The 112,247-nt window shown below is 42.7% G+C and overlaps 1 protein-coding gene across 2 annotated transcripts; it reads right to left on the reverse strand.

Moving 5' to 3' along the window:
• Positions 1 to 3,754: 3,754 nt before the first annotated feature.
• On the reverse strand, positions 3,755 to 107,414 carry USP34 (ubiquitin specific peptidase 34). Of its 2 annotated transcripts, XM_081000770.1 has the most exons (81): positions 107,203 to 107,414; positions 90,135 to 90,222; positions 87,509 to 87,929; positions 86,665 to 86,715; positions 84,591 to 84,740; positions 81,468 to 81,535; positions 80,459 to 80,651; positions 77,249 to 77,329; positions 76,164 to 76,225; positions 74,183 to 74,264; positions 74,002 to 74,094; positions 73,136 to 73,261; positions 72,567 to 72,696; positions 70,160 to 70,195; positions 69,029 to 69,159; positions 67,302 to 67,921; positions 66,342 to 66,556; positions 64,120 to 64,235; positions 63,911 to 64,038; positions 62,160 to 62,249; positions 60,792 to 60,887; positions 57,738 to 57,820; positions 56,887 to 57,041; positions 56,672 to 56,785; positions 55,549 to 55,648; positions 55,243 to 55,402; positions 54,386 to 54,512; positions 54,147 to 54,294; positions 53,640 to 53,740; positions 52,523 to 52,732; positions 51,383 to 51,508; positions 50,079 to 50,201; positions 49,902 to 49,985; positions 49,371 to 49,457; positions 48,894 to 49,094; positions 48,210 to 48,292; positions 47,168 to 47,208; positions 45,252 to 45,376; positions 44,486 to 44,638; positions 43,654 to 43,758; positions 42,671 to 42,726; positions 42,459 to 42,579; positions 42,075 to 42,258; positions 40,842 to 41,005; positions 39,445 to 39,510; positions 36,765 to 36,911; positions 36,591 to 36,647; positions 36,384 to 36,461; positions 34,642 to 34,736; positions 33,969 to 34,141; positions 32,334 to 32,487; positions 31,825 to 31,903; positions 30,960 to 31,013; positions 30,767 to 30,862; positions 29,016 to 29,080; positions 28,836 to 28,911; positions 28,703 to 28,750; positions 27,885 to 27,950; positions 26,783 to 26,863; positions 25,776 to 25,861; positions 24,676 to 24,844; positions 24,316 to 24,390; positions 21,605 to 21,756; positions 21,081 to 21,129; positions 20,882 to 20,986; positions 20,735 to 20,779; positions 18,852 to 18,956; positions 17,879 to 18,026; positions 16,984 to 17,618; positions 15,743 to 15,900; positions 14,674 to 14,752; positions 14,383 to 14,509; positions 14,137 to 14,244; positions 13,015 to 13,119; positions 11,369 to 11,493; positions 10,794 to 10,917; positions 9,741 to 9,820; positions 8,776 to 8,916; positions 7,009 to 7,155; positions 5,739 to 5,898; positions 3,755 to 5,017 (listed from the first exon to the last, which is right to left on the reverse strand). In XM_081000770.1, the coding sequence occupies exons 1-81, from the start codon at positions 107,243 to 107,245 to the stop codon at positions 4,410 to 4,412; spliced, it is 10,737 nt and encodes a 3,578-aa protein (XP_080856896.1). In that variant the 5' UTR covers positions 107,246 to 107,414; the 3' UTR covers positions 3,755 to 4,409. The 2 variants fall into 2 exon arrangements, with proteins under 2 accessions (XP_080856896.1, XP_080856897.1); XM_081000771.1 differs by lacking the exon at positions 77,249 to 77,329.
• Positions 107,415 to 112,247: the final 4,833 nt, after the last annotated feature.

The raw sequence follows: 112,247 nt of genomic DNA on the forward strand, positions 1-112,247 counted from the left end.
GGAATTACTGCTAGCCACAATAGCCAATATTTGGCTAGATGTAAAAATTAAATGAGCCCTGGACGGTTAGGTCCAGTCAAAGGCAACTCGTGATTTGGTATAAGGCAAATTTGTATTCAGTGTTTTGCTACAGCAGCATAACGTGTTAAAATACCAAGGTTGTTGGTATCATAAATGGATGTGAGCTGATTGAACTCTGTCAAAGATGGAGCGAATGGGTCCCTAGGACCATTGCTGACTGAATTAAGGCAGGAACCAAAATCATGGTTGCTTTACTAGACTACCAAAAAGATGGGAGGTGCCACTGCTGCTGCCTGATTGCTCACAAGGGCCATAGCAGGAGCTTGCAAGATGCAGGATGTAGACTAATAGGCATTGCAGGAGTTGAATGGCTTCTGTAGAGCCTTTCCCATAGTAGCAGAGAAGCCAGGTGGTACTGGCCAAATGTCCCTACGTGGCCTAGCTGATGCAGGAGGTAATTTGGATGCCTCCTGCATGCCAACTGGGGAAATGGGTAAGCGGTTTTCCCCACTTATGACCAGCACACAACATCATCACAATCCATCTGCGATGCCACAGGGAAAGTTTGAGAACAAAGCTGAAATTGATCGGCCTGTATAGCCTGCATAAAGGACATTTTGCAATGGTTACTTTAATGTTGCTCAGCAAGTGAAAAGCCCAAACGGCATGCATACATTTTGCTAAGAGTTCTGAAACTTAGTAAGCCAGATCTCATGATTCTGTATGTGTGTACATCATGATAAAATATTGAAGTGAAAAAATGCCACTTACTGCAGGCCAACATCCACTATAAGTCAGTTTGACATGCTTTTTGTATTTGTATGTTCTCATGTAACAGAAAAGTCCTATTCAGTTAGTAGCAGGCCTTTCCACCATGTTAGCCATTAACTCATTAAATTCTTACAGCATTGAAACAAATTATTGGTGAATTAAAAAAAAAAAGAAATCTGTGTTTATATTGGCATTATCTCCCAAACTTTGCATTGCATTGGTGGTGTGCTTCTGAAAATAATAATAATAATAATAATAATAATAATAATTTATTATTTCTACCCCACCCATCTGACTGGGTTTCCCCAGCTACTCTGGGCGGCTTCCAACAAAATATTAAAATATGTCTATTAAACATTAAAAGCTTCCCTAAACAGGGCTGCCTTCAGATGTCTTCTAAAAGTCTGGTAGTAGTATTTCTCTTTCACATCTGGTGGGAGGGCGTTCCACAGGGTGGGTGCCACTACTGAGAAGGCCCTCTGCCTGGTTCCCTGTAACTTGGCTTCTCGCAGCGAGGGAACCGCCAGAAGGCTTTGGCACTGGACCTCAGTGTCTGGGCAGAATGATGGGGGTGGAGACGCTCCTTCAGGTATACTGGACTGAGGCTGTTTAGGTCTTTCAAGTTCAGCACCAACACTTTGAATTGTGCTTAGAAACATACTGGGAGTCAACATAGGTCTTTCAAGACCAGTGTTATGTAGTCTCGGCAGCCGCTCCCAGTCACCAGTCTAGCTGCTGCATTCTGGATTAGTTGTAGTTTCCGGGGCACCTTCAAAGGTAGCCCCACATAGAGCGCACTGCAGTAGTCCAAGTGAGAGATAACTAGAGCATGCACCACTCTGGCGAGACAGTTCGCGGGCAGGTAGGGTCTCAGCCTGCGTACCAGATGGAGCTGATAAACAGCTGTCCTGGACACAGAATGCATGAAACAGGTTCTACAAAAGGCTTAGTCAAATACAGTTAACTCCTAAATGTACCTATAAGGTGATTCCTGAATGGGTTTTTTAATTATAATATGGTGTGTCATTATAATTACATTCCTATACCACCATTTATCCAAGGATCACAGGACAGTTTAAAATATAAACACACAATACATATAGTAACAAAAACAATTCCCCCACCCGCTCCCTGATTAGAAGTGCAGAGATTGCTTAATTAGCCAAAGGCCTGGAAGAGGAATGCTTTTCCCTGGTGCCTAAAAATATATGATGGTGCCAGATGCGCCTCCCTAGGGAGGGCATTCCACTAATGGGGAGCCACTGCAGAAAAAGGGCATTCTTGTGTCATTGCCCTCTGGATCTCTTGTGAAGGAGGCACATGAAGAAGAGCCTTCAATGATGATCACAGGGTCCAGGTCGTGAGAGATGGTCCTTGAGGTACTGCAGTCCTGAGCGGTTTAAAGCTTTATAGGTCAAGACCAACACTTTGAACTGAGCCCAGAAACTAACTGGCAGCCAGTGGAGTTGGGCCAGGATCAGTGCAATATGCTCAAATGGTCTTAACCTAGCAACCAACCTGTCCGCTGAATTCTGCACCGGCTGAAGTTTCTGAACTATCTTTAGAGGCAGTTCCACGTCTAATGCATTGCAGTAATCTAACCTAGGGGTTACCAGAGCATAGAACAGACATTTGGAGCACAGCAGAAGGAAGCTGATAGAATGCGCTCCACACCACAAAAGTCACCTAAGCCTCAAGCAACAGCAAGATTTCCAGAAGTATCCCCAAGATGCGCATCTGCTCCTTCAGGAGGAGTGTAACCCCATCCAGAGCAGGCAGCCTCCCATCCATCCGGTCTAGGGAATTGCCCACTAACAATACCCATATCTAAGCAGGGCTGAAGGGTCGCGGGTGGCACTGTGGGTTAAAACACAGAGCCTAGGACTTGCTGATCAGAAGGTCGGTGGTTTGAATCCCCGCGACGGGGTGAGCTCCCGTTGCTCAGTCCCTGCTCTTGCCAACCTAGCAGTTCGAAAGCACGCCAAAGTGCAAGTAGATAAAAAGGTACCACTCCGGCAGGAAGGTAAACGGTGTTTCCGTGCGCTGCTCTGGTTCGCCAGAAGCAGCTTAGTCATGCTGGCCACGTGACCCGGAAGCTGTACGCCGGCTCCCTCGGCCAATAAAGCCAGATGAGCGTCGCAACCCCAGAGTCAGCCACGACTGGACCTAATGGTCAGGGGTCCTCCTCTTTAAGCAGGGCTGAGCTTCAGTTTGTTGGCTCTCGTCTAGGCTATTGCTGAGGCAAGACAACGTTCCAATACATCCACTGGCTACCAGACTGGTAAGACACGCGGGAACAGTGGGAGGAACCAGCTGGGGAACCAGCAAAGGAAGAAAGGCTCAGAGCCCAGGGAATGGTGGTGGGAAAATGATGGGTGGTCAGATTGAAAAGACTGGGAAGAGGTGTTGGAAGCTGATGGGGTAACCGGGCTCAGTGACCTGGGTGAGTCTGGCAGAGAGAGGTCAAGCAGAAGCAGAATCCAGTGAGTGGGAGAAGGGAGTTGGGAGAGTGAAGTCATGGGTGCCCCCTCCCTCTTACTCCCAGAACCAGAAGTGTGAAACAGGAAAAGAAAAGACAGGAAACAGGAAAAGCAAGTGGACACAGAGTGACTGCTTGCATGAAACCCTGGGGAGGCGGCGACATAAGAAAGTTGGGGAGCAGGGGCTTTTAGTCTCTGCAAATGGTTTCATGGAGTAGGACCTATGGGGCATAAGCGGCTGTGCTCATTAGGCTTGAAACCCAGGCAAGTCTCTGAAGATAGGTGGGTCAGACAATCTGGAGGAGGGGGCATATGCAGAATATGAACTTATTCTCCCAGAGGGAGAACAATAAACAAGAACTGGGTCCAATTTATCATATCCCAGACTAGTTCCGAGTCATCCAGGTGAGGCTCTTAGCTTGCAGCTTTGGTAAAAAATAAATAAAACTGGAGCACTGAGGCAACATATATAAAAACGAATGAAAAGTCGTCACAATCAGTTTAATGAAGTGCACAGAATAGCAATCGGTCATGTCAATAAAAATAAAACAATTAATTTTACATCAAGTGTGCTTTATTTCCTCCACAGGTATTCTGTTAAATAAAGCACCATATATATATATATTTATATATATACTGTCAGGCCACAGCTAGAGGATTCTTTACAGAATCAAATTTCTTGTGGTTGTTTAGTATACAAGTAAACTTAATTTTGATAATAAAAACCACAGCGATTGGAGGCAATTTGCCTCTATTGTAAGGTACAAAACTGGCACAGAGGACACCATATTATACACAGTAAAAATGCCATCAGTTTAAATTACATCATACAGGGTGAGGAGACCCTGTTCTCCCAGACAGCCATATTAAATGAAAGCCACTACAGTGAACTTTGAATTACATAAAACATATTCATTATCTGATTGCCCTTTAAGAAAGTGTACGGTAGATGCTAATTTTTTTCCTTTTTAATCTGGAGTTCTGCCTGACCAAGAATTAAGCATATAAATTTAATCTTGCAATTCAAGCAGAAAGCACTGGACAAACTGAAGCACAAAACAGAAATAAGCAAAACTTATACAAACAGCATTTTTGAAGGGGGGAAAAGACTTTAAAAGCAGACATGCTCCTCTATTGTCAAGAAGCAGCTTGGTTTCCTTTGCCAGATATCCTCGAAACCACATGAATCGTAGACTCAATGGTCCTGCAAAGGATGTCTAAAATGTCTTGCTGCTGCTGCATGTGACTCAAGAGTCCTCTGGAATGGCTGCAACTGAGCGACAAGCCAGACTCGGGGTCCTGCGAAGGTTGACCTTCACAATTCTTCAAATCTGTGAGGTCAGACAGAACAGCAGAAATGGATGTGGAGGGGAACTCTGCGTCATCCTCAACAATGTTGGAATCCTTCGAGCTCGGGGGCTCTTTCAGCTCTTTACATTCTTCAAACCTACCGCTGCCTGGCTGCTCCTCCCCATGCTGCGACCGGGCAGCTAGCATCATGTCTTCCGAGAACGAAGACGGAACTTCCATCCGGTACTCTTTAACGGAGCTGTTTTCCGGGGAGGGCAGGTCCTGCTCCGTGCCCGGGTCAATGATCGAGGAGTCTCTTGTCTCATTATCTGAGGTGCTAGTTGGAGTCAAGGCCTCCCTAGGTTCAGTTTTCAGATCACTGATGCAACTGTCTACTGTGTGCTCCTCGTCGCTGCTAACCCGTCTTCTTTTTACTGGAGTAGCTCCTTCATCATCTATAAGGTCAAAATACAGTATGCTGTCATATACATATCTGATTTGCTCCATAGCAAACTTCTGACACTCAGGGCAAAGGCACTTTTTCCTGAGCTATGTTTCGCTCTTAGACTCAACAAGAGTCAAAAATTGTCTTCACCAGCTACTAGAACTATGGGCAAATGCTTGCAACTAAAAGATAGCTCAGCTAGCCACCCACATTTGGCTCTGGAGGTGTCCAGCAATTGATATCCCTTGGCAAGGGGAAAAAAGCAGGCTGCCCTTGGGTTAGGAAATGGGACTGTGCTTTCTAAGGAATCCTCTGGCCTCCTGGGTATAGATGCCTATTGTGAAGGCATCTGTAACATCTTTACCCAAGAGGATGTCATTACTCATATCCTGGATGTGTTTATGGCCAATATATGGGTATCCAAGTCAGAGTGGGAGATGCCTCCAACATGACGCATGCTCCGAAACACAGGCTATGGCTTGATTTGGACACAGCTTCTGCTTACCTGTGTAGCAACATCAAAGCGCTCCAGTTTTACACCTGCTTAACCCAGTTAGCTGCTTTAAAAGGGGGGGGGTGCTTGGCATTTCATGGGATACCAGTAAGAAGACTGGGCAAAGGGGCAGCAAGTAATCAATATAAAGAGAGTTAGTGAAATCTGAAAATGCAGTTAAGAGAAGCCAAATCAGCATCTAGAGGGCTGGGGAGTCAAGGACCACTCCAGAACAAACCTTTAGTTTTTCTTTCTTTGGCTTCTTGCTCCTGCAGCGAGTTCTTCTGTTGTTGGCAAGTCCTGCATTTGTTTAACAGTTCTTGCAGTGTTGGAATTAGGGCAGCGTTCAGCTGTTTTGGGGTGTGCACGGAAAGCAGCAAAGTGAGGGCTCGAAGGTCCTGGAAAAGAAAATCCAGAAAAATCCACTTACTTAATGAAGATCCAGTTCTTAACTCTGAAAGATCTGACGTGGGAACATTGAAATGCTGCTGAAAAGATTGTAAGATGTCTGCATCCCGGCAGAACGGACACCTGAATCATATTATACTATGGCAATGTTAAACAAGCAACTTGTGCTCCGATGATGAACTTAATAGGATGCCATGGGAGAGGACAGGCCATACTGACCACATAGTTTTATTAGGGCTCCAATGTTCAATCAAATTAAAAACAAATGTTTAAGCAATTAATAAGGTGCCCTGGCTACACAGGAACATTTCAATTTTTTAAAAATTTGAAAGGTAAATATATAAAACACAGCATCTTAAAAGAGGCACCCTCACCTCTAGGCATGATGTGTGCTATCGCATATGCACACATGAATGATTTGAATGAACACCAAATATGCTCACTGCTTCACTTTTTTTTTTACCCATATGAAAATGTTTGCTAACTGAATCAACGGCTTAATCAACTAAAGCCTGCATGATTATCTTCACCCAGCCTCCTCAGAACAATCTGAATGTCTACACAGGGCTCACTGAGGGGTACTTGCACACATTCATTACTTCTAGCTACATGCCCTGGCTTCCTTATCTAAATTTTGCCAAGTCATACCAGTGAAGTCTCAGCTCTGGTTCAGAGGTAACAGTATTAGCCCAATAAACCATGGTTTCTCAAACTATCTTGTATACCTTCTTGTGTTCCCTTGTGTGCCTGATTTTGGCGCCTCTATTTCTGCTCACTAAACTGCAATATCCCACTAGGTCTGAACCGAGAAAGTGGTGGTTTAATTGCTGATTACAATTCAGGACGTGAGACCAGCATCAATCCTGGTACAACTCCATGTGCCATTCTTTTTCCAACTTGGAATACTGAGAGCAATTTCCCCTGCCCATCTCAAAAAGAATATAGCAGATCAACAGACTGTATAAAGGCATTTTTTTAAAAAACAACAACAGCAACTCAGTTATGACTTTTGGATACATACACTGAAGGCACAGCAGAATGAAAATAAACCTCTGGTATTTATTTTAAGCCGAAAGGGAGGGGGAAGAGAGGTAACTTACCCCATTTAAAGTGGAGCTTGCTTTAAAAATTTCAACTCGCTGATTGGCGAAATCTGATTCTAAGCTCTGATACTGGTTGATCAGATTTGTAACCAAATTATTGATTACTCCAGCACAATTTGCTTCAGAAAAAACCTGCCCTTGCACCTGTAAAAAGATTAAATATGATTTTTAAACTTGGCTCCTGAGACACAATTAATTCAAGTGATCACAGTGCTGCTGTCAACACAGCTATGGAAGTGGTATGTGTGCTTTGATATTCCTTCATTGCCAGGGGTTGGACTCGATAACCCCCAGGGTCCCTTCCAACTCTACAATTCTATGATTCTGTGACTTATTTCAATTGGTCAGTGGACTGCAGAAGTAGCAGCCATGTGTGTATTCTGTCCTCACGTTTGTTAGGAAGTGTGTGGATTTTCTTTCTTAGATAAGACGGAAATACGAAACACCTTTCATCCCACTCCCTCCTGAACAAACTCAGCAGAAGCTCTATCCTTCGAGCAAGGTGATTTGTAAAGTAAAAGTAGGCTCCACCTCAACAAGCATCCTACCTACCGTCTAGGAGTCCACCCAGCAACTTACAACTGAGTGTTCCTTTTCTTCAATCACACCAAGCCTATGTGTAGTTCTAATTCAGTGGTTTTCAACCAGCATGCTGTGGCACCCTGGGGTGCCTTGTATGATAGTCAGGGGTGCCACAAACAACACTGGCCTGTCCCTCTTTCCTTCCCTTCCTCCTCTGATGCCCTCTCATCTCAGCCTCCCAAAAACTTGCAGACTGTGACATTAACATGAGTGCTGGAGGTGAAATAGTTAAACAGGTTACCCAATCAGGAGCCAGGGGGTGGAGTCAGAGGGACTATAAAACCAGCTCTGGGAGGGGCAAAGGGAGGAGTTCGTTGGGTGGTTGGTTGGCGTGAATTGGGATAGTGTTTGTGGGCAGGTTGAATTAGTGTAGCGAAATAAGCTGAGTCAGGAACAGTTAGGGGCTAGGAAGACAAGTAAATATCTGAGAGGTGGTTTAGTGAGTGAGAGCAGGTAGCGGAAGTTATAGGTCTGGATAGGCACCCCATGAATGTAATTGACCGATACCGTTTATGAAACCCCACGCTTGTTAAACTGCAAGAAGTTTATGTTCCAATTTAACCCTGACTGGACTCAGTATTGTACCAGGTAGGGCCTGGGTGGTGGCAGCGAGAAATAAAGTGATGGCACAGGGATCAATAGACGGTGAAAGGTCCGGGGACCCTGTGTGATTGGGGACCCTTCCTCCTCTGATGCCCTCTCATCTCAGCCCTTTCATCTGAGCCTCCCAAAGACTTGCATGACTGTTTGTTGTTGTTGCAGCAGCAGCAGCAGCAGCCCTGGCTACAACCCCCCCCCCCGAGGCAAAATGTGCCTCTGGGGCTGGCCAGAGAGTACTTCCCAGGTCCCTGTGGGGCAGTGTGAGGAGGCACCTCTCTTTAGGGCAGGGGAAGGGGCAGCGACAGCGACTGCCCAGAGGACTCCCAAGGAGAGGGGAGAGGAGGCTGAGGGAACACTCCACAAGGGAGAGTGATTGAAAAGGGGTGTGGGGCTGCCAGCTCTGCAGGCAAGGGGTGACGTAACTGCGCTCCTGAGCCCCACAGGGGTGCCACAAAAAGAATGTAGTTGGTCAAGGGAGCCGTGGACACAGAAAAGGTTGAAAACCTCTGGTCTAATTAATCTGAGTCAAAGCTTTGCGAGGGTGCGCTGAGCAACTCACACACAGATGCCTGATGGACATACCTTGAGAAGAAAATGCGTTAAGAAAGTGTACACAACGTTGTTATTGAGAAAGGTCCTTTCGTCCATGAGGATGCATTTAATGTATTCTGCAAACACAGGGTCCTCGCACAGGAGCTTGATGCAGTTCTTTGACATGGCAGACTGAAGGGAGAAAGAAAAGGAAGGCTTCAGAACCGGTGCCAGTTTTGCGTTGCTGCTGGAGACAACGGCTGCAGTCTTTCGCACACATGCACTTATTCACTCCAGCAGGGCTTGCGAAGGCAGCTTAGCAGAGAAGTGCTGCACAAAGTTGCCACGGTTCCTCAGCACTTGCAGGCCGCTGTACAAAGCACAAGGTGCTTGCATAGGAAACAGCAGCACCTGCTCGACTGCTTATAGCTAGAGCTACATTGGTTCACAGTGGGACGTGGGTGGCGCTGTGGGTTAAACCACAGAGCCTAGGGCTTGCTGATCAGAAGGTTGGCGGTTTGAATCCCCGCGACGGGGTGAGCTCCCGTTGCTCGGTCCCAGCTCCTGCCAACCTAGCAGTTCGAAAGCACGTCAAAGTACAAGTAGATAAATAGGTACCGCTCCAGCGGGAAAGTAAACGGCGTTTCCGTGCGCTGCTCTGGTTCACCAGAAGTGGCTTAGTCATGCTGGCCACATGACCCGGAAGCTGTACACCAGCTCCCTCGGCCAATAAAGCGAGATGAGCGCCGCAACCCCAGAGTCGGCCACGACTGGATCTAATGGTCAGGGGTCTCTTTACCTTTACCTTACATTGGTTCACATGTGGTAAATGGGAAGCTGGTCTTATACAAAGTTAGACTCTCTAGCCACCTAGCCCAATGGTGACCCTCCAACTGGCAGCAGCTCCCAAGAGTCTCAGGCAGGCAGAGGTCTTTCACAACATCTGCTACCACAGATCATTTTAAGTGAAGATTGTCAAGGACTGAGAGCTGCTTGTGAAGCACACAACATTTTACCTGAGTCTGGCAAAGCTCAGTCCAAAGTTTGGGAAACAAAGCTAGATGAAGAGGCAAGCCTTCATATGCAACAAGGACACCTACAATTTGGAAAGAGAAGCAGCAGCAATTTCAGCGGGTTGGAACATTCTCCAAAGGTTTAAAACATTTTAATTCAGATCATGATAAATGATCAGCAATATACAAAAAAGTTATAAGGGCTCCCTCTTTACTGTCCTTCCACTGGCAGGTGAAGACTGTTTTATTCTGACAGGATTGGGGGAACTGGCTGTTTTTAAGGAAAGAGAATGCATTCATTGAATTTATATACCGTCCTATACCCAGAGGTCTCAGGGCGGTTCACAGAATAAAATCAAAATACATCAACCACAAAATACATAATAAAAATAAAAACAACAACCCAATAACCCCCCAAAGCCACATTTTAAAAGGGCTGTGCTGTTTTTACTATCTGTATGTTCATAGATTTCCTTTACCGTATATAGCTTTAATTCTATAATACCTTAACTACTTAACCATCGTCGTTTATATATTTTTAGCTTTTTTATTTTATCCATGTTATTTGAATTTTTGTAAGCTGCACTGAGTCCCAGTTTGGGGAAAGGGTGGAATATAAATAAAATTAATTAAATAACAAACAAACAAATGGAGATTTTTCCTTCCTAGCCTGAACTTCAGGAAGGAAAAATCTCTCCTTTTGTTTGTTTGTTATTTAATTAATTTTCTGCACTGCTTTCACTGTTATTTAAGGCTAGGTCTTAATGGGTTGGCAGTGTAACAGGGTATCTCTCTCCCGTGAGCCTGGTCAGCATCTCCAATGGTCAGGCACAATGAGACTTGTAGCCCTGCAACTCCCGGAAGGCTATGGACTCCCAATCCCCCACCCAGAGCCTTACAATGAAAGATTTGCTCAATGAAATGCTCAGGTACACTTGAAAAGGAAAGGCTGTAAATACACTGTTGCATTTAGGCTCTTGTTTAAGCAACAGCTGCCACCGAAGGCCCCCTCGGGTGCTGAGATTCTTTATGGAGGAGCGTCACTTCTGTACTTACTCATCTTTACTAAGGTCTCCGTGAACTTCTCACAATTGATGGCAACTCGGCACAGCAGATGGATAAACTGATGATACGAGAAAAAGTAATCTAGCAGCATGCGGTCATAAACTTCATCTTTGCCCTGAAGATGTAAGGGAAACGGGTTTATTGCCGCGTGGTTTCAAAAGAGTGGAAGTGGAAAAGCAACTAACTGGTGAATGTCTCTGTGCACGTATCTGAACTTAACCCTTCCCCTGCCCACGACTTCCCCACTTCTCCTAAGCCACCCTCAACTACTGCACAAAGTTTAAACGTATTTGGAACCCTGCGTGTCTATGTGAAAGAAAGATTTGGAGAACGGAAGTGACGGGTGAGGAAAGATTAAGTATTCTCCATCCTGCTTCCAAAAGCAGTTTCCTTCTTATTAACCACAGCAAACTAGTTGCCAGCATTTTGTTACATGCACAGCATTTAACAGCCGTCTTCAGCACCAGTGGTGAGCGAAGTCCACAACTTCCAAGGCACAGCAGTCTTGGAGCCTCACTCAACCCCACCAGGAATCCCGACAAGAAGCCCTTCTCCAACAGATGTACCTTGCTGGCTTCAACCATAGTAGGCAAGAGGCACATATTAAGCTCAGGGCGAGGTGGGCGGATGTTACTTTTGCCTCCTATCAATTTCAAATTTTCACGGCATGGGAAGTAAGGACCAAGAGACACTGAAACAGAAATTAGAGAACAAAAAACAGGCATTTAATCTATGCAGCTTGACACTTACAAGTAACCAGTAATATTCTTAAAAACAAAAATGTGTGTGTGTGTGTGTGTGTGTGTGTGTGTGTGTGTGTACACACACAAGATCCAGACTCAGTATTTAGTTCCATTCAAATTTTTAGCACTTTCCTTGTTATAGCATCCCAACCTGAGGCTGGAGCCAGAAGGTCAGAAGCAAACAGGAAGCTTCCAAGTCTTAGACTGATGGGAAAGGTGCTGGCTATGGAAGTTTGTCACTTCGGTTGCTGTTCATTCGCAATCCCTCCCCACCAGCTGCTTTGCAACCGCTTGACTGGAAACCTGCTCTTGAAGGCAGGCTGGGAGAAAGCGACAGGATTAAGCACCTCCCTCGCGTGTTCTTTCCCATCTAGGCAAATGCAACGTGAGAGGCAAGCACAGAACATAGGATCCCTTGCTTGCTTCCAAACATCTTAGTGCCCCCCACCTTGAGATCTTTGCACCATCTGCCCCAGTACCGGCTATTTCCAAAGCCCATCTCACCTGCTTGCTAGAACAGCCACCCTGCCTGCCCACCCAATCCTTGCTGCTTTTCGACACCGTGGACTCTTTCCCAAAACCTTGCTTGTTCTGCAGAAACTTTCCTTAAAACTTCCCATCACCACCTCCTCAAGTGCAACCCAACTGCAATGATTCCCATCAACATGTAGCCATGTTACCAATATCATTTATTGACAGGTTTATAATTTACCCAATTGTTATCCAAGCTCCTTGGAATGGGAGCCTGCTTGATGACAAGTGGCAGTCATGGGCAAGCACTTGGGCTTAGATATCGACCCACCATCTCACCCTCATTTGTTCCCAGGTGATTCCTGCTCTTTATTACTACCTCTCCTTTATGTTCTGACGCTGTGATGAACATTTATTTTCATTCAAAAGGTTTTAACCTGCCTTTTCAGGGCAAATTGCCCTCAAAAGGCTGCTTTCGAGACTCTTAAGACACAATCCAATTACAAAACAGACATATACCCCAATCACCAGCTAAAGGGTTGTTGTTGTTTATTTAACTATAGAAGAGTTCAGCCAAACACAGATATTAATAAAGGTGTCTTCAGAGGTGTTTTTTTAAAGAACTGCAATGATGAGGCTGTATATATCTCCACAGGAATGGAGTTCCAAAGGCATGGGGCTACCACTGAGAAAGCCTTGGCCTAGTACCTGCCAATCTAATAGGTATTATGTACAAAGCTGCTCTGCTTTCTTTTTTTAATCAGACTATTCCTTATGTCTTCTCCCCCTGTTGATAAAGTCAGCCCAATGCAAGTATGCCTGAAATTACTTAAATAAGCCATATCCCTTGAGGTCAAAAGGGAGAACCCCTCACCTTCCTGGGCTGCCTTTTGTCTTGGGGAAAATCTGAAATCTTAGAACAATCAAATCCTGCAACAAAATCCTGGGCTAGACACACAAACAGTTAACAACAGGCCTTTTCAAGCAGAAACACGTACTTGGGATGTTGCTGTGGTGGTATGTGCAATGGTTGTGCTGCAGAAATGGAACCAGTGTGTGCAGGAAATCGTGAGGGCTTAAGAGCACCAGCTCCTTGAGGACATCTGCAAAGCAAACATTGGTTTTGCATTTTTCTCAAGATTTAGGTCTGGGGTCAACTGCTCACTTGACAAAAGTGAAATACCCGGTATAAATCTTCTATTTTAGCAAAAGGTTCAAAGAGGGTTTAAGATTACAGTTGGGACACCAAGCAGGATTGAATGCTTTTGCTTACAAGTTGGTAAGCTGAAGGATCCAACCCTGTGCTGCTTCGCAAGCCACTTTCCTGAAAGAAAGCGGCTTGTGACGTGGCAGCCATAATTCACAGGATCAGTGGCTCTGCTCAACAGCAGTTGAGAGAAGGCATTGCTCCTGCAGGGCAGGGCATCAGGCAGAAAGGAGAACCACTGTGTTGGGCCTAACTCCTCCTGATGAGATGCAGCTGCCCGTCAGGTAGAGCTTGTCCTATTCACATGGTTTTCCTGCCCGATGCCCCTGCCTCCCAACAGCCACGGATTGCTCCGGCCATCCAACCCAAATCGCAGCGATCCGTGGCTGTCTGTACCCAACTCACCCAATGCTCACGTCCCTCTCCAGATATGCCTGGTTTGGCCAAATCCGATGCACAGTTCCAGTAGCTACCACAGCTAATCTGTGTGATGCTCTTCGGACGGTAGAAATTACAGGCATGGGTGTTTGGAAAAACCTAGGTGCTTTATCTGAGCCAGATCCCTATCCTCCCCACATCCACCAATCATTTCAGGCTGAATGCATGTGTCACTGAAGAGACTAAGGGAGAAGGGAAGTATGAACTGGGCTTTAAAACAGGGGCATGAGGGCAGCATGTGTGAAAACCGCACTAGAGATGGATGGGGACCCTGTTAGCAGCCTTTGAGGTTTTTCTACAAGAGGGTCTTGACCATCAAGCCCCCTCCACTCTGAAATGCCCCCCTCCATTTTGAATGTTCTATGCCTGCATGTGGGCACCCAGCTTTAGAAAAAAAGACAGATTAATAGAAAGCTTTCTTAAATGTTAACTGTTCATCAAGCCTTTGGGCAGCACGAACCCAAATATACCTTACCTATACAAGTGTTTCTAAGTTCCGGGGGGCTGTATGAATTTAGCAAAGTTAAAAGTTTGTGGGCAAATTCTATTCGCTCCTGCCACTGGATCAGTGCTTGTTTCACATCTGCAAATACAAGAACACGGTTTGGTCATTCGACCGCTATAAATCGTTGAATTATACTGGCAATTATACGTCGGCTTTCCCCCCCCCTTTTGTTTTTAAAAGAGAAATGTAAATACAAGTAATAAATAACGCCCAAACCTTTTCTTTGCAGATATGGCCGGGTGGACTTGAGAACAGAAAGGAATATGGACAGAAGCTCAACCAGGTCTCCAGTTACGTGGCAAGCTGTGGCTTCGTGGTACATCATGTGCAATGTGTTGAAGGACTGCAAATATACATATATGTTAAAAAGTAGTGTTAGCATGTTACTAACATTTCAAAAAGCATTTATATGAATATAGTGTCCTCATATAATTTACTCTGTTATGTTTCCTCAGCACAAGTTTTTTTTCAAAAAACCCCCACAAACAATAGGAATGATATTCTTACCTCCGTCATCAGGATTAAGCCTCTGTTGAACACAACAAGAAGCCGGTCCTCATCTGTTTCTAGTAATATTCGGAAGGCACTAGGGGGAGAAAACAGTAAGGGGGAAACATGAGCTTAAGCATGCTACCATATTGTTTGTTTTAAATTATTATTTTTATTAGCGATTGTGACATTTTGAAAATAAGTGCAAGGGAGGAGCAGGCATACTAGGAGGGCAAAATGTGGCACTGTGTCCTGAACATAAGATGATCCTGCTGGATCAGGCCAATGGATCACCTAGTCCAGCAGCCTGTTCTTGCAGTGGCCAACTGGATTCTTATGGGCAGCCCAAGAGGCAAGACCTGGGAACAACTGCACCCTCCCAGTGAACATGGTGTATCAAATATAATTATTCACTCTCGATCCTGGTGACAGGCCTTGCATTAAAAATGATGATGTATCTTCCCTTCACCCCTGGAAAATGTGCTCTGTGGGGGAGAATGAGTGCCAAACAGAAAACTATGCAAACATACACAAAGGTACATAAGCAAATTTCGGCGTGATCTCTCCAGTGTTCAATGGGAGTGCAGGAGAGAAAAGGGGAAATATCCACATTTGTTTGGTGCCTAGGAAAACAAAAATAAATAAAGGGGGATGCACACATCAGCAGGGAGGATCCCAGCACTGTAGGCACTAAACGAAATTAATATTCACAAAATAGCAGAAAGCACAATGATGACTGCTTGGCTCCTTTGTACATTCTCTCCCTCTGTGTGTGCAGTTACCAGATTTCAACTTTTTATATGGTCCATGAATTTCTTTTATAATAATACAGTCATACCTCGGGTTACAGATGCTTCAGGTTGCGCGATTTTGGGTTGTGCACTGCATCGAACCCGGAAGTACTGGAACGGGTTACTTCCAGGTTTTGGCGCTTGCGCATAAGCGCTAAATCGCGCTTTGCACATGCGCAGAAGCGCTGAAACACAACCCGTGCGTGCGCAGATGTGGCGCTGCGGGTTGTGAACGTGCTTCCCACATGGATCACGTTCGCAACCCGAGTGTCCACTGTATTCCAAAAGTGAGATACCTTATTAAAGTAGTCCAGCATGACCGTCCATCTAAGCAGCGAAGGTAACAGCTTATGGTAGTTTTCTTAAACTGCTTAATGTCTTCCAGCTCTTCCTCTCTCATATCTGGCCTCTGAGCTACAAACAGTTGCATGAGGTTAAACAGCTCCTCCACAGCCTAAAGAAACCAGAACAAGCATCGAGCTAAAACAGTCACCTTAACATACAATTTTCAAGTCCTGATCATTAATTCACATTCTAGGAGCAGGGGTGCTCCTAGAATAAAGCAAATTCCAAGAATCAGGAAATTTGCACACCCAAGCATTTGCTTTCTAATGCCACATTTAAAATAAAAAAGCACTCTTGGGTTCATGTGGTTCTAATTTTTGCCCCCTGCCAATCCTATTAAATTGCCGCCCTTCAAATTTATGGAATAAAAGGTAAAGGTAAAGGGACCCCTGACCATTAGGTCCAGTCGTGACCGACTCTGGGGATGTGGCACTCATCTTGCTTTATTGGCCGAGGGAGCCGGTGTACAGCTTCTGGGTCACGTGGCCAGCATGACTAAGCCGCTTCTGGCGAACCAGAGCAGCGCACGGAAACACCGTTTACCTTCCCGCTGGAGCGGTACCTATTTCGAACTGCTTTCGAACTGCTAGGTTGGCAGGAGCTGAGACAGAGCAACGGTAGCTCACCCTGTTGCGGGGATTCGAACCGCCGACCTTCTGGTCGGCAAGTCCTAGGCTCTGTGGTTTAACCCACAGCACCACCCGCGTCCCTCTTTATGGAATAATCCCCCCCCCATACAAAAACAAGTAAATGAACAATAAAATTAAAAGATAAAAGCAGTCTAAAACTGGAAGGGGTGGGACATATTACAGGTGCCTGGGCTCTTGTTTTCTTCACCATCTCTAAATTAGGTATCAACAATTGCTGAACCCAGGCGCAAATCGAGCCCTCTCAATGCCACCAGCTGGCCTTGCAGAGGCAGGAAAAGCAAGGAGGGATTGTTCCGTTTGAAGCAAGAGAGTTTGAAGCCTCAACAGAAGGAGCCAAGCCCACTCAGAGACATCCAACACAGAAGGGAAAAGCAACTGCATTCACTGGATGGGCTCTGGGCCCCGATACCTTCTGTATCTTCCTCAAAATGGCATTCCCGTAAAATACTGCTGGCCAATCCAGAATCCTGGCTCTTATGTTACGGAAAATCCCAGCACAACACCAATTTCCCCATCCTGTCTTGTTGGGCGAAGGGACTTACCCCAGGGTACTGGCTAGCGTGTGGGGTGAGATTCTTAAAGGCCCACTGAATATTCTGATGAGAAGCCAGCTGCCTGGTGAATGCAGGGGACTGCTCACAGCACAGCCGCAGAATGCCGTAGTAGGCAGGCAGCATCCCGCGGTTAAAGAGCACCACATCCTGGTCGTCGTGGTCCGCTAGGATGTAATTGAAGGCAATGTTCTTGGTTACTACGGGGTTCTGTACAATAAGGCGCACATTCTCGGGGCAGTCAACACAGACGTTGTACCAGAAAGAGAGCAAGGCCTGCTTGTTGTGGTTGGTGGCGATGGCGGGCTCAGAGAGCTTCGGCTGGAAAAGGTTCCACAAGTCCATGAAATAGGTAGAAAACATCAGTTTTTCCGTTTTGGAAATCAAGCAGTAGGTCATGAAGCTGAAGTAGGGCACCAGTTTCGTAGTCCCGTGAACAGCAGCGTCTACATAGAGCTTAGCTCGCGAGAGCAGCCCAAGGAGCACATTATAGACCTGGTGAAGGACGACCGTGGTGTCTGGGCTAAGGGGAAGGTCCCGAGTGGGGATGTGGAGTGAGCGGGTGGATCGGAACATCTGTCGGAATGAATTGCTTGGAATGAGAGAGACCAGAAGGTAGGCAGCAGCTGCAAAGGGGAAAAAACCACAGGTGAACAGACAGACCAAACTTCACCAGGTAGAGCTTGAGTTTCATAAAACCACACATAATACAGATAGGAGAAAGGGAAACACAGCTAGACCTTCCAAATATTCAAATACTGTTAAGTGAAATAAACAAAACAGCAGAGCCCACATTCTCCCTTACAACCGCAATTAGACAACGACGAAACAATTATGCAAAAGTTAAAACCAGAAAAGGGTAATTTCCTCCCACTTAACAACTTACAGGTTCTCACTCTAGGGTAGTTGTGAGCCAAAAGAAAGCGTTCTACCCAGTTCTCCATATTCTGCAGCACCCAACTGTGGGCAAGCTTATTTCGGGGCGTCTGCACCGCTAGCCAATCCAGGCACTGAGAAGGGTTGTACTCAATCACCTAGGCAGGAAAAAGGGGGAAAATGGAAGAGTCAGCCAAACCCACAGAGACTCCTGACTGGCATTCAACATATTGTGAACATGGCCAAGACTGCAGGTATTGAACAAGGCTGCATGTGTGCTTTTCTGCAAGAGGGGTGCAGTGTCTTGCACATTTCGCCCCAGATGCAGGTATCTGATGTGATACCTGTTCATGAAACAGAGTCAGAAGGCAAGGTAGTCCTGACAGTAGTTAGCTACTTTAAGTATTCCCCCATGCTCCGAAATCTAACTTGGGGAGACATACCCCTAACCCTGCGTCTCTAATCGGCTACTCCCTTAACACATGGAAGGGAGGCTTCCTGTACAAGACAGTAGGCACAATTCAAACTGTTCACTGGTTCAGGCGGTGGAGTCCTCCCATGGGGATTTTCTGCATGGGGAGCAATTACTCGAAAATCATGCACCATGTCAAAACTTATGGACTCTGAGAGAAGACATTCAGGAACTCCAAATGTGAAGACTAAAGTGTACAGTCCTACTAGAGATCTGCACCATCTGAGTTTCATGCCAGCTGCACATAGTTCAGTGCCACAATGAAAAATATAAAAGATAATTGGCTGTTTTCTTAACACCATCTACTATCTGATGGAGGAATATGCACCCAGATCTACTGTACTGCTTGCCAAAGGCAAGAGCTACTATTTCCAGAGTTCCCAGTCAGGTGGGGAAAGGCTTAAGAGCAGTTCTTCTTGAAGGTTATTCCATTTCCACACCTTGGTGGGAAATAGATGAACAATGGCTGGGAGTCTCTGAATCTCTGCTTGATAAGCTCTGCATACTTTACCTCCCATATCCTCTGGAGGATGTAAGAAGCGAACGGTGGCATTCCAGGAGGGCCACCGGCAAATTCCATAAGCATGGTCAGCAACTTGAAAAAGGGATTGGCTGCCTGCAGTGTTGAAAATAAACAAAAGGCACATTGAAATACTGCCTATAAATCACATCAGGAAATCACAGCCATGCCTTGAAAACCAACTTTTAATCCACGATTTATTTCATCCTGTGAGCAGTTTATGTGCATTTATGCAGCTGTAAGATTTACAGCCACGACATTCCTCAGCTACTGCAAAGCACCCTGAAAATTGCTTATGGATGTACTGCAGAGGTCCTTAGCCAAGCCCTGATGTCACACATCTATTCAACTTGCCTTCCTTTGGTGGAAAGAAGAATTATACCTGCCACACTGTGCAGAGCCCATCAAATTCAGTTCATTATTTATAACTAACGTGATGTTGATGACGATGGTGTATGTGTTCACAGAGGATAAGGCTATCAATGGCTACTAGCCATGGTGGCTGCGTTCTACACTGACTGTTAAAGGCAGTTCTGGGCATCCGCCTGTCTCAAGAGACAATGGAGTGTGCCTCCAGCAGTGAAGTTAAACCACACTGTTAGCGGCACTGAAGTGACCTCCCCGGGGTGCAAGCCTGGGCAGTGTGTATGGACGTCCTGGGCTGCCCAGACAACAAGACCCCCCCCGCCCCCCCGGCCTCGCTGATATGGTTCAAAGGAAAGCAGAGCAATATGTCTGGTACAAGCTTGGCTGCAAGATGGTACAAGGCACCATCTAACCATCTTAGGGACTGCACTCTGGATGTTTGTAGGGTTTACTCCTGAGCCTTTGCCCCACAAGACAGCAGATGTTTAGCACCAGAATTCTCCTATGAATACCAGTTATTGGGAATCTCAATAGGGAGAGTGCTGTTGTACTCAACTCCTGCTTGTAGGCATACTTATGCGCATGTGTGCGTACAGAGGGAGGATTTGTGTACTGCAGAAACAAGGGGAGAAAGAAAGATGAGGGCAGGAAGGGAAGATGCATGTTTTTTCTGTGCACTGTGAACAGAACGGCATTATCCTCCATATAGGGTCCATTTCAATGGAAGCTTACCCACTGTCAGGGCAGACCAAGTATACTTTGTTCTCAGATTCAGCAGTTTTCCCCACAAGAATGAACAGCAGCTATTCATTACATAGTAGTAAGGGACAGGGCATAATCAGAGACACCAGCCTCTAAGCCATGCAATTCCACCCCAGAGTCTATTCTTTTTGCGTGGAAAATCTTGGCCTTAAGAATATATTAGCCCAGTTTCATCTGACTGGCACCTGAGTTAGGCAGTGGTGTTTCCCATCAACCCTTTTAACTTGAGAATGCCAGGTCTTTTAGGAGGGCACAAATGGAGAAATTGAGAGGAACTGGCTGCTAAAGATTTATACAGGCTCACACTAATCTGTAGAGGTATAGACGCCAATGTCAGGCCAGTAAATTGGTAAAGGTAAAGGTACCCCTGACTATTAGGTCCAGTCGCGGACGACTCTGGGGTTGTGGTGCTCATCTCGCTCTATAGGCCAAGGGAGCTGGCGTTTCTCCACAGACAGCTTCCAGGTCATGTGGCCAACATGACTCAGCCGCTTCTGGCGAACCAGAGCAGCACACGGAAATGCCGTTTACCTTCCCGTTGGAGCAGTACCTATTTATCTACTTGCACTTGACATGCTTTTGAACTGCTAGGTGGTCAGGAGCTGGGACCGAACAACGGGAGCTCACCCCGTCATGGGGATTCGAACTGCCGACCTTCTGATCAGCAAGTCCTAGGCTCTGTGGTTTAGACCACAGCGCCACCTGCGTCCCCAGTAAATTGGTAGCAATACCATAACTGTACGCACCTCAGGAGTCAACTTGGCTATAGATGTGAAAAGCATGGAAACAATCTGTAAGAGAGAAAGGAAAACTTCGATTATATATGCAACTCCAGTGCAACTTTCCCAGTAAAGCTTCTGGAACAAACAGAGTTGACAGCAGCTGATACTTACATGTTCTGCAAGTCTGTTATTGTACCGGCAAAGGCTGAATATAAGATTGCAGGTCTGCCTGATGTTTATCCCATCGCGGATATGTTGAAACAAGAAAGGAAAACCCTGAAACAAATTCGAAGGTGTCAGTACAGCAGACATTTTTTAATAAGGCACATTTGAAAACAGTAGTACTTTTCCAGCATCCAAATATATTTACCTTGCCTCCTGTTAAAGCTGCCATGTCATTCTGGGATAAAGTCAAGTGCCTAAAAACACAATTTAAAAAACCAAACTGATTCATTTCATCAATCTACCAGGCTTGAAAAAGTAAGAGTTGCTTTTCTGTAATGTTCATTCTCTCAGAGTGATCCATGCAAGGTTGCACATACAGAAAGTCTCCTCTGGGTGAGCCAGAACAGATTGTAGAGAGGTCGGACCTCACTTTGCCTGCTTCATGCTGCTGATAAGTACAATCTCTCCACTACTCTTGCTACGGATTTTGGGAGCCCCACCACCAGCCACCTCCAGTGGTCAGCCCAGCTCATTGTACAAGAGGCACCACTCAAAAAATATGTGAGGTGAGTGCACCCAGAGTTTTGCATCTAACTGCACTTAAACAAGAGTCTAAACCAGGGCAGCCCACTAAACTGAAGGCTGCCAAAAAAGGCCTCGAGGGTCATGGGTTGAACCACCCTTGTAAACCCAAGGGAGAAGCTGTGCCTGTGTGAGGCTGCTCCTTACCTCTCTGAGCGGGACTGCTCAACCAGAAGAGCTATCAGAGCTATCATCTTTTCAAGTGCAGCAGGCCTGTATTTTTCTTCTGCTAAAGAAAGAATATCTTCCTCCTCTTCTTCCTCTTCTCCTTCTTCTTCTGATAATACTTCAACTTGTGGCTAAAGGACAGGCAGGGGGACGGGGGGGGGGACAGACAACAACAACATACATGTAATTCTCATGGCAAGCTGAAAGAAATCACCTTGCAGGTCTGAGTGAGAGATTAACCTTTTCACTTTATCACTCCCTGGGATTCTCTTGGTCCAGGCCTCTTTTGTAATATGGGGTAGTGATATAAACCCACAGGATAATGTCTCTAAGGCAGTGATGGCCATATCTGGCCCTCCAGATGTTTTGGAACTACAATTCCCATCATCCCTGGCTACTGGTCCTGTTAGCGAGGTATGATGGGAGTTGTAGTCCCCAAACAGCTGGAGGGCCAAGTTTGGCCATCACTGCTCTAAGGTAATCTATGTGAAAGCCTTGGAATGTTAAGAAAGCACTAACTATAAAGGCCACTTATTATAATAATCAACGAAGTTACTCTGTATCAGGACTTAACCACAAGGGTAGCTTAATGAGAGGGCTTCCGACAGATACAAGCTTATCAGGGGATCCATCCCATACAATGTAGGAATAGGGCCTTTGGAACGCCCTCCCATTATGCATCAGACAGGTGTTGCCTTTATTGTCCTTTCACGTTATTTTTCCAACAAGCCTTTTAAGTGAAGCGCATTGACAAGAATTCAACTCCAAGCCCACATGGGGTTTGGGCCAGACCTCCTGGGCTTTAACCATCTTCCCACATTATGGAGCACCATATACACTTATAGGGACCCCTGCACTGAAAGGGGAAAGGAGACAAAGTTCGTCCTCGTCAGTGACCTTCTTGTGTAAGAACTTTCAAGGCACTCCCAGGTACCACAAAACACAGTTTACAAAAATGACTCTTAAAAAAGGGCTCCTTGATCCTTGCCCATCCTGGCTTATAAAAGCTAGCCGGGAAGGGCTGGGCGATGGGCTTCGTGGGGTGGTGAATGCTTCCCTCCATGAGGGAGCCTTCCCAGACCCGCTGATTTAGGCGGTTATTAAACCGCTTCTTAAAAAACCATCTTTAGATGCGGCCACGATGGCCAACTATCGCCCAGTCTCAAATCTTCCATTCTTGGGCAAGGTGATTGAGCGAGTGGTTGCTGAACAACTCCAGGCACGCCTGGAAGAAGCGGACCATTTGGATCCCTTCCAATCGGGATTCAGGCCTCATCATGGGACTGAAACTGCCTTGGTCGCACTGGTTGATGATCTCCGGCGGGCTAGGGACAAAGGTGAGAGCTGTTTCCTAGTTCTGCTGGATCTCTCAGCGGCGTTTGATACCATCGACCATAACATCCTTCTGGACCGTCTTGAGGGGCTGGGAGCTGGGGGCACTGTCATACAGTGGTTCCGCTCCTTCCTCCTGGGCCGTGTTCAGAAAGTGGTGGTGGGGGATGAGTGTTCAGACCCCTGGGCTCTCACTTGTGGGGTGCCTCAGGGTTCTGTCCTCTCCCCCATGCTTTTCAACATCTACATGCAGCCGCTGGGAGAGATCATCAGGGGGTTTGGGCTGGGTGTTCATCAGTATGCAGATGATACCCAGCTCTACCTTTCTTTCAAATCAGAACCAGTGAAGGCGGTGACAGTCCTGTGTGAGTGTCTGGAGGCGGTTGGAGGATGGATGGCGGCAAACAGACTGAGATTGAATCCTGACAAGACAGAAGTACTGTTTCTGGGGGACAGGAGGCGGGCAGGTGTGGGGGATTCCCTGGTCCTGAATGGGGTAACCGTGCCCCTGAAGGACCAGGTGCGCAGCCTGGGAGTCATTTTGGACTCACAGCTGTCCATGGAGGCACAGGTTAAATCCGTGTCCAGGGCAGCTGTGTACCAGCTCCATCTGGTACGTAGGCTGAGACCCTATCTGCCCGCGGACTGCCTCCCCAGAGTGGTGCATGCTCTGGTTATCTCCCGCTTGGACTACTGCAATGCGCTCTACGTGGGGCTACCTTTGAAGGTGACCCGGAAACTACAACTAATCCAGAATGCAGCAGCCAGACTGGTGACTGGGAGCGGCCGCCGAGACCATATAACACCGGTCTTGAAAGACCTACATTGGCTCCCAGTACGTTTCCGAGCACAATTCAAAGTGTTGGTGCTGACCTTTAAAGCCCTAAACGGCCTCGGTCCAGTATACCTGAAGGAGCGTCTCCACCTCCATCGTTCTACCCGGACACTGAGGTCCAGCACCGAGGGCCTTCTGGCGGTTCCCTCACTGCGAGAAGCCAAGTTACAGGGAACCAGGCAGAGGGCCTTCTCGGTAGTGGCGCCCTCCCTGTGGAACGCCCTCCCACCAGATGTCAAAGAGAACAACAACTACCAGACTTTTAGAAGACATCTGAAGGCAGCCCTGTTTAGGGAAGCTTTTAATGTTTGATGTAACATAGTATTTTAATATTCTTTTGGAAGCCGCCCAGAGTGGCTGGGGAAACCCAGCCAGATGGGCGGGGTATAAATAATAAATTATTATTATTATTATTATAAAGCTATTTCCATCATTTCAGCGTTCACTTAATATGTGGTCAACATGAGGTGTGTGGAAACAAACATTATCACTTGGTCAGAAAGGTGAAAATCTTAAGACTTACATTTTCAGGTCCTTTGGTTCCCATGTAGAAATGGACCATTGTTGATATGGCTTGCAGTGAAAGCAAGAACTGGCTCTGGAAACAGGTGAAAATTATTGGAATGTGTAAGCAATACAGTATATTTACTGATTCTAGTTATTTATGGCCCACCTCCCATCCCAAGGTTGGCTTTTCTCCTTCTCTGACTATATATAATGAAGGCACAAACATTTTAAAAATGTGTACAGTAACAAAAATCTGAGACAGCAGATGGCACAGCAGCATGGTCACACACAAACACACACACACACACACACACAAAATTCCCAAATAGAAACTGCAGAGTCCACAGAGAATCAGACCAACCAAAGCTGCACTCACCTCCTCTTCTCCCATTTTGGCAAATTCATAAAGAAAGGCGAAGTACTCTGTGAGATGTTTACTGTGAGGTTTCACACCATGCTCCATAATTGACAAGAGAGTCTTCACAAAGCGGGTTACGCACGAGCGACTGCCAATATCTTCCACAGGGCCATCCATGTCATCCGAACTGAAAATACATTTCAATTTGAATCATTCAGTGTATTGTTAAAGACTCTGCAGGCAAAAGCGACCTCAGGCCAATCTAAAGGGATGTTCAGAGATTCCATGTTTATGTGCATACTGCATTATCCTCAGGCATTCTATGTACTACAGCTAAGACTGAAATTCTATGCACAGTTACTTGGTTTAAAAAAAAGTCCTACAGAACTCAGCAGGACATACTTCAGAATAAAAACATGCATAGGATAAGGCTGAAGATGACAAAAAACAGTCTACAGAGGGAAGCTGTTTAGAACTTGTTCCATTTTACTGTCTTGTGACCACGCAGCAGTATAAAAACAAAGGAAACAGCCTGAAACAGAAAGGTCTGATTATGTATTTCTTAATGCTTTCTAATAATAATAATAATAATAATAATAATAATAATAATAATAATAAATTTTATTTATATCCCGCCCTCCCCAGCCGAAGCCGGGCTCAGGGCGGCCAACAACAATAAAATAGTACAACATTCTAAAATCATTTTACTATAAAATTAATTCAAATCAAATTGATGGCAACCATTAGGCTAAAGTTCTGTGAATATTGCCAAAGGAGGGAGTCAGGCTGTGCCCTGACCAAAGGCCTGGTGGAACAGCTCTGTCTTGCAGGCCCTGCGGAAAGATGTCAAGTCCCGCAGGGCCCTAGTCTCTTGTGGCAGGACATTCCACCAGATCAGAGCAACAGCCGAAAAAGCCCTGGCTCTAGTTGAGGCCAGCCTAACCTCTCTGTGGCCTGGGACCTTCAGGATGTTTTTGTTTGAAGACCGTAAGTTCCTCTGTGGGACATACCAGGAGAGGCGGTCCCGTAGGTACGATTGCTTTTAATAATAAAACAAGCATTTTGAATAGCTGAAATAACTTTTAAGAAGAAAACATTATCAGGTAAAAATGTTTTACCAGTCTTCTATTCCTGGCTGCAAGTAAAGATGAGCATGGACAGGCCTAAGCCGCTGAATCACGTGAATACACAAGCGCTGGAACATCTGTAAAATAATGAGTTGGAGGGTGACTTTGTTTGGGACTTCACAGATAATTTTAATAGGACTTCAAAAAAGAATTCTAGGACTACAATGTTCAAAGAGTCAGCCATGGCTAAACCGATCTTGTGTTTCATGTACCTAAATACCACTTCACCCATGACATTATAGAGCTGGGACAGGGAACTGGTTTCAGCCAGAAGGCCAGATTCTGGATCCCCCAACCTTGAAGACCTTCAATTCCCACCAGTTAAAAGAGGGATACAACTGGCTGAGATGTTTTAAGTGTAAATGTACGTGTTTGCAAACATATACATCACGCACACATAAAGTTGCAGGCAGCAACATTGATATGTTAAGAAAAAGCCACAACCCACAGTAGGAAACTATATGTAGCACAAATTGGAAGCGTCATAAAATACTGAGCAAGCTTTCGAGTTTCAGAGTGGATGTCAAGCCAACCAACAGGGGAAAATGTCTTGAATGGGTTGTATACAATGCTGTCTGTGTGAGCAGGCTTCCACTTGTTGCAAAATGGCACATCTAAAAGTAACTCTTCTGCAATCCATTTTGTACATGGATTTCAATTCTCAGGTGAATATGTGCACCCAGGTCTTCCTCGGTATAAAAGCACGCCCAAAGCTGCCAAACTGCTTCAGAGCTAATGTCTTGGAAAACGATGAAGAACACTTCAACTGTATAGAAGGATTAATTGTGCAGGCAGACTGAAGGCATTAAACATTCTGAGGGCTTAAATGGCTAAAATTAATTATAGCCTACTAGTGGACAGAGAACACAGCAGCCCAAGATTTTCTGGGAGTAACAAGGAAAGGGAAAAGAACAAAAATGGCTTCACACAAGAGACAGTTTAATCTCAAACAGCAACAACTATTTTACATGGCAGATTGCATGGCCCATTTTGCTCACCTGTCTCACAATCTGATTGGGACATTTTATTAGAATCTGCATGGGCCACCAGTCATCATCAGCCATACGATCCAGAAACCACTGGGAAGAAAAAAACACGTTGTTCACAATTCAGCTTACACTCTATTTTAAGTGAAACAGTCTTTTCTAATGTGTTATACCTTAATAAAGCTGTATGGTATGTTATAATAATTAATTAAAGAAGCATTTGTGTAAAAGCCCCAAAGTGATCTAGCAATTATTTACTACCAGGGAAGAAGTGGAGGAAACATAACAATCACAGAGTTTTATTGGGGGGCAGGGGAGTATCACTCCATGGCCAGAACTTACAGGTTCCTTTTTACAGTGGTACCTCAGGTTACATACGCTTCAGGTTACATACGCTTCAGGTTACAGACTCCACTAACCCAGAAATAGTGTTTCAGGTTAAGAAATTTGCTTCAGGATGAGAACAAAAATCGTGCTCCGGCGGCATGGCGGCAGTAGGAGGCCCCATTAGGTAAAGTGGTGCTTCAGGTTAAGAACAGTTTCAGGTTAAGAACGGACCTCCGGAACGAATTAAGTACTTAACCTGAGGTACCACTGTAATTTGAACGGATTAAGTTACAGAGTTTTCTTTACATAAAGAACTTAGCCTTCCCTGCCTTCTAGCAGAATGTGATCTACAGTGATGAGCTAGAGCCAAAGTCTGAATACAGTGGTGCCCCGCAAGACGAATGCCTCGCAAGACGGAAAACCGTCTGGATATAATGTAGGTACTTTGGACCACAAACTCCTTCAGCCCCACTCCAAGGCTGCGGTGTACCACACCAACATATCTGCAACTTTTTACGTCCTTCTCATACATTTGTGTCTCACCAAAGGCAGTTTGGAATATCAACATTCCCTTCTTACAATCTTACAATGTTTTGCCTGATCCAAAATGTTTACCCTTCCTTTTAGTCTACATCATAAAATGAAGGGAAAAAATCCTTCAAGAAATGCTAGTAAATGCTTAATTATTGTCTTAGGTCTCCTCTAAATAAATATATTTGGGGAGAATCTATCATATTCATCTCTTACAGCATAAACTACAATAAAAAAATGTTCATTTCAATCTTACCTCACAAGCAGCTTGGCTGTTGTTAAATTGTTTGGTTAACAGTTCGATCCACTGAAGCATTGTAGGCTAAAGAGAACAGAACACTAAATGAAACCTAAAAGTGGTATTGCGTGGCTACATAAAAATAAATGTAGCCTCTAAGTTAAAAGAAACAGGTATCTCACAAGGAATTGTTGGTGCCCTTCCACATCTTCCTTACTGTTTCCTTTAATAAAATTGTTTGTGTCACATGCTAGAGTCATCTTGGGATATACAGTCCAAAATACAGTCGTACCTTGGAATTCAAACTGCTTAGTTGCCAAACGTTTTGGCTCCCGATCGAAAACCGGAAGTGATTGTTCCGGTTTTTGAACATTATTTGGAACCGGAGCATCCGAAGTGACTTCCATGGCTTCCTAGAGCCAATCAGAAGTCGTGCCTTGGTTCCCGAACGTTGTGGAAGTCGAACGGACTTCTGGAATGGATTCCATTCGACTTCCAAGGTACGTCTGTATACATTCATTTGCATACCTTGTGCATTAAAAACACATTTAATTTGCTTATGAAACAATATAGTCTGTGTATATGGATTAATCTTGTATGAAGTCTGAAGTAAAGATGACCAAATCTTGGGGAAGGAAAAATACACATACAACAAATTGGTCCACGCTGCTTCAAAGGGTTTTACAAAAAGCCATACATTTGGAGCCTGAATCAATGTGTCATTTGAGGCAAAATCAATTTTTATTACAAATTCTGCTTTGTTTTTATTTCCACAAACTGAAGGGCAGCAATTTTTCTTAAGCAATTTTATGCCTGTGTTATATTTAGCAACGTACCTTTTCTTTTGAATGGATAAATGTTTCGAGGACAAAAGAGGTGCTTAACTGTAAGACAAGAATTGACAGTCACACAGAGTGCACTGAACCAACAGTAAAAGATGGGCTTTAAAAATGTGATAAGGAATCATACCTTGGCTGTCATCAGAGAAACCGCTTTTGGATCTGGTAAAGTGCTGGGGATGCTACTGCACAATTGCCACATGAACCTAGGCCAGATAAATATGTTATCAGTTACTTAAATTGAATTTTAAAATCTGGGTAAGAGGTTTTTGGTTTTTTAAAAAATGTTCTCAAGTTAGGCATAGCTTACCCAAAATATGTATGCTCAAAAATATTCTTGTCTTGAAGAAACTGCATGTTATCGTGCCATATCCACTGAAGAGGAAAAAGCAAGTGCAAAGCTGTTTACTCCTTCAGAGCCATACAATTCGGAAAGCAAGAGCCAAAGCCTTCAGTAAGGAACCTTCTCTCTCACACACAGCAATTTAAACTTAACACAATAGTTCCGAGTTAGCTGATATGTAAAGCAGGTGTGAGATCAGCGATAGGGAAAGACAGACAGGGAGAAAGAGAGAGAAACCAACTATCTACACTGTCTTGGGAGTATTTGGAGCAGGCAAGGTGAGAAAAAACAATGAATACATGTTGAAAATATTTCTCCCCTCCCCCTCTCCCTCCCTGGGCTATGGTCTACTCCAGGCATAGGCAAACTCGGCCCTCCAGATGTTTTGGGACTACAACTCCCATCATCCCTAGCTAACAGATCAGGGATGATGGGAACTGTAGTCTCAAAACATCTGGAGGGCCGAGTATGCCTATGCCTGGTCTACTCATTTTCCTCCATGCAACTCGCAGGGCGGCATGATACCAGGCCATGGTGTCTTCTCTTAAAAGAAACAATGCCAAACTCGTAGGATGGGATCCAGTGTTGCTCCAGCGGAGGCAATGGAGTTGCACGTTCCACTCCGCCGTCCTGCAGTACCTCCTTAATCTGCTCTAGAGAGCACCCCAACCCTCAAGAGCAGATTTCGGGTGGTGCGCAGGGGGCGGGGCAGCAGGTGAGAGGAGTGGAAGGGGAAATCCTGTTTGCACAAATGGAACGGTGCAGTTGGGTTCCACTCACAGGCTTGGATCCCAAGACTGTCCCTCCTCCACAGACACCCCCAATCTCATATTGTTCAAGAGGGCCAAACTCTGTTTTTTGTGGGTGGGTGTACAGGGGATGAAAAACTTTTAGCTTCCATGAAAAATCATCTTAAGCCAATTTCTCTTAGGATCGAAGCCACATTTTTTTAAATATATGAAACTGCCATATACAGAGTCAGGCTCGGCATTATTCATTATCGCTGGCAGCAGCTTCCCTTTGTATCAGGCAGAGGTTTCTCCCAGTCTTGTCCCTGGGGCTCTTTATTTGAGATGCCACAGACTGAAAACTGAACTGCCTGCATACAAAAGAATGCATCTTCCCCCCACTGAGGTGCATGCTCTTCCCAATGCTTTATCTAAATCAAAGTACTCAACTAACCTAGCAATCATAATACTAAACATCCTTTCTAACTTTTTGGATACAGTCAAACCTCGGTTGTTGAAGTTAATCCGTTCCAGAAGCCCAGTCTGCTTCCAAAATGTTCGACAAGCGGAAGCTGCATCGGATGTTTGGCTTCCAAAAAACATTCAAAAACTGGAACACTTCCTTCTGGGTTTCTGGCATTCGGGAGCCAAAACGTACAGTAACGGAGGCATTCAGGAGCCGAGGTTTGACTGAATTTTGACACCCTGGTGAGCCACAGTGCAGTGAGAACTCACTGACACAGGCAGAAACTTATGGTCCTTGAGTGATTACAGCATAGAAGCCAGCAAAGTATTTGTAGCCACTAATTTGATTACATCCCATTTTGCAGCTCCATCAAGGGAAGAAGATCAGTCTATCAGTCACTTGGTGAGCTTAAAGCAAATGGCTGGCTGAAAGTGGCAACATAAAATTTACTTCTGCTAATAAAGATAGTCAGAAAAAGAATCCTTCAAAGTTTGCATTGTCGTTTTAAATGTAGCCATATATACCTCTAGCAACTCGGACGAAACATCAAATTTGTAGTCTCGGCCGTTCTCTTCTTCTGGCTCCATCCGTTTATAAAAGAGCATGTATGCACTATGGGTCTGAGAGAAGCAAAAACCCCAACAGTGTTAATTCAAAACAGAAAAAGGGAGAAAGATATTGAGTTTCTTTTCAAAACTGAAGGATAAAGCAAAGTACCTTTTCAAAGGAGAAATCCATAAATTTATCAGTAACAGAATCATACGTCTTTGTCTGAAAGAAGGAAAAGGGTTTTTTTAAAAAATAATAATAATAATCCATCCTTTCTGTCATGGCTGTTTTGCATGCACGACATGGTACAAAGGCCAACCCCAATTTTACACCCATTTATTGGCACAGAAGTAATTTAATTCTCTTCATAGCTTCATAATTGATTTTCCAGCTACAGCACCTTTGATCACTACTGTAAGTCCTTAAGAACAAAAAAGGGGCTCTAACTTTCCAAGTTTGATTTTGTTATGAGTTGGTGCAACAGTGACGTGTGGAAATAAGCTAGCACCTACACTGTAATTAAAATACACGACATATCTGATGTGACTGGCATAACTTGCACCAACTCAAAAGTCATGGCAATGTGAGGATCTTACAGTTGTGAACTGGTATCTCCAAATATGTTTAGCCCCTCTGCATTTCCTAAGGTAATCCCTCCCATCCCAAAGCACAACAAAAGTGATTCTTACTTGAAAGTAAGGAAGATTTATTTATTCAAATGCTTGAGGCTACTTCTGAATCCTTTGCTCCTTGAGGCTAGGGTGGCCTTTCATCAGCTTCAGCTGGTGGCTCATCTAGCCTAACATCTGTCATCTGTGCTCTGGTAACCTCTAGGTTAGATTACTGCAACAATCTAACCTAGTTTATGCATTTCATACAGTGATTATAGGCTCTACAGAAGTTCACAATGTATTTGAAAGGTGGCACAGTACCAGTTTTCTGCTGTTTCTCTTTCTGCTTAAAAAGTGCCAACGAGGATTGCAACTATGTGGGTGCCTTTCTGACCTTGTAAAAGAGAGAGATTACAACTCACTGTCATTTCTCCGCCGAAACATTCAGAAGCCAGCTGAGCAGAATCAAATGGCTTTACTTCAGCATCATTGAAAAGATACCTAGAAAACACAACACATTACACTCATGTATCAAGCAGATTTATATCAAACCAAACATTTTACTCTGCTGGATGGAATATGGCTGTAATTCCGCAGAGTTCTTGTTTCTTATTTACAAGAAATAAATATAGTATGAGCATACACGTCTACTGAGTTAGATGACACATTTTAGCTAAATGCTACAAAATCCAGGACAGAATGAAGATAACTAAATCTGAAAACATGTAAGGTTGAGAATATGTATTTAAAAACTATTGAAAAAAAGACTACTGCTCAGTTCAAACATACTACCAAACCCATCATTTGATGATCAAGAATGCTCCCTCTTCCCCTTTTACATACAGTTTTCCTCCCGCACTCCCTGGGGGTTTTTTTTGCTAACAAATCATCTACTGCGACACAAGTTGAAGACTGAACATTTATGACTCACCACTTGTTGTTTTTGTACGCATGAGGATTAACAATATCCCGGATAAAGCTGTAGTAGTGTCCCCCATCTGCTGTTCCAGTATGGACAGTTACACCTATTAAATCGTACTCAAAGCTCTTGGTCTCTTTGGAACTGTTGCTGTCATCCTTGAAACCTTAAAGAATGTATAACAACTTTTAGAATCTCATTCTTTTAATTACTGGAAGAGACCAAGTACAAGCCTATGACCCTTGTACCTACGGGACCGCCTCTCCCGGGATGCCCCACGGAGGACCTTAAGGTCCATAAATAGCAACGCCCTAGAGGTCCCGGGCCCTAAGGAAGTTAGATTAGCCTCAACCAGAGCCAGGGCCTTTTCAACACTGGCTCCTGCCTGATGGAACACTCTGTCTCATGAGACCAGGGCCCTGCGGAATCTGATTTCTTTCTGCAGGGCCTGTAAGACAGAGTTGTTCCGCCTGGCCTTTGGCTTAGAATCAATTTGATTCCCTCCCCCTCTTTCTTATTTCCTTTCTCCTCCTGTGAAGAGGCTGCATCTTAATGTTTTAATGTTGTATTTTAAACTTGTTTTTTAAGTTGTATTTTAATCAACTTGTTTTTATTATTGGTTGTTAGCCGCCCTGAGCCCGGTCTTGGCTGGGGAGGGTGGGGTATAAATAAAATTTATTATTATTATTATTATTATTATTATTATTATTATTACTACTACTACTACTAGACTACTGCAACAAACAAGCTACAATATATTCGCAGCCCTGCAGAAAGACACCAACCCAATGTGTTTGTACATGCACCAATAAATGGGCATTCCTGCTTAATGAATTAAAAGGTAAAGGTCCAGTCGTGACCAACTCTGGGGTTGTGGCGCTCATCTCGCTTTATTGGCCGAGGGAGCCGGCGTACAGCTTCCAGGTCATGTGGCCAGCATGACTAAGCCGCTTCTGGTGAACCAGAGCAGCACACAGAAACGCCGTTTACCGTCCTGCCGGAGCAGTACCTATTTATTTACTTGCACTTGCGTGCTTTCAAACTGCTAGGTTGGCAGGAGCAGGGACTGAGCAATGGGAGCTCACCCTGTCGCAGGGATTCGAACCGCCGACCTTCTGATCGGCAAGTCCTAGGCTCTGTGGTTTAACCCACAGACCACCCGCGTCCCTTGCTTAATGAATTACAATGACCCCAAATCAAGGTGGGCACAGCACCCCTTTGAAAAGGCCTACCTTAAACTGGGTCCCATTCCTAACCTCCCTTTTAAGCCCCTCCTCTTCCACAAAGGAAAAGGGGACAGCTGATGGAAAGGCCTTTAATGAACGCATGAAAGGCTTCGTGGTTTGCCTTTCCACTCTGGATCATGGTTGCACCAGCAAGAAAAGTAATTAAAAGCAAATATTCTTCCTTGGGGAAGACAGAGGGGCAGGCAATCTACTGCACCATTAACCAGTCATGTCAAAAAGTACAAAAAGCCCCACAAATTTTTCTGAATGTTCATCACTTGAAGGGCCAAAGTACCACAGCGTCTGCCCAACTCTAGTGGAAACCATGTTGCCAGAAATATCCAAATAGATGAAGAGGAGTTATCAAAACTGAAACAGTTTGCCAGGCACAAAACTGCGGAGGTGAACTAAATTCAAATACCTTCTTTCCTGTCATTTTTTCCCATAAGAAAATCTTCAGTGTAAGGTGTCATGTCCAGACGCAGGGGGAATGAGAAGTGTGTGTTGACTTTCTCCTTCATCATAGTGACCATGTTAAAAGTGTATCTCATTGTATTGAAGCTTAAAATGCGAGGCAATTTCTTAAAACAAGCCCTAAAGACAAAACAAGCAAATAATTCCTTGCGGCGTGCGCCTTCCTTTGAGGACCACTGTTATTTTTGAAAGTATTGCTCATGTATAGCACAAGCAGATCTGTTCTTGGTATGCAGGCCCCAGCTGGCATAGAACCCTAAGCAAAACCGTGCAAGGTCCCAGAATAAAGATCATGGCTCGCAGTTGTCTCGTTCCAGACAAACCAGGAGCTGAAATCAAGATTTGTTCCCAGTTTGTCTAGGGGAGAAGAGCCTTGGTTTGGAGGGAATAAGGCAAACCTTGGCTCACCCCTGGGTAGTGCAACAGCAGCTGAACCAGGGGAGCAGTGTAGCAGCTGTAATATTTGCTCCAGAAATCCACACATTTGCACTAAGTCATGGATTGGCTTAGTGTTGTGAGTGAACTGGGTTTATGTCTGTTTAGACTGGTAACTTCTACCAAAATTAAACATCAACAAGATAAAAATATATATATCCCCAAGTGTTTTCCCTCAACGATACCTTTTTTCAGCCCGTACTTTCTTTCCGCAGTGAGAGCATGTATACATGTTGTCCCCTTCCAGGGTATCTTTAATGGTAACTTCATCAAGGGATTCCTGTACATAAAACAGGAAGGGAAAAGTTTTATTTATTTATGTATTCATTTGTGCAAACCAAAGAAATGAAACTAAGAAATAAAAAAATATTGAGCATGAGAAATGATGTACTGTTATCTTTAGAAGAGAGCACAATGTAGAGTCAGCACTGTGAACTCCTGCCCTAACAAAAATACTTGTTTTTAATACATGCAACTGTGTCCCCCAATCAAAGATTGGACTTGTATCTCATGCAAAGCATCGTAAAAACACACACACACACACACACACACACACACACATGTCCACATTCAAGCTGTCAGCAAAGGTGCTGGTATAGAAAGGATAATAATACATTATTCTTAAAGACATCATCACCAGCTGCAAAACCTACAGCAGCTAGATGCAGAATATTACCCTATTTTTTGCTCTATAAGACTCACTTTTTCCCTCCTAAAAAGTAAGGGGAAATGTGTGTGCGTCTTATTGAGCGAATGCAGGCTGCACAGCTATCCCAGAAGCCAGAACAGCAAGAGGGATTGCTGCTTTCACTGCGCAGCGATCCCTCTTGCTGTTCTGGCTTCTGAGATACAGAATATTTTTTTTCTTGTTTTCCTCCTCCAAAAACTATGTGCGTCTTGTGGTCTGGTGCGTCTTATAGAGCAAAAAATACGGTACCTTTCTGGAGATGTAAAGCTACCCCTGACCATTAGGTCCAGTCGTGGCCGACTCTGGGGTTGCAGCGCTCATCTCGCTTTACTGGCCAAGGGAGCCGGCGTACAGCTTCCGGGTCATGTGGCCAGCATGACTAAGCCGCTTCTGGCGAACCAGAGCAGCGCACGGAAACGCCGTTTACCTTCCCGCCAGAGCGGTACCTATTTATCTACTTGCACTTTGCTGTGCTTTTGAACTGCTAGGTTGGCAGGAGCTGGGACCGAGCAACGGGAGCTCACCCCGTCGCAGGGATTCGAACTGCCAACCTTCTGATCGGCAAGTCCTAGGCTCTGTGGTTTAACCCACAGCGCCACCCACGTTCCCTTTTCTAGAGATAGCTGGACACTATTTTAACAGTTATGGCACTAGGTAATATCTAGGGGTGCTTCCTCTGCTGATGGCCAACATTTGTCATCAGAATGCGGAGGGAGGGAATTTTCAGTTGTTCCTCCTTCCCCTGCAAGCCTCTGAACATTGAGGGGAGCCCACAGCAGAGGGTGGGGCATCACCACACACAGCTTCATTTCTGCGTTCCATTGGCAGGTGCCTTCCATCAGTGGAAAGGAGAACGCCCACTAGTTCTTAGTCAGCATGAATTGTTAAAATGATGTGCAGGATTCAACGAATGAGTCCCCTCCTTCCACTTATGCAACCCTCCCTCCATGTGATCCCCAAAATCGGCTCAGGGAACAAGGTGGTGGAGATCCCTCACAACATCACGCGAGAGGAGGAGAGGGCGGATTGTTCTGAGGTGCCAGAGAACTTGCCCTGACAGAATGACTTAGTGCGATGCTGAATTATATTATTATAAGGAGGGGAGATTACTCAGTGGTCGAGTTGCTGACAGTCAACCCAGGCAATACTGGGCTAGACAGATCACGGATTCTGCATTCAGTTGCTTCATATGTTTGCTTAACAGAGGCCTACAATCAGTGCAGGTTCAGTACCACTTACATAAATATTCTTCATGTCTGCTACCTGGCATCTCACTGTGTAGAACTCTTCAGCAGTCTGGCTGACATGTTCACAGTCCTAAGGGACAGTGGTTTTTTCAAAAAAGAATTAACAGGAATCAGTGAATTTATTCCTACATGAAAAGCAACAGTTTAGGATTGGGAAGTGGGGAGGGAAATTGGCAGGCAAAGTTAAATAGCCACTCACCAAGGAAACAACATTGTTTGTGATAACACCTCCAAACAAGCTTTTCACCGTATTCTTCTGTGAATGAAGGGATTTATTTCAGTCAAAAAAATAATTTACTTCAGTCAGGACAATAAAATAAAATGAAATCCAAAGCCTGGTTTAAAAAAATAATAGTAATTACTGACAGCTTACCAATTCTGGAGACATTTCTTCAATTTTTGTTATTAGATCTGTGAAGAATTCAGTCATGTCTTTTTGTTCACCGGTATTAAGTGGCTGTTTATCCATGGTGTAGGTTTTGCAGAACGGCCTTGGATTGTATGCTTTGCATTCACTTTCCTGTGTTGAAAACAGACAGAGAGTCAGAAGCAAAAGGCAAAAGAAGCAATTAAATCTTTAATCTTAAAAAGTAAGAACACACAATAATTCTTGCAGACAGAGATATCTTTGGATGCTTCTGTGCTAACAGATTCAAGATAATCACAGGCAGCTCTGAGCTTCAATAGAAGTGGAGTAATTATGATTTCTGCAGCTCTGAGATTGCACAGAAGGTTATTGAACTACAGTGGTGCCCCGCAAGACGAATGCCTCGCAAGACGAAAAACCCGCTAGACGAAAGGGTTTTCCGTTTTTCGATGCGCTTCGCAAGACAAATTTCCCTATGGGCTTGCTTCGCAAAACGAAAAAGTCTTGCGAGTCTTGCGATTTTTTTCGCTCCCCCCTTTTTCTAAGCCGCTAATAGCCTTTTAGCCGCTAAGCCGCTAAGCCTTTAATAGCCGCTAAACCGCTAATAGCGCTAATCGGGTTGCTTCGCAAGATGAAAAAACCGCTAGACGAAGAGACTCGCAAAACGGATTAATTTCGTCTTGCGAGGCACCACTGTATTACAGGGCCAAAATGTGGAACATGTTCAAACAAACCTTCTGAAAGCTAAGAAGATGCCTTATACAGAGTGAGACCATTAGCCCAGTGTTGTTTATACTGATTGCTTCCCTTCAGGGTTCCAGATAAGGAACATTCCCAGGCCTACCTAGAAATGCTAGGGATTGAATCTGGTATCTTCTGCCCGCAAAACACATGCTTTGCCACTGAGCAATGGCCCTTCAACTTGCCAAAATAAACCCCTTAGAGTTTCGTAAGAGTCAACACCTTCCATTCCAGCAGCCAGTGTTAGAGGAAAGGCTGGGATTAGGGTTACAATGATGTATTTGTAATATCAAGATATTGTCTTGATATTATTTCAGACTATAATGTGGAGGACAGTTCTTCTGGGAGCTAAGAAATGTTTTCTGCAACAGCTGAAATCCCATGATCAGAACACCGGGCAGACTCAAACACCTTATAAATAAATTGTGAGATGCAACAACATATTGAGTCAAATAAGAACTCATCATTTTCTCCGTATCTTGACTTCTCAATGAATCCCATCGTTTAGGGGCAAGCGCATGAATGGGTATTTTTTGGCAATGGGACTGGAACTCCAACATCAGAATATTTGAAGAGACATTATCATAACATTCCAGAAGTGCAGTGCTACTTATGGTGACCTAACTGCCGTAAATTTGGGTCATGATTTAGTATATTTTCTTCATATACTAAAGCCGGGGGCTGCCAAGCTTTTTGAGGCAAAAGGCACATTTGGAATTTGGAGAAAGCACGGTGAATACCAGTCACAAAATGCCTGCCATGAGGGTGTCACATAACACAAAATTGGGACTGTGCCATAACATAAAATACATAGCCAGAATCTTACATGCTTAAAGTGTGAGAGGAGGAGGCTTCCTGAATAGGGGCTTTCTGAACCTGAGAGGGTGTGCCAGTCCTCAACTTTGCCTGTCTGCAGGCGGAATACAGTGGAACCTTGGGTTACGTACCGTCCTCCTTACAAACACTTCAGGTAAGGAGCTCTGCTAACCCAGAAGTAGATGCTCTGGGTTGTGAACTTTGCTCTGGGATGCGAGCGGAAGGCCCCATTAGTGAAAGCGCGCCTTATGTTAAGAATGGTTTCAGGTTAAGAACGGACCTCTGGAAGGAATTAAGTTCGTAACCGGAGGTACCACTGTAGATGGTCAGAACTGATGGGGCAAGTTTCAGGTGGCTCAGAATGCTTGCTAAGAAAACTCAGAAAAGTACTCTTTGGAAAAAGTGGGATGTTTGGATTTGGCATTAAGACTGAGGCCTCCCCCCCCCTTATGGTGAATAGTGGAGGATTCAGATGAGCCTCTCCAATAACGTATGTGAGGACGTTTCGATTTATCCTTGTAGGAAGGGATTCCTTAATTTTATTTTAATTTTTTTGGCAGTATATCTTGATAAAAAAGGAGGGAAGGGAAACCAGCTTGCTCAGAGGCATTTTCCAACTCATGACACCTGCTTGCACTCTCTGCTGGCAAAGCATTATAAAGCTTTCTGTTTCGGCTGCAAAAAATAGTGAGGCATTATTTAAACTCCTAGTGCTTGAGAAAGCCCCAACTGCAGTGCAGAAACAGCAGTACTAAGGAAAGAATATATATAGCCCTACATACACAGCCCTGAGCTATAAGAGAGGAACAGCCTCTGCCTGGGTGAAGGTAGGGCGAAACTGGAGGAAGTGCCAGAAGAGGACTAAAAAAAGAACTCTGTGATCCTAGGATGAAGGGCAGTATACAGATTTAATAAATAAAAATAATAATAACTAAAACTTCAGACACATGTCTTCACCTTGAGCAAATCAGATGGATGCCACCAACATAATGGATGTCTCTGAAGTTAAAACAGAAGAACCTATTATGCTCCACTACCGCAGCACGCAGTCATAGACTAGCAGACCGCTATTAAGGTCATCAAATACAAAACTAAGCATTTATTTTCATAAGCGCTTTCCCAAACTTACCATTAGATGTGTAAACATTTTCTGAAGTTCTAAGAGGGTGGTCTTGTGCTTCATATCCTCGGAATACTTTTTTAAAAAGATGTAAGAGTGAGAAAAGAAATGTTATTTTGTGAAGTTTGTAGGTTATGAAAACAAACCTTTTCTTAAATTTAAAGTTGGAGAAAACTGTACATTTCACAATGTAGCTGAATTAAAACTATTCTGGAAAAGCGAGACTTCATTTATTCAGTTGCATTTATGAAATAAACTGAATTAGGAAATGAATTACTTATTTTAGGCTGGGGGGGAGGGGAAGTTTATCTACTGACTTACTGCATCAATGTATGCATATTGATGGGAATTATCTCTATCTTCTTCTACAAGATAATATACTTTCCTTCTGCAGTTGACCCAGTGGCAGAGGAAGGGGTGTGCGGGGTGTGTGTGTGTGGTCCACCCTGGGTGTCATCACTGAGGGGGGTGACCAAATGAGTTGTGTGTTGTTGTTTGTTGTTTTTTAAATGGGCTCACAAAACGTTTTAGGAGTGATATGGTGGCTTAGGCACCTGCAGGTTCCGCACTGCCTGAAACGGCAGTGTGGGACTTGCGTCTGCCTACTGCTTCTCGCTCAGCCGCCCTACAGCTGAGAGGAAGGCGATGAGAGACTCCAAGCATCGGATAGGCTTGCCCCGCCCCTATGGGTGGATCACCACGCCCCGGCTGCAGGACACACCCCCACACCAGGCACCTGAGCGGCTAGCTATGCCACTGAGTTGACCAATTTCAGAAAACCAACTCCCCCCTTCAATTTTGGCCTCTGACTTGGTTACACTGAGGTCAGCACCAACTCTACAGTGCTAGATTTTGATGAGTAGACTTTGAAAGGGATAAATGTTACATCGAGCATATGAGCCAATCTATGCCACTGCAGTCTATTCTGATTGGCAGCTGCTCTTCAGGGTCTCAGGCAGGCAGGCAGAAAGAAGAAGAGGAGTTTGGATTTGATATCCCGCTTTATCACTACCTGAAGGAGTCTCAAAGCGGCTAACATTCTCCTTTCCCTTCTTCCCCCACAACAAACACTCTGTGAGGTGAGTGGGGCTGAGACACTTCAGAGAAGTGTGACTAGCCCAAGGTCACCCAGCAGCTGCATGTGGAGGAGCGGAGATGCGAACCCAGTTCCCCAGATTACGAGTCTACCGCTCTTAACCACTACACCACACTGGCTCTTAGGAGCCTTCACTAACACTGATACCCGAAATTCTTTTAACTGGGAAAACATTCTGCATGTATTTCACCACTGAACAATATTGCTTCAGAACATTATTCACTGTAGTTAAATTAACTCTTTGCCGAATGACTACACCACCCCATCTAAAATGGAAAACTTGCTTCCTGTTGAACCAGGAAGGTCATACCTTTGCAGTGAAGATGGCTTGCCTGGCTTCTGGTATCATATACAGCTGCTGAATAGTTGATGCCAAGTAACACGTTGCTCCAAGGTTGGTTAGACCCACAAACCTGCACTCAGCTCTGACATCATCATGTGGCCAATAATCCCACTTGTAAGGTGCATGGGAAGCTGGAAGAAATGGCAATTTTATTTCTTAATACTGGGTTTCAAATAACTGTCTGCCTGATTATTTGTGACAAGTCAGAATGGCCACTGATTGTCTCTTCTCCTAACCACACTATGTTGGGGGTTATACAGTGGTACATTGATTTTCAATCGTCTTGGAAGTCGAACGTTTCGGTTTTCAAACACCAAAAACCCAGAAGTAACTGCTTCAGTTTTTGAATGCTTTTCAGAAGTCGAATGTGCCATGTGGCTTCCGTATTGAGTTTTCCATAAGTAACTGCTTCTGTAAGTTACTGCTTCAGTTTCCAAATGTTTTGGGAGTCAAACGGTCTTCCGGAACAGTAAAAGGTAAAGGGACCCCTCACCATTAGGTCCAGTCATGGCTGACTCTGGGGTTGCGACGCTCATCTTGCTTTACTAGCCGAGGGAGCCGGTGTACAGCTTCCGGGTTATGTGGCCAGCATGACTAAGCCGCTTCTGGCGAACCAGAGCAGCGCATGGAAACACCGTTTACCTTCCCGCCGGAGCGGTACCTATTTATCTACTTGCACTTTGACGTGCTTTCAAACTGCTAGGTTGGCAGGAGCTTCCGGAACGGATTACGTTCAAAAACCGAGGTACCACTTTATTTTGAAAGCGGCCCAAGGAACCACATTTCTGCACTGAAAGAACAGGATGCTGGACTAGATGAGCCACTGGCCCCATCTCGCAGGCTCTTCTTATGTTCAGATCCATTTACTGAGCCAAAAGAAGGCACTGAAATGAAAGCCAAATGGATGCTGGCACTGTTCTACTTTTGCTAATTAATACTGAACACGGAACAGGAGAACCACCAAGAAACTCCAGCATTTTCTCAGTTGGCCAGAAAATGTCAGCAGCGACGATCTCTCCTTAAAGAGCAAAAGGAAACAGATTTCTGCTTGTTAAGGAAGGACAGGCTTCTCGCAAGGGGTGAGCCAAAAGGGCACCGTAGCATTTTATCAATAAGCATCCAAAAATTCAAAGGCAAGGAAAGACACTGAAAACACCCTGCTCATTCTCAAATGCTGAGAAACTAACAAAACATCCTTACATTGCATGTGCTGTGCCATAACCCAGTTGTGGAGCAGCCTGTAGTTCTCTACGGAACCTTTTACCATTTCTACCAACAGGTCGTAAGCGGCAGCCCTTGAAGAATGAGACTTGCACTTTGGCTGTTGACGGTCTTTTAGGCTTGGCAGCAAGAACAGAAGATTGAAGATGTCTCTCAGAAACTCCTGCAAAGTGAGAGAAGTATAACAGCGTAGGTTGTATTAATGGCAATTTTGTGTGGTGCTCTACAGAGAAAGTCAGGCATTCAGAAGTTTCATGAAATCAATGGGGTTTACAGTGAAAATTTCCATTTAACAAGTATAACTTCTCTGGTTTGCGCCCAAGGTTCTGATCAAACTGGTGGGAGAGCAGGTCGAGTTCTTACCTGCCCTTCTCGGGAGAATTTAAAAGGTGGTTTGTGTTTGACTACGCTTGTTGCCAGGCGGAGCAGACCTGTAAGACCATCATCTTCTATGTTGCCATCTTGATGGTCAAGGATTTCTCTGCTGTAAAATGCAAATTGAGTGCCTGTCAACTAAAACGAACACTTTCCTTTTGAAAATACGCCCGAAGTGAACTAGCAAATTTAAAGCTTACCTTCGAATGCAATCTGCCAAATGTCTTGCTAAGGCATCTAAATCAAGCAATGTGGTCTAAAGAGAGAGAAAAATGTAGTTGTAAATATAAATAAATTGGTGGAATACACTGGTTGGGTTATGCAATAAAAAGGTACTATGTGCAATTTTAGTCTCACTGTTGTACAAAGAAAAGGATTTTTTGCTTTGAAAATAAAGCTATAGGGTAGTATTCCATTTTTTCCTTTTTTTAGGTAAACTGCTTTGAGGGTTTTTTCCTCCCTACAATTAAGCAGTATATAAATTTTATGAAATAAATAAATAAATCAGGTGCGCCCAGATTCCTGGGCAAGCCTAGTAGAAATGCAGAAATTCTTCCTTTGACCAGCAGGCCTCCGAAACAGTATCACAAGCTTTTGAAATTCCTTTCATGCAACAGAGGTCTGCTGTCTGGCACAGGGAGCTGTTGTGTAAGAAAAGCAAGCCGAAAGCTCTTTTGGCCTGGAGAAACTAGTCATGCTGACGTTTGCCAAGCATTTTCTTAAGTAAGTCTTAGGTAAGCCTTTTTCCCCCCTCCGATACTTACAATCTTAAGATTTATATCCAATTGGCTGTGCTCAAGCAATGATCAGCTCTGACAAACACAGTTGAATCCTGCTTGGTTGCAAACCAACAGTGGAGAGAGCCTTATCTGTCTTAAGCTTGCATGTATGAGAAGAAAAGTAGCAAGTTTTGTTTGCCTGAACTAAAAAGCCCAATCTCACTGGCCTTGTGTGTGTTGTGTATATAGACAGGTCCCATTCAGACTCCTGAAGAAAGCCATTTTTGTCTGAACGTGCAAAGGAATGGGTCAACAGAACAGCTACGAGGATTGAATTTTTCAGTTCTTGAGGCTTCTTAACCCATGCTCTGAGTATAGTCAAACCTGCCTCAGTTTCGAAGGAGCAAGGTTGCAGGGAGCATTGGTGGTGGGGGATTCTTTAATATAAAACCAATTGTACCTACCTGACTAGCATCTTTTACATGTATATTATCTATTAGTTTGCACAGCAACCAGAAATATTCCTTACAGCCAGACTGTAAGATAGGTTCTTCTTCATAATCTTCAATCTGAGGAAATAAAAGTTTGTGTTTTTTATCTATTTTGATCCAAAAAATCACACTGAATATGATGAAAGGTCAAAACTAGATGGTGACTGTTACTTGATCTGTTGGTCTGGAATGCCAAAAGGTAAACAACTGAGAAACTATTTTACCATTGCTAATACAAATAGAGAATCAGTGCTTATGTAAGCCATGCCACCAAAACAACCTTAGTTTTATAATTATGACCCACCTATTCCAGGACAAGTAACCATAAAAAGTTTACAGCAGCAGATACATAGCAGCATATAAGCAGAGGGGTGAAAGGGGAGGAGGGGATGTCAAGGGGAAACTGACTGCATCAACACATGACATTATAAACCTGGCAGTGACATCCACTGGCAGGATAGACAGTAACAACATATGGGAAGGCAGGTAGAACAGAATTGATCTTACAGAGCTATGTGTAGGTCCACAAGTAAATGTTACAAACTGGAAAACCAGCAAGACATACAGTCTTTTTAACGGCTGATCTAATCAAAATGCACAAACCACCAGGACTTGGGGGAAGTAGGCAGAGAAAAGCTTGCTTTTGCTCAAGCAACTGCTGCTACCCTTCTTAGAGAGGCTGGATTCAAAAATCTGAGAACTGTGCTTCAATTTAATTGGGAGAAATGTGTTTTTTATTTGCTACACAATACAAATGCCATACAAATGAAGCTGCTAAGCTTCTTGTTTGTTTTTGTTGTTTTACCTTGATAGGCTTTAATGCCTGAGCATCAGGAAGAAACTTGAGCAACGTTGAAGCAGCCAGTAGCAGGAAAGATCTGTTTATTGAGTCTCCCCCATCCAAACCTGACAACGATAATTTATACAGGCCATTGCAGGACTCGTGACGAACTGCAGTCTGAAATGAAAAGAGATTGCCATAAAAATGGAACCAATTTAAATGAAAACTTTTTTAAAAAAGTTTCCCTCTACCTTACTTATGAAAACTACTTTCAACATGTCTTTTAGTTGCTGGCATTCTGAAACTCATCACTTGTGCTAGTTTTGTAGATGAGGGGAAAACCAAAGGCTTCCAACCAAGTGCTGAGAGCTAAAGAATCATGCAAATGGAGCAATTTATACTGAAAATCAATTTGCAACCTTGGTTTTGAAAGCTGAAGAGAACTGCTATTTTATACCCTAGATGCACAATAAGGGCATTCAACAGGCTTAGGCGGCAATCCTATACATACTAATCTCAGAACAAGTTTTATTAAACTCAGCAGATTTCACTTCTGAGTTCTACCCAGCAAAGTAGGCCTAATGAAATCAATGGACTTAAGTTAGTCCAGTCAGTGGGTTAACTCTGAGTATGACTTACTTGGCTACAACCCTTTGAGTGGATATACCTAAGAATATGTTGTTAATTAAGAAAGCAAATGAGATATATGAAGTTAAGACCTTTCAACTGAATTTGGCTCAAGGGTTTGTTAATGTAACTAGAATTATGTTTCCCCACCCCTTCAGCTTACCTCAGGAATGAGAAGGGTGAGTTTCTTTAGCCAGTCTTGTAAATTATCGCTGTCTGCTAGGCTGGATTTCACCAAAGAGCAGCAGTGAGCCCAGCTCACTAAGAGCCACATTGAATAGTGAGTAACTGAAAAGGAAGAACCACATACAATTGTTATACATCGCACACATACAATGCCATTTCATTTATTTAAAGGCTAAGATTGTCACAGTATATAAGAACAATGACAGCATCTTATTTCCAATATACTAAATCCAGATTAGCATGCATTGCATAAGCTTCCATGGGTCAGCAAGATACAATTCTGCTTTTAATGAGGTGTGCATGCCCATATATTCCTATTATTTATGTTCCAAAACACTAGCCTGCCAAAGGGAAAAATAAGAAAGGTGGAGTCCTCTGAAACAGAGCTTCTGTATACAATATTTGGCATGTGTCTCCACCTGCCCTGGGTAGAAGGAGGAGACAATCCATCCTTGGGTGTTCTCATTGCACTATGCTGAGAATGAAGATTTTGCTTAGATGGTCAAGCATGGTAAAAGGGTAAGGCACAAAACCAAGAAGGAGGCATTAAGCTAATAGAAGGCCTGATAAGACATATGACACTTGCTAACTGCAAACACATGGACCAAAGCTTGGTGTGTATTTTCCTCTTTCTTCCAAGAAAGCCAGCTCCCAAAGTGTTGAATCCCACTTGACATTTTAGTGCTTGTCGGAAGAACCGGATTCTGCATCATGGTAAAGTTACTTAATTACGGAAGCACTAACATCATTACTTCACAAAAGTCTCCACCTACCAATCTCAAGGTCTGGACAGAAAACAAAACACAAAAATCTACTGGAAGAACCGAGCTGCTACAAGAAAGCTTGCAGTTTCAAGTAAAAACAAAAACTCTGAAGTGTGTTGCCACAGCTTTTGCCAATCTGTATACTGTAGGAATACAAAAAACAGCTCCCTTGGCTAGATACACACTCTTATTCATCACAGTAAATTGAAACTCAGCATGACACTTATGTTCACATCTGAGCTGCAAGGCTGGCCTTCACAAAAATGAGGTATTCGCGCCTTCTTGATGGAACTAGCCTAGAAGTTCTTTCCAAGCCTCTTTGGAGCCAATTATTGTTCTCTCCTCCACACAGAAGAGAGAAAACATACAGCAGAAGCCCTTGTCAGGTCAGATAAACTATCAGGTGAACAAAGATGGTTCTGACACCCTACCATTCCTTGCTCACTATCCAAAGCAAGGGGAAGAAAAATATTGTGGTCAGCTGCTTGTCCGTGCAACAGTAACACACCCACACACCTCAATTTTGCTGTTGCTTCAAAGCAGGCAGGTCTGGAACTGCAGAACACTCCAGAAACTGAAGAAGAGCAAGCATGAAGTCACGTGAACAACCCTGACACTAAAGCAAGTGGGAGGAGCAGTCCACTCCTGGATAATCTCCATCTTTTAAGTTTCCTAATGGTGCATAATGCTCTATTCTGTGAGCTTTGCTTTCAAATTAATTTCCCCCCTCCATTCCTTTCCATATAGAAGGTTAGAAACCAGAACCAAGTTTGCCGTGAGAAGTGACATGGCTTCTAGATTACAAACCTAAGGGCAGGTACTGTATTACTTCCTGATTTTATAAGTTGTTCTGGGCTTCTTTTCAGGTTAAAGAGCAGAGGAAAAAATGTTTAAATAAAATAAACTGGAAAGTGCTCGGAACAGCAAAAATAAATACTTCAACACAGCAGCTTCACTGCTCAAGTCTAATAAATGCTCTCCATAGCAAAGGTTTGTTGGTCAGCTTGTCTGAAATCCATTACTCATGATGACATGACATATACAATTAGCTATGAATCAGGAAAAAAGATTTTCAAGAATGAAGCTGTTATGGGTTTAGTAACCTTCCTGTCTTCATTTATTCACTAACCTTCATGTCTTGACCTATGATCAGCTTGAGCTTTCAATACCCTGTATAGGAAGAAAATCAAGTCAATAAGATCTTGGTACAAAACTCTATTTTTTAAAAAAACACCAAAAAACCCTTCTGCAAAAATCAAGCAATGAAAAGTGTTATTTCTTTTCACTCCTCAAAATATTACTCATTTGTTCTCAGTGGATTATTAAAATATTAAAATACAATTTAGAATGGAGGGTTTTGTGCTCTGCTCCTAATTTTTCCCCGGATGCTTTGTGCAATGAGACTAGCAGAGAACAAACTAAAATGCAGAATTTTTCATAACTATGCAAATGCAGGAACTAACTTAAATGCCGTAGTATTTCTAACATTAAATGAGGGGAAAGCAGAAAGGTCACACTGTGTGGCACCTTGTGCCAAGTTAGGAATGGCTGCTGGGAATAGACCTGATTTAGGCCCCCTGAGATACTCAGAGATACTCATGACAGGCAGATTCCTAACTTGGTGTGGGCTGTAACTCCCTTGAGGTCAGCTTACTTCTCCTTGGAGAAATATATTTAGCATGTCTGGAAAATAGCGGACCTGCTGCATCCTGTGCCAGCAATGAGGGCTGTGGGAACTGCCAGGACTCACACCAACAGGGACCAGGGCAAATGGAAAAGCCAAACCATGTGTCTTCAGCAACCAGAATGATGCCCAACACCAATGCAGAATAGTGGCTAATTGGGCAGGTCTGGGCTAACCTAACGACCTTCTTTCAATCTCTCGAGGCCTCTGGGCCATAATCGGGTCTTCTTTGGCCAACCTTTGGGCACCAAGTAACAACCAAGGGAGCACGTGCAGCTGCTCAACTTTTCCTTCAGCTCTTGAGGGCTGGTTTGCGGCTCAAGTTTGCAAAATACTGAACTAAAAAGACGCTTTAAAGAAAACCTAAATAGCTTCGTCTATTTGTAACTTCATAATCCTTTCTGAAACTGGGAAATCAGTATGATGCTTTAATGCAAATATGTATACTATAAATCTTACCAAAGATATTAAAAAAAGGTTATTGTACCTAGGCGCCAGGTTGTCATACGTATAGGCAACACACATAAGTCGCTGTATCAAACTGGTTCCCTGGACAAGTACAAGAAATACCTTTAAAAAAATTGAAGCCAAAAGAAAACAGTTAATGCAACTGCTATCTTAATATATAACATATTTCTTATGCTTTAAATCAAATCAGAAAAATAAATATGCTGACTCTATGTATTGGAGTGATAAGCAAGATACCTTGAACTTCAGCCATCCATCCAAGTACATTCAAATTTCCTACGTCTTAAAGTATTTTCTATTCTGACTGGCAGTTGCCATCACATGCTGCCTCACCCGTTTTTGTTTGTTTGTTTATTTACAGGAGATGCTTGGGATTGAAGATGAGATCTTTGGCACGCAAAGAGTGGGAGAAACCATAGTATTTGGACTGCTGGATAATGACAAGGAAGGAAAATGTTTTTTGGGCGGGATTTCAGACTGTACTGAAGTACTAACAAAAATCTCTCTTTTATTCTCTAGGTATGCAGTCTACAAACAAGTGGACTCTGTCTGTATGCCTGTGTCTGCATGCACACAATGCCTTTCTTAAGTCTTGGGAATGGAGGCCACATAGCTGAAGAATCCAAGACTGAAAGAATCAGTACGCATCGGGATAAGCCAAGTTCAAAAAAGTTTATGTTGAAATTCCTTGTTCGTTTCTCACCTCTGTCAAGCGAGGTATATGCAGGCCCTTTGTGTGGTCTCCCGCAGTCTTGCGTGATTTCCCTGGCCAAGTTCTTTTCCTGTGGCTCTCTGCTACTCCAGACCAGGCAAAGACATCGTGATAAGCCAAATCCAGATCAGAAGGATCTACCGCAAACTGGCATATCAACTTCAGCAAGCACGCAAGGCAGTCTAGTAGCCACTGCAAATAAGAAAGGCCTGGATTAGCTTGGCTTTCCTTTGCAATTTGTTCAGCTAACAGCAGGACATTTTAAAAGCAGCGCTACAGGAACACTGTAGAAATTCCCATGGCTCAAAGAGCCCCATACGCACTGCAGATCATAAAGCCCCAAGAACTTCGGAAAAGGACTCTGAAAATATACTCCATAGACAGAAAACGGCTGACATACAAGCTTCCAACAGCACGCCTATGCAATAGTAACCCATCTTATGATTAAGAATCAGGCACGCCACCTACCACAGTCCATGATTCCTGCTCTTTAGGCTCTAGAATCCCAGAGTTAAAGATTTCCAGGAGCTGCTGAAGCCCTCCAGAAGCAACAAACTACAAGCAGAATAAAAAAGTAGCAGTAAGAGCAAATGAAAACCCCAAACAACTTTGGTCGCAAGAGACAAGTATATTTGTGTACATTACCGAGCAACTTTTTATTGACTCAAGAAAGAGAGTTCATGTTTCCTTTTAGTTTTACATGCTTTCAAAACTGCAATCCCACATTTGGTGTCTAAAATGGAAGCAGACCAGGATCTCTGCTATCTTGCTCTACTACCTTGTTCTCTGTTAACTTGTAAAATACTCTACTGATAGGATCATTCACATAATACTTTCACATCACAGTTTCAGCAAGCAAGATGCTTGTTTGCAGCAAGCTAGACCTTTCTCTTAAAATTGTGCCTTCACTTATGCAAGTTCTGAAATGTCACACTAACATCAACAGAATCAAGATTATACAGGCAATCACTGGAATAGCTTTCAATAGTAGTATCAAACCTTGCAGCTCCATGTGTTTTTACTGTTTTCTATTTGATCTTCACTCGAGTCATCAGAATCTGGATACAGATCACTGTAACTTCCCTAAAGTTAATGACAAGAACATTAGTATTACAAAAAATACACTAGATTATAAAAGGCACTTCATGCTATGCACAGGAAAAAGAATGACACTACCGTGGATTCTCGCCTTATTCTTCTGTTGGGTTTTCCAAGAGCTTCAATTATTTCAAGGGCATACAAAAGTTTATGGGCACTTTTTATTCTCAAAAGATCTTTCCAGTTGAACCCATCATCACCCTTTTAAAAAAGACAGAAGAGTATTACTTGTAAGTGAAGAAATAAGCAACACCAGCACACCAGGTTAGAAACGATGAGCAGTAATTTGGATATAAGGTTTATTAACTATTCAGACTGAAAACTACTGATGTGGACAACATGAAACAAAGGTTCTTGGGTTGTGGTTTGGGGAGCGCTGGTGGGTTCTGGTTTTTGACCCTGAAGCAAAAGTGATATCAAAAGAGGAAAATGCTGAAATTTATTCCATAAAACGTATTAACTGCTTGATTGTAATTAAAAACAAAAACAAAACAAAACCTCAAAGCAGTGGTAGTTTCTTTGTGGTTTCTACAGAAGAAGCAACCTGTTTTCAGTTTACTTAAAAAAAAAAAATTAAACTGAAACATAGCTTGTGTCTTCCGCAGTCTTGCAGGGAAAACTTCAAAGAAATACTCCACAATGTCCAGGGTTCTCCCCCACTCACACATACATTAGATCACGTCAATAGAGAACAACTTTGAACTATCCTCTCACATAGTGGCTGAAAAGTAAGAAAATACAGAGCTTTTACAGTAACTCAAAGAGAGGTATGTACAGTTCGGTGCGAGTGTTGCTATAATAAATCAGCACAACCACCAAAACGTAAAACTGCCTTCACCTGCTATCCCAGGATGTATTGTCAGTGGATCAATAAGAGCACTCAGCCATCGTTTCCTATAGTCTTTCTAGTACAATTTCACTGAGCTTCAAAACTCCAAGCAGCTTTGGCCTGTACGCATTTGTGAATGCTCTTGCACTTCTGGCATTTATAGTGTTAATATCTGGGTCAGAATAATTCATCATGCATGATACCAAGTAAGCACAACAGGAATCTCTGGTGCACTACCATGCAGGTACCTGAAGCCACACCATGAATGAACATGCCAATTCAAATGAATGAACATGCCAATTCAAATGAATTTAACACTTGAGCTGTTGTGAACACGTCAACAAGGCCAATACTCTCCTAGACGTGCTTCTGATACTTTTCGTGCCAATACCATTCAACTGGCATTGCCAGAGATGGCACACCAACTGTCATGGGCACTGGAACACGTGACAGTAAAATGCCACCAAAAACAGAATGAATGAAGACACCGTAAGATGCTACCAGCCTCATGTGTTGACAGATGCAAATATTTAAGGAGTGATTCTTCACTCACCTGTTCATCAGAAATATTTTGAAATGCCTGAAGCATATTGGGACATGTAGGCAGAAGCATCAACAACTCCCAAACTCGCCTGGACAGATTTTCTGCATGAAGATGAAGTTCTTCACATTTTACACTCTGTGAACAAGCATACCAAATATCTCGCGTTAAGTCATAATTAATTCAACTTAACTGAATCATGGGATATTTACAACCAAAGATGTAGGACTACATTCATTCATAACGCTATACCATGGCTTGAGAAGAGAAGAGGAGGCATTAAAATGTGGGGTGGTCTGCATGTGAGGGAGAGCTGAGAAAAGTAAGGAGGAGGATGGAGGAAAAGAAAGTGGTGAAAATGGGGTTGCAAAAATGGAGGAGGAGGCATGGATAAGGGAGTGAGGGTTAAAACAGGTGCAAAGCCAAGGTTACTGAATGAAAATGTGGCTTCAAAAATGGGGTTAGGAAGGTGAATAGGGAGCTTAATTGTTGCATAGGGTGGGGAGATTAATGTGGGGAGAATGGCAGGGGGTTGGTGAGTAAGTAGGCACAGCCCATAGTCCATAAGAATTTGATTAAAATTACCGTATTTTTTGCTCCATAAGAAGCACTTTTTCCCTCCTAAAAAGGAAGGGGAAATGTGTGTGCATCTTATGGAGCAAATGCAGGTGGGAGGCTCTGCTCAGCGCTCCCTTTAAAGAGCCGCGTGGAGCGTGTGTGCGGCTCTTGGGGGCTTTTCCCCGAGGAGGGAGAAGGGCAGCCCGTCAGTCCCTTCTCCCTCCTCGGGGGAAAGCCCCCAAGAGCCACGCTCCCTTTAAAGAACATGCGGCTCTTGCTGGCTTTTCCGGGAGGTGGGGGAAGGGACAGAGGGCAGCCCCTCAGTCCCTTCCCCCACCTCCCGGAAAAGCCCCCAAGAGCCGTGCTCCCTTTTAAAGAGCTGCGCAGAGGCTTCTCCCTCCCTGGGGAAAAGCCTGCAAGCGCCGCACACATGTTCCACGCGGCTCATGAAAGGGAGCGCTGAGCAGAGCCTGGGATGCATACAAGCTCTGCTCAGCACTCCCTTTAAAGAATAATTTTTTTCTTGCATCCCCCCTCTAAAAACTAGGTGCGTCTTATGATCAGGTATGTCTTATGGAGCGAAAAATACGGTACCTCGCTATCTTCCATAGCCACTTCAGCAGGAGGAGGTTTAAAGGAGGCAAGCATCTCCAGCAAATCAAACAGGGTGGTAAGATGAGGTTCTTGCAGGAGTAAGAGCATCGGAATGTTGTCCTTCTGAGGAGGTGGTAAGCAGGATGCGGGAAGCTGAACACCTTCTCCCTTTCGCTCTCTCCGTGGAGCTCCCAAGGACACAAACACCATCTTGGAATAACAAATAGGGATTTATTTGTAAGAAGCAGCACGTACTGTAATCAACATGTGCGTAAGGCAGCTTCTCGAAGACAACTGGCTTCCCACCCACCCCATCTGTAATGTGCACCACGTGGTTTCAAGCACACTATCAAATGCCACCCTAAGGCCTGCTCCTGTAGCTGAAGATGAAATGCACAAAACAGTCACCTGGCAAGGAACAAGTCCGTACGCCAGAGAGAGTCCTTAACGGCAATGATCTTAAAAGTGGTACTGTAAAGAGTAATACAGCCACAAGAGAAGAAACAGTGGAAAGTGATTATTTTATTATTAAAAAGATCAACTAAAAGCGTAACACTGAGAAAGGTGAAGTGGGTTGCAGCCCACCAACCCTGCAGTCTTAACAAAATCAATATGCATGAAGACAGTATTATAATACTTCTCTAGGGAAAGACATTTGGTGGTCTAAAAGGGTCTCTGCTCCTCCTTCGGATATAGATGGCCAATAACATTTAAACCTTACTTCAGACCCCAAGGGAAGATACAACCTCCTCCTCAGTGCCCACATCTTGAAAACATGAGATAAAATTGCTTGCATCTTTAAGTACTATGTTCATAATTACCTTACTTCAAAGCATGGCTTTCCCCCTCAAGGCAACAAAGTAGCAGCAATGCTCACTGCTGTATGAAGAACATTTCTATTTTACATGTGCATTAGCTGGAGTAGGAAACTAAAGAGACTGCAACATTCCCCTGCTGTCTGCTTTAGATTTTAGGTTTCCCGAGACCTGTCTCTTGTTTTTGCTTATGAAACTCTGCATACCAGCATGTACATCGATGTTACTGTGGAAATGAAAACCATTACCATGTGACAATGTATAATGTTGTAAAATGACCTCTTTGATATGTTTGTCACTACCTGCATATCTTTAAAACCCAATTCATGAAGAGTTTTTTCATCGTAGTCAGTTGTTAGTTCATGTCCAGAAGAGATCATTCTCACAGGTCCCATGAGGCCACCTAAAGAAACAGCACAACTTGCTTCACTATTTGAACATTGAAAAAAAGAAAATCAAGGGGGGGGGGGGGCGTTGATTTGGTTTTTATCTGAAATCGGCCCTTCTGTTGGTGTTCATTCATGCAGGTCTGGACTTGGCTCATTTCCTTTATCAACACAGATGATGATGATGATGATGATGATGATACTAAATAATAATAATATACTAATTTGGAGAAAATGTTTAAGAAAAAGTAGCATTTGTAGAAGAAAAGCTAACCTTGTATGAACATTAAATTCTGTTAAAATCGAAGGAGAAACAAGGCCATCCACACTACTATTTCCCTTAGTTGTCTTTACTTCAGAAGTACTCTAAATGAAGGGCAAAGAAGCCAGGCTGAAGTTATGTCAACATGCTTTAAATCATACCTGGAAAATCTCCTTTCCGACTGCTTTGGCCAAACTCCTGCAGCTGAGCCTGTTGGTTTAGCTGCTCTTTCTGCAAATTCTCGTACCAATGTGTAACTTCGGCTCTCAGGTCAGCTACCTGATCGCTCGGATACATTTCAATTGTCATCTGAAACATAACCAATTTGTTTAGCTGAGAATGGCAGGAAAGCAGGGACATAACACAATGCTCTTTCGGAAAACAACTTGCTAGACTGTACCTTGTCAGGAAGCCCAGCTGGCTGGCAAACAATTCTGAGAGGCAATGACTGTTTGTCACTCAAGGCTTTTAAATGGCTGCTGATGCCAGTGCCCTCAATTTGCCACTGTCTCAGATGATAAGCAAACCTGAGAAAGAAATAATATTTATCATATAAAAAGGAAATTCACTGGCAATTTGTGTCTTAAACCAATTGAACCACCTAAACATTCCTTATGTTAGCATTTTAGACTTTTCTATTCAGGCTGGCATTTGGGGTGTGGCTAAAGCTGGGCCAAGGAAAGGAGACCCCGTGGATTTCTGAACCTTTTGAATCTTGCTGTTATAATCTTTGGCCAGGATCCAAAGAACTGTGAAGCCAGTTGCATAAGCTGAAGGGGACAATCTGCAATTGAAACTAGGGGCATTTCAGGAAGAGTTTGATATATGTCATTGAATGAGCTGTTCAAAAGAAAAGCATATTTACCATATGTTTGGCAGTGCCCAAACAATGATTTTAATAGGAAAAAAATATTGCTGGTTGTGAACTCTCTAGAGCAGGCATAGGCAAACTCAGCCCTCCAGATGTTTTGGGACTACACTTCCCATCATCCCTGACCACTGGTCCTGCTAGCTAGCTAGCTAGTTGTAGGCCAAAAACATCTGGAGGGCCGAGTTTGCCTATGCCTGCTCTAGAGCCCCTTTAATAATTTGATGAAGATACCAAAATAATAGTGCACTTCCTAACAGCAGCCCATTTTGGGAAAAAGACAAACCACCATTAAATTGTATGAGGCTAGTGCAAGTACCCTGTATGACCCCATGAATATCCTTAAACAGCAACTTTTTAAAAATAAAATTACTATGGACAAAGTTTACCTTCTCCGAAAAGCTTCTAAATGAGTCTTAAGCATCAGAAGTCCTCGTTCAATAATGGTGAGGCTGGAGTGAGAATCTTGCTCAAGATTACTGGATGCTATCATTAGGCTTTCCATGCACTTGCTAATAAATTCTTGCTCTTTCTCCAGACCTGTTTTACCTAAAATATGATTTACAAGGAAACGTTCCATTAGCAAGATGAAACTTATCTGTCCCCCTAAGAAAACGAGAGTTGAAGTATGGTATCACTGATACACAACATCGGACTAAGCAATGTGCAGTATCTTAAACTGAATTATATCATACCATTAATATAATAGGAGTTAATATACTGTATAGCTGCACGGCTCACATCTCCAGACTGTGCTCTTAAAGCAATACCCCAGAATTGGTCCATACCACACAACTGCAAAAAAGAAGTGAGAAACCGGGTTATTTCTTTATACGAATGACCAACTAATCATTATCATGTCAATGCTGTGCTGTACAATACCATGTATCATCTATGTATTTTTCACAATACAAGCAACCCCTGTTTTAGGAGTGACCAATATGTATCGCACACAACACTGAACCCAGAAGTGACCTGGAAACATCATAAAAGACGTCACTAAAAGGGTGGAGCAGGCCGTTTCAATTGCATGCAATTTCAGAGACTGCAATCCCCACACAAATTGGGGGTTGCCAGTACCGGTTAACAGAGGTGCTTTCTGTCTGTCCCCTTGCCCCAACTTATTGGTGTACTGGTCAGACATGTTTGGAAGTAATGCTAAACTATGTTTTGTGATCTATGAAAGACTCTGGACGACTCCTTCTCTAATACGGCTGTGCAGAGAAGAAGGTTAAAAACTGAAAGTTTCCTCATCGCAGTTTGGAGTTATGTCAAAACCCATGCAGAGTGAGGTTAGTTTTAAGTTATGGTTCAACTTCCTTAGCAGCTCCACTTCCCCCTTTTCAGAATCCTTGGCTTCAATTAACAGGACTGAGTAAAAGAAAAATCCCAAATCAACTGGGCAGCTTTCCGAAAACTGATTTCCACCCTGTTTTCATGCAAAGGTCAATAGTAATCATCTAACTTCCCACCCACATTTCAACTCTTTTCATAGGCAAGATACAACTTCAGCCAGTTCCATACTAAACGTATACAAACTGCTTTCTTCCAAAGAGAAACAGCATCCTTAGTCCTCAAGAGACATAATTCCAATCTCAGTATCTCTGATAGTTACAACTCCCTTGTCAGATAAGCTGCTGCTTATCATTTACAGAACAGGAAGTCTTAACACAGGAACACAGAAAGGTCAAACTGCATTTGCTAAATCGTACCGCTCAGCAAATATTCACTAAGTATACTAAATCTATCTCGTGAAGAACTGAAGAGTTATGTAAAACTTTGAAAGAAGGGAAACAGAGATGTAATACTCTTGCTTACCTCTGAGTTTGAACCGCCATCATACGCACTAGTAGCCAATCGAGCCAAGTTACATAAATGCTGGAACAAGTTTAATCCAGTCATACTAATGGTTTCGGGCTTTAGCTGAGGCATCTAAATAAAATAAAAGCATGTTTTGCTTCCATCAACATCAGCCTTGTTTTCAAAGAGGAAAGTTAATAGGTTTTGTATGTAAGAAGCTATTTCCCTTCTACCTTTTCTAAAAAAAGATGCTTGTAGGTTTCCATTCCCATGGCATGCTGGTCTTTGCTTCGCACTTGATTTAAGAACCAATGCAGAGCATCGTCATAGCATTCCGAATCTTCTACTAAGCAGTGCCATAATATGTCTACTTGCTCCAGACTCAACCCTAAAAATTCAAAGCAACATATGACAACATCCTGGTAAAAGACAGTTAATTTCTTTCCCCAAAAGTCCTTCCCACAGTAAACACAGCAAGGCAGTCTGATCCCACGCACACCTGTCTGCTGGTTTGACCTGTATCACTGACAGGATTGAAACAGCACCTTCAGTCTCTCAAATCACACCAATCCGGAAAAGCCCTGAAAGTGCTAAAGGGCTACACAGCTTGGCTTCTTAAACTTATTAAATGGTAGAACTCTGGAACTGGAAGGGAACCCAAGGGTCATCTAGCCCAACCCCTTGTTATATAGGAATAAAAGCTAAAGAATCCCTGACAGATGGGCCAGCCAACCTTTTTAAAACCTCCAATGAAGGAGTGTCCATCACCTTCTGGGTTAGTCCATTCCACTGTCAAAAAGCTCCTACTGTCAGAAATTTCTTCCTAATTTTACCCATTAGTTTGGGTCCCACACTCTGGGGCAGCAGAAAGCAAGCTTGCTCCATCTTCTATGTTTCAGATATCTGAAGATGGCTACCAGACTTTTAGTATTCATTTTTATTTTAGCTTTAAAGAAAGAAGCCATTTCCTTTCTGCTACCTCCCGTTTGTCTGGCTGATGTAACAATGGTATTTCTATTACACAGCGTCAGCAAATCAACCTCGTTTAAAAGAAAAAGTATGGGTACATATATTTAGAACTTACTGAAATGATCTGGTGATCCTAGAGTTGAAAAGACACACGTCAAAAACTGAAGGCGAACTTGAACTTCTGCGCTGTGGCTGTACCTATCATGGAAATTATTTGTTATTTAAGTACATCTTCAGTCATCAACAAGAGTTTTGCCATTGTTTAAACCCTTTTTCATAACTGGGGTCAAACCACCCCCAAAAAAAGAACTGAACATATGGGTGGTACCCACTCTTCCACCATGCAGCACAAAACCTCCAGATATAAACCTGACAAGACAAAGGCCTATATCACCTAGCAGACTTCTACAAAAACAACAAACCCGTATCGACACAAGAAATACAAAACAAACAAGGGGACACCCGAATACCCTGGCTAACACACCATCAGCTACATGCCTTCTTAAATAATCCAGTAGTTAGATCAACAGCCACTAGGCCCTTGACTACCTTCGAAAACTTTCTCCTAACAACAACGGGACATGGCATGGGGATGGTATCCACAATATACCAAACACTGCTCCAAAGCCCCACAAACCCCTTGACACAATCAATAAACAATGGGAAGATGACATGGGCTACAAAATCAACCCCACCCAATGGACTAGAATGTGGTCTAAACCTCCCTTTAAATCCGTATCAGCAAAAAGAAAGGAACTCACTCTGAAACTCACTTACAGATGATACCTAACACCATGGAAACTGGTGCTGATACGCCCAGGAGCCTAACCAAAATACTGGAGAGGTTGCACCTCCAGAGATACATACCTCCACATGTGGTGGGAATGTCCCCAAGCCCAACTCTTCTAGACAAAAGGCATACAAGAAATAAGCAAAATAACTAAACTGGTACTAGGAGTAACCCCAGAACTGGCCCTACCGAATATTTTCCAAGATAACAATGCCCACTCACACTATAAAGAGCTCATAACCCACCTACTCTCAGCAGCCAGAAACATCATAGCTAGATACTGGAAGGACCTGTCAGGAATAAACATGGAACACTGGTATCAAGTAGAATGGGAAACAGTCTTATTAGAAAAGCTAACCAATAGACTGCAACTGACACAGGGAGAGATAGAAGAGGACGCCTTCACTCCGGTATGGCTCCCCTTTAACAGAGCCCTACAAGACAACAACACGTACCCACCGACAGCAGACAATTCAATATGGCTAACTTAACTCAACAACAACACCCCCCTCACAGACGCACTAACAAATCCCACTGCAGCCAAACAAAGACAATCAATCACACCCTAGGCCACCCTAACCTCTCTCACCACCAAGGAAACCCTGCAGGTGAACAGAAAGAGAACCTACCCAATTGGCGCTGACACAAAAACCTCACGTATACACTAAGTAAAAGAACATAAGCTTTACCACCCCACCCCCTCTCTTTTCTTCCCAATTCTATACTGCATAAAGCACCAATGTCTCACAACAAATACAACTGATCTGTAGAAAACACAACCTGAAGAAAGAGATAATGCATGTGCTTTTGTAAACGAGGAAAATAATATTTTTTAAAATAAAAAACAACAACCATGTGTGGTATTTGTGGCTAAGTAAGGTCAATTCATTTTGATGGGTCTACTCTGAGTAAAGCTTAAATCAAATACCGTCCAGTTTCAAACATTTTCTTCTACCGCTGCCACTTCATATACAACATATTCTGGGCGTTCCAATCCACTTCCCCCACCTAACGGATGCTTTTTATTTTATTTCACTGAGGGTTTTTACTTACTAGAAATTGGTATCAATTCAGCAGGGCTGGCTCAACCATTAGGCGGGGTGAGGTGGTGCCTTGCCTGCTCCGCTTCCTCCACCACTGGCATCAGTGCTGATTTTAGCCCAAAATCGGCACTGGCAGTGGTGGGGCATCTCTCCCTAACACAGATCAGACATTCAGACTTCATAAAAGTTCCTCCACAGGTGAAGGAAGTGCTTGCCACCCTCACCCCTCAATCACAAGGGTCACCAAACGAGTGACTAGGAGGCTCTAAGGAGGACCTCTGCGGGTGAGATGGTATCTGTACTCTTGGTCAATTTAAGATACAAACTGTGTACAAGCAAATTTAGACTCTACTGCTGCAAACAATTTTTTAAATATAATTTTGTTTAAGGATACATATGAAAATATTCATCTATTTATTACTTTTTTGGCTTAGCTCACATGGCTTGGGATGGATAACAATGCTTATTAGGTAAGAAGAAGGGTTCCAAGTAAGACTGCAACTCGTTCAACAAGTGCAAGGGGTCTTTAGCCTCAACTCAAACTAATATGATAAAACAGTTTTGGAACTACAAAAGCAGGGTGATTTTTTGTTGTTCAAAGTAAAGAATTCCCACTTGGCACTCCTAGAATAGCAGAACTCCAAAGCTAGTGAAACAAAACACTCCCTCTAAAACTAACACTTAACAAACATTAAAATTCCACTCCCACGTCATGTCAGCTCAGGTCAACATGGGCCTACTTTGGAACAGATTTTCGCTCAACCTTTTTCAGCTACCATCAGTCTTATGACAAGCATCTCCACACCCACAAGTCCACCCTATAAAGCTGCTCTACATATCCATACATTTTTGCACCACCCAACCACAAAAGATGCTCACCCTTAACCCCTTTGCCACAAACAACCCTCCAACACAGACCCATTTTCACTGAGTGCCCTATGTTCAAAGTGAAAGAAAGCTCAGCAAGCATAGATTAATGAAAAGCAAACCATTTCCCCTTTTTGCTGCTTAATATAGTAAGATGGTTATGGGAATGAGATAATAGTCACACACGCATGGACTTGATGTACTTTCCTTTAGCCAAATGCCATCTCAGATCAGCTCAAAATAAGCCTTTACAAAAAGACTTGTTATTCACAAGCGATACTGCGGGTCAAAGGAAATACTGATGAATATGAATACACATCAATAAATAAGGTGAAAAAGGAATTTTGTTTGATCAGGAGCAAATTTTGACCATGTGAAGGTGGATTTTAACAAGGTTCAGATAAATGTTAAATACATCAAAACCATGAACAGACAAAGATACACCCCACCACTGCAACACCATACTTACAATGCATGTTTATGACGCCCTTCCCTGACAGCTTGAATGTAGTACACCAAATTATCAAAGAAGAGCTTCATCATATTAAGTTCTTTCTCGGCCCACCTGTTTCAATTTAAGAATCATTTGTCATTTCATATCCATATGTCTTGGGAGGAAACTGCATACAAACAAACGATGCAAACTATCTTTCAAAAAACTAACTACAGGGCATTCCAACGCTCCTCCAAAGATTTCTCAGCTCAAAGGTGGCTCAGAAATCTGCAACACGCATTACTTAGTCACAAATAACTGAAGGGCAACTCATCCATTTGCTATAGCCCAGGATATCAGTGGAAGATTATGCACAACATAGTTTATTTTGCCTGTCCTCATCAGAGCTTCCTGCTTCTTAGTCCAGTCGGATCTGAACACTTTTAGTATTTAAAAAGGATTAGCAGATTTAATATAAAGGAAGAATGTCCCAGATTGGGGAACGACAAGTCCGGCATCATATCTGGCCATCTTGAGTAACATTCTGGAATTAATTGTATAGATCACAAGCACTCCATATCAAAGAAATGATAATAAACGTAAGATAATAATTACATTTGAAATCAGCTTTAATCTTTATTATTATAATTGCTTTGGGACATACTATCATGATTTAATTTAAAACAGGAATTGTGAATGAAACTTAGCAGCAGATATTGTGAACCTGCCCCTATTTGTCAAATGCAATAAAAATATTTGTACAAACAACTTTTAAGAATGCAACAAATTTAGCCAAGTAGAAACTTGCTCCTATTACTGCAGGCAACATAATGTGCTCCTAACTAACCGTTTATGTCAGCATATGACGTATGCTTAGGCCTTAAGGTGCCTTCTGACGTTACCTTCGCGATATGGCGAAGTGCTGTAACATAGTTCTTTCATGTGGTGCAAAAATAATGTCAGAAGACCCAACTCATGTGGGAGAAATCTATGATACAAGTCTTCTCCATGCAAAGTTATCGTGTTGAGCTTCTACGATTAACTTTCTAATGCATGAAGGAGCTACGCAGCACTGACTCCATATTATGAGGATCAGGAGAGCCACTGTCAAACTATGGAGATTAGAGTCGGAAATGGGTGGCCTCTCTTTTGGGGGGGGTGGCGAGGGCGGAAGAGAATCAAAAGAGACCAAGATTCCATTTAACACCAAACAGGAAGGGATGGGCTTGGGCAAGGAAATGTTAAAACTATAAACTGCCCTGAAATTTCAGGGAAGGGTAGGGTTAATAATCTATGCTCTGCATTTGACAAACTAAAGGAAGCTAGGGAGGAGCCAGTATCAGACCAGTAATCCCTCCATGATCAACCACCCTCTTCTGTACTGAAAGGACATGTTGTACTTACATGGTTATCCAATGTGTGTCATAACTGCTTCCAAATTGTTGAAAGGTACCAAATAATTTTGGGAGAAGACGGAGAGAAACTACCACTGATCTGAGGAGATAGATAAATGGTGACTAGGTATAGAGTTACATCACAGGATAAATGTTCCCCGAGATTTACAGCCCTTAAATTAAAATGTATCATGTAGGTACATTTAGAGAAAAAGATGCCTTTGTATGGGAGGAAAGGAATAAGCAATCTGTAACTTTGGGACTGCCGTTCTAAATTAATGAAGAACTAACTATGAATGAGGCGTACATTATTCGTAAGTGAAAGTACCTGGTGTGGGAGAAGATTTGAAATGGGAGGGCTCTTTCAATTAGGGACACACCAAAAAGGGTTACTTACGTCCCTTTCTATCCCAACCTTGCTTCCTTTTTGCAACCTTTAGCTTAAAGGTAAAGGTAAAGGGACCCCTGACCGTTAGGTCCAGTCGTGGACGACTCTGGGGTTGCGGCGCTCATCTTGCTTTACTGGCTGAGGGAACCAGCGTACAGCTTCCAGGTCATGTGGCCAGCATGACTAAGCCGCTTCTGGGGAACCAGAGCAGCGCACGGAAATGTCATTTACCTTCCTGCTGGAGCAGTACCTATTTATCTACTTGCACTTTGACATACTTTCGAACTGCTAGACTGGCAGGAGCAGGGACCGAGCAACAGGAGCTCACCCCATTGCGGGGATTCAAACCGCCAACCTTCTGATCGGCAAGCCCTAGGCTCTGTTGTTTAGACCACCTGCGTCCCTCACACCTTTAGCTTACACAGCCCTATTCTTGTTCCCCTTCTCAAAACAGCATCTTCCATGATGCTGAGTGTTTTGAGGAGGTGGGAGAGTAAATCTGTGATTTCTACATTTTGATTTGTAGTTTTGTCTTAAGCAAGCTTGTCTGCTTGTCAAGAGGAGACTTAAACTCTGTCTGGGACAAGCCTTATAGAGGTTTGATTTTTCTTAGGATTTTATTAAATTCTATTTTTGCTTTTCCCCTAATCTCCGTGGATTCCAATGGGAACAAGCAGGCCTCACTGCAGCAAGTTTGGAAGATATAGACCTTTTGGCAGCATTCTCATGGCTTTTGCTCAAGTTAGCTGGACTGGAGCAAGTTGAGACAACAGTGCTCATCTGACTACCAGCCTGCCACATTGCTGTTGCTAACTGGGAGGTGGGGCAGAACAAATCCCACACTCCTGTCAGTGCATTTCCACTGCGCTGACCTCATTCCACCACAGTAAGCAGGCACAGAAGTGATGGAAGGATGATCAGCTGAGTACCACCACCCCATGTGGTCCACGACGGAGGGTGAGAGTTAGAACAGTTTTCATATGTATTTTCTTCACTTGCAGTTTCTTGTTATAATCAGTTAATAATGCAAATATATTTATCTGGTAGCTTCAGGTAACTGTTTCATCTACCATACTGTAATCCTTTTTTAATATAACTTAGTATATTTTAGATCGTGCTTTTGTTGTTTCAAATGAAAGTTTACAATTTTTACCATTTGTCAGTTATTTTAAATCAAGTTTAAATTCACTTTCTTTTTGGTGTGGTTCTGGCTCTTTGGTCACTATCCATATGCTCATAGCAGCAAATTAATATAGACTGAACTGAGAATCCATTTTTCAAATATGATTTTAGATAAAGCAGCTTTTAGAGATTTAATGGACAAAGAAACGGATCAGTAGTAAGACACTGATGCGCCACTCAAGCTCATTTACCTGTTATTTGCTAAATTTTCTAGGCAGCCTTCAATGAACCTCATTCGAATCTGTCTATCAGTAAACCAACATACTAACGAACACAGAAGCTTCTCTGCTTCATTTATTAAACCTTCAGATAGATGAATCTAGAGCAAGTAAGAGAAAAGTTATTGACAATTATTATTACATTTTCTCTGTCAAATATTCTTGTGTGATATTTAACTTACTGCATCTTCATCCTGGACCAGATCCCACAAAAGGGTATTTCCCTTCTTACAAACATTATCCAAGTTAATATCTGTCACTGCGTTGCTGTTGTACTGGTGTTTATGAACTGCTGGCCCTGAGCAAAAGACAGGTGTTATTAAAAATATGGAATGTGTATCCTGATTTGAATGGACTTTGTCCATCAACAGCTGTTAATAACGGCTAAAGACACAAACCTACAAAAGATTGGAACAAATACACTTGGGAAAACTAAGCCGGGGAGGATACAGGGAGACCCAATACAAACACATGCAAAGTCAATACTATTTATTAGAGTACAGTGAGGAAGCAGAAGATCCCTCAACCCTTTAAAAGAAAGGCCTTTTGTCATATATTACCATCCACTATGGTGTAAAAGCGATACGAAACTTAGCATTCAAACTCAAATTTTCATTGAAAAGTATTACAATTGCAAATGTCTGTGTTTGCTTGTAAAGTTATTTAATTAGGATGTGAAACTGCTTCACAAGTAAAAAACCTGTTGCAAAAAAAAAAAAAAGAGCTATTATGATAATGCAATTAAATACAACTGTCCCAATTCAGGGTCTGTATTTATTTAGATAAACAAAGATTTGTGTTTGTCGTCTCCCTGTTCACTTCAATCAAGGGAACAGTTATGCGCGCACATCCCTGTGTGCTCTTCAATGAGGCATCTTGGAATTAAGTGTTGCTGCAGGTCAGTGGTACAGAATCTGTTTTGTATTCAGAAGATCTCATGTTCAATTCCTGGAACCTCCACTTGGAGAGGATCCTGTCTGAAACCCTGAACTAGATGGACCAATGAATCTTCCTATGTGCACACAAGACTCAGTGTCCCCATGCCTGTAATCCAGCCCACAATTTCTTATCTATATCCGTGGGACATCACAAGTGTACCTGTAGGTTGAATGCAGCATCCATCATAAATATAGACCTTCTGCAAGATGCAGGACTTACACATGACAGAACACATCTATTTAGCTCAGGATCAGATATCATGTCTACAGCAAATTGGAAGGAAGCGGCACAGGAATCTTTTTACTTGATACAGCCTTGACCTTGAAGGGCAGGTTCTTAATCTTTTTCTATGGGTCTCAACCAGAATAAGCAAACTACTGCAGACCTCTTAACTCAAAGAAATTCAAACTCAAACACAGAAAAACTTCTGACTGATTCTGAAGCCTTAAGCCTGATCCTACCCCCAACCTTTATCAGCTGTCCCCAAGGATTTTGTGCCACAAAAGCTGCAGTGGTGCCATTTTCTAAGAAGGTAATTCAGTTACGCCCATTTTCTTTAATCAAACCTTAATTGTTGTCATGCTACACTCTTGCTCTTGTAATGCACAGCCCTTGAGCTGTTGTGTTAAAAAGGGCTCGCCTGCCTTTTCCTTTCTAAAAGGTTCTAGAAATGAAATTCCCTTCTTTAAGGGTGTTGCTGAAACAACATAAATGAGTCAAGAAGAATCCACAGAACATTACTGACTGGGGACAATAAGACAGTTTGTGAATGTAGCCAAATTACTCCATAAGCAGAAGGCTCACCAAGGATCAGCCAATCTTCCTGCAGGCCCAATGCTGTATTATCTGCCTTTATAAAGCAATCTAGCAACTCACATTCTCTTTACACTTCTCTCCATTATTCTACTCCTAGGTATGTTGATGACAGCAATAATGGCCATGGCAGGCTACCTTTCTTCACTTGCTTTCTCTTTTACCCTCCTGAAATTAATTTTAATACAAATGCTATTTAAGCATCCAGGGGAACGGATCACAGAGTTGCCACTTTCTAGTGCTCCTGCTCCTGTGGCCTTGACACACACCAATGGAACAAGCGAAAGCTTTCCCCAACATGCGGGAGAGGCTTTACCAGTCAAAGATTCTGTGCGTTAGGCTGTTGTTAAAGGAGCAGGGTCAGAAAAAGAGACTGAGAACCTAGACCTCTAGTATCAGGCTTCCTCAACCTAGTGCCCTCTCTATGTTTCGAACCACAATTCCTATCAGCCCCATCCAACATGGCCCATGATAGGGCACGAAGGTGAAAGCTGTATTTGCTCATGATTTGATTTAAATAACTAGAAAGCTCACTAATTCCTATCAGCTTATCTCTACCACAGGCATGGTACTTGGGTTCTGCTTTGTCTCCTTTTAAGTAGCTAGACTACTGAAACAAAATGTGGCTGCTCTTTCCTTTGCTACATCTTACCTTGGCTGAGATGCTCATGATAAATGGAAGCAAGATTTGGAAGGTGCTGCTGAAGGTGAGATGTCAGTTCGGCATGCGAGTTAATCTGTACCAGTTCTTCTTCGCAACCAGATTCCTCACCATCAAAATCTGCCATATTTTTTTCCGATTTTGCACTGACTTGGGAACTGCTACAACTGACATCATCAGCACTTAACATGTCATCGACCATGTGTCTAAAAGATACAGGCAAGAATAAGCCAATTTATTGCTTTCAGTCCATGAAGACCCAGTAGACTACGGAAAAGCAGCACTTGCGTATATGCAAAGAGAAAATATCATCACTGAATATAATTCTGAATATACCCCCCTTCACCTTACGGTTTAAACAATAAAATTTAATAAGTATGCAGTTACAAAAAGCGCCACCGCAAAAAATAGGGTGGTTCCTGAAAATAAACATCTCAGGTGAGCAGCATTCAGAGAAAACAATATAATGAAGTTGCCAAGCAAACCTCTGTGGGGAGTTACACAACTTACGGGCTGCCACAGAGAATGCCTTATTGCGGGCTCCACCACCCTGAGCTTCTGAAGGCAGTGAAATTACTAAGAAGGCGCTCTGATTATCTTAACAGCCAAGAGGGTATGTAGGGAAGGAGCCGGTCTTAATATTAAAATGTATCTGCTCAGCTTCAGTTACATTCTTTTAAATGGTTGGTAACTAGGACTGCATGCATTCTGCTTGACTGTACACAAATGGCAGAATGCTTTAGCTAGTGCAGCCTGGTCAAAATTTGGGGGAAAGGTGGGAGAGTTCTTAATGGGACTTTGTGCAATTGGTCAAGGAAACTTCAGGTCCCAATTCAGCTCCTTGCACCTCTTTCCAAGATAACTAAATGCAGCAAGGATGGTGCAAGGCAAGCAATAGGCAGGCAAATGTGATTATGTTCCAGAATGTGTGTGTGTATACAAGCAACTTACCCTTCATGATGGTGGTGATGATGGTGGTGGTGGTGCTGGTGGTGGTGCTGTGGCCCAATAAACTGCCGGCAGTTAAATAACTCATTTCCGATGGCTTCCCCAAGGAAGTCCCCGGTATGCGTTATACAAGAATCTTGAGAGCCTTGGGATATATGAGCTGTGCCGATTTCCCCGGCCATGTCGTGCTCTGTGTCCTCCCCGTGTGAACAGGGATCAAGCATTCTAATTCTATTATCCACCGCGGGCACGGAGTCAGTATTAAAAACATGGTCATTTCCAGTTCCGTTGCTGACACCGCCCCTCTCCGCTGCTCCCTGGGAGTCTCCCAAGCAAATGCCTGATTGGGATTCCATTTTCCGGCTCCGCAGCTCTGCATTCCGGCCATTTTTCTGGGAACTGTGACCTCTGTCCTCATCCTCCTCTTCATCTTCCTTGAGAGCTTCGATGTCGGCAATGTCTTCCGACTGCACCTCGCTGCCTGGGCTCCCTGCAGATTGACTCGCATGGCTGGAGTTGGCTTCGTTGCTGGATCCATCGCTGTGCCCGCTACTGCTACCTGGCCCACTGCTGCCATCTTCGCCGCTGTTTGCCGTTTCATCAGAACTCCCCTGCATCGACTCCTTTAATTTTTTTTAATTTTTTTTTTAAGGATACAAAATCATCAAGCATTTATTTTCTAAAATTACTAATCTGCACCTCCAATGTCAACAGGTATTCCCAGGGTGGCTAACAACAACCCATTATGCTGAGGAGGGGAAATATGATATCTATCTCTTTCTGATAAAAGGTAAAGGTAAAGGGACCCCTGACCGTTAGTCCCAGTCGTAGCCGACTCTGGGGTTGCGGCGCTCATCTCGCTTCATTGGCCAAGGGAGCCGATGTACAGCTTCCGGGTCATGTGGCCAGCATGACTAAGCCGCTTCTGGCGAACCAGAGCAGCGCATGGAAATGCCATTTACCTTCCCGCTGGAGCGGTACCTAGTTATCTACTTGCACTCTGACATGCTTTCGAACTGCTAGGTAGGCATGAGCAGGGACCAAACAACAGGAGCTGACCCCGTCGCAGGGATTCGAACTGCCGACCTTCTGATCGGCAAGTCCTAGGCGCTGTGGTTTAACCCACAGCGCCACCCGCGTCCCATATCTATTTCTGATAGCCATCTTCAAATATTTCAAGGGCTGTCACATAGGTGATGAAGCAAGTTTGTTTTTTCCTGCTCCGGAAGGTAGGACTTGAACCAATGGCTTCAAACTCCAAAAAGGAGATTTTTGACTCAACATCAGGAAGAACTCTCTAGATGATAAAAGCTGTTTGACAGTGGAACAGACTCCCTCAGAAGGTGAGCTTCCCACATTGTAGGGGGTTGGACTAAATGACCCTAGGGGACAATCTGGATGGAGGGGACATGCTGGCAGTGGGTGGGGACCCACCGAAGGTAAGGTGGTGAAATATATCAAGTGACGGTATTAATGCACAGACAAGACTGATGCTTCAGCAAACTGTACTTCTTCCATTAGCAGCTCTTCAAAAAGTCATTATTGTTCTAAAAACATCAGAGAAGATTGGGCAGTGGAGTCAAGAAACACAAAGAGGGAGAACCACCGTGGTACTTCTTTTCTAAATGAAGGGTGGAATACCAGGTACCTTATTAACAACAACAACAACCACCTTTCAATACTGATAGATTCTTTGATAACCATCAGAGAAAAGCAGTTATTTCTTTTACCTCTGTATCTGAAAGCCGTTGCTGGACATGTTTATTTCTGCTGATCAGCTGCTCCTCCATTTCAATATCACTCCCTCCACTCTGGTGAGTATCACTGTTGTCACTGCTTTGAGGACTTGCTGCAGGTGACCCTATTGTAGAAAGAGCTTTTCAAGTTACTCCATGTAATGGAAAAGCAAATGCTATAAATCAGTGTTTCCCAGTCAGGAGTCCGCCCGTGTAACCCACTGAGAGGACAGGGAGTTGACTTTTGAAAAACACGGGGTCTATGGTACTTAGCTAACTGGGACCACTGCTTTAAATAATTTTAACGTAGGATTGAGATGCTTGCTCAAACTCTCCTGTCAACACCAAAATAAATTAAAATAAGGGGCTGCTCTTGCTACAGACTGGCTTTGCCTTTCTGCACCCAACTTTATTCTCCTGACTTGGCTGAAGCCACATCTGACACTGAGTTAACTGTCATCTCACTGCTGTGAAATGACTATGAACTCTTGAGATGGGAGAAAAAATAATATTCTAAATACATTTAATTCTCACAATTATCATCAGGTTTTTTTTATTGATTTATTGCAATTTTATCTCACCTTTCTCCAAGGAGCTTAACGTAATATCTTTTTTCAGCTGATGGGGGGAGCAATATTCAGTCAACTCTCCCACAGCCCACCCTCCGTCTCCTAAATCTGCAATGGATGGTTCCCCCAGGGCAGATGGGGGGGGGACACAAATTGGCTGCAGATAGGACAGGGAATCATTGCAAAAGTGCTTCCCTCTCTGTTCTGTAGACTGAAGTTTTACCATCAGATGTGCAATACCACTGGAATCAACCCAAAGTGAGTGACTGTGTATAATTCAATTTGCCATCTGCCACGAAGTATAACTTTCTTTCAGCCTCTGCCAAATAAAACATCTATTAACTACTTCTCTGCCAAGGTGCTTTACAATTAAAAATATTAGAATCAAAGAAACACTATAAAACATTCTCAAGCCATTTCAGAAGCTGATAGCACTGAACATGGGGCTGCTGACATCTGGAGAAAACAGGAGGTGATACAAAGGTCCCTTAAATAGAGAATAATCATGACTCCCAAATTGTATTTGATTTCAAAGTGCCTTTCTGCAATAACTTACATGGTGAAGGAGCAGCTCTTCGGAGCTCTTCTTCCTCTGAAGAGGAGACAAAAAGGGGAAGAATATTCCAAGTTATGAATGAGTTAACATTCCAAGTTATTGTATGAGTTAATATCATACAATATACAGTCTATAACCGGTGTGGCTAACCCATGAGCCTCAAGAAGTTGTAGGACTCCAACTCCCACAATGGCCAAATCTCAAGAGTGAATGGAATTGTAGTCCAACAATATCTGGAGTGAACACAGATTAGACATCTATACTAATATAGAAACCCAGCCAGATTGGCTGGGTATAAATAATAAAATTATTATTATAATATAGGTAGTGACTGAAATACCTACTTGTTCTATACAATATGTTCCTACTGTTATTTGGGGTTATTTAAGAGCCTTTTGAAATAATATCATGGTGTTTATTAACTTTCGCTAAAATCAATACAGCCCCTTTCATTAAAAGGAACCGGGTTTTCCTACTTTACACAACCGATATCACAGAAAATGGGGAAAGCCATCTTCCTACATCACTCAAAACAAACTATGGTTACCTGCTTTGGAACAAGCCAGGGTATTAAAACTATGGTTCAAAGTTGGTTTACCAATCTGGATCGTTCCAAGGTTGCTAACCTTAGCTTGATAGTTCAGGCTAAGTAAGAAACTACAGTGGTACCTCGGGTTAAGAACTTAATTCGTTCTGGAGGTCTGTTCTTAACATGAGGTACCACTTTAGCTAATGGGGCCTCCCGCTGCTGCCGCCTCGCAATTTCTGTTCTCATCTTGAAGCAAAGTTCTTAACCCGAGGTACTATTTCTGGGTTAGCGGAGTCTGTAACCTGAAGCGTATGTAACCCGAGGTACCACTGTATAGTGAATCAGAGGCTTTAAGAAACCAAGAAGTATAACGTGGGTGAGATAGTACTCTTCGCATTTGTGCTCCAGAGCAACTAGTACCGAGGCATTCAGTACTGGAAGGTAGTACAAAGCCATCCTGAATACAGTGGTACCTCAGGTTACATATGCTTCAGATTACAGACTTCGCTAACCCAGAAACAGTACCTCGGGTTAAGAACTTTGCTTCAGGTTGAGAACAGAAATTGTGCTCCGGTGGCGCGGCGGCAGCAGGAGGCCCCATTAGCTAAACTGGTGCTTAAGGTAAAGAACAGTTTCAGGTTAAGAATGGACCTCCAGAACGAATTAGGTACTTGTACCACTGTAGTCATTATGATTTTGATCACTGTAGCCTTTTCAATTTGATATAATAGTTACAATTATATTTTAACTGGCAGAAAGAACACTCTGCTTCAACTGTCACTTTACCTGGAACTGAAGAAGGTGACAGGACACTATGCCCCAATCCATGGGCCAAAGGAGTAAGAGCTACCACCTGTCTATGCAAGCAAGTGCACCAGCAAAGGAAGATCAGCCTGGCCCAAAGTGGATATAAAGGCCTGCTTACAGCTTACCAATTCCTTTTGGCCTTGAAGAACTGAGCATCCTCATCTACTACTATCTCCCTCCACGCCCCATCCCTTGTGTGTCTTGTCTTTTTAGTTTGTAATCCCTGAAGGCAAGGCCTATTGGAATGAGCCACTTTGGGAGACAACAATTTTCTGAAAAGTGGGATAAAAATATATATAGGGCAATATCCATCATTAGTCATACTCAGAATAAAGGTAAAGGTAAAGGTACCCCTGCCCGTACGGGCCAGTCTTGACAGACTCTAGGGTTGTGCGCTCATCTCACTCTAGAGGCCGGGAGCCAGCGCTGTCCGCAGACACTTCCGGGTCTGTGGCCAGCGTGACGAAGCTGCTCCGGCGAACCGGCCCCAGCGCAGCACACGGAAACGCCGTTTACCTTCCCACTATAAAGCGGTACCTATTTATCTACTTGCACTTAAGGGTGCTTTCGAACTGCTAGGTGGGCAGGAGCTGGGACCGAACGACGGGAGCTCACCCCGCCGCGGGGATTCGAACTGCGGACCATGCGATCGGCAAGTCCTAGGCGCTGAGGTTTTACCCACAGCGCCATACTCAGAATAGGCCCACCAAAACCAACGAATTTAAATCCATTGATTTCAGCAGGTCTGTTTTGAGTATGACTTCGTTGGACATCACCCACAGTAAATTAATAACTGCACCTGTTTCTATAAGGAAAGAGGCTAACTGTAGAGAAAAATTTCATTGCCTATAAAGAAAAAACATAATTAATAAGCTTCTTGGATGCCTTTCAAGTGAGTATGTATAGGGCATGAGCAAAAAAAAAAAAGGGGGGGGGGGAAATTACATATAAAAATACCTAAATAATTTGTCTTCAAAATCAAAACCATTAGCAATCTCTTTGTAATAAGATCAGCAGTAAGATTTCAAGTTGGTAACAATACATTAAACCAAAGAAGAAATAAACACTCACCTTTCTTATTACCCATTGGTAGGTTTGTACTGAGTAATGATGCAAATGAGCTCTGTTTCGATAGCTGAGCCTTAGCTGCTAGTGCATTATTCCACAGTGCTTTAATGAGCATGGATGCCAAATACAAGGTCTGTAAATCAAAGCAGAAACTGTACACCCAACAGAAAACAGAACTTGTTTCTCATATTCAATACATGACAAAAAAAAACTTCACAAACAAAATGAGCTCTATATAAAACTATGTTGTGTTTTGTTCCATAACTGGAAAATCCAAACTCTTATACTGTAATAGGGCTAAAAGTAGTCTTCTCTAACAAGAAGCATGGAGGGGGAGAAGAATAATGGAATTGTACAGCTGGAAGTGACAAAAAGGTCTTCCAGACCAACCTCTTGCAATGCAGAATCAAAGAATATAAATCATAGTCCATATAAGAAACAAAATACTAGGGCTTTCATCTTGTAACAGCATTCATGTGTAGATTTTTTTTCACTTCAACAGGACACATGCAAGAGAACTTCCTAGTGAACCAAAGCAGAAAAGAGACTCCTTCAAAATGCTTTGTTTTTACCTGTTCAGTATGTGCACTTGGATGGAGTGTTGAAACTAAATTAAGAAGATGCCTAAGTGGAACAGGATCCAAATTCTTGATCAAGGAGGGAAACAAATCGTGTATATAGCGACTACAATGCTTCAACTTCAAAAAGAAACACAAAGAGAAGAGATAAATTCAGAGAAACTGAAACACATTTTTGTACAATTCCCCCCCCCCCCCCCAGATTTCATTATTGTGGCAATTTCCCTCTTATAAAATGTTCCATGTATGAAAGGTAGTAAAGATAAAACTAGTGTCGTAGTAACAAAAAGGGTGTAAAATGGTAGCTGGATATGCATCTAAGAATTCAGCGTAACTTCATCGCTTTTTCATGCGTCTTTAATCAAAGGGAACAAAGTCTAAACCAAGATAATTTAGCATTAGGATAAAAAGAGTGAGGAAAATCCGTCTGGACCTTTTTATTTCCATAGTACAGGGGGAGAAAGCAGGATATCACTTTTACAAGGAACTGTTAGTATTTGGACATTACACTGGTCTGTAAAATTGTTGCACAAAGAAGACAAAATCCTTGAATTAAAGGAATATAAAACTGGTGTGATATCATGCTGGCCACACTGCCAGCTAGATAACCATGAGTTATTTTTTTAAAAAAATGGCACCAAGAAAGCTGCCCAAGAAGGTAGAGAATCAGAAAGGAGCATTTGAAAATGTTTAGGCCCACCAACTCTGCCACCTGAGCAGTTTCCTTTGTATGGCACAGCTCTATAAAAAAGTAAGAATAGTTCTGTTCTTTTTAGATAGTTATTTAAGAACAAAATTTAAGCTCCATGAACTTTAGCCAACATATTAGTGGCCTGTTTCTTGCTTAAGTCTAGACATACCTGCGCTGCAGCCCAAATGCAATCTATGTGCTGTGTACTAAGCCGGCCTTCAGCAGCGAGAAAATTAAGAATCACTTGGCACTGCTTAATGATCTGGAGGGGAAACAAGGGAAAAAATATAACACATTAAAAACATAGCCTCATGGCTAACAAAGAAAATCATACTTCACTTTAAACCTACCTCAATATGCAAATTTGGTCCAAAAATATGTTCTACCACATTGTTGTTGATCAGCCAGTCTGCAAGCTCTTTAGCAATGGACCTAAATAAAATGGGGAAACCATAAGCAAGCAACTTCATGCGCTCATATTATGCTCAGTCTCCTAAATAAAAGGCCATTGTTCTTTCCTTACAGATTTACAACCAAGGATTACTTTCCAAATTCAAGGAATTTTTTTGAACAAAGTGGAAATGGCTGGCATGCGTATAGCTACAAATTCATTTAAACTAAACCTGTAGTGGAAGATAAATAAGGAAAAAAACCACGCTGTTACATCAGAAATGCCTTTCTGGAGGCCAGTGCAAATTAAATAATTAATCCACTGAAATGAAGTAGTTTATTTCTAAGCAAATGTGCCCTCCATCAGGCTATTAGCCGATTACTTTTGTGCTTTAATTAATGCCCTCTACATGTGGCTGCTCTGAAGAAACTTCAGAAACTTCATATGGCCCAAAGAGCTGCAACCAGACTGTTGACCAGGGCTGGTTATCATACTGGGATTATACAACTCCCTTGGCTAGAACAGCTCTGCTGGCCTCTGGCTCAGTTGCAGGCTATCTGAAAGATCGTTATTTTCTCATAGGAACCTGCCCTGGCACTGAGATCTCTGGGGAGTCCCTGATCTCAGGCCCAGCACCCTTAAAGGAATGCTTGATGGGGACATAGGAGAGGGACTTCTCGGTGGCTGCTTTAAGACTTTGGAACTCTCTTCTTAGAGATGTTAGACTGGCTCCCTCCTTCTTGTCCTTCTGCTGGCAGGTGAATACCTTTTTATTCCAAAGGCCTTTAGAAACTGATTGGAAAGGACTAATGCTGGGATGTTTTTGTTGTTATCTGTATTTTTAATAGATCTTTTAAATATGTTTTGATTCTATTAGTGTTTAATTACTTTTTAACTATTATCTTTTCTCTGTTTTAAGCTTTTTATCTGTGTTTTTGTAAGCTGCCTTGAGCCCTGGGGTGGGAAAAAGGCTAGATATAAATATTATTATTATTAAATGCTACTGAATTCTGCAAGTCATAAACTACAAAAGATAATGGAAATCTGCTAATGCTGTGCTTCTCTTGCATTTATTAATGTTACCATCGTTCTGACATTTATTATCTTTTTTTTTTACATCAACTTTCCCATCTATTTCCAAAAGATAAGTGTATAAGCAAAACAATTTTTCTGCTATACTCCAATTATTGTATGCGTCTCCAATACAGGCCCCTAACTCTGATTCTCTTTCTATAGGGGACAGGTAGCCACAATATTTATCTTTTTATCACTATTAGGTCAATTGTTGGTTGATTCTCAATGAATCACCAGTTTCCTTTATCTCCCCTGGATAGGGCAAACTAGGACCTCCAGCAGCTATTCTCCATGCTACAACCATTTGCCCACAATGTGCAAGCGCCAAGGAAATTTTTCTGGATGTCATGAGAGAGACTTCTCGTTCTATGCCAAGAATAGCAATGAGAGTTAAACTTAGACTAGTGCTGCTATTTTTGATTTATCATTATCTTTCCTCTACTACTGCGACATTTCACAAAACCAGAAGGGGGTAGGCATTCAAGTGGATTTCAAGGGATTAGCTGTCGGCTCTCATCCTAACCTCTGGCGGGCATTTGTTTATTTCACAAAAGCAACAAACCAAAACACAAGGCTGGCAGCTAGAATGGCAACATTTTTCAAGAATGCTAATTTAAGTGGTGGGTGGTGCCCAGCCACTAGAAAGCCAGAAACTCTTTTCCTATGAATTTGCAGCTATGCTCACAGTGAAAAAGTTGGACAGCATCTGCCACATCGCCCAGTCCCACCCAGTGCCTGCAGTTTGGATGCAACGTGGATATCTGGGCTTCTGACACATCACAAATTGACATGGGGAGGTATAGAAGTGAATGTCCAGTGGTCAGAATGCATGTATTTAAATGAAAGGTACTCAAAAAACTACTTACGTTTCTGTGTCTGAAACCAATGATTCATTATTACACACATCGTTGAAGGTGTGAAGTTGATTCTACAGTTGGAATAAAAAGGGAGAGGAAATAAAGTTTAGCTTTATAAACTCAAAAAGGATTTCATTCGTTTAACTGAAGCATCAATAAAAACTGACTTAATCAGATCTGGATCTTATTTTCCACAAGAGATCCCTAAACTGATGTAAAACCCTTAAATAGTGACTTGAGATCCCACTTAAGATGACCCTGGCAAAATGAAGGGCCAATTTTAGTTACATTTGTCAAAAGCTGCCAATGAGAAACAGACAAATGCTTTGTCATAACTGAAGTTGCAGTGGGAGATGCTCAGGAGGCTACCAACTTCCAAATTAAGAAAGGATTGTACCTTTCCTGGGATACAAGCAAGGACTCTGTCATCCTGCAAAACCTCAACTACTTGAATTGGGAGTTTGGAGTGGGAGTAAGAGCAGGGTCCCATTTCAAAAAATCTTCCCTTGATTCAGCTACAATCTCTACTGGCCTGATGAAGAACTCTGAGAAACTTGAAAGCTTGCAAACATTATTAGTCAGACTACTGGTCTCTCTAATTCAGTGTTGTCTACACTGACTTGCAGCAGCTCCCCATGCTTTCAGGTCAGGGTCTTTCCCAGCCCTCCTAGAGATTGCCAGGGATCAAACCTCTACCACTGATGCTGGGGAAACCCAGTCAGATGGGCAGGGTATAAATTATTATTATGCTCAACCGCTGAGCTATGACTCTTCTCTACCACTGAGCAAGGTGCTTCTCATGAAGACCATTTCCTCCTAATGGAATTCATAGTTCCCTCCACTTATTACTAGCTCACAAACGAATGCTCAGCACAGGTAAGGAGGTTATAAGGATGCCTCAAAGACAGGCTGTCTTCCTAGAAAGCACATGTCAACAAAGCCAGTTCAGCTCTATTTTACATGAGTGTTCATAGTACTGCAGCTGTGTTCTGTTACAAACAGCAATCAAAAGCCCTCGGACATACAGAATAAACCATGTGTTCTTCCAAAGAAATTACAGCAGACCACATGGCCATTTCATTCACGTTACTCACTGAACAGCCTTGTTTGGCATCTGTTCCTTCTTTCCTCCCCACCTCCTCCCTCAAGCAAGAGTACACAAGGTGCAGTGCTTCCTAGGAAGGAACAAGACTTTTTAATCCTCTCTTTCACCATCCACGATGTCACTCTTCGCTGCTCTTTTCACCCCTTTTTAAAACTTGATTGGCCCTGAGCAAAGGAAAAAAATGAGCACAGCCAGATTTTACATCCACCTCCTCCCTCATCAATTTTTTGGGTGATGCCTGGACGACAGATTTAATTACGTGACCAAAGGACCATTAGTTTGTGCTTTAAAGACACATTAACTGGCCCATCGTAATGGAAAACAAACATTCAAAATGCGATTATTTGCCTCGTATCCTGTAGTGTGAGTACAGTGGAGAATGATCTGGAAACTGCAAAGTGTTTTTCTTTTTTAAAAAATGGTTCTGATATTAATTTGTCTGAAATGACCTCCTGGAATTTGCAATGTACCAACTGAGAGGAATCAGATACAGAGCCAACTGCTTACGGACAGTGAATGTTTTAGCTTACTGTAATAACGTTCCACCTGTGGCCTCGTAAGCTTCAGAAATATGAACATTATTGAAGTTTGATGCCATCCTTCAAATATTCCCTATTTAATTTCAGAACCACATTCTTTGAATATTTTGCTCTTGACCTAGTTTTCAAATGGAAAAATTCACCATACAACAAGGATGGCGTTCTGTGAACAAACATTATTACACGGAGAGTTCCTGTGGCATTTAGAAAGAGCTACTGTATAAAACATGCGCCCACAGCTGACCTTGCTAAAGGCAACGTGGGTTACAAATGCTGATCTCCTTTTCCATACATAGTCTGGAAAAATATATCAAATTATTATGTTCCAAAATAGTAATTCTGGACATCTAGGTACTAGTCTGGAAATAAGGGAGTGCATCCAAATTCCATGCCTCTCCAGGTGAAAGACAAGAGTGCTCTAATTTGCCACCTGATCTGCTTCTGTACTGGCTGTACAGTATTTGCTAGTGTCTATTTATGGCACCATCTGCTTTGAGCATTTTGGCATCTCCCAAATTGTTGGAAAAAATGATTGGATCCTTACAGGAAGCTAAACCTGTAACGGCTGCTTGTAAATGCTTAATGGATCTTTATAAGATAGACGTTAAGGAACTCAGACGTATCAAATAGGGAATTAGAATGTTATTATACAGCCTAAACAGTGGGAATTTGCTTTAGAATCTGTAATGAAATATTTAGACTTGAAATTTATTCAGCAAAAATTAATATTTCAAGTATATTGTACAATGTTTGTATAGGAAGGCACTGTCCAACACAGATAGATGCTGGAAGTGTTACAATACAAACAGATACATTGAGGGATATGACATGGGATTCTCCAGTGATATACTCTTTTTTGCCTGAAGTTGTTATCCACATCAGTTTGTATTGGTAAAATCATTTACAGGTGCTCATGTATTTTAAAATTATATTCCTGTAATATGGGGATTAACAGCAGGACAAGCAAGTGGATTTTGTGAGCCCTTATGGTTATACTTATACTTTGAGCCTAAAAAGATAAATACCTTCTATTACCAAATGGTCTGAGGCTACACAACCCTGGCTGCATTTGCACATATTTCATACAGATGCCAATTTTGTGTGGATACCTATTTGGACATTTGGAGGGCTTATATTAACTTATTTGTGAAACTTAAAATGCATGCGTCTAGGATATCTCAGCTGGTAGAGCATAACACTCTTACTTTAAGAGTCATGGGTTCAAGTCTCATGCTGGGCAAAAAGATTCCTGCATTGCAGGGGGTTGGACTAGATGACCCTCGTGGCCCTTTCACCCCTTCCAACTTTACAATTCTATGCATTGTTACTTTATCTGTAATGTGAACTGATTATGGTTTTTTCTGTTACAATTAGTATTATTCTTATATTATTTCCTTTTAAAAAAATTCCTTCTTTACTTTACCTTAATTTTTTATTTGCAAATTTAAGAACAACAAAAGTTAAAAAGAAAAGCAAGTAAAAAATTATGCAGGCTAGTAACTTCAAGGAGCTTTGGCAACAAGACCGCTGTAAACAAAATGTCAGTGATGAATGAATCAGATATTAGAGACATTTTGCTCTAGTGCAGGCTTCCTCAACCTTGGCCCTCCAGATCTTTTGAGACTACAATTCCCAGCATTCCTTACCACTGGTCCTGCTAGCTAGGGATCATGGGAGTTGTAGGCCAAAAAACACCTGGAAGGCTGAGGTTGAGGAAGCCTGCCCTAGTGCACACTATACTCTGTATGACTTTAAATGCTTTTGCTTATGGTCTGCTTGAACTAATGCAATGCAATGCAGGGCTGACCGTGCTACTGCAGTTTCTTCCCTGTGAAGACATGTCATAAACCACTGTGCCAGTTGTGACAGCCTGACATACTCTGGCCATCCATGAGTTTTGTCAAAGAAGCTGAAAAAGACATTGCTCCTTTACGACACAGTTAAAAGTAAACAGGGCTGTTTTGAAATGCAGCAAGTCAAGCCGCACATCTGAATTTCTGCTGTGCTCGCAAAATGCAACCGTATCAAGATTCTTAGCATTTTATAGCCTAGCTTCACAAATTATAAACCTGACACACAATCCCCCAAGAGACACCTTCTGTGTTAAGTCCCACTGAAATGAATCGCTAAAGTATGCACTTTCATTCACTTTATTTGGGTGTGCTCAAGGTGTGTCTGGATGCTAGCACTAATCCTTGCACTTGCACTAATCCTTGCGCTAACATGACTATTAAGTTGTGTATCACCCAATGTCTGTGGTACTCTACCTCCGCCCCCACTCCCAACAGCAGATATCATTTTTTTAGAACTGCTTACAAGGGCCTTGAATGTTACAAAGGTAGGCTTGGTCTACACTTGTTGCAAACAAGGTGCTAAGAAGCCTTAGGTGGTAAAGCCATCTATATGATTTCAGTCTACAGGTAGCGAAACCAATTTTAAGTGTTTCTCCATGTAAAAACGTCCTAGAATGACTCATTTCCCATTATGCTAGCTTTCTACTTGCAGGAAGTTATTCATCTAGAGAACATATTACCCCACTCTCATCTAGCACTGCTTCATCTATAGACTAAGCTTTGACTATTACACCTTAGTTTATAACTGTTCAAGTACAAATGAAAACAATTCTGTATATGTCTTTTAGTTAGTTTAAAAAGTCTTACTGTTATCTGGCTGAGGCCGGCCAATCTCATGGTTAAGGTTGGTGACATAAAGTACTTAAATGCAAGATCAAGACTCTCTTTATCAAAACACAAGGCAGTATCCAGTGGCTCTTTCACTGTGCTCCACATTAAATCTGCCATGTTACGAGCTGCACTCTGTCTTAATTCCTGGTCCGACAGTTTACATAAATACCTAAACAAAAAGGTAGGGTTGGGGGGGTGCAAGAAAGTTCAAATTAGTACCAGCAAATCAGTTTAATTTTAACATATTTGTAAAAGCCATACGCTCTTCTGGAAGCCTTCAGGACTGCGGTCAAAAGGGCTGGCCTCAGAACAAAGTTATAACTGCTTAATTACACTTGGGACAACAAAGGTGTTTGGCACAAATGTAATTCCAGGCATATGGAAATCAAGGCATCCCTGCGGTTTTAAAAGCAGTTCATCCAGTAGCAGGCTAGCTTATGGTATAAAAGCAAGTTTGGATACCATTTATTCCCTGAACCATGATGCTAGAGATAGCCACCGTAGTCTCCTTCAGATGTTGGACTACAACTCCCATAATTCCTGCCTGCTGGGACATGCTAGCTGGGACTGATGGGAGCTGGGAGTACAACAGCATCTGACTATGTACAGTGACATCAAAAACAGGCTTCGGGTGCATGTTTTCCCTTGAACCTCCTACATCCTTATCACTGTGTGCAAAAGTGTGCAAAAGTTAAATGCACCAGGGATCCCATGCTTAAAAACGAACATAGATCTCCTGAAGCAGTTTCAGGGGTGGGGGAGAATGAGAGAAAGCACACAAGCTCAAGTACTCCCAATCTCAGTACATATACAGAACACTATGTTAAATACCCGAGTGTATGTAAACCAAGCACCAAATCACCTACTAATATTAATTGTAAGCAATACTGTTTGCTTATTAGCTTCTGTCACATTAGATATGCCATCTGAGTGATTTGAATTTATTTTGACAAGAAAAACCCAATAACAGGTCTGCAAAACATACCTGATAACATAAGTTCTAAATGGTATAATGTGTTGCATAACAGCAGGGATGTGCAGCCATATTCTGATCTATATAGCAAATACAAAAATTGAACACTATAAATCGACATGTCACACCAACAACTGCTTTTAAGATTCACATAACTTGCCTACTGAAAAGAGGGGCATTTATTTTCCCTTCACATAACTTTTTTACATTCAAAACTTGGGTTCATGCAGAAGGCGGAAATGGAATGCCAGTTTGCCTGGGTTCCCTCAGCCAGAAGGGTAGAAGGCAAGTTTTTTTTTTTTTTTTTTGTGAGAGAAAAAATAATAGGGATGGAATGTGCTTTCTCACTAAGTTTTCTGATGCCTTTTCCTAACAGCCCCAGCCCATAGCGGGAAAGGAAGCGCATTCAATTGGGCCCTCACTCTGGAATCTGAGGCATGGCTCTATTACACTAATGCAAGGGTGTCTTTTTTGGCCAAGAACCACTTTAGATGCTGGCTAACACTCTGAGGGCTGAGGGTCAGGTGTTGGCATGGGCAAAAGGGTGTGGTCATCACACCCACTCTCATTTTGCTCAGTCACTCCCAAACACTTACATACAACACACAGACCGCATTGATCCCTATCATGCCCTCTCCTCTAAAGCATTATGTATTGAGGGAGGGGATTTTCCTCCTCATTGCCCCCTTCAGGTGCATTCCTGTTGTGCCACTGGGCAGGGCAGAGAGTCTGCAACATTTCCACCCAGTCTAGTGCCATTATGAAGATGGTAGCCACTGATGCTTTGCGCTCGTGATGGCCACCAACCTAGGCTTTAGAAGAGGATCAGACAAATTCATGGAGAAGAGGGCAATCAATGGCTACTAGCCATGATGGCTATGCTCGGCCTCCACAACTGTAAGCAGCAATGCTTCTGAATCTCAGTTGCTGGAAACCACAGGAAGGGAAGAATGTCCTTGTGTACAGATCCTGCTTGTGGGTTTCCCACAGGCGTCTAGTTGGCCACTGTGAGAACAGGATAATAAATAATAATAATAATAATAATAATAATAATAATAATAAATTTTTATTTATACCCAGCCCTCCCTGGCCAAGAAGGGGTTCAGGGCGGCTAATACTAAATATAAATACAGTAAAAACATTTTTAAAAAACAAACAAACCACCAGTTGATTAAAATATAAGTTAGAATACACTTTTAAATGCAGCTTAAAATGCAGCCTCATTTTAGTGGTAGCCTATAGATCAAAGCCATAAGGGGAGAAAATGTCAAATATTCACCAGGGCCAACTATCCATGCTGGTCCTACATGGGCCAGCAAAAAGAGCCAAGGGAAAATTTATATACAAATCACATATAAGGGGTTCCATCAAAAAATAAAATTGGGGGGGGGGGGGGAGAGGTTAGACTGAGTCCAGCCCAAAGGCCAGGAGGAACAGCTCCATCTTGCAGGCCCGGTGGAAAGATGTCAAATCCTGCAGGGCCATGATCTCCTGTGGTAGGGCGTTCCACCAGGCCATGGCCAGAGCTGAGAAGGCCCTGGCCCTGGTTGAGGCCAATCTAACCTCCTTGGGGCTCCGGACTTCCAAAGTGTTGTTGTTTATGGACCTTAAGGTGCTCCGCGGGGCATACCAGGACTAGATAGGCCACTGGCCTGATCCAGCAGGCTCTTTTAGATTCTCTTCTTTTTTCAGAACCGATTTGGACTGGGGGCTGGGAGACCACTGGGGAAGACTTAGGAAGTCTGAGTTGGGTCTGTAGACCAGCAGTTCACCACCTCTATACTAAAGCCTTTTGCTATGCAGCTCCAATGCTTTAAAAAAGGATGAAAAAGTATTATTTCCCTTTGGGAACAAGTACTCCCATTTATTTGACTGTCCCTACTGTCAGTGAAAGATGGTGAATATATCTAGAGAGCTACTCATCCAGGAAATATATGTGGTGAACTTACTTTCTCTTAATTCAGTTCAATAATTCAGTAAAATATTTACAACTGGGCCTCCAATTCAACTATATAATAAGGTATTTCTCAAGAATACCTTTCATACACTTGCTCTGTGGCTATCACAACTACAAACACAGACATTCTCAAAACATCAACACAATAGAACAACTTGGTTGTAGAAGGAACAACCTTGTATTTGCCCATGTTAAATATATGCCAGTGCAACCACCTGGAAACAATATCTATGCCAGTTGCAAGTTTTAATGAGCATCGTTCAAATGAATGGACTCCACAGTAATCACCAGAGGAACAATACAGAAAAGTGGTAGCCTGTGAGACTGACACAGTGATGAAAAATAACTGGGCTTTCTTTATATTTCACATCTGGCTTAAATATGTTTAACTGGTGGTTGTTTTGAATAAAGCTAAGCCAAAAACATATAAATAAATCCTAACATTTACACCATAGCCGTTTCACTTTTACCCAGTAGTTTTCCACTAGAAGTACCCAAACCTCATTTATATTTATAAGTCCTCTGTCTGTGTGGCATCAGAACATACTTTAAATTACTGAGCTGGATGGAAAATAAATCTGTTATTGTGGTGCTGTTTATTGCAAATTACTTTGGAGCACAGGGATTTGAAAAATTTGGCTCCATTTTTTAAGGGCAACAAAATTACTTGATCTTAACTTACGACAAATATTTTCCATTTAGTTTTTTAAAGGTCTACTGTTACCAGCCTGCAATTTTATTAGCCTATTTCGGAAGGAAATTGCCATTCAGGTACATTTTTAAAATCCCCAGGTTGTTTTGAGATAAAATGGAATCCTGTGAAAAATTGTAGCTATGGAAGACACATATTCTGAAAGCAAGATTTTTTTTTTTAAAATTGATGGAATTTGTCACAAAGATATTGTGAATAGCTAAACTATTCTTCTCAGCATCTGGATTTTTAGTCAATGGTTGCAATAAAGGGGTATGCAAGCAGATATATTCCAAATTTATAAAGTGCAGCATTTTTGTAACTTAGAAGTAAAATTAGTATTATTAAAATTTAGAGGTTTTGGGACCATGGCTTTTGGGACTAGTACATGTTAACACAGAAAGCCTCTTGCCTTTAAGAAGACTTTACAGGCAACATTTACTGCATCCATGTTAAATAAATGAGAAAATCTTGGACACATACTTACATTAGACACCACAGTGATAAATGCATGTGCTATGAGAAATGGCAATGTTTCAGGGGCTCCATATTCAAAACAGTCCTTCATGAGGGAAAGACCATTTTTTCCGCAAAATAAGCAAACGTAGCGAAGCAAGTGCAGCGGTACTTCTACATCCTATGGACATAAGAACACATTAAAATATATATTACAAATGTCCACATATAACTTTTTCTCAACCAAAATGACAGCATCTTAATAATTCCTCCTATAGACTATTCTGAAAGGATTTTTGTGGGCATTAACTCAGTCTTCCAGGTTCTGCACTGACTTTCTTTTTTATTCCAGGCACAATTCAAAGGGGTTAATGTCTGACTTATTCATGTCTTCCAAGTTTGACTCGATTTACCTAAGGGTGCCGTATGCATGAAGACGTTTGAAGGACCACATTTCACATTCATTGCGTATCTGCAAACCTTGGTCAATCTATATGAACAAATATATTTTTACTATTTCTTTCTAGCTTTGTTCTGCCTTTCTACTCACCCACATGCAAGGCGGCAGTGCAATATATGACCATTCAAGTTGAACATGGCCCCAAGAACAAACCATGCACAAAAGCCCACTCAGAAAGGGAGTAGAGCCTAAGCACAATGGAATATTGGAATTGTACTCAATCCACCACTTTATACAGGTTTGTTTAAGGCTCACGAGAAGCAGTCCCTGCTTGGGACTGCAAAAGCAAGATCAGCCAGCATCTAGCAGGTCACCCAGACATGGCTGATGGGGGACTTTTGGTTTGGTTGTCAGAAAATGTGCAAGACCATGATTCTGACACAAGATATATCTGTACCACATTGTGTCTGCTTGCTCAGAAGGATAGGAAAGTGTTTAATGCCACAGTGCTCAACTCAGAAGTATGGAGAGCCAAAACACACGCTGCTCAAAAGGACTCTAAATTATTTTGGAATGGCCAGTATCTTAGGAGAAAACCAAGTATTAAAATTTGCTTTCACCCACACTTTGAAATACATTGCTCCTGGAATTAGGATGCTGCCAGCAATTACTTCTTAATACTTTTTTTTTATTCAACCATGCTTTTTCAGGGTAGCATTGTTGGATATTGTTTCTGCTGGGTTTTACAGAACGATCTAACGGATTCCATTGCTTCAACGGTGTATTTACTTACTTACCATTTTCAAATGGTCGGTTGCAAAGCTCTTTCAAAAAGTAATAATAATAATAATAAATCATTTATATACAAAGTCCAAAGAGCAAGCAACAAGCACAAAATGTACCCTATGACTATGGGACTTCTTTCTTCAGGGGATTCCCCCAAATCTCTTTCAAAACCACTGGAAGGTTTCTACCTGGGTGGCCATAACTAATCTGCAAGGGTAGTCCCAAGTGCAGCCCAAGGAAGGATGACAGGAACAACTGACTTTCGCTGGATCATACATTAACATTAAACCTCGTTTCCCAAACGCCTCCGTTTTGGAATGTTTCAGCTCCCGAACGCCAAAAACTCAGAAGTAACTGCTCCGGTTTTCAAACAATTTTCAGAAGCCAAATGTGCTACGAATGTTTCAGAAGTCGAACGGATTATGTTTGACAACCGAAATTTGACTGTACTTTATTTTCCATGCAGAAAGCACCAGATTCAGTCCTTCATCTCTAGTTAAAAGGATCAGGTAATGAAAAAGCCCTCCTTATGAGCTCCATATGAGCTGCTAGCAATCATAGCAGCCAATACTGGGCTGGATGGAGTAATGAGAGGGGCTGTAGCACAATGAGCACATAATATTCATGCAGAAAGTCCCATGTTCAACCCTGTAATCTCCAGATGGGGCTAGGAAATACCCCTTTCTGAAACCAAAGGCAGCCATTGCCTGTCAGAATGAGCAATATTAAACTAGATGAACCAATGGGCTGAATCTGCTTAAGGCAGCTTGAAAATTATATTTATTTTAATGGGTTCTTCCAGTTATAGTGTATTCTGGATCACTCTAAACTACTGAGATGGAGCAGGCTTCTGAAAGTTAATGAGCTGTAATTTATTAAAACTACACACATCTTATATACATAAATAAAGCTAACTTACATTCATATCACAGAATGCTCCCAATATATTGCTTTCTTGTGCAGAAATATCCTATTTAAAAAATAATAAATGTTATGAATTTAACCAACATGAAAGAAAAAGATAAACATCATCCATAATTTAGATAACACAGCTGCAAAATTCAATAATATTTTCCTAAGGCTGCAACAATGCTTGTTTGATTCAAGGCGACTGAATTTTGCCGTTTTAAAAAGCCACATGCTTGCATACAGAACCCGGTATATAAACTGTTTTGTTTTGTTTCTGCCTTCTAGACAAAGCCATGTTTTCTTGGGCTTCAAGAAAAGTAATGCAATAATTTGAATTTGCCTATTACAGAGTATGTTATTTCAATCCGATGAGCCATAGATCACAGAAGTCAGCATCAATATCTACAGATCAACATGAGGGTGATAAATTGATGTCTTGATTCCTTGGAACTAGGATCCGAGACCACTCTTGGCATAGCACATTGTGGACTAACCAAGTGTAGTAGTAGTAGTAGTGATGATGATGAAAGGAAGAGTGTTTAGGGTGCCTTCCCTTGCAAGCTGGTTTCTACTCAACTTTTACTTTCACAATATTTGTGTTCAGGCTGCAGCAGGACCAGTCATTGGGAGTTCTACAAAATCAGGCTACAAATATAATTGAACAAGGTAGCAGAATAGAAACCTAACTACCTTCCTGTATAAAGAACCCAAGGATTATGAAAAAAAAGAGTTATGCTCTGACAAAATAGTAAGAACTTACAAACTGGAAAGTCAAACGATGAATCAAGTAATGGTTTCAGCATCAGAACACAGAACAGCCCACCTTTCTATGTGTTAATTAGGATAACATGTACCTCTATTGTAGGATGTGTATTATGCTTGTAGGCAGTATACAGGGGAAACTGGATCTGAAAGATTTTCGCTACACAAAGCAAAAGCTTCTCCTTTTCCTCGGTGCTCCATATGCTGAAGGCATCAGCGCCCTTTGTGGGTTCTTCCTCTGTCAGGATACAAGTTCTTCCAGAGTCTAACTTTTTCTCTATGGACTTGTGTCTTTCCCCATTTTCTTCTCCACGAGATTCTCTTTCTACATTCAGCGGCTCATCAGACGGATTATTCTCATCTTGCCATGCTGAGTCTATGTTGATAGTGCAATGTTTACACAGCTGGTCCCGAAGAGCTTGAACCTGGGCGATCACTAAATTTATAAGCGCACACACAACTTGGTTGAAGATCTCCAAGTGCTTATACTCCTTGAAGCAGCACAGACATTGCCTGTTTTAAAAGGGATTTAAAATGGCAAATCAAGATGGGAAATGTTGGAAGAGCTTAAGAAACAAACGACTAAGCAGTAATTCATGGAGATAACCTGGGGCTGAACGTGTCATGTTTCTTACATCTTGTATTTATGGTCTTATATGAAAGAAGACTGATAAAAATTGACTGCAGTTACATAAATACTGTGATACTTGTGTCCTTGGTATCTGTAAAACTATAGCATGATCTGAGAGTTCTTTACCATTATAAATAAAGTGGATTAATAAAAATCAGCATCACGCGGTGTTGGGAAATGTCAGGAACAGCAAGAAACATCAATGCAGCTTCTGACTTTCTCCAATGTGTGCCATGAAGTGTGAGTCCAACTCCACCCATCCCCCAAGCACTGAGAACATGCCAAAGGACTCTGAAGGTGTGGGATGCCATCAATTTTACCTGGTAAAAAACTCGTATGTTGTACAGGCAATGTAGGGGGGGAAAGCATCATTTTGTGCTGGAAATACAGGAGACCAGCAACAACTGGATTACATTTATGGTTGCTACTAGCAACAGGCATTGTGCACACCTGTAGATAATTATATTGAACTAAAACACCTTATACAGAAATCTTTTGTATTTAATATGTATTGACTAGCAAAGTGAGCAGTAACAATGTTTTTTAAAAAATTACAGTGAAATAACTGCATTGAAGTTTAATAATTGATTCCAGGGGATATTCCACTTCTTCCAAGATACAAAGGCAACATCATTCCTGTTGTTTAAATAAAAGACATTTACCCTGGCCAACTTTGTCTGACCACCATGCTTGCCCTCTTGGTTCTTCAGCTTCAGCAGCCAAGCATGTAATCAGGATGAAACAAGATACCTGGGCATCACTGCTCCTTACTGAGGCGGCCTTTTCTGCATCTTCTCCCATAGGTGTTGCAACCATCCAGGGACAGAGGAAGAATCCCTACACCCCCACATGGACTTAGATAAAGGGGGTTTAAAATATTGCTCCAGCTACTCCCACTATAAGCCAATACCCACTTCCCCTAGTCAGGCATGGCCAAACTTGGCCCTCCAGCTGTTTTGGGACTACAATTCCCATCATCCCTGACCACTGGTCCTGTTTGCTAGGGATATGGGAGTTGTAGTCTCAAAACAGCTAGAGGGTCAAGTTTGACCATGCCTGCTCTAGATTAAACACTGAGAGGGGAAGCAACTAAAGATAAAAGAAAAGGAACAATCTGAAAAGGTAAAAGAAGAAGAAGAAAGTCCTGCACCTTGAGGAAAAGAATTCAGGAGCCAAAAATTAACTCTACTCTTCTGAAGAAAACACAGTCAAGATTGGTAGGAAGGGGTTCCTACTTCTGGTTGGTCACAGGCAACCCTTTTTTTCTTGTTTTGACACTGCCTTCCAGAAAAGGAATTAATCCTTTCTGGTATGCTCCATTTCTCCGCTGAAAAAAACCTCATCTGGCGAACCTTGCAAGGTGTGTCATTAAGGTGTTTATTGGCAAAGTAAGCCTTGCTCAGCAGGCACAGAAAATATCACATTCTAGGAGATTTATTAGATATTAATCAAAATAAGTGTATGCTTCTTTTATAGGTGGTGTGTTCTACAAACCCAAATGCCACTGTTTAATCAGTATGTAGGTGTTTCCCCACCAATCACAATCCTTTTCCAAAAATACCTTGGGTTGAAAAGTTGTGATTTGTACTTTCAGACACTAGTCCTTTCCACTATAATGCTGCTTTTCTGTTCAGACATAGTGCACAGCATGAGTCATTGTGAATAATGTATCACTATTTCAAACAGATACCCTTCTAGCTGTGACTAATATGTTAAATTTCCCCTCTGTGACAATTCCAGCAAAAGCTATTTTGAAATCAGTAAGACCCAATAATTAACTTTTAAAATTATCTGTAGAAATCTTAAGTAGAAATCCTACATTACCACTTTCCAACATTTTAATTTTTTAAAATAAACATGTTTTAAAATAATAAGATACTCCTGTGTCACAAGTTAACTAGAACCTATAAAACTCTTCTACACTGTCTTAAATGCCAAAAACAGTTAGCTGAGAAGGAGCGAAGTAATCTTCATGCCATAGTCCCTTTCTAATGCTTACTATTTATGTACAATGTACTTATAAATACATGGGCATGAACTTACAAAGATGCATCATAAATTGGGAGCACTTAAAAAGCTGAATTTACCTTTGTGTCCAAGAATTGATATAAGCAAACACCTTGAGTGCATGTTCCTTTCTGAGCTGCAATCCATCACCACCTTCAATGTCAGATACTAAAGAAAAACAATTGAATCATCATTGAATCATGAAGAACGTTTGAAACTTTAAGCTGTCTACTAAAAGCATATTAAGGTAAACAACATATTTTCTAAATGCTTCAGGGATTAGCCACAGGTGGAAAAGTAATAATTACACTTAAATTTTTAAATCGGCATTTCTTAAGCATTCAACTTTTAAATGTGGTGGGTGGTATGTAAAACCCCAAAGTACTGGAAATCAGCTAGAAAACACCTGCTTTGGTTAGATCCAGAGCATAAAGAGGACTTGTCTCTTTTATACACTCTTTGCTGTTAGACCATCAGTTTTCTCCCCTCTCTTCTTTGATATCTGTTTGAGAGATGATCCTGGAAGTCTATTGGATAATGCGCAGTAGGAAAAACTATGGCTTACCCACCTTCTTTGCAACTATCCAAGAGAATTCCTGAAAAATAATCCACTGATGGTTCTTGACTTGCACACTGATGGTTCTGCCTTGCACATAAAACTAGAGTTGGTTCCCCTGTGTTGGAAGGGTGTAACAAAAAAGAAAACTATTGGCACATGGAGTAGTCCTGCCTCTTGGGAAAAGGTAATGAAGGAAATTTCTGTAATAGGTGTACCAGTAACTTAAACCTCAAATTGTGTCTATTGTCAATTTTTGATTTGTCAAATATGGACTTACCGTATTTTTTGCACCATAACACTCACTTTTTTCCTCCTAGAAAGTAAGGGGAAATGTCTGTGCATGTTATGGAGGGAATGCCTATGGGTGGCGGGGGGAATCTGCTGCAGTCGTGAGCAGAGGATCCATGGTTCCCCTTCCTTCCCTTCTCCGTGGCTCGCTTTGAAACAGCAAAGCGGGAGAAGAGCCACTGAGTGGGGAGGAGAGAGGGACAGAGAGCCTGCTTCTTTAAAGGAGCAAAGCGGGAGAGGAGAGGAGCCGCTTACACGAGTGTAAGCGGCTCCTTTCCAGTTGGTTCCTTTAAAGCAAGCAGGCTCTCTGTCCCTCTCTCCTCCCCACTCAGCTCGCTACATAGCAGCAAAGTTTTTCAGCTCCCTAAGCCGGGGATGAGCGGGGAGGAGGAAGAAAAGCAGAGCCTGCTTGCTTTAAAGGAGCAAAACGGGAGAGGAGAGGAGCCTTCTCCCCTTATACCCCTCTTCTTCATTATTAGCAGCATCCTTCTCCACCCACCCCACACGTGCTCCTTGTCCCTTGAGTGCTTTTCCTTCCCTCCCCACTTAAAACGTGGATACAAAGCACGGATCCACATGGATCCTCAGGATTTTTGCACTGGGTCACCCCAAATTCACCATCAGATCACATAGCATGTCCATGGCTACATCTTGCACCAAAAAAATCACGCACCCACTGTTGCCTGGGGCCGGAGTGGTGCAAAAACGTGGCTACAAAGCATGGATCCACATGGATCCTCAGGATTTTTGCATTGGGCTACTCCAAACTCACTGTCAGATCACATGTCTGTGGCCACAGCATGAACCACAAAAAACATACCTCCACTGTTTCGTTTAGAATATTTTTTTTCTTGTTTTCCTCCTCTAAAAACTACGTGCGTGTTATGGTTGGGTGCGTGTTATGGAGCGAAAAATACGGTACTTATGTAAATCACTGACTTTTAAGTAGCTGCTTGTATGGCCATATCACTTGGCTGGAAGGAGTCCTCAGGTCCTTTTTAAAATATTTGGTTCAATAAAGTAATGGTTATTCTCATTTCTGAGAATTTGACTTATAAATTAAGGGTATCTCAGGGTTCAGTTAAACCAAGGGATTTTTGCCTCCATTTGGCGGCCATTTGTTACAGTGGTGCCTCGCAAGATGAAATTAATCCGTTCCGCGAGTCTCTTCGTCTTGCGGTTTTTTCGTCTTGCGAAGCACGGCTATTAGCGGCTATTAACGGCTTAGCGGCTATTAACGGCTTAGCGGCTTTAAGAAAAAGGAAACAAACTCGCAAGAACTCGCAAGACGTTTCGTCTTGCAGAACGACTCAAAAAACGCAAAACCCTTTCGTCTAGCGAGTTTTTCGTCTTGCGAGGCATTCGTCTTGGGGGCACCACTGTACTTATATGACAGGCAAATCAGAGAGATGGCAAGTCACAATGAAATATGGCTTTATTTGGTATTCATAATATTTGTCTTGTACTGTTTCTGTATCAGGTTGGCTTTTGTTATAACATCTAATGCACTGTGTAGCTTCTTGACAATGTATTTTATTTTATGAAGTAATAGCTGTGAGCTCCGGGAAGGTATACTTTTTCTCTTTCTTTCTTTCATAGTTCTTACTGGATTGTTATTTTACCTTTTAAAAAGCAGCTTTAAAAACCACCTCCCTTGAATATAGATCTGGGATTAAAACTACAAGCAGCATTAAGTTTTTTAAAATAGTTTTAAAAAAAGAAACTTCCAGAGCCATAGCAATAACTATTCATTCCAAACCAACTGACAGCAATAGCCTATAAATATTGAATATAAGCAAAAGATAACTGATTCTCATAGGGTCAAGCAAAAGTCACCCAAGATTATCATCTGAGCACACCTGAAAAGCTAAGATCACAATACTTAAGAGCAGTGCCTCCAATTCCAACATGATGGGAACCACAAAGACATCCCAACATAATTTTGAGATTGATTCTATCAAATACAATAAGCTAGGAAAAGCCAACATGCCATCCCCTCTAAAACAGGAAGAAATAAATGCAGAAGATTTTGCAGCCATGAATGCTTCCAGTTGAATCAGGCCTGCCCAAGAATGGCAATTACAAACTAGCTGAAAATTTTCCATATAATTTCCATTAATGCTGGGAAAAGCATGACCTTTGCAACCAGGACTGAAACATTGGTACTTTCAAAGTAGTTGGCATTCTTCCCTCATATAAGGAAAAGTTTACGTTGCTTTCACCAGAGGGGACAATTTCTCCTAGCTTCCTGTAACAAAGCCAAGATAAGCAAGTGGATAACTGTATTGTCAGGCAACTGAAAACTTTCAAACCAACCAGAAGGTAATAGAGCTTCGACAACGGAGCAAGCTGTCCAAGAACAGTGGCATCTGCAACTGAGAAGGTTTTAGGCACCTTATATTCTGCCTTATGGTTGGACCAGGTAACTCAGGAAAGCAATTCCTCTGAAGAATTAAGAACAAATTGTTGAATATATAGCAGCTCCCACTTCCTAAAAGCCACCATTGATTTCTAGTGTCAAAGCTGGAATTAGATAATCACCCAGTGATATTAGGTGAAATTATTTTCAAAGCTTTATTTTGCAGCAGAAAATTTTCTGCTTTGTGACTTCACTAATAACAATGAATGCATACCAACCGCAAATATAACATTAAGCAAGCTTGGTGGTGTCGAAGTTTTTAGCTTTGTTTAATAGATACAAAATGGGGGGAGCCAAATCAGATCACCCGCTAGGTTATCTGAAATCTTCCAAAGCAAAACAAAAGTTAGGAAGCTTCCTGTATTTATTTTTAAAATCGGAATTTTCCATATAGGCCACAACTTTGTACAGTGGTACCTCGGGTTACAGACGCTTCAGGTTACAGACTCCGCTAACCTAGAAATAGTACCTCAGGTCAAGAACTTTGCTTCAGGATGAAAACAGAAATTGTGCTCCGGCGGCGTGGCAGCAGCAGCGGGAGGCCCCATTAGCTAAAGTGGTACCTCAGGTTAAGAACAGTTTCAGGTTAGGAACGGACCTCCAGAATGAATTAAGTTCTTAACCTGAGGTACCACCGTAATCAACTATGGCAAATACAAATGAACATACAAATGAACAATCAACTTGAAGTATCAAATTAAAGAACACCTTGCCCAATAAATCAGTTTTATTCAGCCAAAGAAAAAACAGAAGCAAGGGGGGGGGGGAGAGAGATTATTTAAACTTTCTCCTCTCAGCAGCAACCCTTGCTTCAACAGGTTAAAATAAGTTATCTCCAGCTCAGCAATTTAGGCGTTATGCAATGTTTTATGAACATTCCAATGACTCTGAAGATTTTAAAAAACAACTGGTACATAAAGAAGGGGTGGAGAACCTGCCGCCCGCAGGCCAATGTTGGTGCACCAGGGAGCCCAAGCTGGCCCACAAGACAGTTTTCCCCAAACCGTGCGCACTCACCCATCAGCTGATGTCACTCTGACATCATCTGATAGGCAGGGTTAAATCCTGCATTGGCTGTGCAGATCTGTTCCCAGCAAAAACAGTAGCTGTGGTCAAACAGAGCAGGATTTAACCTTTGCCCATCAGTTTATGAGCTGGAGTTCAATCCTGCTCTGTTTGGCAGGATTTCAAGGCCCTGCTGGAATCAACTCATATGTGTGTGTGTATGTGCCCATCATTTCCATGCTAAAATTGGGGGGGGGGGGCACTACTTTTCAGTGGGTGATTCCAAAGCACACCACTTCCTGATTCAAATCTAGCTCACAAGGCTGATCTTGATAAGCATCTGGCCTGTGGAGCCAAAAGGTTCTCCATCCCTGATATAAAGCCTTGGCAAAAATGGGGCTATTAGTAGGAAGTAAGCAGCAATACTGTTGTTCAACTCTTAATGAACAGGTGGGTGCATAAAGGGAAATACAGTGGTACCTCGGGTTAAGTACTTAATTCGTTCCGGAGGTCCGTTCTTAACCTGAAACTGTTCTTAACCTGAAGCACCACTTTAGCTAATGGGGCCTCCCGCTGCCAACATGCCGCCACCGCCTGATTTCTGTTCTCATCCTGAAGCAAAGTTCTTAACCCGAGGTATTATTTCTGAGTTAGCGGTGTCTGTAACCTGAAGCGTATGTAACCTGAGGTACCATTATAGATAGAACAGAAGCCAACAATTTTAAAAAAAGATTACTTTATTTTGCTGTTGATTTTTTTCTTCTAATGGAAAAAAATCAAAGTACTTAAAAATATCTAGTTGTGTTTACCTTTCAAGTTGTTTTTCTTAAGGAAGGATACTTCAGCAGCTTATGCTTCCAGGTAGGGCTGAGAAAGGTATCTGAATTCCTTGAGAGCCAATGACACTCAGCATTGACACTACCAAGCCAGATGGACCAATGGCCTGACTGCTCAGTTCTTACTACAGCTATAAATACTGGGCAAGATGGACTGAATATGACTGTCTGATGTTAATGCTCTCAAAACAAGGAACTAAGGCATCTAAATAGAAGCGTATTTTTAGGAGTATTAAGCGTCCATCTATTCTATACTGTATTCCTTTCCCTTCACTGTAAAGGCATCAGGTGTAAGGGCTGGGGCAAAGCTATTTCATTAGTAGTACACTTAGTCTCTAAAAAAAATAGCTCTGTATGAAACAAACTGTGAAAGTGGGCACAAGATGTGGGTCACAATACTGATACTGAATTATGGGGAAAGTTGTGGAAAATAAATATGAATTTTAAGGCATGATGAAAATGGCCCACAGATAGTATTTAACACCCACTAGATTGGCGAAAATGTCTAAAAAAGAAAAAGGTATATGCTGGAAGTGTAATGAAATTGAGGGATTTTTTTTCACATGTGGTGGTCCTGTAAAATAATTAAGGTATGTTGGGAGACTATATATAATAAATTAAAAAGATAATTTAAAAAACATTCCCAAAAATGAGTTTTTCTTCTTGGGGATGGTAACAGAGGACCCCAAAAAACCAAAAGAGTTTACTACTATACACCACCGCCACAGCTAGAACCTTATTGGAACAAAGGTGGAGAACAGGTATACAGTGGTACCTCTAGTTGCAGACACGATCCGTTCGGGGGTGCCGTCTGCATCCCGAAAAGTCTGCAACTGGAGTGGCGCTTCTGTGCAAGCGCAGAGTGTGATAGAGCACTTCTGCACATGCGCGGTGAAACCCGGAAGTATATACTTCCGGGTTTGCCGTGTTCACAACCCGAAAATCTGCAACATGAACCTAACACAACTAGAGGTATGACTGTAGTACCCACTAAGGAAGAATGGCAATGTGCAATGTTCAAATATGCTGAACTGGCTGGTCTGATGAACAGGGTACAAGAAAACGAAGATAAGGAATACAAGGAGGAATGGACAATGTTTATTGAACATTTTAAGAACCAGTATAAACAAATACAGTACATAGCTTAGCAAGTCTTGAGTAAATAAAGCAGAGTTGAAATGGATAATTTAATAGATAACAAATCAGTAGAAAAGCAAAGGAACCAGGAAAAGGGTGAAAGGGAAGTCATATGGTAGTGTATATGTATACATGCTGTATTTGTTATGAAGTTGTAAGTGGGACAGGAGGAGGGAAGGGATGGGGAGGGGGTTAAATATTCTCTGTCCCTGTTTTTGAAAATGCAAATAATAATAACAATTAAAGATACTTGGAATTTTAGTAAACATTTGAAGAGAAACAGAATAACTTGTGATCAAACATAAAGGACAACAGCTAAGTTAGGGTTCCCACATGTCTGGGTTTTCTGGGCATACCCGGAACATTTTCAGAAGAAGTGTCCGGGTGGAAATCAGCAAAATGTCTGGGAAAATCCGGACATACAGCAGCCCGTGTTGGCTGTCTTGTTTTTGCCTAAAAATGCTCAAAAACTCCCCCCCCCCCCAAGCTCAACAACTATTGTGCCTAGATTTGAAATTTAAGCAGAGTTCCTAAAGAAGAGCACATTTAACACAGAGATAAAAACATTCACTGTGAAAGCTTAATTAACTCTGAAGCATGCACCCGGTAATAGACTCTGCAAGGTAAAAATACTGAAAAGTCACTTTGAATCTCCAGCATCATTTCAAGATTGAAGTGTTATTATAGCAATAGGAGTGCAATTAGTCACTTGTGTGGTCAATGAAGAAGAGTAACTGTTGCCTCCTGGAAAGCAAATGAGCACAAGTACTGCTCTCAGCCATTATATTTTCTTTTTTTTTTTTTAATTATTTAAACTTTTCAGGTTTATACATTTCACTGATTTTACAACCATTTAAACATTTCAAAACTTGACTTCCTTCCCCCTCTTTCTGCATTCCTTAAATTTATTTTTAATATCTTCTGCATATTCAAATTAACTTAATTTCCTCATGTATTCATCTACTTTAAATATCTACTCTTATGAAACTGCAGCTTATTACAATAATCCTGCCAATGTTCTTATCTGTTTACAATTTATCTGTAAATATTCAATAAACTATTTCCATTCTTTTATTTAAAAAAGTACGTTATCTTGATTTCTTAATTCTTCCGGTAAGTTTCGCCATTTCTGCATATTCCGTAAGTTTTTTGTATCCATTCTTCCTTTGCAGAGACTTCTGTTTCTTTCCTCCTCTCAGCCATTATCAATGCCAAAGGTCTCAGAATGTAATCAAGAAAACCACAAACCTTGAGTTTTGAGCCAACAAAGATATTAACAATACATAATAGTCACAATGCCTATAGCACCACAAATAGCATTATGAAAGACAAGTGACATTTAGCCACATACCAGATAACCTCCTTGCTAATACAAGATTTCTTTCTTTTTATTAGATTTCTTGGCTGCCCTTCATCAGCTACAATCCCAGAGGTGCGTACAGTAGCTAAACAACAAATACCATTTGCATACACCCAATACCATCACCACAAAATAAAAGAGCATTAAAATAAAGGAAGCACTAAAATCAGGAACACATACTGACATTCCAAACAGCAGCTAATGACAGCTCTGGGCCCGATAAATTATTTCCAAATGCTTGCATAAAAGTGAGTCTTCAGACTGAGACAAAAACTAACCAAGAAGGAAGGAAGCCAAACTTCCTTAGGGAAGGCATTCCAGAACCAGGGCACCACCACTGAGAAGGCCTGCTATAAGTCACTGTCCCCCATGAGCTTCAGCACCACATCCTAAAACACAGTTAAATATTATGTTCAAACGAGGTCATTACTGGAACTCAAGTAATCATACAACAAAAGGAAGCTCCAGCATGAAACCACTGAACTAAAATTCATCAGCAAATCTGGTTCTGTTGAATTCAGATTTAATCACGACTCTCTGGATTTCTTTTGCACTACTGGTGGAAAATTAGCATAGAAAAATGAGAAAAACAGTATCATCACAGTGACTGCTGTTATGAATGCATCATTCTGTTGTTATCTTGCATACGTGAGAGTTGTTCATAAAAGTGACACAGGCCTCTGCTGCCCTTTGCTGGGTCTACAATTTACCATTCCTTCTCATACCCATGTGTACGTGTGTGTGAAGATAGAAAAATGCATACACCGTCATCTGCCAACTACACCTAATGCTTCATGAATCTAAGTGGGTTCCACAGTGGTACCTTGGGTTGCAAACTTAATTTGTTCCAGAGGTCCGTTCTTAACCCAAAACCACTCTTAACTTGAGGCACAGTTTCGCTAATGGGGCCTCCTGTTGCTGCCACGCGATTTCCGTTCTCATCCTGGGGCAAAGTTCTCAACCCGAGGTTAGTAGAGTTTGTAACCGGAAGCGTTTGTAACCCGAGCTACCATTGTATTCCACAAAGGTTTATACCACAATAAGGCTGCAAAACTTACCTAAGGGTAGTCCTGCTAGACTCAGTGGAACTTACTTCTGGAGTAAGTACACAGTAGTGCACTGCATCTTTCACCTGTCCTTTGCATCTTTCAGATACTTTGGGCTACAACACTCAGCAGCTCCAACAGCATGGCCAATGGCCAGGAACAATTTAGTTCAACAACATCTGGACAGTACTAGCCTGGTAAAAGCTACATTACAAGTTATTTCCAGGGTCAAAAAAACTCCCACAATCCTAACTCACCACTTTGTACTTCAAGATAAAAAAAAAGTGAAGTATTTGCTTACACGTACTGAGAGAAATGAAAGATAGCAACTTTAATCTGTAGTAGTGATTATGATTACAGAATGAGAGGTAGTAATTATCAGTCCCAAACAAGAATCTCGTGAATCTACTCTTTGGGACAGATCCCATGAATTTCTAAGCCTGTAAAGAAGTATGTAAATCTCAACTGTGGCTTTGAAAATAAGTTAATAGCCCATAAAATATTATATTAATATTTATATCCTACTTTTCCAGCTTCTGAGCTGAGCTCAAAGCATCTTACAATGAAAGTGATAATCAGCAATAATTTAGAAACAGAATAAACAATGCAACAGATAAAATAATCCAAGAAGTGAAGGAGGAAAAATCCAGGGGTCAGAAGATGGATCAAATGTCAGTTAGGCCATAAACCTGCTGAAATAAATAGGTATTCAGGTGTTGCCAAAACATGGCCAGTATAGGAGCCAAAGCAGATTTCCCATGCTAGGGAGCTCCATAATCTGGGTGCTAGAACAAAAAAGCCAGTCTCACAACATCTCCACCAGCTGAATCCAGACAGTGCCTTTCCCAATGGTCTGAGTGGTTAGGCAAATTCATATGAGAGGCGCCTGGTCCTAAGTCATATAAGGTGTTAAAGGTAATAACCAGCATCTTCAATAGGGACTGAAAACTTATCAAAAGCCAGTACAGTGGTACCTCAGGTTACATACGCTTCAGGTTACAGACTCCGCTAACCCAGAAATAGTACCTCGGGTTAAGAACTTTGCTTCAGGATGAGAACAGAAATCGCGTGGCAGCAGCTGGAGGCCCCATTAGCTAAAGTGGTGCTTCAGGTTAAGAACAATTTAAGGATAAGAACAGACCTCTGGAACGAATTAAGTACTTAACCTGAGGTACCACTGTACAGTTGAAATAGCATTGGTGTTATATGTTCTGAACAGTGTTAGAAACTGGGATAGAAAAGCTAGGAGCCAAATGGCTCTTGGGACCTGAGTTGTGAGTGCTAAAACAGAATGTCTAGTCATCATTTGGTGGGTTTGGCAACACTTTTTATTTATTATTTTGATAAGCGTGAACTAATATGCAATTCACATAAGTGACACTCTACAGTGGAACCTCGGGTTACGGCGGGGGTCTGTTCCAGAGGCAGCACCACAACCCAAAACGAGCGCAAAAAAGCGTTGTGTTTGCGCGCGCACAGCGTGATTTAGCACTTCTGCACATGTGCGAAACTGGAAGTAACCCGTTCCGGTACTTCCGTGTTGTCGCCAGTCACAAGCAGAGGGTAACGTAAGCTGGAGGCAACGTAACCCGAGGTTCCACTGTACTCTTTATTGTTAAACGCCTTAACATATTGTCTATCCTTAACATACACTGCAAGGCTTCAAAGCACATACATTTCAGTAATCCTTGAGTGTCAGCCAGGCACAAAAAATGGCACCCAGACTTTTTGAGGTGCTTACAAATGGAGAATCTTTAGGTGCAAAATAAGCATCGCACCCTGCTAATTTCAAACCCCGGTCCTGAAAAACTGGCCTCAGTCAATGAATTGAATTCTGCACCAGGTGAAATTTCATTTCCAATGAGTCTTCAAAGGCAGCTGCATGTAAATAGTTACAGTAATTTGCAAGCCAGCCTAAACATAATAAGGCTTCCATGCTTGATCAACCACAGGTGACGTATATGCTTGGAAACTTAATAGGAATTACTCTCAAGTAATTATGCATAGGATTGCAGCTTTCCTTACCACAGAAAACCATGATAGGTTCTTCACAAATTTGTCCTACTGGGTACTACTATAATTACTTACTAGGTTAAGTCATATTCATGCATATTCATGCATTTGTACTTCAGAATCATTATTAGAAACTCATCAATATATGAGCTAGGTGCCAAATGGCTCTTTAAACCAGAGTTAGAGTCGCCAAAATGAATGACTATTTGCCATTTTTGGGTCACATGGCTTAAAGGTTGTATTTTTCAATATGACCTGATGACTCTAGAAATTCATTCTGAATGTGCAGATAAAAGATAACGGATAGAATTCTACAGGTAGGGGTATTAGTGTGTAAAAGCAGAGCAGATCCAATGATCCCCAGGCATGCATCTCCAGATAGTGGAGACGTCAGATGCCAATCCTGGCACCCAGGCATCTTTACTTGGTCGCAAGTGGCTGATAGCCAGGTGTGAAATGCACCTGGCGAATTTTGAACGCTGTTCAGCATCAATTCCTAATTATCATTTATTAACAGTATTCAGTCATAGTTGCATGCTAGTGGTGGCTTTGAAAAGAAATGATTCTGCTTATGCAAGACAGGGCATCTGATTCTTGCTAATCCTTCCTACAGAATGCAGATTCCCATGCCCCTCAGGATTAGGGAGCCCGCTGGAATAGGATGTGGTACAGCACAGAGAGATGCACCTTGGAGTGGTGGCAACGCTTCTGCCACTACCTGGGTGGAACCCAATGTGGATACATTGCAAATTTTTTTCTTAATACGTAACTGACACATAGGCACCTTTCATAAATTAAAAGCAAGCCTATTCTAAACTCAGAAATCTGTTCTTCTATCCAAAAGTACTACATATACAGGCCCTATATATTACTACAGAAAGACTCATAAGAATTGGATTCTTTGGACTCCAATAAGTTTCTAAGACTCCAATCACGCCTGCTCCAGGCAGACTATCTCTATAGGGGCATCAGATAATGTCTGCCCTGTGGGAAGGAGAGAGCACGGGAGGAAGCGAAGGCAAGAAGGCCTGCTCAAGTGAAATGCAGTAGGCATTACTAATTTAAAACTGTGGCTCTAAAATCTCCAATCTGTTATTACATCAGAAATTCAACGCACAAATCTATTTCAGAGACAAAGCGTAAACATCCAGTATTAAGAGTTGGAGTCAGTTCATATACCTCCTCTGTGAAACATGCACATAGTATAGTCCTGATCTCAAATTTTCAGAGCTATTTGGATATGGTTGCATCTCAAAAGAGCATTCCCACATGGTTCACAAGGAACATGGAACAGCTAGGAACACAAGTTAACCAAGAATTTAATTCTAGATCAGAGTTCTGTATTAGCAGATTACTCATACTGAACCCACTGGAGGAAAGGGGATTAGGATAATATAAAAAAACGAACACTTATCATATGCTTAACTTTCATCAAAGGAGCAGCAGGACTATAGTCCATGTGATCTCTGAAGATAAGCCAATGCTGCATTAAGTTCTAAAGACTACAAATCATTTCTAAGCATTACTCAAAGTAGCTGCTAATGGTCATGGTGACACACACACCCCACTTCAGTTTTATAAACACACTCTAAACTTTAAATTCCAGCAAGATTTATCCAGAAGAAGGAAAACAAGGATGGAACCCAATAGTCTTTTAGATTTAGATTTTAATGTCCTTTTTGCTTGTCACTCTGTAAAAGCAAGGTTGAGGAACCTTTTTTCTGTCAAGAGCAGCATTCTCCAAGGGGCAATCTATCAGGTGCCACATGGCAGCAGTGGGAATCGCCAGAGCCAAAATTTTCCTTTTCTGACCTTTCCCACTCTCCTGGCCACTGGCATGAAATGAAGTCACAGTTCTAGGGGCCCAGATTGACCACCACACATATTGACAGCACTATATTAACAAGCAGCAGCACTGCTTACAGTGCAGATGTAGAACTAGGGCCAACAGACAGCATGGCCAAATGGAGAAGGATTATGGAAGCTGCAGACCAAGAACAACTGGCGCGCCACAGGTACCCAATCCCTGGTTTAGACAAAGGGAGCCTCACACTTCCTCTTTGTAGAGTGCCTCAGTCCACCACGGAGTATAACTGTAGGAAGAAGAACTGCAGTTCCAGAATATCCCCACACAACTTCCCCGAACACAATATTCTAGTATTATATATTCCTGCCTGGCGTGCTCTGGTCCATGGGGTCACGAAGAGTCGGACACGACTAAACGACTAAACAACAACAACAACATATTCCTGTTCAGAAACTTTTAACCCAATATTGTCAACAGTACAGATGGTACACTATACTCAGATAACTTATATCACAGCAGCTGACACCTTTTGCCTCATTCTTGCAGTGGAATAGTATTTTTGAGGCAAATTAGATGCATCAAAAAGTATAATTGTTTTCTATTGCATTATGTGGTCTCTATAACTAGTTGCACACAAAGCACAAGAAAAGGAAAGCAAAGCTATGGCAGAAAATGCATGTTTCTCGGGGGAAACTTTCATCGCAAGAAGGAGATAACTACCCCATCCTGTTTCTGGCCTTTCTATATTCTCTGCTATGGCAAGTGCCTCTCATTCTCTTACTTGGGCTAGAGACTATTTCCCAGCCAGCAGGAAGGAGCAAATTTTAGAATAGAGTGTTGTGGATAAGAGGAAAACTAGTCCCCTTGCTATGCAAATCCTTTATATGTGATTCCTTCACCTTTGTCCAATGATATTATTATTTTAACGTTCTCCTGAACGTTGTATTATTTCCTCCTTGTCCCAATTATTGCAACTTGGTATCTAAAACAGTTCATTTTAAATCTCTCACTCTCTCTTTCAAAACGGCATGTATCAAAATATATGTTTGTGTTTTCTGCTTAGTATACACAAATACTCTTTAACAATGTTCAGTGACATAGCGGAAGTTTAATTCAGTTCCCGAATCTCTCTCAAGGCTCAGCTCCAGTAGTTTTAGCAGAATGAAAAGCAATTCCAAATGCTCAGCAGGCAGGGCAGAGAACTGTTGGCAATCCCTGACTCACAAGTTTTAAACATGACCTCATTCATTACCAGTTTTCACTGGCTGCTTTCTTCCCTTTTGAAGTGAATGTAGACTTGGAATTTCCAGTTGTAATAGCTGTAATACTAAAATAAGTAAATAATGAAGAGTTTCTTGAATAAAACCATAAAAAGGGGAGCCTCCACCACACAATCTGCAATGCACAACACTCAATGGGTAATATCTTCTCACAAGTGATGCAACTATTTTTAATTTGCTCCACCACATTTTGTAGGTTGTATGTGTTTGTAGGCTGCATATTAGGGAGTCAGCATCTGCCATTCTCTCTCTATTCCATTACTTGTGTGATTTTGGGGGATTCTTAAGATACTGCAAATGAAACAAATGGACATCATGACTGTAATCTGGGTCCCTTTCATAGCATAAGTTAGTAAATTCGGTTCTCAGAATTGTCAGTTACAACTAGGCATGCACCAGATGCACTAAAGTGGGCAAGAAAGTGAGTACGCATGCATGCACAAGGGGGAAAGGCTGCATATACACTATACATTTAAAACATGACCCACTCCTACTCCAGGAATCCTGTGAACTGCAGTGGTTAAGGATGCTACTAATTGTAGGCTTGTGATAAGTAAACCAGTTCCCAGGATTCTTTGGTGGGATGTGCTTTAAATGTATGGTGTACACACAGTCAAATATTTATGATAAGCTCACTTCATGCAAAGCACTGCAGATACTGTACTTGAAAAGCCATGATTTTAGATTCATTGCATAATTATCCTGCAGTCTTAACCCCACTTACCTTGGTGTAAGCCACTTTGGTTTCATGTCTGATTTTGAGTAGACATGGTTAGGCTTGCAGTCTAATCTCATGGAAGTTAGTGGGAGTTACACTGGGGGGAAATTCATGAAAATACAAATGCAGTGCCATCATTTTTTTCTGAATTTCAAGTACTGCAATTACTTTTCTTCCCTCCACTTCTTTTCCTTAACCAGTGACGACTGTCTACAGAACATTAAACTACAGCTTTGCCTTAAGTATTGCAATCAGAATTCTTTCTAATTGTCTTAATGTTATTTTAGTGTGCTCAATATGGATACTCAAATCTTATGAAAATAAGTTTCTAAACTCAAACAATCGAAAGCAGGTATAGGCAAACTTGGTCCTCCAGATGTTTTGGGACTACAATTCCCATCATCCCTGACCACCAGTCCTGTTAGCTAGGTATCATGGGAGTTGTAGTCCCAAAACATCTGGTGGGCCAAGTTTGCCTACGCCTGATCATTAACACCTGTGCAATAAATCTGAGGAGGACTCACTGACTGATAACTCCATAATCTACAGTCATTCCAGATTGAGCTCAACACATCAGGGTTCTTTCTCTCCACCTCAAAGTTAAAGCCATACCAGTCCATACCAACAAACTATATAATAGAAACAAATACATAAACACAAGCGGGTAAAAGCAACCGCTGCCTGAAATCTTAACACAATCAGAGCAAGTCAGAAGTAAGTCACAGGCTTCACTGGGACTATGCAAGTACATGGTACTAGTTTTGGATCAGAAATGGACATACCAAATCCTCAAATAATAAGGGCTACAGAATGCACCACTGGCAAAACATTTAACTGTTCAATAACATGATGCAATAATTACACATAAATAATTACATGTTAATAACCAAACCAGCTGGTAAAGCAGCCTTTAATTAGAAAGTTATTAAGTTCTGGTCAAGAGTTTTCTTTGATCTTTTGCTCTTCCAGGAGCTCATCCTCACAAAAACCCTATATTGCATGTATTAGCAGTCACCAACACCTTCCAAATACTGTACATGATTGAGAAATAAGTGTATATAAACATTTTCTCCATTTTCCTTCAGCCTGCACACACAGAAGATAATGTTCTCTGGACACCTTTTATAGGATCAGGAACTGTACAAGGATTTCCCCTCTTTTACATCAATTTCATTATTTACACATTCTAACATTTTAGGGAGATTTGCCTATCAACATCCACCATCTATCTATGGTACCCATGCTTTCTTTATTAGCAGTTCTTTACTCAAGTCATCCACAGCAATAAAAAGTTCCAAACAGCTTGCATAAACTTGAACTAGGAATCCATTTTAATCCAAACCTTACACATATTCACAAGGAACCAAGTCTCAGTTGCAAGGGATTTAGACAAAAGAATGCATATCAGACACATTCTACTTCAAAGATGACTGTTCAAATCCTTTACTAAGTATACAAAACAGGGATGTTTGTCTGCAACTAACATCCCAGCAAGGGAACAAGAAATTCTGGAAACAGGAGTCCAGGTGAGTTTGAGAGCTGCAACATAAAAAAAAATAGTGCAGATATGCAGAAGATGGGAGGAGTTAGGTTTTTGAAAGGAAGAAAGAAAGAACTTTGAACACAATAAACTATTGCAGTAGTTTACTGGAGGAAGAGTGTAGTAAAAATTTACAACAGATACAAAAAGGCATTACGTTAAATGTTAATAGTAGTGAACCGGAATATGATATAACCAGAGGCAACAGTGCAAAACTCACTATATGGATCCAAAATAAAAAGGCACACCACTACCACCTCCTCCTTCATAGTCAGCCCAACCCTTGACAGACCAAAAACAAAACACCCCAAAGGGTTACTCCCGGTTCAAGACCCCTTTGTCGCTCGTCCCCGCTTAGGACCTCAGTACAGCGGGCGAGGCGGCGGGAGGAGAGCGGAGTATCTAGTATTGCAACTAGAGCTTTACTCCTCCCTCCTCCTGCGCTCAGAGCACATCCACGCAGCCAACTCGCAGCACAAGCCGGGCTCGCCTGCAGCCTCATCCCGACCACAGGCAAGCAGGAGAACTAGGCCTCTCGGCTGCAGGGCGAGAGGATGCCGGCAGAAATGCCACGGGAAGAGCTCCAAGAGGGGCTTTTAAGTTGCTGCCGCCCCCCTTGCACCCTCCAACTGGGGCGCGGTGGGGGCGGGGGTTGAGGAAATCCCCTCGCTACCAATAAAAGCTCCGCATCCGTGTCCCTTCGCCCTCGTCTCGAGGGGTGCCATTGTGGGGTGGGAAGGGTAGAGAAGATAAAACCGTTCCCCATCTTCCTCCGTCCCCCCACCGGCCGCTTTCTCGGGCCGAGTCCCAGGGATTGGCAGCCCTGCGGCGGGCCCAGGAACCGGCCTTCCTGTTCCCACTCTGCACAACATGGCCAAGCCTGCCTCTCCTCCAAAACGAGGCCAAGTGGATTTTATATATATATATAAAGGTGGTGGTGGTGAAATGGGAGGGCGACGCGGTGCCCGGTATCCCCCCCCCTCCATACAGGGGAGGCTCGTGCAAAAGAAAAGAAAATGGGGGGTGGGGGGGAAATCGTCGGAGGATAAGGGGTGAGGGTGGGGATAAATAAATAAATAGATAGAAAACCGTCTTTTTCGCCCCTTCCTCCTCCTCAGCTCGGAGGCCTCTCCGACTTACTCTCGTTTAACACCTCCAGCAGCTCGGCGCAGCTCTCACACATTGTTCATTAACCAGCAGCAGCCGCCGCCGCCTCCTCCTCCCGACCATTGATCGATCCGCTCCCGGTCGCCGCTGATTGATTGATGGGCTGGCGGTGTTGGGGTGGGGGAGGTGTGGATTGAGAAGAGAGGGGGAGGGGCGGCTGTGACAGAAAGAGAGAGAGAGAGAGGGAAGGGGGGAAAGAAGGGGGTGGGGAGAGGAGGAGGAACAACCGTGAAGGAGGAGGAGGAAGATATGTGTGTGTGTAAAGTGGGTGAGAATGGGGAGGGGGGGAGAAACACAACAACTACGAGGTGGAAGGAGGGCGGGGGGGGCGGCGACTGCCCGATGCAAATAAGCCTGGCGGCGACGGAGAGGAGCGTGAGGGAAGGGGTGGGGGGAAAGGAGGAGGAGGAGGTGGAGGAAGAAGAAGAGGAGGTGGAGGAGGGACGGCGAGTCACTCACTGGCTCCCAAGGCCTCCACGCGCCGCCATTTTGCTGAGGGGGAAGGAGGAGGAGGGCTGAGGGAGGGAGGGAGGGAGTGAAGGGGGGGTGGAAGAGGAGAGAAACCTACGCGCACGCGCGCACGTTCGGCCCCGGCTCGGGCGTTTCCGGGCCAGGGCGGCGGGAGACGAAGTGTGAGGGGGTGGCGGTGGCGGCGTCGCCGGCGAAGGAGGAGGCGGAGTTTCGAGTTCCCTCCCTCTCCCTCTGGGCGGGGCGAACAGCGCGCGCGCGGTTAAGGCACGGAAGGGGGGGGATGGGGGAGTTGGGCAGGTTAAAATGGCGGCGCGGCGCGTCTCGCGCAAGGCGGAAAAAGCGTCCTGACGTCGCCGTCGTCCACCACTCCCGTTCCCTCGGAGGGAGTCGGTGCGCCTGCGCGCACTCCTCGCGAAAAACGGGCTCCCGCGCTCTAAGAGTAGGAGAGGCCGGGGCGGGTGGAAGAAGAGGACGACGACTATTATTGGATGTCAAAGCCCTGCTCTGGAAAGAAATATAAACTCGAGAAATAAAAATGATACAGGGAATGGGGAAACACGCGTACAAATAAAACAATATATATTGTGAGGGTATAAAATACACATATATACAAAATACACACACACATATATATATAAAATACACATACATATAGTGTCATACCACAAGTTAGGACTTCTTTGCTATCAGGCTATGATGCCAGAATTCCCCCTTTCACCCCACTCTTAAATAAACAGGCCACCTTTAGCTCCATGGCTTTGGCCAGTCCTGTCAAAAGCCCCGTTCAGCTCAGCAGCAGGGAGCTTACTCGTCAAAGTCATCCTTTGCATGCTTACTTCCGAGTAAGCATCGGAGGAGCCCTTGACTGGATGCAGTTAAAACTCCCGCCCCACCCAGAGTTCTCAGGGACGTTCACAGAACAAAATCAAAATATAAAACCACAAAATGCACAATCAAAATAAAAACAGCAACCCAATAACACCCCCTCATGGTCAGAGATAATGGGAGTTGTAGTCCTGCAAAAGATCAGTAAAGTTTCCCTGGTGTTTATTACATATATAACCCACGTTTCTTCCAAAAGAAATTGAGGTGTCTTCTTTTCTTTTTTATGCCCCTTCCCTGCATGCTCCCCATTTTATCCTCAGAATAACCCTGTGAGGTAAATTTATCCCTTGGCATTCAGGGCTAAACTTCACTATCAAAACTGGAAGATTCGTGTTGCAAATGGGCTGAGGGGTGCTTATCTCTTTCCCATTCATCAGTTTCTGACTTGCCATCACTTCCCCTCTCCCCAAAATACAAAAGTATTTCAGCTGAGCTGCAGGGATTTCGTTTTAATCCCAAATGCATTGCTTTGTCTTAATCCTTGCAGCAACCCTGTAAGGTTCAGTACAGGTTCAGGACATGGTGGGGAATTGTGAAGGATCGGGGCATGGGCACCGTTTGTTGTTTTAAACTATTTCTATGCCACTTTAATATTTTCAAATATCTCTAAGCAGGGTACAACAATTAATATATATATATTACCAAAAACACCTCACTAAAACTATTTATTATAATTTATTAAATAAGTATACCGTCCTATAGTCACAGGGAGGTTTACATGTTAAAATCATGATATAAAAACACAGAATGCATAATCAAAAACAAGAACAATCCAGTAATCCCCCCACCCACATTTTAAATGGGTATTGAATGCCCAATAAACCATCAGAACAAGTTAATAAAAAATGACAGAGATGCAATAAGGCATTTTTTTATTATTCTGCTCTCTCTCCCCCCTGCCCCCAAACTAAAACAAAGCATTCTAACAAACAAAAAGACAAGGCCCAGCTTTAAAAATTAGGAAAAGCCTGAGAAAAAAGGTATGTCCTCAAAATACATTTGAAGCTGGTAACCAGTGGCAGAGGTCAGAGTGTTGCAGAGAACAGGGCCAAGGAAAGAAATTGGCCTTTTATGACACAATTTTCTATAATATGCTGTGCCACTAATAGGAGCTTCGCAGATGATCTGAGCGATTTCCCACAGCAGATAGGAGCCCGCAGCCTTTCAGGTAATTAGGCCCCTAAGTTGTTCAGGCCATTGAATGTTACTAACAAGATCTGGAGCATTGCTTGGTGGCTAATAAGCAGCCAATGTAGTTCTCTCTGCACAGGTGTTCATATGTGCGCCTCTAGGTGTCCCATTTAACACCTCATTCACAGCATTTAGCACCAAACTGCAGCTCCAAACTACCCTTAAGGGAAGCCCCACATAAAGTGCATTACAGTACAGTGGTATCTTGGTTCTCGAATGCCTTGGTACTCAAACAACTTGGACCCGAACACTGCAAAGCCGGAAGTGAGTGTTCTGGTTTGTGAACTTTTTTCGGAAGCCGAACATGCTCCTCTTTGAGTGTTATGCTTCCAGTTTGAGTGCCACACTTCTGTTTTCATGTTACACTGAGGTCTGTTTTTGCTATTTGTTTTGCATTTTCATTTTTGCAGCTCATTTTGGTTTTGGTTTTGTGACTGTGTGGAACCCAGTTCAGCTACTGATTGATTGTGTGACTGTAGTACTTTTTTTTTTGCTTTCATTTTATGGATCAATGGTCTCGTTAGATCAGGGGTCACCAACCTACGGCCCGGAGGCCGGATAAGGCCCAAGGGTCTCGTTTATCTGGGCCGTGGCGACCACCACCACCCGCTCTTACTGTTGCGGCGTGGCATGGTGACCCACTTCTGGGTCGGAGGAACACCGGAAATAGCTTGTGTGCATGCGCACGGGCCTCCTCCGCCCCGGATGTGCAATGCGTGCACAAACACTATTTCCTGTGCACATCCTGGTCGGAGGAGGTCCATGCGCATGCGCATAAGCTGTTTCCGGTGCTCCTCCGACCCCAAAGTGCGCTGGAAATAGCATGTGTGCGCGCGCTTCACCGCCCTCTGCGCGATCGTCATTCGAGACACCAGCCCAAGACAAGGAAAGCTTGGAGACCCCTGCGTTACATAGTAAAATTCATGTTAAATTGCTGCTTTAGGGGTTGTTTTTAAAAGTATGTAACAGATTAATCCATTTTGCATTACTTTCTATGGGAAAGCGCACCTCAGTTTTGGAATGCTTTGGTTTTGGAACGGACTTCCGGAACGGATTAAGTTTGAGAACCAAGGTACCACTGTAATCCAGTCATGAGATTACCAATGCATTAATCACAGTGTTCAGGTTATCCTAGGACCTCATTCACACGCAACAGGCTCGTTCCGCTCTGCTATAGAAACATAAAACTCTGATGTTGCTTCAGCAAGAACCAAATTGAGACCGTCTTCTAGAGTGGAAACAGCTGCTTTCCAGTTATTTTTAGCCCTACCTGTACCGGGAAGTGCTTCTTTCTTTAAAGGGGCCCAACCTGCTCTTTTAGTTTCCTGTTTCAACAGAGCTGGGGAGCTTCTGAGTCAAATGATGGCAGCAGCAGGGGTCCAGGCCCTACAGGCACACCTGGTGGAAGGACTTTTGGGGGCTGCCTCCTTATATTCTCCCTTTTCAGGTTCAGTGTCCTAAACTTTTGTTCATCCCCCCCCCCCCCGGGAAGAAGAGGAATCTAACTGCAGGGTCATGGCCAGCATAGCCTGCCCAAGTTGCTAAGCACTTATTGACATCACATCCAACAGGGTGAAAAGGTTTGGAGAAATTGAGAGGCGTTAGGCGGGACGCGGGTGGCGCTGTGGGTTAAACCACAGAGCCTAGGACTTGCCGATCAGAAGGTTGGCGGTTTGAATCCCCATGACGGGGTGAGCTCCTATCGCTCAGTCCCTGCTCCTGCCAACCTAGCAGTTCAAAAGCACGTCAAAGTGCAAGTAGATAAATAGGTACTGCTCCAGTGGGAAGGTAAACGGCGTTTCCGTTGCACTGCTCTGGTTCGCCAGAAGCGGCTTCGTCATGCTGGCCACATGACCCGGAAGCTGTGTGCCAACTCCCTCGGCCAATAAAGCGAGATGAGCACCGCAAACCCAGAGTCCATCACGACTGGACCTAACGATCAGGGGTACCTCTCCCAAGGCAACGATCCCTTGCGATGTCATCTAGCGGGCTCAGGGGACAGCCCATGATATCATGTGCTGTGTTCACCACCCTCCGTAAAGACTTTCTGTCCGTGGCTGTCAAGCCAATGTACCACACTGTGATGCAGTATGAGAGGACACTTTCTATTGTGGACCAGTAGGTCATCAATTGTTGTTTAACATTGTTCTTTCGCAAGACCCTGAGAAAATGGAGTCTCTGTTGGGCCTTTCTGACCACCTGAGTTATATTGTTTTTCCAAGTAACTCACACTCAGTAAGACTTGCTGAAATCAAGACTTTGGTCTACAAATTTACTCAGAGCATGACTAATGCTCCGAACATTACCATCTTTTTGCTATAACATAGGTCTTTTTGTGACTGTAGTCACTAGTATGGAGAACGAACGCCTAATTTGCACCAAAAAAAGCACTAAATGGCTCCTTGTATGCAGATTCTGGTTGTCTTGGGGAGCAGCAACCACCACTCTTCCCATTTAACTCTGGAAGCAGA

This window comes from Podarcis pityusensis (assembly GCF_964106645.2).
Source record: "Podarcis pityusensis genome assembly, chromosome: 3".
NCBI lineage: Eukaryota > Metazoa > Chordata > Lepidosauria > Squamata > Lacertidae > Podarcis > Podarcis pityusensis.

What these genes read in the sequence shown, in the direction of transcription:
- USP34 (XM_081000770.1), bottom strand. Translation starts at nt 107,245, where the DNA reads ATGTGTGAGAGCTGCGCCGAGCTGCTGGAGGTGTTAAACGAGA. An exon ending in CATCACCACCATCATGAAGG is followed by an intron (nt 66,557 to 67,301) that starts GTAAGTTGCTTG and finishes TGTATCTTTTAG; the next exon opens with ACACATGGTCGATGACATGT. An exon ending in TAGCCAAGTTGACTCCTGAG is followed by an intron (nt 18,957 to 20,734) that starts GTGCGTACAGTT and finishes TCAACACTGCAG; the next exon opens with GCAGCCAATCCCTTTTTCAA.